This window comes from Nycticebus coucang, chromosome 18, assembly GCF_027406575.1.
Source record: "Nycticebus coucang isolate mNycCou1 chromosome 18, mNycCou1.pri, whole genome shotgun sequence".
NCBI lineage: Eukaryota > Metazoa > Chordata > Mammalia > Primates > Lorisidae > Nycticebus > Nycticebus coucang.
Window position 1 is genome coordinate 5,914,940 of NC_069797.1, and position 144,179 is coordinate 6,059,118.

The following is a 144,179-nucleotide window of genomic DNA, read 5'->3' on the forward strand; positions in this document are numbered from 1 at the left end:
CTATTCTCATATTTTTTGAGCTAACATACAATACTGTAGAATTGTTGCAAGTGGAAACCTTCCATGTTTGGTACTTTTGAAAGAACTATAAATATAAGCAATCCAATTTAGCAATGATAAATGCTGCCTTCCAAATTCCAATCATATTTGTCCTTAGTTATAGCAATTTCCAATAAAAAAAAAAAACCCTTTGGTGATGCTGAGACATGTATCATTTTTAAGACCTAGGAATAAAGACCTGGACTCAGGCCAGTCATGTGAATTGTGGGGATAGCCATTCCAAAATATCTTTTATAGTTATCACTGCTCACTTGTCCTCATGATCTATGGGACTGCCCCAGCTTCCTCCCCAATGAAAAAAAACTTTTTATTTTCCATTATTTATCTTGTTCTTCTTGCATGCTTTCCGCCTTGCTGGAAGGTATTATTCAACTTGTTCTTCTCAATAATCCCCCAGCAACCTTGCTATCAAAATACTGTAATGACTATTGTATTTTTTTGTCCTATCACTTCCTCTGAATAAGAAGTAACTCTTTTGAAAGTAAAATTTTCAAATTTTCCTTTATAATCTAAGAAAGAAATGGAATGGGACAGGAATTTTTCAAATAAGCAAATGGCCAACTGTCATTTAACAACTCAATCTCAATCAACTGTTGTATATTTTGACATTGGCCACACACACATCATAAATTTAATAACAGCTTTTTAGGGAAAAGAATACCACGCATTAAGGCACACAATTGGTTTTAACTGACTGAGAAGAGCATATCTGTACTCATACAAACATCTATCACTCAGTTTTTGAGTATGGCAGGCACAGAGCTGAACCACCCAGGAGGACATGCTGCCCAGGTAAGGGGGAGGGAGTCGGCACACAGCTTCTAGCTGTTGGTTCCTTCAGAGTCTGCCTCAGCTGCAAACAGTCGTGGAGCCTTGCCTCATGTCCTTTCCTAACTACCCATATCTTGACGCAGCAGAGTGAGAGCATAAAGGACCCGCAATGTTATGCAGACACAGGACACTGACTGGCAGAGGATCGTGGCTATGTTGGGCCACCTCACAGTTCTCTCCCAGTCCAGGGCTCCCACATCTCCTCTCCTTCCACAGGCATTAAGCCCCAGTAAACCTCTGGAACCCCAAACTGCATCTCAGCACCTGCTTCCAGAGAGGCCAGCCTGCAAAATATGGTCGGGGTGATTCCTTTTTACCATCAGATTCTGAAATCCTTCTGAATTGAGTTTGCCATCTGATGTTATTCACAGCATCATAGTGGCACACCTTTCTTCATAGTCCACACTTGTGATCTTGTAGTCTTTGCAATATTTAGAGTAACAGTGTAATCCGAATGTGTCCTAGTTTAATTATAGACAGTGTCTTAAGTAGAGAGTTAGAAATCTTTTTGTAACTGGCAATGAAAACCCAACTTTAAACAAAAGTATTGACCTCATCAGCTCAGAGAACTAAAATGGTGTAACTGTGGATGTGGGGAGGCGAGGACAGGGCAGGGGCTCCGCGGCCGAGTTCTGCTTCTCCTGGTCTCTGCTGACCAGAATGGTCAACAGGAAAGATGGTTTGTGTCATGATACCTACCTGCTTTCATGGGTGGCAGAGCTTACAGATTCAGCCATAACACAGAGATTAGATGGTGCTCTCTGAGGCCCTTTTGCCAAAAAAAAAAAAAAAAAACTCTTAAGGTAAGGAAAGGAAATCCTGCAGGGTAACAACGTGGATGAACCTTGACGACATTCTGTTAAGTGAAATAAGCCAGTAGCTGAGCACACTGGCTCATAATCCCAGCACTCTGGGAGCTGAGGCAGGTGTATTCCGTGAGTTCAGGAGCTTGAGACCAGCCTGAGCAAGAGCCAGACCCCAACCCCGTCTGTACTAAAAAATATAAGAAATGAACCAAGCATCATTTCAGATGCCTGTAGTCCCAGCTACTTAGGAGACTGAGGCAAGAGAATCGCTTGAGCCCAGGAGTTTGAGGTTGCTGTGAACCTGCCACCTCCGGTATATGGGGATGGCACACTACTCCTTGAGCCACAGGTGCCACCTCCTATCTTCATTTTGAATCCCCAGACTGCATGTCAGCTCTGTTTTAGTTTTGAAAAATGAAAAAGAAAAATAAATGAGGTAAGAAGAAAAAGGATAAAGAACAACCTATAACACAAACTGATACTTGCTTGCAAAAAAGTAAGTAACCAGTACTTACACTGCATGATAAGAATCCAGTTACCTGTAAGAACCTCAGGTTTAACACTGTGATTTGAATTCAGTCAATACTTAAAAATAAATCTTAATCTACAATTTTCCTATTTTCTTCTTTAATGTGGTATTGTACAAGGTGTGGGAATGGAGTTTTGCTCATGCTTTTTGTTTTGTAGAAAATCAAGTTCTGAACTTCCCTTTATCTGAACCCAGATATAGATTTCTATCATCTCATCCTCTGCACACCAGACCCCATTACAAATGGGGAGCTCCCCAGAAATTCTGCCAGCTTTTGACAAAGCCAACTCACAGTTACCAGGTTTGGCTGCCCCAAGTGCCTCCACTCAGGACAACTGCTGCAACCCAGAACCCGTCGAATAGTACATGCTCGTGTGGACAGATGAAAAACCCATTAGGAAGGATGACCAACTCTGTGTTCCCACGTTTCCAGGAAAGAAACCACATTTAGAGTAGGAGCAAAGCAAAATCACTAGGGTCAGCAGCCTTTAAATCCACTGAATGTCTAGCCTCTTTCAAGATATCATGTAACTAGAACCCTTCTGGTTAGCTAAAGATGTGCCTTCCAGAATAGCACATGGGTTAGGGCTAGACCAAAACCCAAGCCCACCAACCACATCATGTACTTTTCCTTAGCTCTAATTTTTCTCAGCTGGAAAAGTGTTATACAAACAACTGACATACAAGAACACAACTAAGTAACTTGCGAGCAAAATATGATTATTCCTCAATAAAGGAGAAAGTACAATTGTAAGGCTTAAAGCCATTTGTAAGGAATAATTAGTGAGACTTTTTCTTTTTTTTCTTTTTTTAATTTTTTATTGTTGGGGATTCATTGAGGGTACAATAAGCCAGGTTACACTGATTGCAATTGTTAGGTAAAGTCCCCCTTGCAATCATTTTTCTAAATTAACTCGGCACGTCCTATTTTTGTGTGGCAGAAAAATGTACCTACCTTCTTGGATCACAATGACAGGAAGGACAGCACCCTCTGAGGCAAGGACATTCTCTCCACTGCCTTGTGGGGTCCTGGGCCACTCCTGCCGCCTGCCCGCTGGGCTAGCACACACCCACTGAAGGAGGAGGGACAAGTAACCAGTATGCAGGGAAGTAGCCTTGCTTCTGTTGCTGGCTTTTCTTTTTTTGTGCATATTTTAGGATCTTTTTGGCCACTATGTTTCCACTAAAGCTTGGAACCTATTTGGTTTATCTGCAAATGAGGATCATTCGGCTCTTCTGAAATTTACTTTGAGGGTGATCTGAAGGTAATGTCTAACTGAAATATTTAACCAAAAATTTGCTTAATTGAGCCAGGCAAGGTGGCTCATGCCTATAATCCCAGCACTGTGGGGTTGAGGTGGGTGGATGCCTGAGCTCAGGAGTTCGAGACCAGCCTGAGCAAGAGTGAGACCTATTCTCTACTAAAAATAGAAAAATTAGCCAGGTGTGGTGGTGCATGCCTATAGTCCCAGCTACTTGGGAGGCTGAGGTAAAAGGATCACTTGAGCACAACAGTTTGAGGTTGCTGTGAGCTGTGACGCCAAAGCACTCTACAGAGGGTGACAGAGTGAGACTCTGTCTCAAAACAACAACAACAAATTTGCTTAATTGTATACATGGGGGTATCTGAGAGATGTAAGCTCACCACTTACAGACATAGATGGAGACCCTGCTCGGGGGAGGACGTCAGCTCTTCAGATAAGTCTACACATGCTTTCCTACACCCAAAGCAGCTCACACAGTGGAGGGTGGGGGGGAAGGGGGAGGGGGCACAATTTAATCAGCTCTGCCCTTTTTTCTCATTTTTTTTTTTTTTTTGTAGAGACAGAGTCTCACTGTACCGCCCTCAGGTAGAGTGCCATGGCATCACACGGCTCACAGCAACCTCTAACTCTTGGGCTTACGCGATTCTCTTGCCTCAGCCTCCCGAGTAGCTGGGACTATAGGCGCCTGCCACAACACTTGGCTATTTTTTTTTTTTTTTTTGCGTTTTTTGGCCAGGGCTAGGTTTGAACCCACCACCTCCGGCATATGGGGCCAGTGCCCTACTCCTTTGAGCCACGGGCACCGCCCCTTTTTCTCATTATTATTCATGTCAAAATTTTCAAACTCTGAGGCAGGGACATTTTCAAATTTGTCTGTGGGTAAATTGCTTAAGCTAGTGAATTTTGGAGTATGCACAGCAGTGAAAACACATGCGCACATCTAGAGGGGAGAGAATTGATGTTGGTGAATGAAGATGTCTCAGGAGAAAATGTGGCTGACTGGGGATCTCTTTTGCAGGCATGTGAGGCGTGTGTATGCACAGATAGTAATTTCTGAAGCTGTATCATCTCCCTTAGGAGCTGCCCAGATACCAGCAGCAGCCTACCTGGTCTCCTGCAGTGCTGGGGTCTATGCTGGTGGGAGGGCTGCAGCCCAGCGGATCATCACCTCCAGGAGCACCCGAGGTCTTCTCCCGGGGTCTGCAGCTGGAAGCCCACTCAGGCAGTCGGAGTTCAGACTTTTTATCCAATGATCAAATGCTTAGATCGTGAAGTGACGTAAACTCCTAAACTCCTTTTAGATAAAAATAGTTCCAGTAGTTCCAAAAAGGGATAATAGCCTCCTCTTCTCTCACGCAACTACTAAAGAATGTGTCATTTTACAAAGTAGGTTTTGAATTTTGTTCCCTGCTATCCTAGTTCCTTTATTCTTCATGTTATATACCACAAAATGTATGTCATGCGTATTTTTCTTCTCATAGTCTCATATCAATATTTTGAAAAAACTACTAAATACAATGCTTCTGTTTTTGCCACCTTAATAAAGGATGAACTTCTGTATAGTTATGGGACATAACTGCATTCCTGATCCTCTCACATTTTTTCTTATCTCCGAACTAAAACTTTGCTAAAACTTTGCTAACAGTAGAGTTGTTCACTGTTTCCTAAACACCAAACTCACTCCCCTATCTGTGCTATCCTGCCCTTTCTCCAGGGTCCCCCCACCTTTGTCCCCACATAGCTCTCCACTGTCTTCAAAGTTCTTTTTCCCCTGGGGCCCTGAAACTTCCTTTGACACAGAGGTCCACACTACAGGCTCATTATAAAATATTACAGATGCATCTGGGGTCAAGTTCTAAAGTTGCAAGTTGTCTGGGATTATTCACTCTGGCATAGCAAGTCGAAACCTATAAAAGTGATGACATTGAACTATTTTTAACCTACAAAAATAGCAGTCACAGATGGTTCAATTTAATACATGCATTATCTTACCCCCCAAATTCTCTTTGTATTCCTAGTATCTGCAGAGCTCCTTATATTGTATAGGTGTTTTCTACTAAAAAAAAAAAAAAAAAGACCTGGCTATCCTTAAATTGGTAAAATAGTAGATAAACCTTCCATTTTAATCTGCAGATGATTCTAATCCTCTAATATATTCACTATGGATGATTTGGGATGACTCTGCCAAAATATTCTAGAACTTTAAAATATGAATGTAAATATAAAATGTAACTATAAAACTTTAAGGTACTCGAAGTTATGATGTTAGGCATTGAATGATAAATATTATAGGTTTCTAATAAATTCTAAATATTGAAAAGGTCATTCACAGAATTTTTGTCAGTAAATTCTACATTCACTAAAACATATTTCATATTTATTATATAACCCACTTAGAAAAGAACATTGAAATATTACATTTTTGAATACATTATATAGATTCCTCCATCCCTCTCCTTATTGTGGCCTTAATTCTCTACATAATTACATTAATTACTATTAGATAACTGAAACTGGATTGGAAAAAATCTAGTGAGAAAGCTTACATATTTTTAAAGCTAAGAGACTTAAAAGGTATTTGATTATGAAGTGCAGGGCCTTATGGCTTTCCAGATAAAAGCATCTAAAACAGCATATTGACTGTTGAACTGAATTCAGGATCCTAAGGGCAGGATGCAAGAACAACAGTGCTGAAACACAGAGCTGGGCAGCCTATTACCCTGAGGACTTCCCCACTGGTCGGATCGGAATTGCATAAGGAAACCGATCGGAATTTCACCACCTTCTTGTTCTAGTCCTGTGTAGATGGATCAGAGAAATCCAGATTTGTTTTTCAGTGATTCTACTTCTTACAGCCACATCTTCCTCAGCTGAGGAGTCATGTCTTTAGAACTTGACCCCAGATGCATCTATAATATTTTATAATGAGCCTTTCATTCATGTGATTTCAGAATACACAAAAGACTGCATGAAGCCACGTAAAGATCTGTTTTAGGGGGAAAAACTAGAATGAGCTTCATATTAATTGACTCAGACTTGCCACTTAGGAGCAACTAAAAGAAACTCTCACATTGGTTCCTATTTCTAATCTTGAGATTTACATGAACTGCTGAGGCCTACGTGCTGAATACAGGCTATTCTAATGCCAGAAACACAAGAATAGGTCAAACTTCTTTCAAGGATGGTAGGAAGCCCACCTCAACCCCCAAGTTCTTTCACTGTCTTGAGATAGCACTATGGAATATTTTAAAATACGAGACTTTTTTTCAAAGATCTTCTTCCTTTATGGTCCCAAAAACACAGTCATCTTTAGCCATCTTAATCTTGCTTGTTCTTGGCAGAAAACTAGAAGAGTCTTTCTGCTGCAAAGTAAACAGAGGTTGGAAATGTAAATGAGAGAAAATAATTTCCACAACACTAACAATAAAACAATTGAAGGAGGTTAAAACTCTATTAAAAGGGAGACAGAAGGTAATGTTTCTTTAAGCAATGGTTATTTTAAATGGTTTGCTCCTGTAGAAACTTGATTTAGGGGTAGGTGTGGGTACAGCTGTTAAGGTGAGGAGGGCACCCCCTGCTGGTTTGCAAAGGTAGACATGTCAGTCTTTCTGGACTCTGGGATGTTACACCAGTTGCATTTAACTCTCTGTCTTGTCCTTTTCTCTTCCCTTAAAGACTTTCAATTTTTAACTTTGTCGAAGTCTTTGGTGTACACCCCACACAAATACAAACTTTCAAAAAGTATTATACTTATTTTAAAGCATTTTAAGAAGTCATGGCTACCCCAAACCTTTAGCGAGCGGTCTGTCTTCAATATTTATGAAATCTCAAAGACAGGGACATAGAGAGTAGAGCATGAAAAGAAAAAAAAACATGTGGGCACCTCGATGGGCAGAGAGACCATTTTTCTCTACAAGAGATTTGTCTTGGTAGAGAGGCTCCATCATGGAGTGGTTCAAGGAACAAACAAATGTTGTTTGTAAACAACAAATAAAGACTGCTTGGGTTTGAATACCTCTTCCGCTGTCTCACTGGCTGTGTGACTTTGGGAAAATTACTTAACCTTTCTGTGTTTCAGTTCTCTACCCTATAAAGGATAAAAATAATATGTAGGTTGTTATGGGTATTAAATGAATTATAGATGGAAAGCAATTATAACAGTGCCTGGTTCAGGATGGGTTCTATTTTATGAAGGGTTGCTAAATAAATGGATATTCAATATAGTTGGACACCAGGTCCCCTTCTGACATGGTGGTCCTGTTCAGAGCGTGAGGTGGTTGTGTGTCTGTTTTAGGGTCACTTGTCACCTGAGAGGACAACTGACTCATTCACTGTTGTGCTGTGTGTTGTGTTATCTGTTGTTCTGACACAGTGGCTCTCAAACTTGAAAATACATCAGACTCATCCTGAGGGTTCAGTTAAACAGGGATTTCCAGATCCCTCTGACCCAGTAGGTTTTGGGGCCTGAGAATTTGAATTTCTTTTTTCATTGTCTTTTGGTGGTGTTGCTTTTCAGACCTAATTTCTAGTAAGTGGTACTGACGCTGTTGGTCCAGGGACCACACATTAAGAACCACTATTCCAGGATAATGGTTCCAGTCCTGAGCATATATTAGAACCACTTGGGCAGCCTTTAAAAATTCGATTACCCAGGCCCCTCAGACCAATTAAATCAATCTCTGAGGGTACACCCGGCCATCAGGTTTAGAGCTCCCCAGGTGATTCCCATGTGCAGCGATGGCTGAAAATCACAGCTCTGCTGCTGTCTACTGCTAAACATGCATGAGTTTAAATATGAAGCAATTATCATATGTGTAAAGAAATTGAAGCGTGGGGTAGAGTGTCTTTCTGGGGTGCTTGTTATGAATGCTGATATTTTCCAAGCCCTCACCCCAGATCTACTGTGTCAATTTTAAGGGATGAGGCCCAGGATCTGTCTTTCCAGAAGCACCTCAGTAGTCCCTAGCGCACACTTAGATTTCTGCCTAAAGACACAGTAAGTGGTGGAGTTTCTGTCTCCTATCTCTGACCTAACCAGCCAGAAATGCTGTTATAATGAAAGAGAAACCTTTGCACTTAACTTTTACTTGTCCCCCTGAGCTTATTCACTCAAGAAAGGACCTTTTATACTTAACATATATGTAAAGACTGTACTTAATACTAAGGACCTTTATATAGACAGCAGACATTGTGACAGGTGCTGAATCAATAACAAATCCCATTCGAATGCTACTCAGACATCAATTTTCATTCACCTACACTAGGACTTGGCTGTAGAAAGGAAGAGTGAGCCAGGTTAGTTAAGGGAATGGTTCTGTGGTCAGACTGCTTGCTTCCTTCCACTATGATTACTGTGCAACTTTGGGCAAGTCACTTCACTTCTCTGTGCCCTAGTTTCCTCAACTTATAGGATCATGGAGGAATGTGTTAATTCACATAAAAGTGCTTGGAACAGTGTGTGGCAAAAATAAGGGCACAAAAATATTGTCTGCTGTGATTTTTTTTCTATTATTAACTGTATAGCAGATCTAAATGCTCAAAAAAGTATCTTATAAACTTAAAAGTTGTTTTGTACAAAGCACACTGCAGGAAACCTCTGAAACTAAAATACGGTATACTAAAATATACAAACGAGAAAGAGACATTTTCTTCCAAAATGCATGAGGTATAGAAGAAAATCACCAATGAGTTTTGTGTTCCTCTCGGATAGTTTCTATGTAAAAATTGTCTTATCCCTGCCGGGGGCTACAACAAAAAGCTATATTTTATGTCAGCCTCCAGTTGGCCCAACCTACAGAGAAGAACTTCTGAAAAACAGAATTCTGGATTATTCCTGGAAGTGGAATGACTCTGGATTAAAAAAGGGCAGATTTACCAAAATTACGATGTATTGATTACATAATTTTACTCACAGACCTGGCTTTGCTGAATGTGGTATTTGTTACTTTTGCTTTGTTCCGGGACTTCAGTCTGCTAAATAGATTAGTAAAATGTCAGCCAGCACCGCCCAGAGAAGCAAGCAACAAATACCCTATTTAACTAGCACATTGGCCCTTCCACCATAATCCTCTTAATGGTCCCAAAGGCTGCCAGTGAGCAGGTATTCCCACCTGTCATCTGTGCTTTTCTCCTTCACTCGCCAGAGGCTAAATGTTACGGAAATGGTGTCCCCAAAAGTTAAACGATCTTTGACGTTTAACATTAGTGGCTGCCTACGGATTTTGTGATTTAAGAAAGCTTTTAAAATAACTTTACAGGAGATGAAATGTACTTCTAAATTCTGAAATAGTCCACGGAGTGTCAGTCCACATGCTGAATCAAAGCCAAATGGGATTTTGGTTCATCAAAAGGCACCATTAATCAAATGAAGAATCAAAGTGAAGTTCAAGACCCTTGAATATACTTTATGTATGTAAGGTGAACTTAATATACCAGTCATGGTCCCAGCAGGAAACAGATGGTGCATTCCCGGGGTAAGTGGGGAGAGTTTTAGAAAGGAATTATTTAACTATTTAATGGAGGTGTGGACAGGATTAAAGCAAATCAATGAAGGGATGTTGGGGCCCCCAAGGCTGGCAATGACGAGGGTTGAGGGGCAATTTCATACCACCTCTAGGCCTGCAGGGGCAAGGGAACAGCTGTTACAGGAACTTGACAGCAGCTGTGGCTGTAAGGAGGCAAGGTTGCCTGACAGGAGCTGCAGCCTCCAGGGGAGGGATATGTCAACCACAGCAGGGCTGCAGGCGAAGAAATCCAGATCCAAGCTCCCTTCCTCCCCCAACCTTCTGCTGGACTTCCCAAGGAGTCACCTTCTACACAGCAAGGTCACAGGGCAAGGTGGGGAGTAAATCTGGAGGGACACCTCTAGTAAATATGACCCAGCCAGAACTTCAGGGAAAGAGTTTCAGAATTTTCTTAATTGGAAAGAAAAGAACTATTAACCAACTGTGCAGTTTGTGCGTATCTCAAACAGGGCACAGTGCTTAGACCTCAACAATTACAATCGTCTCTGTACTAATTGCCTTCCCCGGGAACAAATAAACTCTGAGACAGAATAAAGGGGTGAATTAAGTTATTTGTCATTGCTTACTATAGAATCAGACATTTCAAAATAAATGGGTTAAGTAACTGCAAACGAGGACTACCTTTTAACTGCACTTGACAGAATGTGCCAGTAATCAGTAAGGATGCCGTGATGAACTTTGTTGTAAAATAAATTGCTTTAAATAGGTATGCATGAGACTTCCTTTCGGTTAGTTTTATTTTTTTTTTTGAGACAGAGTTTCACTTTGTCACCCTGCGTTGAGTGTCACAGCTCATAGTAACCTCAAACTCTTGGGCTCAAGCAACCCTGTTGTCTCAGCCTCCCGAGTACTTGGGACTACAGGCACCTGCAACAATGCCTGTCTAGTTGTTTTTAGAGATGGGGTCTCACTCTGGCTCAGGCTGGTTTCCAACTCCTGAGCTCAGGTAATCCACCCGCCTCGGCCTCCCAGAGTGCTAGGATTATAGGTGTGAGCCACTGTGCCCAGCCTCTGTTAGTATTCTTAATAGAAATGTTCATATATTTGAAGCTTATCTCAATAATTTTTTAAAAATCAGTCAGATCCCAGAAATGAGAAATTAAAGCTCTGATATCTAATGTATTTTGTTACTATTATTATTTTACAATATTATAGTTTGTAAATGATCTTGTGCCATGAAATACAGAACTTGGGGGGATTACTTAGCATTTTTCTCTCTTCTTCTTCTTCCCTTCCCCCTCCCTATGTCCAAAGAAATAAAATCATAAGCAGTTTCTAATATTATCAGTTTCTCTGACTTACTACAATAAGGCCTTAAATTCATTATATACTAGGGGGACTAGAGTTGAGGAAAAAAGTGAATCTTTTTCGATAATACAATATTCCTGTATTTTCTCTTTCATCAACAGATCAGCTACTGTTAATAATATAAACGGCTGTGTGCAGTGGCTCACGCCTGTAATCCTTGCACTCTGGGAGGCCAAGGCGGGTGGATGACTTGAGCTCAGGAGTTCGAGACCAGCCTGAGCAAGAGCAAGACCCTGTCTCTACCAAAAATAGAAAAACACCTAGCCTGGCCTGTAGTCCCAGCTACTCAGGAGACTGAGGCAAAAGGATTGCTTGAGCCCAAGAGTTTGAAGTTGCTGTGAGTTATGACCCCACAGCACTCTATTGAGGGTGACAAAGAGAGACTCTGTCTCTCTCTCTCTTTCTCTCTCTCTATATATATATTATCACTTACATATAATCGCACATATATAATCACTTATTTCTATACAGCAATTTCCCTCTGGCTCTCTAAAATTTTGTCCTCTAGCTATATTCAGACAATTTTTGTGACTGTTGTTTATAGTTTTACCATTTTCTGGACTGGACCAGCTCTTCAAAAGGCTACCATTCCTAGGACATCAAATACTGAAACTTTCCTTTGTAAATCAATAAAGAAGTGCAGGGTGAGAATTGTGGTATGGGCCTAAAACTCTGTAAAGGCACAGGCCTAGCTAAAAATGCTGATAATAATCAGCCACTGTACTCTTTGTGGCTTCTCTATAACTGGTTTCTGGTGATATTATAGAACCACATACCAACACTAGAATGCCTACGGCTGGACTTCTTTGAGGGAGATACAAATTTATCTAAGACTCTTGTTTTCTCTTGTTTTATTTTCTGTCACACATAGCTAAAAGTAATCCTCACCAGTATACTTTATTTTAAAATATCTTTTATTTTATAAATAAAATTATCAATAAATTAATAGTGAATTGTTTAAAAGTTATAATTAACTTTTATAATTCTACTCTAGTTGAAAGTATTGCAAGAGGGACTTTACCTAACAATTGCAATCAGAGTAACCTGGCTTATTGTACCCTCAATGAATCCCCAACAATAAAAAAAAAAAAGGAGCAAATATTAACAAAATTGATTCAGGCTTCTTCAACAAAAATATTATGCTTATTTTTCTTCTGGCTTATGGCTAATAATTGCACTTAAGAATTTAACATGATTTTTTTTTTTTTTTTTTTTTTTGGTTTTTGGCAGGGGCTGGGTTTGAACCCGCCACCTCCAGCATATGGGACTGACGCCCTACTCCTTGAACCACAGGCGCCGCCCTTAACATGATATTTTTGTCATGGTTGTATGTTTACATTATTCTTTAGTGCATTTGTTTGACTCAAAATTTAATGATTTCTTCATAAACAAGTTAAGTCTTAACTTTCAAAACATTGCCTAAAGCTAATGAAGCTAATTTACCTTATGTTAGCAATAAAGTTCTTTCCCTCATTCCATCTTCCTAGAAGAAAACCAGCGTGCTTTAATCTGCTTGTACAGACCATCTGCTTCATTTATGGGGCTCATTTGGGTTATAGTTTCCTCAATTTATCCCCCCTGCTTCAGATTCTTCAAGACCATCAAACTCTTGAACTCAGGGTTTGCCTTGCAAAATAGAGATCTTTGTGTCCTAGCCCGTGCAAGCCTTCTACAAGTGCTGTGTGTTAGTTACGCTTTGTGTGTTTTCCTGGAAAACAGGGAACTGTCATGAACGTATATTTGTATAGTGATGTTAAGCCACAAAATGACTTTACACAACTATACTTTGTGAGGAGGCCTACCACTTGGTATGAGTTCCAACAGCTAAACTGTCTCACTCCTTTACATTCTTGAGTTCTGTTCTACTCATAGCTTTAGAGATGACATTCCAGATTGAAATGTAGACTATCCCTTCAACATCCTGAAAACTCATTAGAGGACGGGTTTGAATTTTTCTTTCTGAGAACCAAAATGAGTTAAAAAAAATATATACATATGTAGTTTTTGGAAATAAAACTTGTTGAATATTTGGATAAAGCAATACAAGAGTAATGACTAACATGCTGATTTTGCTATCCGTGAAAGAGAAATAGTTCTCAATTCATGTACAAATCTGAAGAATGCAATGCTGTGGCTTTTCTTGAAAACTTTAAATAGATGACTACCTTCCCTATTCTAACTACTTAGCTATTTATCCCTCAAGTATTTCCTGTAATAAGCCTCTTACATTTTATTTATCCACATTTAAGAGCACTTCCCCCTTTTAATGAGACCACTTCAGTTAATTACTTTTCTCTTTCTTCTTCTTTTTGTATAGATAAAAAGAACCTAAGAGGGCCCATCCTGCCTAAGAGGTTGGATTTTATTATTCTTTTTAAAAGAGTCTCCTTGATTCCTTTATTGCTTTGATTTACTACTCTCTAGTACATTTTGAATTATGCCCATTACTAAGAGGCAGGGAATTTATTTTCCCTGGAAAAATATTTTCAGTTCTAGAAAAAAGAGAAATAAGTATAAAATGCAATTATTTTCTTAGGAAAAATCTGTAAAGTCAAGTAAAGACCCTTGTTAACTAAAGATGCCACCATGCTTTTATAAAAGACTAAATTTAAGTGAAAATATTAGGGACGTTTCCACATGTTTTCCACTGTATATTTAAAGATCAGTGTAACAGTCTACAAAAATATTAAGTTTACAATGTCATCCAGGCATTAGCATTTGTAATCATTTTAAAAGATCAAATTAGGGCGGCGCCTGTGGCTCAGTGAGTAGGGCGCCAGCCCCATATGCCGAGGGTGGCGGGTTCAAACCCTGCCCCGGCCAAACTGCAACCAAAAAATAGCCGGGCGTTGTGGCAGGCGCCTGTAGTCCCAGCTACTCCGGAGGCTGAGGCAAGAGAATCGCTTAAGCCCAGAAGTTGGAGGTTGCTGTGAGCCGTGTGACGCCACGGCACTCTACCGAGGGCGGTACAGTGAGACTCTGTCTCTACAAAAAAAAAAAAAAAGATCAAATTATACTGTCTTGGGTGGTGCCTGTGGCTCAAGGAGTTGGGCACTGGTCCCATATACCAGAGGTGGTGGATTCAAGTCCGGCCTTGGCCAAAAAACTGCACACACACACAAAAAAAAGTATACTGCCTTATTTGGGACATTTTTATATCATCATGATGACAGGCAATTAAAAAGATTAAAATCTTAGCAAAAAAAAAAAATTTTTTTTTTTTTTTTGCAGTCTTTTGGGCTGGGTTTGAACTTGCTGCCTCCTGTATATGGGGCTGGCTCCCTACTCCTTGAGCCACAGGCACAGCCCAGCAATTTTTTTTTTTTTTACAGCCTGCTCACCAATGCTTTCAATGAGCCACCAGGCCTTTAATAAATAAATGCAGCCTAGAAAAATAAAGTTTAATTTTATATTGAGAAAAAATCATAGCTTTGATAGTTTCTTTGACTCAATGGCTTTCTCCAAAAGGCATTTTCATTTGGCACAATGGAAAAATCAAGAGGCTGTGAACTCTTTCTAGAGACAAACTCGAGACCTTATTTACAATCATTTCCACTGTGTTAAAGATCCCTGCAAGCTGGGTGCGGTGGCTCATGCCTGTAATCCCAGCGCTTTGGGAGGGCACGGTGGGTGGATTGCTTAAACTCAGGGGTTTCAGACCAGCCTGAGCCAGAGCCAGAGTGAGACTCCATCTCTCAAAAAAGAATAGCCAGGCATCATGGCAGGCACCTGTAGTCCCAGGTACTTGGGAGGCTGAGGCAAGAGGATCACTTGAAGTCAAGACTTTGAGGTTGCTGTGAGCTATGATGCCATAGCACTCTACCCAGGGTAACAAAGTGCGACTCTGTCTCAAAAAAAAAAAAAGAAAAGAAAAAAGAAAAAGATTACCCAAGATCCTGACTTTATGATGTAGCTTTTATGATAAACCCAAAAGCCTCCATGTGGGCGAAAGCAGAAAGAAAATGAGACAGAGTAGATGGCAGAGTTCTCTGTAATCCAAAGACAACTTCTCACTGGGAAAATGGCTTGAATTCGAAAGCCAGCCTTCCTTACACACTGCCATTCTGAGCTCTGAGCTGCCAAAGGAAGAGGAGCTCCCTTCTGTGTGGTTTGGATTTCTCCCTTCAGGACCAGATCTGCTGGCCCAGGGAATTCATGAGTGTAGTTTGGTCACCAAGTGTCAGCTGATGGTGGAAACTTAAAGTGAAAAATAAACACAGCCAAGAGCACTTACCATTTCTGGATTCTCTGCAGCTAGCTTTACCATCTTTTCTGAGACTATCTTTTTCAAGCAGCTACTCAGCAAAAAAGCCTAATAGAGCCAGAAATAAAGAACTCTCTCAACTATAGAAATTGTCATTCTCTTCCTTACCTCCTTATAAAACAAAGCAGAGTTTGAGCTCTGCCCTCCCATAGAATGCTTTCTAGAATTTAGTTCGCATAGGATGCAATTAGCAAGTAACCATAAATTTTCTCAATTACACAGATACAGGCAAAGTAAATTTAAAAAAGTCAAATTTAAAATGCCCAGGATCTCATTACTAATCTTTTTCCTCTTAACGCCCCCCACCACATCCCATGTTTTCTAGTATTTTAGAAACAGATCACGTTTTATGAGCAAGAAACAAAACTTATTTATTATAATCAAATAAACTGATCATGATCAATCTTATATTTAGTTCTATATGTATTTAAACCTATTATTAGGCATAAATAGTAACCTGTTTAAAAAAATATTTTAGCAGCTTATTGCTTTTACTGAACTAAAAAAAAAATCAGCTGTTTTTCTTCCCTTTCTCAGTATCTTTAATCCCTCTTTCAAGACTGATCATTGCCTCCAGTGTCATCTGTGGCTTAATCATTACAGTTGGTGGTACCAAGACACATATAGCTACACATGTTGTACACAAAGGCTGGGCATCCTTGCTCCAGGCTCTTCACTCCAACTTCAAATTTAAGGTTCTCTATGATTTTCCCACTTGCTCCCTTCCCATGAATCCTTTGTCTCATCCTGCTCTTAATTCTTGACAGTTTTCTCTTTTGGTCCTACAAAGTTTAAGACTTAAAGCTGAGGCTGCAGAATCCCAGCAGAGCTATGTTCAGGGATGGTCACGGTACTGGAGTGGATGATGGAAAGGAGGAAGAAGAGAGAGAAAAATCCCAGCTAGATAGTAGCCTGCGTAGAAAGCTCTTGCAGGGAAGGACATAGAAAGCAGAATTCGAGGGAGAAAGGGCTACATACAGATCTCAACATCTTGCGGGGTTATGAAGCATGCTAGAAATTAATTTTATGGAAGGGTAAAGGAGGGAAGAAAGAAAAAAGGGTTGCCACCAATAAGGGAAAGAGTAACAGATACAAAATTCATACATAAATTTTGACTTCCTGGCCTTGCTAAGAACTGGCCCTATTTGTCTGTGCATATATGTAACTTACATGAAACTAGAGAATGAAATAGTTAAACAACAAAACCCTGAGCTAATGCAGCCAGGAAGGATGTTTAATGGTACTAAACAAGATGCAAACCAATTCTGTATTCCCACACAAAGCACACAAGTATGGAGGCCGGAACTCTGTTATAAACTAGGTTAAGTTATGAAATACAAAGGGACTGAGCTTTTCTTTAAAGGGCCTATAAAGGTTTGGAGCCCAAAACCTTATTTGTGCTTGCAAGGCATACAAGCCACATCTCTGCCTTTTGCAAAAGTAGCCCTTGGGTACACATCAATAAAACTCACTCTCCAAAGGAAATAAGACTTTATTAGGAATCCTTTGAAGGAATGTTTATTGTACTTCTTTATAGTGGCTTAAACTCATTTGCTACTGAATAGATTAAAAAACCATAATAAAATTTAACTGCACTTAGCATTTTGCGGGGAGGGTGGTTGGGGGAAGGGTGTTTCCACCAAAATCTTTCTGTGTCTGTCCAAGTGAACCAAGCTACCATTCCGTAAGGATGTTTCACATTTAAAGTGAATCTAAGGACTCATTTCTTTAACCCAGAATTTTGGTTTAGTGCTTTGTGTTTTTCAGAGGACTTTCATATCATGACCACAATTGCACTAGAAGTAAAGTGTTGAAAGAGGGTGGTGATTACCAGAAACCAGAAGGCTCCATGGAATTTAGCATGATCACCAGGGAATAAAAGTTTACTTTAATATTTTGATTTCATCTTAGAACATCTGTAGTTTTGATTCCAATTTGAAATAGCTTAATTCAGTAAACAGAGTTTTTCGATTGGATTTGGTGTTAAGAAAATTAGGAGTTTTTGTTTTTGTTTTTGTTTTTTTTCAGTTATCAGCCTATAGTAGACATGGATAGTTGGCTATCCAATAGCCACTGCCCCTTCTTGTCTTTTAAGAGATGTTGATTTTATTTGGGATGATAAAATGCTTAGCTTAGGTGATGATTCATGCTTCCTCTAAGCCAATCATAAATCCTATTTCTCTTTGCTAGTTGCCTGATTTGCAAACTCCCCTGATTTGCAAAGAGTGGTAATAAGACCCAGTATGGCCAATGACTCAGCCCTACTATGAAACTAATTTGGGGCTCTCACATGAAAGCTATAACCCAGTTACAACTTAACAATAGGGGGAAGTGGGAAAGGGGGAGGTGGGTAGAGGGAGGGGGATCGGTGGGATCACACCGTGGTGCATCTTACAGGGGTATTTGCGAAACTTGTTAAATGTAGAATGTAAAGGTTTTGGCACAGTAACTGAGATAACGCCGGAAAGGCTATGTTAACCACTGTGATAAAAATGTGTCAAATGGTCTATGAAGCGAGTGTATGATGCCCCATGATCATATCAATGTATACAGTTATGATTTAATAAAAAAAAAAAAGACCCAGTATGGCCAATGAGACATAACAGAAAGTCTACTGGGGGATTTCTAGGGTAAAGCTTTTGCTTTCCAGATATGTGAGGTACAGATTAAGCATTCCTAATCCAAAAGCCAGAACTTCTGGAGCAAGGACAAGTGGAAAACAGTACAAATGGAGAATTCCACGCCTGACCCTGTGTGACTGGTAACAGTCAAAATTCAGGCACACAACACAGTTTTTATTGCTGGTCTTTAGCATCTGCTATGGGTATTCTGGTGGGACTACTTTGCTCAGTTACCCTGAACACGTAGTTTTTTTTACTGTATTTATGGACCGTCACACTTTCTACTATTAACTACTTACATGTGAATAAACGTAAGAAAATTATTACTTATTGGTAGTATATAAGTTCAGAGTTGGGAATGGTGGTCAAATAATCACAGAGCGTCCACATGGGTGGCTGAGCTAGTGACACCTTCCCTTTCTGATGGTTCAATGCATACCAACTTTATTTCTTGCATGAAATTACTTAAAATATTACATAAAATAATCTTCAGACTAGGTATATAAGGTGTATATGAAATAAGTTTTGTGTTTAGACTCAGTCCCACCTTCCAGATAACTATTATGTACAGTCATGCACTGCTTAATGGCAGGGATATGTTCTGAGAAACGTACTGTTGGACAATGTTGTCATTGTGTGAACATCTTGGAGTGTACTCACACACACCTAGATGGTACAGCCTGCTACACCCCTCGGCTACAAGCCTATGCAGCATGTTAGTGTACAGAATACGAGGGCAGTATAACACAACGGTAAGTATTTAGGCACCTAAACATCAAAAAAGTACAATACAAATATGGTATTAAAATCTTATAGGACTATGGCTGCCTATGTAATCTATTGTTTTCTTAACTGTTGTTATGAAATACAAAATCTAAAACCGTCCAAAATCCAAAAAAATCCCAAATCCCAAACCTCTGGTCCCAAGCATTTTGGATAAGGATTATTGGACCTGTAGCTTTTGATCTGCTTGGAAAAGGCCAAAGAAAAAAAGAATATCAGCAATCCAATCTTTACCTTTAGTGTTATTGAGATAATTTAAAATGTGTATTGGCTAAACCAGAAGTAAGGAAACAAATCCAGTCCACCATGTGTTTTTGTAAATAAAGCTTTACTGGAACGCAGTCCGGGGGCATCATGTGCTGTCTGTGGCTGTTTCCCACACAGTAATTGCAATAAGGATCTTAAGGACCTCAAATCCTAAAGTATTTACCACCTGGTCCTTTGAGAAAAATTTACAGATACCTGGTCTAAGGCACTGTTGGTTGAATCTCCTATTACTTGGTAACTAAATTCATTTCTAACTGATATGAAGGCCATGGTGACTAGCAAAATAAAACAAAATAAAAAGTCATTGCAGTCCAAAAAGAGAGTGTGTGGCACACTCCAGTGCCCTGCTCTAGTTGGGTTTGGGTAATGCGCTTTTTCCACCCAGCAAGCAAGACACAGAAGGTTTTTATGCTCTGCCCTGAGAACTTACCTGCTTGGTATAAATAACAAACCACTGCCAGTGACTATCTTCACTGTATTGAAATCTGAGCTCCAAGTTCTGGTTGAGAGTTCGCTGGGGCCCACCCAAATCCAGCAGAGTTCCCTGCAGAGGAAAAGATACTTGATATTCAATAGAAGTTTAAGTGTCTGTTAATGTGTTGGCCAAAATATCAAAATGAACAAGACTGTTCTTATCGCCAAGAAGCTATCAGTGGATTGAGGAGCCACGAAAGTAAACCACCACAGTGTGGTGTGGTGAGTGCTGGAGCGGAAGCAGACACAGGTCTATGGAAGTAAACAGGAATGGGCACCTAACTCAGGCTGGGAGGGGATGGGGGCTTGCTGGAGGGTGGGGGGCATCTGAGCAAAGTAGAAACCATCCAAGTGTGTTTTGTTTTGGAGGGAGTGAAGGTGAGAGGTGGTCCCTGGTAGAAGAAGGGGCAAGTGCAAATTCACTGAGGCAGAAAGGAGCCTGGCATGTTGGAGACACCATGAGGGATGGAGTGTGGCTGCAACTGGGGCTCCAGGCACAGAGGGTGGAGTGAAAAAAGGTTAGAGAGGCAGGGTAGGACCAGACCCTGAAAGCTGGCTAGGGAACATCTGTGACTTTTGCTGTACAGCATCTATCACTCTTTCCCCTAGTATGGGGTCTCAAATTCTTTTGGGAAAACCATCTCTCTTCCACTGGAGGTTATCTATCAGGGAATGGTGAGTCAGAAGGCGGCATAAGACATAAGGTTAGACCAGTTGAATAAGTGATTCTGTGTGTCCTCCATTTGATTCCAGAGTAGAGACACCCAAAGAACAGGCCCCAATAAAGAGTTTGTGTTTCCTATAAATCTGATCTTCTTTGGTCCCTGCCTTTCATAAGCTTCAGCTTTTCCTTTGAATCTGTAAATTACTACATATCATTCCAATAATTCCCTTTTCTACTAGCATTGGTTTCTGTTGCTTGCCACCAAGAAGCCATAACTCTTATAGGTTTTATAAGCTAAGGATCTTTTCCCTACAGAGGGCAACAGACATTAAGAGATTTTAGCCAGACACAGATGCGTACACCTGTAATCTCAGATACTCAGGAAGTTGAGGCAGAATTCTTTGAGCCCAAGAGTTCAGGACCAGCCTGGGTAACATAATAAGACTTTGTCTCAAAAAAAAAAAAAAATATATATATATATATATATATACACACACACACATATATACATACACACATACACATACTTAAAAGCTGGGGAGTAATACAATTAGATTTATATTTTTAAAATATTGGTCTGACAGCATCAGTGTAAAAAAATGAACTTGGGAATAGCTGTTTTCAGACATCAAACAACAGATAATGCAGGATTGTTAACCCAGAAAGAAATAAAATAAACAAGTGAGTCCCACAATTATCCCAGCTTACTGCCTAAAAGAGTTTTCAGGATGTAGCACAAGGACAGGGAACCCAAAAAGATCCCAAAGATAAAAAAAAAAAATCCCAAAGATCTTGTTGAGTTGAGGAGAAAGAGACGTTTAAAGAAGCTGAAGTTCAAACAAAGAGCAGGGCATTACACACAGAGCTCTGAGGCCTCCTCTCAAATATTTGGCTGAATAATTATCTATGTACATGGAAAGTACAACTCAGTGAGGCGAGGGAAAGAGCCGAAAAACAGTAACTTGAACAGTTCCAGGAGCTCACAAATAAGGCTGCAGAGAGTTCATGTTCCCATCAGTCAGGATAGAGCCACAAGGCCAAGATGTTGGGTAGAGGTCTAAGATGAATAGCTAATGAGTAAAAGGCTAAATTAGCCTTAAAGACTACTCTGGACTTTGCAAAAGCTTAAAAGCAAACCTCAAAAAAGTAAAACTAATCCCAAGTAACTTAACTGCATGTCAGAACAAAGTCTAATACTCTTTTAAGGAATTTAATAAAATTCAATAATGTAAAATGTGACAATGTTTGGCATACCACCAAAAGATTAGCTAGCATGAAAAAGAGAAGGAAAATATTATCTTCAAGCAGGAGAAAAATCAACCAATAGAAACAGATCCAGAAATGACAGACATGATGGAATTAGTAGATAAAAACATTACAACAGTTATTTAAAGTATGTTCCGCACACTCAGGAATTTGGGAAAAAATAGAAGCATGAGAAAGAGAGAAATAGAAGATGTAAAAAAAGTCCTAAATGAAACTTCTAGAGATGAAAAATACAATATTAGAAGTAAAAATTCCCTGGATGGTATAAACAGCAATACTAGACATTATATAAGAAAATATTAATAATCTTGAAGCCATAGCAATAGAGACCCAAAAATAAAGCAGAGAGAGAAAAATATACTGAAGTAAATGAAACAACCCATTAATAAATACAACTATACCCATTAGGTTGGCTGTAATAAATAAAAGACAATCAGATAATCACAAGTACTGGCAAAGATATGGGAAAACCAGACCCCTATATGCTGCTAGTGGGGATATAAAATGGTACAGCCACTTTAGAAAGCAGGCTAGCAACAGTTCCTCAAAAATTTAAACTTAGAATTATCATTTGACTCAGTAATTCCACTCTTAGTATATACCCAAGGAAAACAAAAACTTAAGTTCACACAAAAGCTTCTGAACAAATGTTCACAGCAGCATAACTGACAACAACCAGAAAGGTAAAAGCAATCCAAATGTCCATCAGTGGATGAATGGATAAATAAAATGTGTTGTGACTATTTGGTGAAATATGATTTGGCCATAAAGAAAATAAAGTACTGATAACATGCTGTAGTAAAGATGAACCTTTGAAACATGCCAAGTAAAAAGTTAGTCAGGAAGACCACCTATTACATGATTCCATTAATAGGAATTGTCTAGAATAGACAAATCTAATTTATAGGGGCAGAGAGCAGATTAGTGGGGTTTTCCTGGTTAGTGGTTGGGGGAATAGGGAGGTAACAGGTAAGTGGTTTGGGTTTTTTCTGAGATTAGAAGTGTTCTAAAATTGACTGTGGTGAAGGTTGCCCAACTCTGTGAATGCACTAAATACCACTGAATTGTACACTTTTATACAGGTGAATTGTGTGATACACAAGTTAAACCTCAATAAAACTTTTACAAAGAAAGACAATAATTATGTCACTTTGGTGGAGGAATATATATACATATCATCAAGAGAGAACAGAGAGCCATAAATAGATCCACATGAATGTGCCCAACTGATTTTTGACAGAGATGTAAAAATAACTTAATTGAGGAAAGGCAGCCATTTCAACAAATGGTACCAGAGCAACTGGACTTACGCAGGCCCAAAAAAGAAACCTTATTTTAAGTTTCATACTCTATATAAAAAATTAACTCAATGGATCAGGACTACATGTAAAACCCATAACTATAAAACTTTCAAGAAAAAAATAGTAAAACTTCAGAGTCTAAGGTTTAGCAAAGAGTTCTTAGATTCAATACCAAAAGTATAATCCATACAAGGAAAAAAAGTATAATCCATACAGGAAAAAAAGATAGGTTAGATTTCATCAAAATTATCTGCCAAAGACCTTTTTAAGAAGATAAAAAACTACAGAGTAGAAGAAAATATTTGCAAACTAGATGGTCAAGAAAGGACTAGTATCTAGAATACATAAAAAATTCTCAAAATTCAACAGTAAGAATCCAGATAATCCAATTAGACAATGAGTTAAACATCTGAGGAGACATTTCACTGAAGATGCACAGATGGCAAATAAGCACGTGAAGGATGCTCAGCCTCAGGATCCATGAGGGAAACGCAAATTGAAATCACAATGAAATGCTATTATAGGCAATTCCTGAGTTACAAACATCTGACTTTTGCTTATAAATGGAGACTAATATAGTAAGCCCCACAGTTGCAAACATTCGACTGAAGTTTGACTTGCACTTACGAATGGAGGCTCTCACAGGGATTAGGTAAATGTACTTGTTTCAACTTACATACAAATTCAACCTATCTCTTTTATAACTGGGGGATGCCTGCACATACCTAACAGAGTGACTAAAATAAAAAACAAAGACAACACCAAAAGCTGATGAGGATGCTGAAAGACTGGGTCACTCATACCTTGCGGGTGAGAAGGTAAAATGGAATAGCTGTTCTCTGAAACAGTTCAACAGTTTCTTATGATTTAATAAAAAAATAAAAAAAAAAGCAAACAGGCAATATCATAAGACCCTGCAGCCTCTCTTCTGGGTATTCATGCCAGAGAAATGAAGACTCGTGGAAAGACAAAACCCTGTACATGAATATTTACGGCAGCTCCATTCATTATAGCTAAAAACTGGAAACAACCAGATGTCTTTTGGTGGGTAAATGGTTAAAACAAATGTTGGCACGTGCATATCACGCCCTACTGCTCAGCAATAAAAGGAGACTAATGACTGGATGAACTTCCAAAGAATTATGCTGAGCACAAAAAAGAAAAAGTCAATCCCTAAAGTTACTGACATTTACAGAATACTCCAGAAAAATAGCAGAAGGCACATTCTTTTTAAGCACATATGAAATACTTACCAAGAAAGATCAAATTTGGGGCCATAAAGCAAGTTTCCATATGTTCAAAAGGACTGAAATCACATCAAGTGTTTTCTCTGACCCCTGGTGGGTAAGAGGGGGCAGGGAGAAGGGTTAGGGAGCCGTTCCACCCATCCATGTAGGCAACGCTGAGACTGAGCTGTGAGCTGGAAACAAAAGGAGATCTCCGAGGGATAACAGGGCTGGCCTCCATCAGCACTTACACATGCAGGATATGAGTGAGGAGAAAATAGCTAGTTTCACGATTCCTGGTTTGGAAGGTGGGGGTGGTGGAGAAAGTACCACTTACCAAGCCAGGGACCCAGGAGAAAGAACTCCACAACAGGCCGGAGAAGGGAAGCACGAGTCTGCCTTTGGGAAAGTTTGGAGACGTCAGTGAGATACCCACGATGGCATCTAAAGGGAGCAGGAAATCCTGGGCCTTGGAGAGGTTGCTGAGCAATTGATTTCAGAGAATCAATTGGGGAAAGATGCTAAAAATGGCCCCCTGGGAAACACCAGCGTTTGGGCAATGCTTGGAGGGAGAAATGGCCCATAGGAATAGCGGGGAAGGAGAGGAAGTTTTGAGAAGCAAGAGATAGTTGACAGTGTCAAATGCCCCAGAGAGGGCAAGTGCTAGACAGCTAAAAATTCCCGGTGAGCCCATGGATTTAACAAGTGGCCTCATCGTGGCTGCCCTATTAGCTTTTTCCCTTTACTAGTCAACCTTGGTTTCCTGTGCAAAGAGGATGATCCCACTTAGCTGAATGAGTTCTGGTGAGAATTTAATACAGAGGTGGTGGTGGCTAGCAGAGCACCTGGTACAATGTAGGGACTCAATAAATCTGATAGGAGTTTCTCTTGTAAGGAGCTGGTGATGCAAGCACAAGCCAGGGCTCCTTAGGAAGAGCTCTGCTGGTCATGGCCAGTTTTGAAGGGTAGTGATCTTATCAGCACTGAGCATATAGTAAGCACTCAATAAATGGTAATTGTTCAAGCAGCAGAGGTCTGCTTTTGGAAGGCAGGAAGATTGGTGTCTCTGCTGCTCTGGTTGAGGAACCCATGTCAGACTCCGGATAGGTTTTACCACTGAACGAAGTGCACTGTGGCTTAGATGCCACTCTACTCAAGGCAGGGATTCAGGCAGCAAACCTGTCTCCCCAGTGCCAACTTTGTCCTCCAAGAGCAACAAGATCTTATTTATTTTCTTGCCATTAATTTATTTATTTTTTGTTTTTAAGTTTCTGGTTATTGTGAGGGTACAACTAGGTTACAATGTTTGCATTTGTTATGTAGAGTCCCTCTTGTAGTTGTGTCCTGCAGCCAGGAGGTGCTCCATGTCCCACATTGTGCCCATCAAGTGGCAGCATCCCAACCCCCTTTCCCTCTCTCCCTCCCCCCAGAGCAACAGGATTTTAAAATCACAGTTGGAAACTTGCAACCATGGGCAAAGCAAGGTGCCAAGATACTCACAAGGAAAGTGACCCACCAGCACTTCCCCCTGTTCATCTGGAAAACAACGTCCTGGGTCTGGTTACTAGGCAGGGTGATGCAGCAGCTGATCTCGCTGTTGCCAATGGAGAGGACAGCCCTGCACCCTGGTTCCGGGCAGTCGCAGGTGCACAGGTCCAGCTGCATGTACCCGTAGTGCTGTACCTCCCGGCACAGCTCCAAAAACTGTTCCAAAATCAGGGCAGGTGATGGGTAGAGGGAAGCAAAAGACCATTTGAAGCAAGCAAAAACCTCACATCACAAGCTCCTGCCATCCTCGCAGAACACATGGAATCAAGACCTGGATGAGCATGGTGGCTCACGCCTGTGATCCCAGCACTTGGGAGGCTGAAACAGGGGGATTGCCTGAGCTCACGGGCTCGAGACCAGCCTGAGCCAGAGCAAGACCTCATCTCTAAAAATAGCTGGGCGTTGTGGTGGGCACAACTACTTGGGAGACTTAAGCCCAAGAGTCTGAAGTTGCTGTGAGCTGTGACACCAGGGCACTGTACCCAGGGTGACAGCTTGAGACTCTGTCTCAAAAAAAAAAAAAAAAGTGAAGCTCTATTTTGCAAGAGAGTTGATGATGAATAAATAACCTATTTAAAATGAGTATTGGTATTTGCTATTCAATAAAGGGGCATTATGATATCACTGTATGAAAACCAAGAGATGGAAATCTGCAAGGATTATATACTTGAAAAAACTATTTCTTTTAAGAAGACTGCATCTGAAAAACACAATATAGGTAATTACAGAAGGTATATTTGTATTTTAACTTAGATCAGTGGTGGGCAAGTACTTACATATAGTAAGTATTTTGAGCTTTCTGGGTATATGGTCTCTATAGCAACTACTCACCTCTGCCATTGTAGCACAAAAGCAGCCTTACACATTACATGAAAAAGTGTGACTATGTGTCAACAAAATTTTATTTATAAAAACAGTGGCCCATGGACCATAGTTATCCTAACTCTAATTTAGATCAGATGATTCTTTAAAGTGATTTTATTCATTTTTAATTCCAAGTTTTGTTGTATATATACATAAAATAATAGTTATTAACACTTTTGCTCCTTTAGCAGGAGAAGAACTTCACAAATAATGCTGGTTATTTAGCAGTACATTTCAGTTAATTTCAATGATTTCATTTTTTTCACCTAATTCATGTATTCAAAATTTTAAAAATGTATTATTATAAATAATATGATAAATCTAAGTAAAGCATTTATTAAAGAAGATAAAATTTGCTTTGTGGAAAAAATACAAGTATACATTTAAGGAGAACCTCGTAAAATATAATATTCTTAGTGCATTAAGAAGTTTATAGGGCAGGCATGTGCTTAGAATTGGTTGTGATACACACAATCTGTAATTGTGCCTGAAGCACCAGCAATATTCTACCCATCAAAAAAGAAGCTGTAATTGTACAAATTTGCAAATGCACAGAGAAACTCAACTCCAAGGTTTTTGGGACAAAGCTTAGGTAGAACCCCAGGGATTGGCAGGGGCGGGTAGTAAAAAATAATGTCAGTATGTACCGTTTCATCATTTTTTTTTTGTAGCCCATCAATAAAAATCTCAAAGTGTCTGAACCTTTGAAGAGTTACTTTTTATGTCACTCTAAGTATACATAAGTCCTCTAAATTTTAATTGTATTCTATTTAAAATCAACGCTGTAGTTGTGAACATTGGCCAAGTCAAAAGAAGAAAAACAGAAAAACAACACAGTGAGGCAGAGGCCATTTCTCCTGTTAAAATGTCTTGTTTGTCAGACTCATTCCCTGCTGGGGGGCAGGAGGTGTGTGAATTGGTACCACTTTTATGGAAGCTTTAAAAACAGATGCTTAGAAATATATCCTGGGGAATAATAGAACACATACTCAAAGACAGGATGTTGGCTGCAGTGTGCAGGGACTTCAGCCAGGAACTGTGGCAGGTGCTGTGAATCCACAGAGTAAGTATAAATTAGACACAGTCCTGGGCCTCGTGGTACTCACTGCCAAAGTGATTTATAGCAGCAAAAGCTACAAACAACCTGACTTCCAATAAGAGAAAGGTGGTTCGGCAGACGATGACATAATCATGAAAAAGAATGCTCTGTAGTCACTAAAAATAATTCTGAGGATCTATGTTAATTAACATGGTAAAGGACTCACGATCTACGGTCTGTATTTTTACATTTTTTTTTTTGGAGAGACAGAGTCTCACTTTATGGCCCTCAGTAGAGTGCCGTGGCCTCACACAGCTCACAGCAACCTCCAACTCCTGGGCTTAAGCGATTCTCTTGCCTCAGCCTCCCGAGTACCTGGGACCACAGGCGCCCGCCACAACGCCCAGCTATTTTTTGGTTGCAGTTTGGCCGAGGCCGGGTTTGAAGCCGCCACCCTCGGTATATGGGGCCGGCGCCTTACCGACTGAGCCACAGGCGCCGCCCTTTACAATCTTTTAACAACAAGCTTTCATTAATTCTATAATCAGAAAAATCAATAAAGGTTTTCTTTTTTTGAAGAGCCTTTCAGTGCTTTATAAATTACCAAAGCAGCTCAAATCCAACATGTTTCTTTAACCCCCTTCCAAGGGATTTCTCTTGGTAAAATATTTGATTCACCTTTGTTTGATTATCTTCTTTCTGGAGGGCTTCTAATTTCTCCCTCTGCACCTCTGTGGGTTTGGCCCATCCTTTTCCAATGTCCTGTACTGCCTTAAAACAACAGAAATTGTAAAATGAGCAATCTTAGCAGAAATTAATCTGATAAAACATACTTGTGTATGAAGCACTATTAGAACAGACCCAAGTGGACACATGTTTAAGGACTTAGCATGTTAGGAAGGTTACTTTTTAAATTAGTGAGTTAGGAAGAACAATTAATTTGGCAAAGAAAATAAAGTTAGCTTTTCCCCCAGCACTACCTGATCAAATAAATCCCAGACAGATCAAAGATTTAAATGTAGAAAAAAACATAAAAGAACTTGAAAAGATATCTTTTTCTGATCTTGATAGAAAATATCTTTTTAAGATATAAAGACCAAAATGTCATAATGAAGGAATACTAATATATAATTACCGAAAATATGAAGACCACCAGAACAAAACTAAATCAAATGGAAAACCAGGGGAAATGACTGCATCACACATGGCAAAACATTAATATTTATATAAAGCAATAAGAGAAATGCAAACATTCACAAACAAGGAAAATGGATAAAAGCCATGTATTGGCAATTAACACACACACAAAATCCCAAATGACAAATACATTTGAATCATAAACATCAATGTTAGAAAAAATTGTTATTGTTCATACTAATGTTGCCGTAATTGTTACTGTTTATACTAATGAAAAAGTTTCAGCTTATTAATTAATAACCTGTAGAGTGCTTATTATGGGTCTGGCAGTATTTGAAGTATTTCAGCTCAATCCTTATAGCCACTCTGTGTGATAGATGCTGTTATGATATGCCCCAAAATAGATAAATGAGTTACAAAATAGGAGTATAGCAGTAGACCTTAAATTTTTATAAAACAAACAAAAAAAAATGTTGTGTGCATACTTATGAGTCAAGACAATGCATGTGCATATAAATGAGATATACATGAAATAAACATATTGGCAAAGCTAACAGTTATGTGTGGGGGTGATTTAAGATTTAGGGTGACATTCACTTTCATTTTTGAACTCTTCCATATTTGCACCTTTTTTATGGGATGAAAATTTTACAATTTTTTAAAAAAATTAAAAATTGAATGTATTGTTGGGCCCTGTCTGGTCAGCTTTGGTAATTGCCAAGTGTTCCCAAACCTCAAATCCTTAATGGGTTTCTCAGTTGTTTCCTAATCCCTGGCAGGTTTAAGCAAAACAACACTGGGCCGGAAGGCAGACATGGCCTGGAGGACAATGGCCCTCTCTGGAAGCTCATCAGGGTTGTTCTGGAGCAGAAGGAAACCTGAAAGTAAGAAGGTTATTGTCTATTTTCAGCCTGCCTTCCTGCTCCAGGCCCTTTCCTGTGCTCATCCCTCTCCCTCTGGCACCTAGATCCCCTCCCCTTTAGCCAGCCTGGCCCTGGACAGCTTGGTATGAGCTGTAGTCTCATCAGCTGCATAACCCCAGCCTGTGCTACTGCGACTTACTGTGATTGAACAGCATGGTCCATTGTTCCTCAGTTAGATGGTCAACCTCCCAAGGGATGACCCTGTGCCCTCCGCCTCAGGAAATCTTGCCCAGTGTCCTACATACCGCAAACACTCAATAATCCTCTGCCAATTACCAGGTGCTTCTTTACACCTTAGTCTGAACATAAGTCTACGTGTTACGTCCCTCAGGGTCATGCTTTATCTCTGAAAGAAGAGAACACACTTTTGGACATTGTGGGAAAGGGTTTAGAGAGGAGAGAAATAACTAATATTTGCTGAGAACCAGTTTTAGATAGGTTTTCTCACTGACTTTTTCCCAGCTCCCGTAGTGCCCCCTCATCCTTGGGGGGGGTCCTTCCAAGACCTGTAGTAGTGGCCTGAAGCCACAGATGGTACCAGACTCTATATGTGCCATGGTTTTTACTGTGTTACACAACTTTGATAAAGTTTAACTTATAAATTAGGCACAAAACTCTTGCACTTTGGGGCCTTTATGAAGTAAAAGAAGGGTTACTTGAACACAAGCATTGTGGTACCTGGACAGTCAATCTGATAGCTGAGATATTATAAAGTGACTAACAGGCAGGTGGCGTGCACAGTGTGGATAGAGTGGGCAAAGGAAGGGTTTCAGTGCTGAGTGGGATGGAATGGGATGGAATGAGAATTCATCATGCTACTCAGAGCTGTGCACAAATTACAAGTTATGTATTGTTTATTTCTGGAATTTCCCATTTAATATTTTTGGACCATGGTTGACCACAGGGAAAGTAAGACTTCAAATGGGGGTACTGCTATATTCAGTAGGAGATGAACAAGTCTCACCATTTTATAGATGGGTAAATTGAGGTTCAGAGAGGTTATGACATTCAAGATAACCCAGGAAGTGAGTGGCAGGAATTAGATTAAACCCATGTCTGAGCACTACCCTCAAGCCCTCTTACCCTTGCCCAAGCCACTGACTTCTTACCAGGTAGGCACATACCTGCCCCAAGGCTCTCTCCTTGTTGCTAAGTGTTCTCAGAAATGAATCTACAGGCTTGGCGCCGGTAGCTCAGTGGTTACAGCACCGGCCATATACGCTGGGGCTGGTGGATTCGAACCCGGTCCAGGCCTGCTAAACAACAATGACAACTACAACAAAAAAGTAGCAGGGTGCTGTGGTGGGCACCTATGGTCCCAGCTACTTGGGAGGCTGAGGCAAGAGAATCACTCAAGCCCAAGAGTTAGAGGTTGCTGTGAGCTGTGATACCATAGCCCTCTACTGAGGGTGACATAGTGAGACTCTGTCTCAAAAAAAAAGAAGAAAATAAATGAACCTACACACCACACCAGAAAGGAATCAGCAGGGACATGAAGAACTAAGCACATTTTTCTTTTTTTTTTTTTTTTGGCAGTTTTTGGCCGGGGCCGGGTTTGAACTCTCCACCTCCAGTATATGGGCCGGTGCCCTACTCCTTTGAGCCACAGGCGCCACCCTAAGCACCTTTTTCTTTCCTGAATTTACTTTATGTTAGGACCCTGAAAGGACTGTTAGCACAGGGCAACAACCTCAAAAAGAAGGCATGGCTACAAAGGAAGATAAACAGGACTCACGGTGGTAAGTATTAACTGAAAATGTAATCAGTCATCAGTAGACTAGCATCCTCAAACACAGATTCAAATGGTCTACAGCAGAGGTAACACAACTGTTTTTGTTTTATTACCTTTAAAGAGTTGGCCCTACAAGGGTACATGTGAAACTTACTAAATGTAGCATATAAATGTCTTAACACAATAACTAAGAAAATGCCAGGAAGGCTATGTTAATCAGTGTGATGAAAATGTGTCAAATGGTCTATAAAACCAGTGTATGGTGCCCCATGATCGCATTAATGTACACAGCTATGATTTAATAAAAAAAAAAAAAGAGTTGGCCCTGTTTATGGGTTCACAAGTTATCACTCAAATGCACTATATATAGCACCTCACCAAGTTGGTCCAGACTGTGAGTCAAGTCTAGACAAATGTTGCTACAAAGTTACATGGTTCCTTCCCTGAAGACTGGCTGAGAGGGACTTATACAGAACCTAACTATTTTTTGTAGAGACAGAGTCTCACTTTACCACCCTTGGTAGAGTGCCATGATGTCACAGGACTCACAGCAACCTCCAGCTCTTGGGCTTTCACGATTCTCCTACTTCAGCCTCCCGAGCAGCTGGGACTACAGGCGCCCGCCACAACGCCCGGCTATTTTTTGGTTGCAGTTCAGCCAGGGCTGGGTTTGAACACAGAACCTAATTTTATTTTATTTTATTTTTTTTTCTTATAACTTTAACTTTACTTATGATAGATATGTAAGTAAAAGTTTCATAAAACAGCCCTTGCATTTAAATTATGCTTTGTAGTATGCAATTTTCCATTCCATTAAATTGCATTAAAAATATACTGGTCACACCCATTATATTCATTTCACCGTCTTATTTATAGTTTAAAAATGCTGCCCAACATTCTGATAAACACATGCTTTTTTTCCAGAGAATCCCTTCTAAATATCTTCCTTGGACATCTCCAGTGAGGGGACTGCTTCAGGCTTTGAGGTGGCCCTTTTTATTCTATAATTTTAGAATGCTTGTTCCCCAAAATATATTGGGAAGCATCTTTATTTCATTAAGAAGCAGAGCAAGCCTGTGATTAGTGATTACATTTCAGGTTTCCAAGACTGAGTGGAGTGAACTCCCCACACATGGTGACCAATCAGCTATTTAGAAGCTATGATAGGAAAACAATGGTCCCTTCAAAGAGGTCCCCATCTTAATCACCAGAATCTATGCACACAACTTTTTGTTTTCTCTTTTCAAAATGAAAAGTCATTATAGTATACAAGATGGTTTTGTTGTCAATAGTTTTGGCCCAGTGAAAATATGCAAACAGTTAACATTCATCTCATTAAAATTATAGCATATCTATAAATACAACAGATCTTTATTGTAATTAAAGTGATAAAATATCTGAGTTAGAGAGAAATGCATCCACACGCCCAGGAACACCAAGGATTGCCCACACCACCAGAAGCTGAGAGAGCAGCTTTGAGAGAATTTCTCTGCTGGAGGCTCCAGAAGGTATCAATCCTGCTGATACCTCAATTTCTGACTTCTGCCCTCTAGAACTGTAGCAGAAACTAATTTTAAAAGGGAAATCACATAAGCCATGGTTTTCCAGAGCTCCTATCACATACCAGCACCCTCCACAGAGGGCACAGTATGAGGCATAGAGAACAGGTGGGTATCAAAGTAAGTCACTGGCCATTGGGTTCTGGCTGGTTGAAGCATGGTGGAGGAGGGCCAGGGACGTATGTGCCTGCACGGGGCACTGGGCGGCGGGAGAGTCAGGAGGCCAGGCCAGCCCCCCACCTCTCACCAAACCAGAGTCCCAATGTGGGGCTAGGCCCTCCTTGAGGAAGGGGTACCTTTTTCTAATTTGTACAAAGTTACTGTATGGGCTGAAATGCAGGCCCAGAATTGACTGAACTTTCAAATGTTTAGAGAAAGCCCAGAAATGTATACTTTTAAATGCAATCTCTCATTTTGTTAACATCATTCTGTTTAAAAAAGCTAAAGATGCTTGTGTAAATTTAACATAATGTGAAAAAAAGAGAGAGAGAGAGAGAAGAAAGGAAATAGATTGCGGGAATCCATTTGACTCCTTGGACATCATCTGCTTGTAAAAAATCAAGAGTAGCTCATAAAAAATCAAAAGAGTACCTTTTCTTTTTTAAGTTTTTACTGTGAAGGTGTTTATTCAAATATAGTCAGAACCTCTATTGAGTTTAGATCAGATGATTTTTCACAAGTTATCATCAACTCTTTCGTGTCCAAAGGCAAAGCCCTAAATGGGCTGGGTCAGACATCTGTCACCAGTACTCAAGGGCCATCGTCAGACTTCCTGGGTGCCTGACTATATTCAATGTGAAGTAAAAATTATCTTAAGTCTTACACTAAAATAGTGGCTCTGACTTAGAAGTATGCTTTTAAATACGACATTTTGAATTTTTTTTTGAAGTTTTTACAGTGAAGGTGTTTATTCAAATAACGGAGTATCTTTTAATAGTTAATTATAAGGACTCCATTTTTTGCTATGTATCAGATCTCGTGAGAGCTTTGTGAGTTAACTTTTTAAAAGGATGACTGCTTCTCAGTCATCCAGGTATCCAAGGCACCCAGGACACAGGGGAAGGAAACAGTCTCTGTCCTTGGCCAGTCAGAGTCTGGTTAGGGAGAAATGCAGTGAATGGTATTAGCAATGCTGGGTGAGAAGTGCTGGAACAGAGGATATAAACAAAACACCTTGGGAACAGGGAGGGAGGAAGGCATTTTTTCTTTGAGAAGAGTCAAGGGCGGCTTCCCAGAGGAGGCGGCCACTGGGGTCCTGACAGCCCTGCTGCTGCCTTTGGACTTCTCAGTACTCCACTCAGACTCAGGCGATGATAGCAATGGTGATGATGATAATAGTAAGAGCATTATGAGAGCAACTACAATATTTTGAAGATTTTGCCATGCAAAAAGCCAAGATTGGAATATAACAGTCTATTAAAGCCGGGAAAGCCCTTAGACACTATTAGTTCAACCTCATCACTTAACAGGGAGACGTTGTGGTTCAGAAGGATGAAGTGGCTGGCTCAGGACTGCACAGAGAGAGGGCTAGGGGCGGAGCAAGGGACAGACTTCACTTCTCAAACTGCAATTCAGTGAGCTTTCCATGAAGCTACCTTTTTGCCAGCTGCAAGCAGAGGAAATACCATCATCTATTTCTCCCTGGTTTACAACTCCTTAATGAAGACAGATTAAGAAATCACAGCATGGGGCTGACAATTCTGACCTCTCACCACAGTGGGAACTGGAAGCCGTGCCATCGAGACTGTAGTTCCCACAGGAACGATACTAGAATTAGGTGATGTGTTCTCAACTAAGGACTTGACATCACAAAAACCAGACACCATGTATCATAATGGCAAGGATACAATGATCTTTATTGAACATTTAAATTAAGTTAAATGTTCTTAATGAACATTTAAAATGGTAATTCAGCTCCGAGTTATATAACGTGGGTATAAGTATACTGGACGTGATTATATGTGGATGGAAGTATAATATGAAATAAACTCAAGCTATGTTCTGGCCATACAAATATAATAATGAATATTAAACATTTAACTATATTTTGATTTGCCTCTTTAGGATTTAGAAAAACGTTATGGTCTTGATCTCTTAGAAAGTCACCTAAGGAAGTACACATTGAGGTTCTTTTCTATGCCCTCTAGTAAGTCAAAGCATAAAAATCCACCGGCTGACCTTTTTTTTTTTTAAGACAGAGTTTTACTTTGTTGCCCTTGGTAGAGTGCCTTGGTGTCAGAGGTCACAGCAATCTCAACTCCTGGGATCAGACTCCCGAGTAGCTGGGACTGTAGGTACCCACCACAACCCCAGCTATTTTTAGAGATTGGGTCTTGCTCTAGCTCAGGCTGGTCTTGAACTCCTGAGCTCAGGCAATCCACCCGCCTCGGCCTCCCAGACTGCTGGGATTACAGGCTCATTGACCTTTTTGTTGTGCCGAAAGTTATACAGTAGGTTTTGTTGTTTCCTAGTCTCCTTGAAAAGCTCATTAAAAGTAATGACTGAACCATAACATCTCTCCTCTTTTCAAAATTCTACCTCCTGACTTGGAGGCAGCCCTGGCAGGGCTGTGACCATCACCCGGCCTGTGGCTTAAGAACAGACTATAGGATATTCTCAGGGACTCCTGAAAGAAGTTTCCAAGTCTCCCTCCCAAAAGGGTCCAGCCAGGCCTGGGCAGCGTCAGGTCCCTGAGGATGTTGGCGTGGTGAGCGGGTGAGCGTGCACACTTGGAAGTGGCCGGCAGAGCAGGTGGAGAACTGAGGTTGGGTAACATGATGGGTGCATCATGTCACAACTTGGCAGAACCTCCACCTCACCAGGCAGGTGAAGGGAACAGAGGCCAAGCTCTCAATTTATTTTATTGGAGGCTAAGGGGCAGGGATAGGCAGGACCAAATACATAATGTGCAGGGCCTATCTGTGAAGAATGAAAATGCAAGTTCTTGGTTCAAAAATAATTAAGAATTTCAATAGCAGATCATCAAACAAGCAAGAGGCCCTATACAACTGCATGGATTTTGTGGACATGGAGTCAGGCATCGGCGCAGGTAAGGGAAAAGAGGGGTATGCTAGAGTGAAAGTCAGGGTCATGTGTGACTTTAAATTATTAGGTATTCTTTCTAGGCTCACATCAAATTAGCCTAAATAATACAGAGGGTGCCAAAAAAGTATATACATTTTAAGAAAAGAACAGACTATATTAAAATTAAAATGCTCAATATATATCAGTAATGTTTGCTGTCTTGCAGAATCTCTTGTAATTGCAGAAGTTAAATGTGACTTGAGGATTACAATTTTAATACAGTTTGTTCCTTTTTAAAGATGTGCATACATTGCAAATGCAGAGAGCAATTTAAAATAGAGGTAGAATTCTTTCTATTCCTCTTTCTAAACTGCTCTTCTTTTGTTTTTTTTAAATCATAATAAAACATACACAACATAACATTTATCATTTTAATCCTTCCTAAGCGACTGGGTCAGTGGCATTATACGTGTATACATTCACAATGTTGAATAACTGTCACCACTATCTATACCTAAAAATTTTTCACGAGCACCCAACAAAAACTTGTATCAATTAAATAATAACCACTTTGTGTCTCACCTTAGCCCCTGCTAACCTCTGTTGTACTTTCTGTTGATATGAATTTGCCTGCTCTAGGTATGAATATAGAATTATTACCTACCACATTTTTTAAAATGATTCCAAACCAAATAGCCTGTAACACACGTTCTTCTGAGGATTCTTGGCAACACTCACCTGCATATAGAGCAAGTCTATGGCTGCTCTGCTGCCCATCAGCATGGAGTCAAGGGCTGGATCAAGATACCTGCATAATTCAGGAGTATTAGTATAATTCACATGCCGTGGAAATGGCATGCCCAGGAGTGAGTGCGTTAGAGAGTAGAGGCCCTCTACCCTAAGAAGCAGGGCCCCCTTTACCAACAAAGCCACACCCCTATATGTACTTGTCTACCTTTTCTGTGTACCCCCCCACATCTCTTTTTTTTCCTAATTTCTTTATTCTATAAGCTTTTCTGGTGGGCTCTGAGAGTAAAGATGTAAACAAAAAGAAAAGTTCTAATGAGAAAAGTCCATATCCCTGTCCACACTCAGCCTCCCTCTTGGACGCCAAATCCTGGATTGCCTTTCCCTTCCCCTGAGGGCCTGGCAGAGTCATCTGTCCCATACGGACCCACCCCCATAGTCATCACCCTGCACCAGGCCGCCCTCATGGCCTGAGCTGCTCTAGTAAGCTTCTTCATAGGCTTTCTGCTTCATTTGTGTGCCCTCAACCTCACTCTTCACATCCTAACCTGAGTGCTCCTTCCTGAGTACCCCTTGAGACTCTCATAGCCCTGGGAGTTCGATCTACCCTACTTGCTTCCCAGGCCCTCGGTGGACCCTCTCCTGCCCTCATTTCCAGTTCCATCTCCTACCATCTCCACCCCAGCACTACATTCTAACCCTGCCTGGGAGACCACTTCCTACACCAGCCTCCTTCCCTGACTGATCCACCTTGCTCTGCAAGCCTCAGTGGTACCCTCACCACTGGTCTCTCCTCCCCAAGGCTGTGTTAGCCACCCATCCTCTGAACCTGCCCAGCACCCTGTCTTCATCCTGACCACTGCTCTGATCAAGTTTTCTTAACACCATATGTGAAGAACCTTGAGACCAGGGGCTGGGTCCTATCCAGAGTTGTTTCTCTGCACCTTCACGGGGTGATTTGCAGACAGCAAAGGCTCCATGTCAGTCCGTTAGATTCAGAATCACCAGGATGAACCGAAACTAGTTACTGCACAAGCAGGGCAGCATTTAAGAAAGGAGAGGAACTATCAGGAAGCAATGCACTATGGCTAATCTAGAGCTGACCAGAAGGTAAGGCAGAGACTCTAAGTTCGGAATCATAGGGTGAATTGGCCGATGGGTGAGCTTAGACCAGGAAAATCAGGGTTGCACACTTCACACTCCATTTCGGTACAACCTCGCACATCCCAGAGGCCCCTGTGTGCAGAGAATAGCAACCACTGCAACAGAGAGTTAGAGGACAGCCTGACCCCTCCCAGACTGGGGCTCTGGTAGGCCAGGGCAGGAACCCTCTGGTTTGGAAGTGACCACATCACCCTGCAGAGAGGACCCAGAGAAGTCTCAAAGAAAAATCCTTAGATCTCCAGCTAGACCTTACTGCGAGGCCTCACTTGTTATGAATATACAGCTTTTGGACCTTGCACCCTTGCTAGTGCTCACCTAGCAAGGCCCCCTCTGGAAAGAGGGTGAGGCACCTGGGGTCCCCCACCAGGCTCTCCCCTCATCGGTTCTGGTCCCTAGCTCAAACACACAAGTTCCCACAAGCAAAGGCGATCTGCTGGATCCTAGATGCTGGCCTATGATTGGGTAGAAGATGTTTTATCTTGTACTTATTCTAGAATTTACCTATTAAGTGAAGACACAGGCAAAGCCTAATTCAAGCTGCAAGGAAAGGAGCAGAATCCTCATTGCTCCTTTGATCTCAAGTTTTCAGGAGAGGTCGTTAGCAAAAACAACAACAACAAAATCTAAGCCCCAGGGATTTTGTCTTCTTTTGCTTACTATAATCATTATCATCCATATAACAGTAACAGACATAACCAAAACTCACTGAGCATATGGGATTACTTTATTTAACCCTCACAATAATCCTACAATGTAGGCACTACTATTCCCATTTTATAGATAAAGGAACTGAGGCCTTTAGGCTAAGGTTATATAGCTAAAACCTGAAAGAGTTGGGACTTAGGTTCCCATATTCTGGTCCCAGGAATAACCATGCTCAGCCATCACCTCAGTGTAAGCAGCTTCCAGAACAGCTATTCTCTAAACACGTAAATGGAACTGAGTCCTTCTGTCTTTCTCAGGGTGCAAAGGCACAAGATTTTGACCATTTCTCAGAGTACTTCTGAACAACAGTATATGAACTTCTAGCTTTGCTGAGATCTTCCTTCCCAAATTCAAAGCCACAAACAGGGGCTCTAGTGAGGCCAAGCTAACTACTATTCCTGGATTTCAAAATGCCTTTCCTGAAAGCGTCTGTGGGTGGGGATGAACCTAAGCGCATGTAATATAGCCATGGTAATAAATGGTGGGAACTAAAGTTTATAGGAGTGGGTGGAGCAATATCCTGCTTCCCATTGCTATTTTCTATTTGCTTATTCTCCACAGGACCTCATCCATATTCCTGGGGGAAATGATAGTATTTTCTGCAGAGGGACACTCGCGTCCTATCAATCTAGGAATATGGGTGGCCCTGGTATGCAATGCTGTCCTTTAGGAGCATAAGCCCAATACGTAGAGTTCAAATTCCCAACAAATCGGCTGAGTCCACTCATTGACTTCAGAGAACACCACACGTCAACAGAGGATTCAGATCTTGTGATAATCACAAACTCCTTCTGTTAATACGGTTAGTAATCCTTTCCAAAGCAAACCAATGGCCAGCCATTTATCTCTCTTACCTGCTTCAAGCCTCCCTGGCCTGCCCCTGTTTTTCAAGCCTGTTTTCTTGACTGCTCAGTAGAGGTGTGGAATAGATGGCCACCTTCCTCATTTGAATACCCCCGAGTGGCCAGGTGAGACTGGTAAAAGCCGTCCTCAGCGTCCTATTCTGTAGGATAAGCATCTGGTTCACTCTGCCTTCTCTCAGCTTCACTGCTCTTCCCAAGACTTTCCCGGAGTCTCTGGTCTCCAGCTGTCAGGCCGGAGCAGGATGTGGTGCGATGTCCTCAAAGGCCTTCTGTACTCAAGTACTTACCACTTTCGGAGTCCAACTCTACAGTTTTCCACTTCAGAACTCCGAAGACTAACATAAGGGAGTTCAAAGTCTGCCAATTTTTTCACCACTAGAGAAGGGAGAAAGGCAGTCTTACTGGTTGAAACAGCACAAAGAGTTCACACACAGCAGCTTTCAAATGAGAAATAAAACATTATTACTAGAAATAATAAAATCACAATAAGAATATTCTCTTGCATTTTTAACTTTCTGAAGTTCATTCAAAGAATAAATATCCTTTGATCCTCATAAAATACCTGCTCCTCGAGTAGGGGATATTTCACACTGTGCTATCGCGTCTATAGCACAGGAAATAGGTCCAGAGACATCCAGCACCTTCATCAGCACTCCACAGCACCTTGGGGCCGTGCCACCATCTGGACCCTTGAACTTGCAACTCAAAACCTCCAACCCACAGGCTCTGGATGATATATATAAACTACTTTAATATTGCTGATACCACTAGACAACTAGAAAAACATTTGTAACATCTAGAAACACACTGTAGAGGAAAGCAGATTGATGTGAATTGGACTGTCTTTTATTATTTCATGAAACATTTTAAATAAGAATCTAAGAACTTATTTCTATCATCTATGTTATATCAAATATTCTTTAACAGGGAGAAATCATGCTGGAGTGGGAGGTCCGGACACCTGGAGTCTAGTACTCCATCCCCAGAAGGGTGTGACGTGGACTGAGAAGGACACCAGGATTGGGACACCGGGACTGGGACACCAGGATTGGGACTGGCAGTGCACAGAGGAAGTGCGCTTGCTGGGATGGCCTGAGGTCTTGCTGGAGCTGCTTGGCCACAGCTCTCTCTGAACAAAGATGCAACCTTCCACCCCTCAAGCCTTTGCTGCAGGGGCCAACAACAGTAGCAGAGACTATCCCCTGGTGGGTGACTGGCCCCTGCTGTGACTCCCCCACCTCCTGGGCTGTCTCCTCCCCACCCCCACCCACACACACACATCTCCTGGCTGCCCTCATTCCCTCTTGTATTCTTACCAGAGAGCTTGCCTTCCTTGCAAAACCGAAAGAGAAAGAGGCCGAAGTAGTCCAAGAGCTCCCGACACAGTTCAATTTTGTGTGACACCACCTTGAACCAAAGACAAGCAAAAAGGGGGAAGGTTAGGAGTATCCACTGTGCTTCCTAACTGACATGCAGATTTGGAAATTGCCTGCACCGTCAGTAAAAAGTGCCCTTGTGGGTAAGCAGACATTCAAAGAAAGCTTTTTGGAATCTAAAAATAGTACATATTTTAGAACATCTAGAAATAGAAAAAATTAGAGCAAGGAAAATAAAAATCATTCCCACCACAATGGACAGAGGCTGTCCCAACTCAGATATGGACACATCTCCTGGTTATTTTGGTCTTTATTGTTCTATGGAAGGCAGTAGCCATCAGCAGCCACACCCCAGGAACATCTGTCCTGTGATATCTGCCCATGGAGGGTGCACACTAACTTATCCCCCTGTGGGCTGGATTACCAGACATTCAGGACAGGGCCACTTCCCGCTGCCCTGCTGGCAAACCAAGTGCACCTGTTCCTGTCTCCCTTTATCACTGCAGGCCTGCTTCTCCTGATGCCTCCTGTGATGGTCAAGGGTAATTTACTATAGCATTTGCTTCGTGAAAACCTCAGACGCCAGGTACGAGCTGCTTCATTTCATTTTCCTCTTTGACCTTTACATCAAACGGCTTTCATTTTGACACCAATGGTTTCATTTCTACCATCTGGTCTTCAGACTGTAAGAGGATCTTCCACATGTCCACAGGCTATCTCACCTCCCCCCTCCCCCAGCCTGGCCCCTCTTGAAGACTGGGCTCTCAAATTTTCCTTGCTCTCCCAGTCTTAGCTTACTGAGCCACCTCTGTACCACACCTGGGCTTGCCTCCCCAGCACTGCACAGGAGCACTGCTCTAACCACGGCTCTCAGCTCTCTGGGTGGCAGTTGTACAAACACCAGGCTCAAAGGGGCACTTTTCTTGTCAGAGATCTGCAAATTACCCAGCAGGCAGTCAGACTAGGTGGCTGGTATGAGTGGGTGTTCTCAGCCGTGGCTTTGAAAATAAAGAACAGCTCAGGAATAGTTTCACACCTTTCACTCAACGACGTGATTCCCATTCTCCTTCTGTCATTCTTCCCCCCACTCCCCACACACACCCTTGCAAAACACCCAGGAGCAAAACACAGGCGCTCTTCCTTGCATGGGGTGACTGTGTGGTAGGTATTGTGTAGGAAAGACTTCTTTCCTACTGTAAATCTGGCCCTGTCCACTGCAATCCTATCTCTCTCTTTTTTCATCCATTTGGCGAAAAATATACCAAGGCAGCAGATAAAGAAGAGTGGGATCAAAAAAAAAAAAAAAGAGAAAGAAAAAAAGAACAGAGAAGCTTTTTAGAATTTATACAGATGTAAATATAAAACTTCCTTTTGTGAGCAGTGAGCATCAGCAAAAGAGACAATAATATTTTCTCTCTTCACAGTGTTCACGGTAATCGAAACTCGGGAACACAAGCACCCTCAGTAACTCGGAGCAGCCCCAGGACATAGCCTGCTACTGGCCCTGTGAGCTCATGAGAAAGGAAAAGTCCGGATGGGCTGAGGCAAACCCGAGGGAGCAACGTGGGAATGGCAGCTGGTGTGCCGAAGAAGCCAGAGAATTTGCCAGCCCTGGGAAGGAACTTCACATCCGTAGCTGGCCAAGTGCTCCCTTTACCTTTTATGGGAACTTACCACTTCCAGGGTAGAACCTCCAGTGAAACTTACCTGATCTCAGGCTTGAGTTTCTCACAAGCCAGTGCAGAAGGAAAGCTCATTTTCTCTAAGACCACAAGTGTGCCTCAGCAAATGCGAGCTATTAGTTTCAAGGGAAATGGACAGAACAGGGGTACTGTGGAATCCAGAGGGACTGCCCCACTCGGTATTGTTCAGTGCTCCCTCTGATACCAACACCATCACCAGTAATGACCAATAACTGCATTTATAGAACATGAACCATTTCAATAATTACTTAGACCTTGTCTTTAGGTAAAGTAACTTACCCAAACTCACACAGCCTCTACCGGGGCAGCACAACACAGTCCTGCATCACTTAACTACATGGATATGTGCTGAGAAATCCGTCACTCGGCCATTTCATGGTTGGGTGAACATCACAGAGTAAACTGACACAAGCCTGGTCTAGCCTACTACACACCCAGGCTATATGGCAGGCCTATTGCTCCTAGGCTACAAACCTACACAGCACATTACTGTGCTGACGAATGTAGGCCATTATAACACAACGGTATTTGTGTATCTAAATATAGAAAAGGTACAAGAGAAATATTACACTATAATTTCATGGGATCACCATCCAGAATTGACTGAAACATCATTGTGTGGTGCATAGTTGTTATCTGAATCCAAGGTTCATCCTAAACCCAGAAGATAGGACCCCAAACCAACACTTCTACCTTCACCTGCAGGTGTCTGGTTGGGCCAGCGAGCCCAGGGTGAAAACATGTCCACAAAGATGCCTGCAGGCAGGACAGGTGCTCCTGACTCTGCAGAGTCCCAACCATTTCCAAATTATCTTCCGTCCTGCAGCAGCACCACTGAGTGACCTGCCTGGGCCCAGATGCATCTGCATTTGTTGAGCTCACCTCCTATTGCTTCGTTTATGTGACTGTAACCCACTTTGCAGGTCCTTGGCAATCTAGGGAACTGTGTTTCTGTGCTTTTTATTTTGAGTGCAAACTCCATAAAGCATCAAGGGCTTTGGATGCTTTTTAGAAAAATTATTCTGGAAATCTGCAGAAGAGATTGGCAAGACTGAAAGCAAAGAAACTATTGATGGGCAGCTACAGAAATATAGGTAAAAAATGTTGAGGGTGGAGCTGAGGTTGGGCCCCGGGGAGGGAGAGGAGGAAATGGAGAGGCTGTAAGTATGAGGGAGGGCCAGTATACAGAATCAGCAGGACTTGTGGGATGGAGGACTGGGAGCCTGGAACTTCTTAGCAAGTGGTCTCAGCAACAAGGTGCTGCAGATACTGTTCCCCCATGTGGAGAATACAGAGCTGAGGAAAGGTGGGGCAGGGTATTTATGATGACTGGGGAAAAAAAGAGTGTTGGAGATGCAAACCACTCCACTGAGGCCAGGAGGGCATGGGCAGCCCGGAAAGAGGAGACAGATGCCCAGGTGAAGGCAGGCCTGGCAGCTCGGCACCCAAGTGGGAACACTTTGGTCTCCCAGCTCTGAGGGGTCAGATACCACAACCCCAGCATAAGAACTTTCTGTTCTTTGAAAGGTCCTAGAGACTTTCCAACTTTTCGTGTTTATAACTTCTTATTCTTTCTTGCATATTTCTCTGGAGGATTAGAAGTAAAATCCTCCAAAGGAAAAGGGCCTGGAGCTGGCCCTGGGAGCGGTATGTGGGTGTGAGACAGCAGCACGTGCTGGGCAGCTCTGGGTCCTGCCCCTCAGTCCTCAGAGAGCTGACTAAAACTCAGCTCTGGCCCTGTGAGCCCAGAATTAGACCCACCAGGCATTGATTTCATGAGTTTTCCCTAGGGGGGAAAAGAAGACTTCAAGAAATTTCTTGTCGGCTCAGCACCCGTAGCTCAGTGATTAGGGCAATAGCCACATACACTGGGGCTGGCGGATTTGAACCCAGCCTGGGCCTCCTAAACAACAATGACAACAGCAGCAACAACATCAACAATAAAAATAACCGGGCATTGTGGTGGGTGCCTGTAGTCCCAGTTACTTGGGAGGCTAAGGCAAGAGAATCACTTAAACCCAAGAGCTGAAAGTCTACTGAGGGCAACATAGTGAGACGCTGTCTCAAAAATAAATAAAGAAAGAAAAGAAAAGAAATTCCCTGTCACCCTCTGCCAGGAACTGTCACCAGCCCACCTGGGTATGGCCTGTTTCACACTCAGCCAGGCTCATCCCACTTCCTGCTCCCATCCCTGCAGGCATCCCATAATAAAGCAGTGTGCACATTTTCAGGGAAGTGACAGGAGTTCTAGGAGGGACCTAGGAGATCTCTGGGAAATTGGTGCCCATAAGGAGGGTGACATCAGAGAGCCTCTGGTAGACTGGCTGGAAGTTAGAAGTTCTCCAAGGGATGCACCTCTGCAGACAAGTCACCCACAGAGCAAAAAAAAAAGGCAGGAAGCTTCTGGAAGGTAACCATTTCCTAAGCCCTGCTTTTCAAACAAAATTATTCCCCAATTCAGTTCTGGAGCTGGAATTTAGACAAAGCTTACCTCTAGGACTCTTTCGGCAGTATCCGATGTTAGAATTTCCACTTTAATACTCCTTTCATTGGGCAGAAATACATCCAGAGATGCTTTCTTGATAGTGATGTTAAATGTGTTCTGTAAGCAAAGGAAAGCAAAGTCAAGTTCCAACCATCCTTCAGAGCTGCTCACGCCCCACAAGTGGACAACCAGCTGCATCCCTCTCCAGGCACCCGAAGTACACAGACCCAGGCACAGACAGGGAAGAGGGGAGACCTAGGTACAGACAGAGTGGGGTGAGGAGGGGCCAAGGCAAATCAGTAACATGAAGCTTGAATTATTTCCAGAATATTCATTATGGAGCAAAAGTTTTTGATAAAATCATCCACATACTTAACAATTTCAGAATTAACTCTCCCATTTTCGAATATTTCTAAGAATCCCTAAAAGTTTACATCTTAGATTCTTTCTTTTTTTTTTTTTTTATTAAATCATAGCTGTGTACATTGATATAATCCTGGGGCATCATTCACTAGCTTCACAGGCCGTTTACCAAGTTTCACATATACCCTTGTAAGATGCATCCTTAGATTCTTTCTGACACTAAACATCCAAGACTTTTCCTCATGGCTCCTAATTCTCCAATTCTTGGGCATCAAATGGGTGTCCAACAATTCAATTTAATTCTGACATGATTTACCCCAAGTTAGCATCTGATTCCACAAGTTGAAGGACTCAGTTCCACAAAGCCAACCCCCTTCAGATGCCAGCTACAAAGGGGTGTCTGGGTTACCCACACTTCCAGCCAACTGACCACAAATGCAAGGATTCCCATGACCTCTTCTCAGGTTTGATAATTTGCTAGAATGACTCAGAACTCAGGGAAATGGTTTACTTACTGGCTTATTACAGCAAATGCAACTCAGGAACAGTCAAATGGAAGAAATGCTCAGGGCAAAGGGGCGTGGAGTGCCCACGTGTTCACTAGCCGGGGCTCTCCAAACTGCACCACTTAGGGGGTTTTGTGGAGGTTCCATTATGGGGGCATGGCTGATTACAGCACTGGCTTTGTGATGGAACTCGATCTCCAGCCCTTCTCCCTTCCAAGGTCGAGACTGAGGATGAGACTAAAAGTTCCAACCCTCTCATTGTGTTCAGTGGACCAGTTTCTATCCTGAAGCTGACTAGGAGCCTCCAGCCAAAAATCAACTCAGTACAAACTCTGGAAAGTTGAAAGGCACTTATATAACTAAGAAAAGATATTCCTATCACTAAGGAAATTCCCAGGTTTTTGGAGTTCTAAACCAGGGACTGGGGACAAAGATCAAGTGTGTTTTTTTTATCACACCGCACCACGACATGCAGTAGTGTATGATTTTATTACAGAAAAACTCTAACCTCACAACCTATGTGGCCAACATGGGGAAACAAGTGCCCATCCAACAAGTGAGTGCCCAGCTGAGGGCCCAACTTCCCAGCTCCACACAGCCCTGAAGGACAGGTGCTAGAAACAGTGACAAATCTGGAGACCTGCACACTTCTCAGGATGAAATCCTCTGGAATGTTGACAGGCTAGAGACATTGTAAGGCCATCAGAATCCAGAGAAGCCTGGGGCTGAGGTGGAGCTCCAGTTACCCCAGGGAGAGGCACCCCAGAGGAGGTGTGGCCTAGAGAGGCCAAAGGCTGCCCAGAAGGGGCCTCATGGGGCGTCTGTGGCTTCTGGGGATAGACGGTTCTCAGCATCTCCCTAGCAGAATCCTCTCAGTTCATAGACTGGCTTATCTCTGATTGAGGTCACAGCTTTCTCATCCCACGTTCCTGGAGAAGATTAAACTCTGATGCCCCAAGACTTCCATTGCATACCAAGAATTAACTTCTCTCCTAGGCTTTGGATGGTGCTAGTCAGGTGACATCCTCGAGAGAAGAGGGAGAGGAGTGAAATCATTCTCTGTGTTACGAGACTGCTGTAGAAGCCAGAATACCAGTAACACGGTGGGGAGGGAGGGAGTCTCTTTTCACTGACTAGAATATTTGCATCTGGCCCAAGTCACCTACTTTTGGGTGTCAAGTGGGGGGAGGAAAATCCAAATGACCAATCAGCTGATTGTTTGGGGATCACAAAGTTGGAGTTCAGGCAAGCTGATTAGGTGAGAGCCTTTCCCCTCATCAGACAATGCCACCCCTTCCCTCAGACCTGGCCACCCACATATGCAGCAGATTAGGCCTTGGGCTTTGTAGGGTCCCCAGGGGCTCCAGCAACTCAGTCACCTTGCCCAAGCACCTCAAAAGGGTGATTACATTACTGACAGGCCTTTCTCCGCCCCAACCTTGTTATCACAGGGCAAGCTTTGCCTTTAAATTTTAATTCCTCCCACATAAGTTTTTGTGATTCTAAATCTAACTACTTTAGAAGAGAAATCTGTTGTTTTCCAAAATCAAACCGTTCATTGAAAACAGCATCATATTATATGCACATGTCTGGGCAGCGTGTATACCTGACGTGTCATTTATGAATATAATCCCTATGTATTTACTATACACAAATATACTGCTAGATCATGACATCGATCAGCGTGCCCATGCTAACTCTTCACATACAGCAGTTCACTTAAATGAACTCTCCTAACTCGAGGAGGCACTTAATCCTATTTTTTCAGATGAAGTAAACATTCGCAAAGGTTAAATAAGTTGCCTGTGGACATGCCGCTAGTTGGTGGCAGAGGCAAAATTCAAGGCTGGCTTCACATGACTCTAGAGCAGGCGTCCTCAAACTTTTTAAAAAGGGGGCCAGTTCATTGTCCCTTAGATGGCTGGAGGGCCAGACTATAGTTAAAAAAAAAAAACAAGGGCGGCGCCTGTGGCTCAGTGAGTAGGGCGCCGGCCCCATGTGCCAAGGGTGGCGGGTTCAAACCCAGCCCCGGCCAAACTGCAACAGAAAAATAGCCGGGCGTTGTGGCGGGCGCCTGTAGTCCCAGCCGCTCGGGAGGCTGAGGCAAGAGAATCGCGTAAGCCCAAGAGTTAGAGGTTGCTGTGAGCCGTGTGACGCCACGGCACTCTACCCAAGGGCGGTACAGTGAGACTCTGTCTCTACAAAAAAAAAAAAAAAAAAAAACTATGAACAAATTCCTATGCACACTGCACATATCTTCTTTTGAAGTAAAAAACAAAACGGGAACAAATACAGTCCACACCGCTTCATGTGGCCCGCGGGCCACAGTTTGAGGATGCCTGCTCTAGGGTCTGGGTTCTGAACAGAGTGAGCATATTTCCCAGGTGGCCCAGAAAGGCTTTGGTATGAGCCTGTCACTCACTCTTCTCACTATCAAAATATACCATTTGGGGTACATTATAGGGCTGCCCTACAGCTAAGCCTCCATGGCTATGCTGCTGCCTGTGCGTTTGCTGCTTACAGATGGCCAAGTGTATAACTTTCAAGCAGTCCAGTGACGTCTCGCTGTCAGCATGGACTATCAGCAAACAGGGGCTACCTGCCAGGTTTTCGCTATATGCCCCCAGTGCAGGGACAGCCCCCTTCCTAGAAGCCCTTGAGAATGACCCAGAGCCCTTCGACAGAACTCAGGGTCGCTGGACTCCCCCTGCACAGCACAGGCCCTGAGCGCCCCATACAACCCTGGGCCACGCTTTCTTCACATCTCTCACTTCAACTCTGAGCTTCCCAGGAAGGGGTAGGGTGGTTAAAAGATTTCCCTAGTTTTCCTGCAAACACAGTAACGGACTGAGGGCAAACCACAGCAGGGCCCCCAAGACCCTGTATGTAGCTGAGACACAGCTGGTCAGAGAGAAGCCTGACCCCCAGAGCCACTGTTCAGATAGTCCCTCTTCAGATACATTGTTTCCTAGGCCTTGGGTCTTTAAAGGTTTTGTGTCACCTCAGGGGAAAAACTCAAAATGATTTGGAAAGAATGGCATTGCTCGATTAATAAGATTCTAAAGGAGAGTGTTATTTCTTTCTTTTCTTTTGACTCACTATGTCGCCCTCAGTAGGTAGAGTGCCGTAGCATCACAGCTCACAGCAACCTCAAACTCTTGGGTTTAAGCAATTCTCTTGCCTCAGTCTCCCAAGTAGCTGGGACTACAGGTGCCTGCCACAATGCCTGGCTATTTTTTGGTTGCAGTTGTCATTGTTGTTTAGCAGGCCCGGGCCAGACTCGAATGCACCACCTTCAATGTATGTGGCTGGCACTCTACTCACTGAGCTATGGGTGCTGAGCCAGGAGAGCATCATTTTAATGCAATTCCCAACTCAAACCATACAGCAGCCCATGAAATATCTACATTATGATAACCGTTAAAATGATATAAATGTTAAATTCTTCTATAAAAGAAAAGTGAGGAAGCAGAATCAGATTGGCTGAGTGGGTGAGATTACAGATGGCCCTGAAATTGGAGACTCTAGGATTTGATTAAAGAGGCAACAGGGAGCCATGGTGGTTCTAGAGCAGGGAAATGGAAGGATAGAGAGAAAGTTGCAGGAAGATTTGTTCAGCAGTGTCATGAAAACAGACCAGAAGAGAGACTGAAGGAGGGGGAGACCCCTGAGAAGTTGGCAGGGCCATCCCTATACCAGGTACTGAGGGACTGGGCTGGAAACACACAACCCCCAGGGCAGACTGCCTGGACTCTGAGCCTAGCTCTGTCACTCACTGAGAGTGGCCTCATGTGAACGGGTTACCTCCCCTCTCTCTACCTCAGTCCTTCAGCTCTAACCTAAGGATGGTGACAGTGCCTACCCCTTTGGGCTGAGGTGAGGATTCAAGGAGATAGTGTATATGGGACTTAGAGCAGCACTCATCACAAACATTCACAAAAACGATAGCTTTAGTGTTTTGTTGTCATTAGCAGTAGGAACAAGGAGGAAATTGTATACATTCAATTTCACTTAGTAGGGTGGTGCCTGTGGCTCAAGGAGTAGGGTGCTGGCCCCATATATCAGAGGTGGCAGGTTCAAACCCAGCCCTGGTCAAAAAACTGCAAAAAAAAGAAAAAAAGAAAAAAAAAAAACAATTTCACTTAGTGGTAAAAACTAGGAAAGAAAGGAGTCAAGAAAATATTCGGGTGTTTTCAACCCTCACATCCGGTCTAGTTCTGAGTCCTGCACACTTCACACCCTAAACATTCTTGAGTTCAGCTGCATCTCTCCACCTCCCACCAGCACCTTAGACCTGACGGGTCATCTCCTCTGCCCTGCACTCCCACCCAACCTCCTATGGGTCTCCCCGCTTCACTCTGGCCCCTGTTGAGCACTCCCCACACAGCAGCCTGAGAAGGATTTTTAAAAGCACAAACCTAAAAATGTCCCTCTCTTGCTTAAAACTCTCTGATGTCCTCACACTGTTCACAGGACACCCAACTCTTTGCCATTGGTCAGGGCGAGGCAAATTGGTGGGTCTCTGCCCCTCGCTTTCCTCCCTAGCACATCCTGCAGCTTGCCTCACCCAGTGGAATTCTCCCTCCCCGAGAGAGCAGGAGAAGGAAGGTGGGGTACATGCCCTCTGTTAGGCAGCTAGTCCTGAGGCAAAGGCCATTTTTACCATGGCAGGGAGAGCAGCTCTGTGAGAACGAAGTCATCAGACAGGGAAGCAGGCCTTGGGGCAGGGGTGGGAAGAGGGAGCCAGTCAGACTTCTGAGACCTTTTAGTCAAGTGAGTAAATCTCCCTCTTGTGATTTTTGTCCTTTACAATTGAAAAAGGCCTGACCTGCTCGGCACAGTGGTTAGGGTGCTGGCCACATACACCGAGGCTGGCAGGTTTGAACCTGGCCCAGGACTGCTAAACAACAATGACAACTGCAACAACAACAACAACAACAACAACAACAACAAAATAGCTGGGCGTTGTGGTGGGCACCTGTAGTTCTACTTGGGAGGCTGAGGCAAGAGAATCGCTTAAGCACAAGAGTTCGAGGTTGCTGTGAGCTGTGACACCATGGCACTCTACTGATGGCAACATAGTGAGACCCTATCTCAAAAGAAAAGAGAGAGAGAGAGAAAATCCTGACTCATAATGGAAGCAGTGGAGCTCACCTTATCCACTCTAAATGTCTATTTATTGAATGCTCATGGCTTTTTTATACTTCATTTGTTTAAAGCCAAGTGGGATGGCTGTTTAGATGATAAGCATCTTCAGACTAGCGTTATGTGTTGATTTTATTTTGAACAGTACTCTGCACCAATAGACATTTAATAATCTTGGTGCCATATTTCTCAAAATTATCAAGTGAGAAGATAAAAAGAACCAGCATAGTGACATCTAAAACAGAGCATTAAAAATGGATCATTGAGGCTGGGCGTGGTGGCTCACACCTGTAATCCTAGCACCCTGGGAGGCCGAGGCAGGTGGATTGCCTGAGCTTAGGAGTTGGAGACCAGCCTGAGCAGGAATGAGACTCTGTCTCTAAAAATAGCCGGGTGCTGTGGTGAGCACTGGTAGTCTCACCTACTTCAGAGGCTGAGATAAGAGGATCACTTGAGCCAAAGAGTTTGAGGTTGCTGTGAGCTGTGACGCCACAACACTCAACACCAGGGTAACTGAGTGAGACTCTGTCTCAAAAAACAACAAATGGATCGTTGATATACAGTCTCTCTCTCTAGCTCATCACTGCATACTTATTTTACAGATACTTCAGAGGTCTCCAATGATCTGTTTTGACATCGCAACACTGGTTTTGGTTGAGGTAACCTCCTTTCTGTGAAAAATCTCCATAAGAGAGGCAAAAGGTTAAAGACCACTAACCCATCACCATTGCTGAGGATGAAACAAATGGTCCTCACTTTCCTTCCTCCTTCTCTCTAGAGTACGTGCTACATGTTGCCTTGCCCAGTGGAATTCTGACTCACATTCTATTGCAACCTTCTCTGCTTTCCCCAAGATTCCACCATGACTACTACCTCCCTCATTCCCACCCTTTAACCTCACCTCCTACAAGTCACAGAGAAAGCATCAAGTGGGAGCTTACTCTCCTTCCGCTCATCATCTAAGCTTGGACCATGCTTCCAGCCTAGTACAATTTTTCTCTTTGCCTTACATTGAATTTAAGAGGTGCCCTTTCTCTGCTGCATCACAGATCAAGTCCAAACCTCCTTCCTCAAGGACTTGGACCATTGATTAATTGATTACCAAGGTCTCTCCTGCCCACCATCAGGCAAACAGACTCCAATCTCCCTGAGCCTAAACAACCAAGACAGAGACTCTGGATGTACCATCTCTAAGGAAAAGAATCTGACCTGACTATGGAGAAAATTCTGTTTTCAGCATTGCTGTAGGTACAGAAAGAGTTAGTAATATGTTTTAGGAAGACTGAATTTTTTTTTCCTAAGTGATACAGTTTTAACTTGAGGAAAACAATAGATGTTCAAGGTAACCACAGACATTATTTATCTGTGCAGTAAAAAATATTTCCATATTATATAATAATTATATAGTAACCAAGGATTTAATTTTTAAAAATTGTGACATCCACAAAGTTAGGGAGAAGGGAGACATAGAAGAGGTGAAATAAGAAAGTTGAAATCAGGCGGCGCCTGTGGCTCAGTGAGCGGGGCACCAGCGCCATATACCGAGGGTGGCGGGTTCAAACCCAGCCCCGGCCAAAGTGCAACAACAACAACAAAAAAAAATAGCTGGGCCTTGTGGCGGGTGCCTGTAGTCCCAGCTACTCGGGAGGCTGAGGCAGGAGAATCGCCTAAGCCCAGGAGTTGGAGGTTGCTGTGAGCTGTGTGACGCCACGGCACTCTACCGAGGGCCATAAAGTGAAACTCTGTCTCTACAAAAAAAAAAAAAAAAGAAAGAAAGAAACTTGAAATCATTATTCCCTTTAACAGTCAGTGGGCAGTGTTTCAAAATTGAGGAGTAATGGCCAGATGCTATGTCATAGCCCTGCAGACGCAGCTACTTCAGAGGCTGAAGCAGGAGGATAGCTTGAACCCAGGAGTTTAGTCTAGCCTGGGTGGCATAGCAAGACCCTGTCTCCAGAAAAAAAATAAAAGAAGGAAAGAAAAGCATATGTAATTAACCTCCATATTTTTAGATGCCTGAAGAAAAAGCTAAAAGATTGCAAAGTCCTTGCTTTGAGAGATCTGAGGACTATTATAATTCCTTTTTGCACTTTTTACTTCTAAAATCCTGCATTTTTCTTTGATTAAAAAAATTTGTAGAATAATAACACAAAGAGGAGAAATGTTAGCATCAAAAGATGTTTATGTGATGAGATAAAAGCAAGTGCAAAATAGATGAAACATTGGTTTGGAGTGGTAACCAAAGAAGAATTTGGCTCTATTTGTGATATTTGAATTTTATTAGAATGTTTAATGTATTACTTATATAATTAATAAAATGTAAAATTAATAGGAAAACACAATTAGGCTGGGCATTGTGGCTTACACCTGTAATCCTGGCACTTTGGGAAGCCAAGGTAGAGGGATGGTTTGAGCCTAGGAGTTCAAGGCTGCAGTGAGCTATGATCATGCTTCTGTACTCCGGCCTAGGCAACAGAGTAAGACCCTGTCTCTAAAAAAAAAAAAAAGCAAAAACCAAACCTCAAATCAAAAATACCAATTAGAGGGAAAAAGTTCAACTTAGTGGAGTTGGGCTATATAAAAAAAAAAAGTTAAATAAACTGCCATCTAGTTTTATGGTGGTACCAGGGAGAAAATCAAAATCCACTCTAGAATACTGAGAAAACTGCCTTCATTCTTAAGAGACCTCAAAATCTTACAATCATATGGGCGTCTTTAACATATTTTAAAAACATGTGCTCCTTTCAAATTGAATTTAACAACCGGAGAAATCTTGGTATTTCTCAGGAAGATAATCGTGCTTTGTTGATATTCTGCTCTGAGGTGGAGGATGCCTGATGGCCAAGATGCTTATACCTATAGCTATAAAACCTAAGGTTTATGCCCAAGAAAATCCACTTGTGTGCTCAACAACCCCTAAACTTCCATCACATGAAGTGATCGGCCTTAATCATTTCTCTATAAAGAAAAAGCGAGGTACTTTTAACAGGAAATTGGGGTATTGAGCCAGGTATCATGGCTCACACCTGTAATCCCAGTACTCTGCATGGCCAAGGCAGATGGATTGCTTGATCTCAGGAGTTCCAGACGAGCCTGAGCAAAAGCAAGACCCCATCTGTACTAAAAACTTGCTGGGGGCGGCGCCTATGGCTCAGTCGGTAAGGCGCCGGCCCCATATGCCGAGGGTGGCGGGTTCAAACCCGGCCCCGGCCAAACTGCAACCAAAAAACAGCCGGGCGTTGTGGCGGGCGCCTGTAGTCCCAGCTACTTGGGAGGCTGAGGCAAGAGAATCGCTTAAGCCCAGGAGTTGGAGGTTGCTGTGAGCTGTGTGAGGCCACGGCACTCTACTGAGGGCCATAAAGTGAGACTCTGTCTCTACAAAAATAAATAAATAAATAAATAAAAACTTGCTGGGTGTTGTGGTGGGCACCTATAGTCCAAGCTACTTGGGAGGCTGAGGCAAGAGGACCTCTTGAGCCCAAGACTTTGATGTTGCTGTGAGCTGTGATGCTGCAGCACTTTACCAAGGGTGACAAAGTGAGAATCTGTCTCAAAAAAAAAAAATAAAACAGTAGAGGAAAATAAAATATTATCACTACCTACATTTTATAGAACACAAAACCAAGAGAGAGACAGAGGAAATAGGGGGGAAAGTCACTTCCCAGAACCCCAAACATAGACATAGCTAGACAAAACTTCCTAAGTAAATAAATTGCCCCCAACTTCCCAGGTACACAAAAGCCACTCCAAATGGCTTCTTAGTCTTTTTCCCAAACGTGTTGCTTCATGTGGGGCCCTAGAATATTGTAGTTAAGAAGCAGGAAGATAAAAAAGTCTTTAGTCTAGACTTTGATTTTCCCTTTTCAAATCTCTTTATCTCTAAAGTGACCAAAGAGCAAAACTCTAGAGCAGAGTAAGTCAGGGGGGTCCTTGATACACAAACAAGAGGGATTGACGTAACACCATGGTGGGTGGGCTACCAACACTCTGGAAATCACTCCCACCATCCATGCAGTGGGGAGCTGAGTCCAAGCTCCTGGGGTTAGACCCCAGCTCCTCTGCTTCTTTGCTGTGTGTCCTTGGACAAGTTGCTTAACCCCCAAAAGGTATACTAATAGCACATCCCTCAAGTTGTGAGGAATAAATGTGATATTGTGCCTCAAACGCTGGGTCTTACACAGACTACCAGCCCCTTCTTGGGCCAAAACCCTCTTCTTATTGGATGTACGTTGGCTTTGGCTGTCTTCAATAAAGGCTTTCCTTAGGAGCCTCCTGGAAGGTCACATGGAGTCATGCCTTTAATACAGTGTGCCCTTTCCCAGGAGCAGGAAGATGCTCTAGGACTCGCTGGAGAGCCAGGCCTGGGGCAGGGGAACCATTTGGAAACTGTGAGCCCCTGCACTTAGCCACCATAGTGAAAACAGCCAGGTGGGGAAACTGCCCAATCTCTGCTCCTGGGGCTCCCTTCATGGTCTGGCTCATCCCAGCCTCCCAACAGCCCTGCTGGAGCAGTCAGGCTACAAGTCAAGCCAGCCACGTCTCTACTCCTGGGGCTCCCTTCATGGTCTGGCTGATCCCAGCCTCCCGACAACCCTGCTGGAGCAGTCAGGCTGCAAGTCAAGCCAGCCACGTCTCTGCCACATCTTCTGTGTCATCTAACTGCCAGGAAATCACTCTGGCCCTGGAGAGGGGTGGTAAAGAGTCTGATGGCAATGGGAGCAGACACTCACCCCCAATAAAAAGTGGCTCCTGCTTCCCTTTCACCAATATCAGTCCAGCATCGCCCAAACTAATCCATTCCTGGTATTTGGCCCAAGTCTGTGTGAGGCCCGGAGTTTCAGATATTATGTTTAATTTTCCCCAAATGGGGGTGGGGGGAACCAGCTAGAGTATATGATCTTGCCTACCCGCCCACCCTTTCAAACACCAGACCAGGGCGCCCTCCCCACTGCATCTCCCAGTCACACACTCATCCTGTGACACTGCCTCCCAGCCCTCTTTCCACCGAGTCACACACCAAAATGACAATATTTGCACCACACACTGGGGTAAGTGGGCATGATGCCACTGGAGGAGGCGGGGCCCACTAATGCCACAGCACAGATGAGGGGATGGAAATCTCTGCACAACCCCAACCCTCTCCTGGAACGAGGTCCTGCACCTCAGTATTCGGTCCTGCATCACAGTACACAGCCCCACAGCATGGCATTCGGGACGTTTATTGATGTGCCCCAGCAACACAGCAAACTCTGCAGGCGGACTGGGTGTCGGCTCACAGTAGCTGTTTGATATGTAGTTTTTGAGTGTACAGACAGTTAAGTGGGATCAAGCAGGACCAGGCACAATGAACACAGGATCATCTTCCTGACTGAACCTTAATGTCCTTTTCAAAATCATAATATCAATGTCCTTTATAAACATCTTTAGGAGCAAAGTTACCATTGTCCTGCTCTCCTAGTAGAAGCAAACAAAAAACATTTGGAAGGAAAACCATCTTTGAAGAAACAGTCCTGAACCTGAACCTGAACCTCTGGGATTTCAGAGGGACTGCCAAGCACAGTGGCCAGTGAGGCAGGAGGTGGAGGGCTCAAGGTGCCTTGGGGCCCAAGCTACACATGAGCTGCCTCAAAGTGGTCAACTGCAGGGCTCCACAGTTCTGGGAGCACAACTCTGGGCCCATCTGACACCATCTGGTGGCAAGGGATGCTGAAGAGATGTGTAGACACTCCATTTTTGCAAAAAGCAACTTCTTAGCATGGCTGGGAAGAGAAAAAGGGACTGGGGTTAAGAACCATAATGGCAAACTCGTATGTATGAACATTGTGCCAGATACGCTAAATGCTTTAAGGATATTGCTTAACTTAATCCTCAAAGCAACCCCAAGAGACAGGAGTACTTCTCTCCATTTTATAGGTGGGGAAACTGAGGAAGAAAGAGGCTAAGTAAATGGCAGTAAGTCATAGTAATCAAAAGTGGGGAAGCCAAAACTGGAATCCAGGTCCTACCTCTCTGGAACCTGAACTCTTAACCACTAGGCCAGTTCAAGGGCTTCTGATCTTTGTAAACAGAAGACTCTAGAAGATGAGATCATGACTCCACGTGCTGCAGCTCATGGCTTTACCACAAGACTAATGCACTGCTTGTGCCTTAGGGGACAGTGTTCATGAGAAAGTACTCTTTCTCACTAGAAAGAAAGGAATAGGAAACAAGACCCAGAAACACAAAAGACAGATTCAACTGACTCATTGTTAAATGAGATATGACTGTGTGTGTGTGTGTATGTATGTTTGACATACAAAAAAATGTATAGAAGAGAATATAGAGGCATCTGGCTCTGAGGAGAGCATCAGACGCTGGTGTTGGAGTAAAGGTCGTCATGTTTCAGCAGCGCTTGAGCATCTGCAGCGGCCAGTAGTTTTCGCCCTTGTGGTCCAAACTGGAAACAATGCAAGTGTTTGTCAAACAGTGAACAAATTAGTAACATGTGATATATACACATGGTGTAATACTATCCAGTAATTAAAAGGAACAGACTACTAATAAATGCTGCAATGTGGATGAACTTTAACAACATTATGCTATGTGAAGGCTTTGTGTCATTCAAGGATGTGACTGTGGACTTCACTCAGGAGGAGTGGCAGTGGCTGAACTCTGCTCAAAGAAACCTATACAGGGATGTGATGCTGGAGAACTATAGCAACCTTGTTTCAGTGGGGTATTAGTCCCTGAAGTCAAATCTGATGTTGAAGCAAGGAGAACCATGGATGGAGGAGAGAGGAATCTTAAGTTGGCCCTATCCAGGCAGCTACAAGATTGTATTAGGATGAAGCATTGCGGGGGAGGGGGGGCAGAGACAAGATGGCTGACTGAAGCCAGCATTCCACAGAGGCTTCCGTCCAGAAGGAGCATTAAAGGACAGAAATTTAGCAAGTAACCTGGTGGATTAGAGCTGCACCAAGAGAGAAGGTTGAAGAACGCACATCAACACTGCTGAGGTAAGCTGCAACCCCAAGGATACAAACAAAAGGTACAATATCCATCACCAAGCAGACGGGAGTACCCTCCCCCATGAGAATGGCTCAGAGTGCCCCACAGACAAATGAGCAGAGTTCAAAGGTCCTCCCACTCCACTCCATGGGAGAGACCCTCTAAAAACTGGACCTACCTGCCCTACTAGGGTGCCATGGCATTCTCCTGCCAGGCATAAAAATGTATAAAACTATATATATTCTCTACCTGCAACTCTGAGCTCCCAGCACTCCCCTCCACTCTCACTCTGAGGTCTGGAGGCCTGTCCCCCAGGAGTCCAGATTCTTGGGTGATTTCTCTAGGCGTGTGGACAGGGCCTGAACTGCAGCTGGTCAGTGCTGGCTCTGGGGCAAGGGAGTGAGGAGAGGACGCGAACCACACTGAAGCAGTGGTGCCCCAAGGCACAGAGCAGCAGCCGTCTTTTAACAACAATAGGCCTCACTCCTGGCTATTCTGAAGCCACACCCTCTGTCTCCCTGGGCAACCAGAGGAGGCCGGGCATCTACTCAGGTTTCAACCACCACAGAACAGATCTGGGATGGAAACAAAGGCCTCGTGAATAAAGGATTTGCCTGAGGCAGTACTGGCCTGCCGGAAAGTTCCCAGGGCAGGGCTGACCCAGAGGACCACTTTACTGAGCCTAAGATGCACCTGGCCCTCAGGGGATCGTCAGCCTATAGACAAAGGAAGACAGGCAGCTAGAACTGATAGGTAACCAAATACGAACCTGCAAGAGCAAAGACAGGGCCTGAGGTGCAGGCTCTGGGAGCTCAAAACAGCTTCTCTTCTGCAGGGGGATTTAGCAGGGACAGAAACATATTCCCGCAAAGTTGTTCTGTTCTATTCTGTTAGTAACATCAATCAGGGGTGGGGCTGCAACTGAGTGAACACCCACCAGCCTCCATCAAGCCCCGGAGGTTGTCAGGCCTCACTTCCCCCTTCTAGATAGAGGCAGAGTGCAGTGGCCTGGCTGAACAGAAATAGATTTCTTTGTGATTCAGGCAGGTGCAAACCCTTGGAGTATCTGTTCACTACAGGCAACTGGTCAAAGCCCTGTGGGACTATCATTGACTGGGTGTGACAGAGGTGCAAGGGGGGGAAGGAGGCGTCAAGCTTCCCAGACTGATCTATTTGCTGGGTGGGTCCTCCTGACTCCACGGAACACTGGAGCAAGTCATATCAGAGTAGTCACCAGATCCCTGCAATCTAGTTGCCAGAGACCTTTTAAACTCTCCCACCTGAGACAGGTGCTGACTAAGACAATTTATTTGGACTTTTTGAACTGAGCCAATTGCCCAAGGACTATTCAGGTGGTGCCCTGGGTGTGTGGTTGTAGGAAGGTTTGATTTTCCTTTTCCAATTGGTGCCTGTGGGGGATGGGTTGACTTAATCGCTGGTATTTCTCCACAGCTGAGACTTCAACCCAGAGTAACTGTTTCACTAGGGTCAAACAGAAACCAGCTGCAAACAAGACAGAACCACTTAGCCCCACCACACCAAACAGGTTCCCAGTTTCTTAGGCCATAGCACTGTACAGGTCCTTGACAAAGCTCCAGGGGAAAAAATCAAAAGGTGTAAAACAATTATGGGGCGGAATCAGCGGAAAAACTCTGGTAACATGAATAACCAGAATAGATCAAACCCCCCAAGGAAAGATATGGCAGATGTAACTGAAGATCCCATTCATAAACAGCTGGCCGAGATGTCAGAAATTGAATTCAGAATTTGGATTGCAAACAAGATTAATAAAATGGAGGAAAATTTGGAATTAGAAATTCAAATAGCAATTCAAAAGTCAGAATTAGAAATTCGAGGAGAAATTCAAAAGTTGTCTCAAGAATTTAACGAATTTAAAGACAAAACCACCAAAGATTTTGATGCACTGAAGCAAGAATTTACAGCCCTCAAAGATCTGAAAAATACAGTATAATCCCTCAGTAACAGAGTGGAGCAAGCAGAAGAAAGGATTTCTGACATTGAAGACAAAGCCTTTGAATGCTCCCAAACTCTCAAAGAAGAAGAGAAATGGAGAGCAAATACGGATCATTTTCTCAGAGAGCTCTGGGATAATTCGAAGAATGTTAATATCTGCCTCATTGGAATCCCTGAAAGTGATGAAGTGGCCTTGCAAGGCACAGAGGCCCTTCTCCATGAAATTATGAAAGAGAATTTTCCAGACATGCAAAGAGATTCTGAAATTCAGACAGCAGACAGTTTCAGAACCCCAGCACGACTCAATCCCAATAAGACATCCCCCAGGCATATCATAATTAACTTCACTAAAGTTAATATGAAGGAGAAAATTCTGAAAGCAGCCAGACATAACAAATCCATTACCTACAAAGGGAAAAATATTAGAATGACTGCAGATCTCTCTGCTGAAACTTTTAAGCCAGAAGAGGGTGGTCATCGACTTTGAATCTCCTAAAGCAAAATAACTTTCAACCCTGGATCCTGAATCCAGCTAAACTGAGTTTCATTTATGAGGGAGAAATTAAATACTTTAATGACATTCATATGTTGAAGAAATTTGCCATAACCAAACCAGCTCTTCAGGATATTCTCAGACCTATCCTCCATAATGACCAGCCCAATCCTCTACCACAAAAGTAAACTCACTTAGAAACTTTTGATCAAACTCCAACTTCCACAGTGGCAAAAAGATTAAAAATGTCCACTGGACTTTCAAAAAACTCGATACCCAAAATTTTACCAGACTTATCAATATTCTCCATTAATGTGAACGGCTTAAACTGTCCTCTAAAGATGCATAGGTTATCTGACTGGATACAAAAACTCAGGCAAGATATTTGCTGCATACAAGAGTCACTTCTTATCTTAAAAGACAAATATAGACTCAGGGTGAAAGGATGGTCGTCCATATTTCAGGCAAATGGTAATCAGAAAAAAGCAGGTGTTGCAATTCTATTTGCAGATACAATAGGCTTTAAACGAACAAAAGTAAGGAAGGATAAGAATGGTCACTTCATATTTGTTAAGGGTAATACTCAATATGATGAGATTTCAATTATTAATATCTATGCACCCCAACAGAATGCACCTCAATTTATAAGAGAAACTCTAACAGACATGAGCAACTTGATTTCCTCCAGCTCCATAATAGTTGAAGATTTTAACACTCTTTTGGCAGTGTTGGATCAATCCTCTAATAAGAAGCTGAGCAAAGAAATTTTAGATTTAAACCTAACCATCCAACTTTTGGATTTAGCAGACACATACAGAACATTTCATCGCAAAAAAACTGAATACACATACTTCTCATCAGCCCACAGATACTCCAAAATCGATCACATCTTAGGTCACAAGTGTAACCTCAGTAAATTTAAAGGAATAAAATTATTCCTTGTATCTTCTCGGACCACCATGGAATAAAAGTTGAACTCGGTAACAAAAGGAATCTGCATACCCATACAAAAACATGGAATTTAAATAACCTTATGCTGAATGATAGCTGGGTCAGAGATGAGATTAAGAAGGAAATTGCCAAATTTTTGGAACAAAATGACAATGAAGACATAAATTATCAGAACCTCTGGGATACCGCAAAGGCAGTCCTAAGAGGGAAATTTATAGCACTGCAAGCCTTCCTAAAGACAACAGAAAGAGAGGAAGTTAACAACTTAATGGGATATCTCAAGCAACATTCCAACCCCAAACCCAGTAGAAGAAAAGAAATAACCAAAATCAGAGCAGAATTAATGAAATTGAAAACAAAAGAATTATACAACAGATCAATAAGTCAAAATGTTGGTTTTTTGAAAAGGTAAATAAAATAGGTAAACCTTTGGCTAACCTAACCAGGAAAAAAAGAGTAAAATCTCTAATCTCATCAATCAGAAATGACAAAGACGAAATTACAACAGACTCCTCAGAAATTAAAAAAATCCTTAATGAATATTACAAGAAACTTTATTCTCAGAAATATGAAAATCTGAAGGAAATTGACTAATACTTGGAAGCACATCACCTTCCGAGACTTAGCCAGAATGAAGTGGAAATGTTGACAGGCCCATATCAAGTTCCGAAATAGCATCAACCATACAAAACCTCCCTAAAAAGAAAAGCCCGGGACCAGATGGCTTCACGTCAGAATTCTACCAAACCTTTAAAGAGGAATTAGTACCTATATTACTCAACCAGTTCCAAAATGTAGTAAAAGAAGGAAGACTACCCAACATGTTCTATGAAGCAAACATCACCCTGATCCCCAAACCAGGAAAAGACCCAATAAGAAAAGAAAATTATAGACCGATATCACTAATGAATATAGATGCTAAAATATTCAACAAGATCCTAACAAACAGAATCCAGCAACACATCAAACAAATTATACATCATGACCAAGTTGGTTTTATCCCAGGGTCTCAGGGCTGGTTCAATATACGTAAATCTTAAGCACATAAACAAATTTAAAAAAAATGACCATATGATTCTCTCAATTGATGCAGAAAAAGCTTTTGATAATATCCAGCATCCCTTCATGATCAGAACACTGAAGAAAATTGGTATAGAAGGGACATTTCTTAAACTGATAAAGGCCATCTACAGCAAACCCACAGCCAATATCGTATTCAGTGGAGTTAAATTGAAATCATTTCCACTTAGATCAGGAACCAGGCAAGGTTACCCATTGTCTCCATTGCTCTTTAACATTGTAATGGAAGTTTTAGCCATTGCAATTAGGGAAGAAAAGGCGATCAAGGGTATCCACATAGGGTCAGAAGAGATAAAACTTTCGCTCTTCACAGATGATATGATCGTATATCTGGTAAACGCTAGGAATTCTACTAAAAAACTTTTAGAAGTGATTAAGGAATACAACAATGTCTCAGGCTACAAAATCAACACCCATAAATCTGTAGCCTTTATATATACCAACAATAACCAAGCCGAAAAAACAGTCAAGGACTCTATTCCTTTCACAGTAGTGCCAAAGAAGATGAAATATTTGGGAGTATACCTAACAAAGGACGTGAAAGATGGCTACAAAGAGAACTATGAAACTTTTAAGAAAAGAAATAGCTGAAGATGTTAACAAATGGAAAAACATACTATGCTCATGGCTGGGAAGAATCAACATGGTTAAAATGTCTATACTACCCAAAGCAATATATAATTTTAATGCAATTCCTATTAAAACTCCATATTTTAAAGATCTTGAAAAAATACTTCATTTTATATGGAATCAGAAAAAACCTCGAATAGCCAAGACATTACTCAGCAATAAAAACACAGCAGGAGGAATCACACTACCAGACCTGAGACTGTATTATAAATCGATAGTGATCAAAACAGCATGGTATTGGCACAAAAACAGACAAATAGATGTCTGGAACAGAATAGAGAACCAAGAGATGAATCCAGCTACTTACCATTATTTGATCTTTGACAAGCCAATTAAAAACATTCAGTGGGGAAAAGATTCCCTATTTAACAAATAGTGCTGGGTGAACTGGCTGGCAACCTGTAGAAGATTGAAACTGAACCCACACCTTTCACCATTAACTAAGATAGACTCTCACTGGATAAAAGATTTAAACATAAGACATGAAACTATAAAAATACTTGAAGAGAGTGCAGGGAAAACTCTTGAAGGAATCGGCCTGGGTGAATATTTTATGAGGAGAACTCCCCAGGCAATTGAAGCAGCATCAAAAATACACTACTGGGACCTGATCAAACTAAAAAGCTTCTGCACAGCCACAAACATAGTGAGTAAAGCAAGCAGACAGCCCTCAGAATGGGAGAAAATATTTGCAAGTTATACTTCTGATAAAGGTCTAAAACCCAGAATCCACAGAGAACTCAAACGTATTAGCAAGAAAAGAACACGTGACCCCATCTTAGGGTGGGCAAGGAACTTGAAGAGAAACTTCTCTAAAGAAGACAGACACATGATCTACAAACACATGAAAAAAAGCTCATCATCCTTAATCATCAGAGAAATGCAAATCAAAACTACTTTGAGATACCACTTAACCCCAGTAAGAGCAGCCCACATAACAAAATCCCAAACCCAGTGATGTTGGCGTGGATGTGGAGAAAAGGGCACACTTCTACACTGCTGGTGGGAATGCACACTAATGCATTCCTTCTGGAAGGATGTTTGGAGACTACTTAGAGATCTAAAAATAGACCTGCCATTTGATCCTATAATTCCTTTACTAGGTTTATACCCAGAAGACCAAAAATCACAAAATAACAAAGACATCTGTATCAGAATGTTTATTGCAGCCCGATTCATAATTGCTAAGTCATGGAAGAAGCCCAAGTGCCCATTGACCCACAAATGGACTAGCAAACTGTGGTACATGTATACCATGGAATATTACACAGCCTTAAAGAAAGATGGAGACTTTACCCTTTCATGTTTACATGGATGGAGCTGGAACATATTCTTCTTAGCAAAGTATCTCAGGAATGGAAGAAAAAGTATCCAATGTACTGAGCCCTACTATGAAGCTAAATTATAGCTTTCACATGAAGGCTATAGCCCAACTATAGCACAAGACTATAAGGAAAGGGCCAAGGAAGGGGAAGGGATAGGGGAAGTTAGGGTGGAGGGAGGGTAATGGGTGGGGCCACACCTACAGTGCATCTTAGAATGGGTACAGGCAAAACTTACTAAAGGCAGAATACAAATGTCTACATACAATAACTAAGAAAATGCCATGAAGGCTATGGTGAACAGTTTGATGAGATTATTTCAGATTGTATATGAAACCAGCACATTGTACCCCTTGATTGCACTAATGTACACAGCTATGATTTTACAATAAAAAAACCCTAAGAATCACAAGGATTATGCATGTCTAAATTACAAAAAAATTCTACAGAAAATAACTGTAATTAAAAAAACCATAATAATACAATAGATTAAACTACTGTAAAACTGAATTTTTATTCATCAACAAAGTTAGAAAATAAAAGGTTTTTTAACAAACAAATCATTAACGACAGCAAAAAAAAAAAAAAAAAGAGAGAATGTATTAAACTGAAACAACAGCTGTCCTTGAGCAGGGGGGACCATGAGGAAGGAAAGTTACTTTTCATCATATACACTTTAGTGCTGTTCAAATTTTACTACCATCACCACTTCAGCCATAAACTTTTCAAAGAAAAAGAAAGTATGTGTATATTTAAGCTACCGAGGGTATGTGAAAATACGAACCACTACATAACAGAAGACTCAAGGGCCATTCTCAAGTTGCATAGACCAGTAAAGATATCAATAGCCTTGGGCCCCTGTCTAAATGAAATGTGTTCTGATATTTGCAAATCCGAACAAAGTATCCTTCCTCCTCCTCCGTGAGGATCCAGTTCAATGGTATATTATTGTACAACTTCAGTCCCTTCAGAGCTTTTCCATTCAGTCAAGTGCATACATGCAGGCATCAAAATGTTTTCATATAGTCATGTGTGACTAGATTAAGTGATGTGCTAAACAAATACACTTAGCAAAGTGTCAGCCAAGGGGTCAAGGGGCCAGTGGTTACTCAGATCAACAAATGAAAGGGAGTTGCTGTATGTCATTCTGTTCATGCTTAATTTCCTCCATGACCTATTTACAACAAAGTTAGGAGCAGAGAATATACAAGTATTAGCTGCATAAGGCCCAGTGTTTTGATGTCGTCACCATGATATGCTTGGAAATTACAGCTGCAGAAACAAGATCATAGACTTGTTAGGGGGCACTCAGCAAGAAGAGCTGCAGTTATTTTACTATGTCCTCGGGTTTTCTTCTTCAAGGCCAGTTTTGAGATGTATGATTCTTAGGCTATAGAAAAAGCTATGCTTAACAAAATAAGCCAATGGTCAAGTGACATACCTCCTTTTCCAGCTAGAATCTAAAACTCCCAAAGAAAATAATTAAAAAGAAATTAAAAAAAATAAAAAAACAAAATAAATAAATAAGTAAACCTCCTGCAGGACAGGAATTCAAATAACCCTGACAGGAGTGCAGCCATTTTAGCAAATCAGGTCAGAAACCAGTAATCCCCTCCCCAGACTCCTGCAGTATCTCATGGCCAGAGTTCCTGGAAACATCCTACCCAAAATCCTGGTCCCAAGAATAAGTTCATAATCCTGACCAGCACTAAAGAGCCCCTGAATGTACTTCTGGCTCACTGCCCCATTCCAGCTATTCTTACAAGGCTAATAAAAGCCCTTTGCAACTGTGGGAGCTGAGCTGACACCTGGTCAGTCTCCATTCTCCTTTCCCCTCTGTGAACGTCTTTCCTTGTCCCTGGACTGGCCTCCTCTCCTTTCTTGTGGACCTTCACCCTGGTTCTTTGCCAGAACCTCCAAAAGAACAATATAGGAACCACCCTTCCATCTACTTGAAGTGAATATAGTTTTCCCGAGTCCAGGCTCTGTGGGGCTGATGCCACGGCACACGTCTGAGCATGGGCATGCACACGTGATTAATGAAGAGATGTGTCCTGCGGGGGAGTCACGGCCTCAGTAAAGAAGCTTACCAGCTGTACCAGTTTTAAAAACTCGGTGAAGACATTGCTTCTCAATACGTTTGGGTCCATGGTCACTGAAAAACAAGGACAGCAAGGTGTTAGCAGAGGCTGGGCGGAGCCTATTAATTGCCCTGTCCTCCTGAGATCACTCCATGGCCTTGCCCATGCACAACTGCCTCCCTGAAGATGATGGGGGTTGTGACCTTTCAAATACAGGAAAATCCCTAGTGCTTGCCTCCTCCTGGCAGTCGTGACGACGCTGAACTCATTACAACCCATTACAGTGTTCCGGAATCTTACCTTATTCCTGCATGTCCCACTGTGCAACTCCCATTTGCTGCCTTACCAGGGTAACGGAGTTAACAAGAAGCAGCAAAAGGTCTTAAAACTTGTGTCTGGACTCCACGCTTAGCAAGATGCATGGTAATTTGAAAAATTTAAATCAACCAAGAAACATTGATTAAATGACAGGAAGTTACAAAAGAAGTTACAAAAAACCCAGCAATGGTAAGGCAGAAAGATCTAAGGTCTTTCCTTCTTCCATATTTACAAAAATATTTTCACCCTGAGCTTTAAAGCCCTGGATGCCTATGGCCAGGTGCAGTGTCCAGACCAGGTGAGAGCTGCATCACGCCCAGCCTGCTTCTTCCCCTCTTTCCCCTCTTCCCATGAGCCCTGGATGCCCCCACTTCAGCTTAACTCACATACCTACCATATATTACACTGTTACGTTTCTTTCTTCTTCTTTTTTTTTTTGTTGCTGTCTTACTGATTTCATCAAATAACCTCCACTAGCATTAAAACTATCACTGACTGGCCAAAACTATCACTGACTGGCTTCTTATGGGTTGTACCTTTCCCAAACAATGCCACGTTTTCAAAATAAACTAAGACAGAGAGTGTCTGAACATGAGAAACTCTTCCTAAAAGGCATACCCTCTTTCTACAGGGTAATTTCAGATTTCAGGGTGAGGGAAAGCCTTTGCTTTATTTTCTGCCATGTATGTCACAGGGAAAACTAACTTTATATATCCATTAGCATGGATTCTTGGGGATGGAGAAAACTGTGGCAGAAAGTATTCACCAACTAGTGTTTACTGTGTGACTACTAAGTTCCAGGTACTAGGCTAAGCACTTCGTATATTTTAGCTCATTTAATCTCCATGACAAACCTGAGGGAAATATTTTACCGAAAGAAACTGAAGCTCAAAGCAGGTTAAGTATCTTGCCCAAGGTCACAGGCCAGTGAGGAGTAACAGTGGGATTTGACCCAAGGTGTAAGGGTCATGACTCTCAATCATGATGCTAAGCTACATTGCCATGCTCTCAGTCATGATGCTAAGCAAAACGGTCTCCTTACCTGACCTTGTCAAGGAGGGTACACAAGACATCCTGATGGTACAGATAAAGACCAGGCCTGGAAAAGTAATCCCTTAAGCTCTGTGATCATTTGTTAAAAAGGACAGGTCTTAAAGGACTATTTTGCTAAGACATGAGAAAACAAACCAAGAGACAATGAAAATTTAAAAGGGATTACATTTTGAACTTGAACGAGCTTATTCAACATGTCTAAAAAGAGGTATGGTTTCAAGAGAGAAAGGGGTGGGGAAAGGAAGAGCAGAGAGAGGGAAGGAGGGAGGGGGGTGGGGCCTTGGTTCGTGCCACACCTTTTGGGGGCAAGACACGATTGCAAGACGGACTTCGCCTAACAAATGCAATCAGTGTAACCTGATTTATTGTACCCTCAATGAATCCCCAACAATAAAATACAAAAAAAAAGAGGTATGGTTTCCATTATCAGAAACAAATGGGAAATAGATGGCTTCTAGAATTTTCACCTACTGTGCTTGAAAAAAATGCAGCTATAATAAAACGAGATAAATCTATAGTTGCTGACATAGAATGAGCTCTAAGATATATATATATATATGTTTTGTTGTTTTTTTTTTTTTTTGTTTTTTTTTTTGAGACAGAGCCTCAAGCTGTCACCTTGGGTAGAGTGCTATGGTATCACATCTCACAGCAACCTCCAACTCCTGGGCTCAAGCGATTCTCCTGCCTCTGCCTCCCAAGGAGCTGGGACTACAGGTGTCCGCCACAATGCCTGGCTAGTTTGTTGTTGTTGTTGTAGTTGTCATTGTTGTTTAGCAGGCCCAGGCAGGGTTCAAACCAGCCAGCTCCGATGTATGTGGCCAGCGCCATAACCACTGAGCTACAGGCACTGAGCCAGAAAAACTTTTTTCTTTATCTATGAAAGACATTAGTGTGATAGTTGACAAAGTTTAAATATGGGCTCTAGATAACATTATTGATTTCCTGATTTTGATAACTACATTATGGTTATATAAGAGAGTGTCCTGAATCTTAGAAAATACACACAGAAATGTTTAAGGATAAAATGGCCTAGGCTCGTAATACTCAAGTGTTTCCAAAAAATTTATGTATATATATATATATATAGAGAGAGAGAGAGAGAGAGAGAGTCATAATATATACATACACATAAGAAAGAGAATGGTAGTGCAGATGTAAAATGTTAACATTTGGGAAATATGAGTGACGAGCATACAAATATTCTTTTCATGGCTCGGCGCCTGTGGCTCAAGCAGTTAAGGTGCAATCCACATACACCTGAGCTGGCAGGTTTGAATCCAGCCCAGGCCTGCTGAACAACAATGACGGCTGCAACCAAAAAATAGCTGGGCATTGTGGTGGGTACCTGTAGTCCCAGCTACTTGGAAGGCGGAGGCAAAAGAATTGCTTGAGCCCAGGAGTTGGAGGTTGCTGTGAGCTGTGATGCCACAGCACTTGACCCGGAGCAACAGCTTGAGGCTCTGTCTCAAAACAAACAAACAAACAAACAAAAAAAAAAAACAAATATTCTTTTCATAATGTTTGAAACTTTTCTACAAATCAAACTTCCAGAATAAAAAGTTCTTAAAAAATCAGGTATAGAAAAATATGTAAACTTTAATTTGTGTTGAACACAAAGGGACCCTCATACAAACCAGTGTGCACATGGATCATTTCTGGGGAACACACAAGTCACCTGGGGGCCAGAGTGGAAGGGAAACTACTTTTCATTGTATATTCTTTTGCATGATTTATATTTTCTAAAATATGTGTTTAGACTTTTCTAATTTAAAAAATTTCAGTATTTAATTGTCAGTTTTGCTATTTCCCTTCAATACCCTCTTTTCTATGAGAGCTGAATGTGGCCAACCATAGTTTTGCTGTGACAGTGTTTTCAGACCCAGGCTGTAGTGAGGCTGTTGCACTGTGAACCTGGCGGTGGCTATGGCAGACTGCTGAGCCTCCTTGGTGCCCTAGCCTGGCTTCCTGAAAGCACTGAGATGGCAGTCCCGTCTCTGCCCTGTTAATAAAGATCTCTGATAGATCTTTCTTATAACAGGGGCTTCCCTATAAACAATTCAACTTATCCCTTTGTTCATTCTTGATCCAGATAGCATTTCTTCCACTTCCATAGTCAAAGCCAAAACAGCACCCCTAAACAAAGCATTTTTTAAAACCAAATATGACGAACACCTATTTGATTCCACATGTATCAAATGTCCAGAACAGGCAAATCTTTAGAGATAAAAATTAGAGTAGTGGTTCCCAGGGCCTAGCGGGGGAGGGGAATGAGGAGTGACTGTTAATGGGTTTAAGGTTTCTTTATGGGAATATGGCAATATCTAAAACTAGATTATGGTGATGACTGCAAAATTAGATAATTGTAGTAAAAAACATTGATTTGCACACTTTAAGCAGGGGAATTTTGTGTAACCTATAATACAATAAATATTAAAAAATCCAAATACATACAATTTTGCCAATATTGTTCCAGCTGGTCCCTCCTCTCATCAGCCATGGATGTGGTCATTGAAAGATAATCTTTTGGTGGAAAGAGTGGCAAACAATTTCCAAAGACCCTCCTCAGCTGAAAGATCCAGAAAGCACATAGTTAAGACAAGTGAGCCTCCAATTCAAGGTTGATGAGCTACTAAAGTCTCTTTTTAGGACAAGTCTTATCCTAGCTGACCTTATTTAATCCTTTTTGGTAGCCAAAAGGAGAAAAAGAGGATAATTTGATTTTCCTTTTTTTTTTTTTGAGACAAAATCTCACTTTGTCCCCCTTGGTAGAATGCCCTGGAATCATAGCTCACAGAAACCTCAAATTCTTGGGCTCAAACGATCCCCTTGCCTCAGCCTCCTGAGTAGCTGAGACTATAGGCACCTGCCAAAATATCCATCTATTTTTAGAGATGGAGTCTTGCTCTTGCTCAGGCTAGTCTGAACCCATGAGCTCGGGCAATCCACCCACCTCAGCCTCCCAGAGTGCTAGGATTACGGGCATGAGCCCAGCCTATAATTTGATTTTCTTAATAAGGAATTTATCTCAGTATATATATATATTTATTAATAAGAAATTTATCTCAGCATCTCTCAGTTCTGGAGATGTTTCTAGACTTATCACAGACTGAAAACTCCAGTCTAAGTTTGGTAGTAGAATGGGGAATGCATTTTTATTTTTCAATTAGCAATAATCGCACCTCGGATAAACCTCATTGGCTACGATACTGCCACTGCACAAAGCTAGCAGCATTTTTATTTTTCATCTGTTTTATAATATTATGCACTCATATCACACACTATTTTCTTATTTCACAAATATCTGATATCAATGGTGAAAATTAGGAATTTAATTCCTCCACCAAATATGAACTTGACAAATGTTGACAGCTCTGCTATTTAACGTGGTGGCCTTTAGTGACCTGTGGCTTCTAAGCACATGAAATGTGACTAGTCTGAATTGAGATGTGCTGTAAGCATAAACTGCACTCTAGCGTTTTTTTTTGTTTTTTTTTTTTTTTTGGCCCTGGGTAGAGTGCCGTGGCATCATCATACCTCACAGCAACCTCAAACTCCTGGGCTCAAGTAATCCTCTTGCCTCAGACCCCTGAGTAGCTACAGGCACCTACCACAACACCTGGCTAGTTTTTTCTATTTTTAGTAGGGACAATGTCTCACTCTTGCTCAGGCTGGTCTTGAACTCTTGAGCTCAAGAAATACACCTGCCTCGGCCTCCCAGAATGCTAGGATTACAGGGGTGAGCCACTACACTCAGCCGTATGAAAAAGTTGGGGAGGACTGTTCCTGCAATACCGGGTCAATTTGTGGAGTGGATGGAGCAAGCTTCTATTCCAACTCCCTGCTCCAAAACTCCATTTAATACATTATCCTCAGATAGAGGATGTATCAGATATTAAACTGATAAGAACAGATATTACACTTGACCTTAGCCAAAAGACTGAGAAGCGATCCAGTTTAAATTTCAAAGAAAAGAGAATGTGAATCATCTTATCGCACTGATAATTTTTATATCATTTACATGTTTAAATAATATCATATTTTGGATATATTGTATCAAATAAAATAAACTAAAATTAATCCTTATTCCTTCCTCTATTTTTTTTTAAGACAGAATCTTTCTCTGTTGCCTGTGCTAGAGTGCTAGAGGGCAGTGGCGTAATGAACCCACAGCATCCTCAAACTCCTGGGCTCACGCAATCCTCCTGCCTCAGCCTCCCAAGTAGGTGGGACAACAGGTACCTGCCACTATGCCCAGCTAATTTTTCTTTCTTTTTTTTTTTTTTTTTTTTGTGGATACAGGGTCTCACTCTTGCTCAGACTTGTCTCAAACTTCTGGCTTTAAGCAATCCTTACCCTCAGCCTCAGAGAGTGATAGCATGAGTGATAGTGATAGGCACAAGCCACCATGCCCAGCCTCCATCTGTTTCTTTTTACTCTTTTTAACGTGACTACTAGAAAATTTTTAATTACATAGATGGTTCACATTATATTTCTATTGGACACTGCTGGTGATGGAATTCCTATTGACGTACGATCCCTAAAACCCAGTCCAGCCCTTCCCTCCCACCCAACCATACATGACCCATGATCATACTGGTAATTATTTTTATGAAACCTTAACAGTAGATGCAAAGAAAAACAATTTTTAAAGAACCAAAACTCTTCTTTTTGCAATGTCTTCCTTGCAGTTGCAGTGGCAGCGTGAAGGTAGTAGCATTATGTTCTTTAAAATAAGAAAAAAGAAACTCAGAAACCTAGTCAGGTTTTTAACATGGTACCTTCCGAGCAAGAAGGCTGAACTCTTATTATAATACTATAGTCAGGGGTTAAAGAAAATGAAGCAGGTCTAAGAGACATGAGGCTGCAAACAGACAAGAATTTTAACTCCATGGTCTTTAAAGGCTGGGCGGGGTGGCTCTCGCCTGGAATCCTAGCGCCCTGGGAAGCCAAGGTGGGTGGACTGCTTGAGCTTCAGGAGTTCCAGACCAGCCTGAGAAAGAGTGAGATCCTGTCTCTAAAAATAGCCAGGTGTTGTGGTGGGCACCTGTAGTCCCAGCTACCCCAGAGGGTGAAGCTAGAAGATCATTTGAGCCCAAGAGTTTGAGGTTGCTGTGGCTATGACACCACAGCATTCTACTGAAGGTGACAGAGTGAGACTCTCTATTAAAAAAAAAAAAATTCCATGGTCTTGGTCACAAATACAGTAAATATTTGGCGAGACTTACCTTGAATGGGCTCTCACTTTAAAGGACATCCGGGAGCTGACCACACCTCTCCACCCCTACCACCAGTATCCCAGGCCAAGCCACTGTCATCTCTTTTCTAGATTATTGCCACAACCTTCCAACAAGTCTCTCTGCTTCCACCATGGCTCCTTCAGTCTAATCCTAACACAGCCTCTAAGACAATACTTGAAAAAAAAACAAAAAAAACAAAAAACCTTAAGTCAGATAATTTAAGGCTCCACGGCTTCCCATCTCGCTCCAGTAAAAGCCCAAATCCTTATGATAACCTAGAACTGTGCCATCTGATATGGTGGCCAATAGACACCAGTGAGTAAATTTAAACTTAATTAAAATAAAAGGGCAGCACCTGTGGCTCAGTGAGTAGGGTGCTGGCCCCATATACTGAGGGTGGCAGATTTAAGCCCGGCCCGGGCCAAACTGCAACAACCAAAAAAAATTAATTAAAATAAAAATTTAAAATTTAGTGCTTCAGTCTTACAAGCCATGTTTCAAATGTTCAGTAATCACATGAAATGTTGCTAGTTGGTATTGAATTGGACAAAGCAAGATAGAGCATTTCCCACAGCACAGAAAGTCCTATTGGACAGTACTAGTCTCATGTCCAGAAAGTTTATTAACTGCCTGTCTTTGGGCAAAATACAGCCCCCTGATGCTTTTTATGTAGCTATCATTTGTTTGATTTTTAGAGAATTTGAATGTGATGCCAACACTTATTTTTGTGATTTAAAAAATTTTTAATTATGTCCTATAGGGAGTACAAAACAGTTCAGCAATTTTGGATGTCAACTTGACAATTTCTTATAAAGCTAACCATAATCTTACTATAGAATACAGCCATAAGTATTTACCCAACTGATCCGAAAAATATGTTCACACAAAAACCTGCATGTGAAAGTTCATAGCAGTTAGGCCAGGATTGATAGAAATGGTAAAAATGAAGAAAAAAAAAAGTGAAAGAAAATTCATAGCAGCTTTATTCCTAATCCCCCAAAACTGAAAGCAACAAATATCTCCTTCCATATGTGGGTGGATAAACAAACTGTGATGTATCCGTACAATGGAGTATTATTCAGCAGTAAAAGGCAATGAACTACCAAACCATAGAAAGACACAAATGAACCTTAAATGCGTATTGCTGAGTGACAGAGCCAGTCTGCAAAAGCTACATACTGTATGATTTGAATTATATGACATTCTGGAAAAGGAAAAAGTATAGAGACTTTATATAAAGATCAATAGCCACCAAGATTTTACTGAATAGGGGAATCACACAAAATTTCTTAGGGCAATAAAACTATTCCATATGATACTACCATTGTGGATCCATGACACTGTGCGTTAGTCAAAATCCACTGAACTTTACAATAGAAGCTTACTATATGCAAATACGTGTATTTTTAAAAAAATCATTTAGGAGACTAGGGGAATCCCAGGAGAGAATGCAGAATGTTACAAAACTATATTAAAAATGTATGAAACCACATCCTTGACAGTCATGAGGAAAAAATACTGACCTTAAGTAACTTTGGAAATGAATGGGGCCTGTCAAACTAAAGGTATAACCACCGCAGTCTAGTTGTTTCCCATGAGAGTTAGCCATTCTGACTCTTCTGCATCTACATACAGAATAGAACAATTAAGTAAATGAATGGCAGACAGTGGAAGTCAGGTTTCTCACTGTTGTAGTTACTGGGAAGACCCAGTAGCAATGCATTAGAGTAAGATACATTAGTATAACTTCATGTTTACCTTAATGTAGACACAGATGGTTACATATAGAAATATTTACCAATATGCCTGTATATATGGGTAGTACACACACATGTATTTCCTTGCTCTGTCGCTGCAGTAGTAACGAGCATACTTAGGGTTCAGATCCCTGTTTTTAATACCATTCTCCAAGAGAAGCAACCAGGGATCTGTGGGGCAGTGGTGGAGTCTGGCACTCAAGCAGGAGATACCCAAGATGAACCTGGAGCATCTTGTAGCTCCAGAAAGTAACCCAGGCCAGGCACTGTGGCTCAAACCTGTAATCCCAGCACTCTGGGAGGCTGAGGCCGGTGGATTGGTTGAACTCATGACTTCGAGATCAGCCTGAGCAAGAGTGAGACCCCCACGTCTACTAAAAATAGCAAGACTAGCTGGGCATTGCGGTGGGTGCTTGTAGTCCCAGCCACTTGGGAGGCTGAGGCCAGAGGACTGCTTGAGCCCCAAGAGACTGAGGTTGCTGTGAGATATGATGCCATGGCACTCTACGCAGGGCAAGAGTGAGACTGTCTCAAAAACTAAACAAAAACCAAAAATGTATAACCCAAAGTATAAGGCAAATACCCAGGAGTCCTTACAGATACAATTACTGAAAGATAAGTAGGAAAGAATAGACACATCTCCTGTGCAGAAGAATACCAGATTATTTATGCAGATGCTTCTTCCTCAGGAGGGGGGCATAAATCCTCAGTCCTTAAGACTGGGCTGCACATAGAGACTTCCGTCCAAAGAGGGCGCTATGGAAGGGAGGAAAAAAAATCACTTTAGAGTAAAGAAATGTGACAAACACTACTTCAGCCAGGTGGTGGGGGTGGAGATCTAGAGGGATAAGTCAGGTTGATAGCAAGTACCCTTGATATGGTGAGTAGAATGGCACTTTGTCTCTGGGGTCTTCATTCCCAAATCCTATCATTCCTGTCCAATCATGTGAAAAAAATAAGACAAATTCTAACAGAAGGATAGCTTACAAAATATCTGACGAGTACTTCTCAAAACTATCAAGGTCATTAAAAATAAGAAAAGGCTAAGAAACTGTCAACAAGAACTTAAGGGGATGGGATGACTAAATGTCATGTTGTACCCTGGCTGGGATCCTGGAACAGAAATAAGACATTAGGCGCCTGTAGCTCAATGAGTAGGGCGTCGGCCCCATACACCAAGGGTGGCAGGTTCAAACCCAGCCCTGGCCAAACAACAACAAAAAAAAATAGCCGGGCATTGTGGCGGGCGCTTGTAGTCCCAGCTGCTTGGGAGGCTGAGGCAGGAGAATAGTGTGAGCCCAAGAGCTGGAGGTTGCTGTGAGTCCTGTGACATCATGGCACTCTACCAAGGGCGGTAAAGTAAGACTCTGTCTCTACAAAACAAAAGAAAACAAAACAAACAAACAAACAAAAAACGAAGGAAGTCTGAATAAACTATGAACTGTAGTTAATATAACAGTAATAATAATAATGTATCACCACTGTGATAATGTATCACATCTGAGGTTGAGTGTGGTGGCTACGTATGTTGAGGCAGGAGATTTCTTGAGGCCAGGATTTGGAGACCAGCCTGGGCAACACAGCAAGATTCCCATCTCCCCTACCCAAATTTTTGATAATAAACGCAGCTATCTCTGGTTTATTGACTGTAACAAATGTACCATACTAATAGAAAATCTTTTTTTTTTTTTTTTTATTTTGAGACGGAGTCTCACTTTGTCACCCTTGGTAGAGTGCTATGGCATCATAGCTCATAGCAACTTCAAACTCTTGGGCTCAAGAGATCCTCTTGCCTCAGTTTTTCATTTTCATTTTAAGTACGATGGGGTCTGACTCTTAGGCTGGCCTTGAACTCATGAGCTCAAGCAATTCATCTGCCTCAGCCTCCCAGAGTGCTAGGATTATAGGTATGAGCCATAGCACAGGGCCTTAATGGAAAATCTTAATAATAGAAGGAATAGGATGTGGACTATGTGGGAACTCTGTACTATCTTTTTTGTAAACCAAAACTTCTCCAAAAAATAGTTTATTAAAAAAAAATGATGTTCTGGCTTATTTTTAAAAATCCAAACATCTTAAATCAATGGGTCACACTCCCTCAAGCAACAATCTGTTAAAACTATTCCACCACACCCCACTATCCCTCACCTCACTTAAGTTATTTGCCCAACTTCATGATCTAAAAAAGATTTCTAAAACAAATTTTAAAAAATAGGAAAAAGAAAATCATGACCTAAAATTGATTTTGGAAAAAAGAAGTAATAAATTTCTTGTAATCTCTGTAACCATCTAAACTCGCAACCTCTCCTTTAAGCCTAGTATAAAATATTACAGCAACAATTTGGTTTCTTTTAAATTCAAAGACATTTTTCTGCCATGACAGATGTCCAAAGGCATCTCAGGTGGAGTATCACCCCAGGCAGAGCTGCTCAAACAACCTGGGATTTATGCACCCCCATCTCTACTAATTCTATTAAATAGAAACAGAAAGTTGTCTTCTTGCATGCAATTATCTCTTGATTAACTGATTAAATGATCTTTAAAAGGCAGTTATCTTCTTTGGCATGTGTTCATAATGTCACAGATGCTCCCAAATTGGTGCTAATCACAGCAGCCTTGAATCAACAGGCTGCCTGTCTTCTCCATCTGCAGGAGAGCATCTTGATGCAGATCTGAGGCCAAGAGTCGGGGAAGAGGCAACAAGGACCAAGGTTCTAACATCTATCACAGAGCAAACCTTCCCAGCAGGTTTTACAACCTGACCTGACTTCTCGAGGCATCTCTTCCCGCCCTTCTCTGATACTGGTCTAAGAGGGAAAATAAACAAACAGTAAATGGAGTAGTTAAGTCAGCCAAAAGTCAACCATCAACTCCACAAGTTTGACCCCATCAAAAGAGAATCTCCATGGGGGACAGTTGAGCTCACACAGACATGCCATCTCTTTCCCAGGTCCAGTCTTTGTGCATTAGCTCTCCACATACCCCGACGTGGACCAGGGGCTACCTTATCTGCACCAGGGGCTTCTCCTCAACCTCAGAGTTACCCAACCAAGTATAAATCTGATTCCTAAAGCCAAACCTCAAAGTCACTGTCTGCACCTAATTTAACAGAGTACATGGCATATAACAGAAACTCAGTGAACATTCAAGTAAATGAATAAATCAGCTAATTCTATAGGATGAAAACCATTCTATAAGGATGCAGACCTTCCCAGGAGATAAACTTATACTCACCAAACACACACAGCCTTGTTAATATTATTTTTGTACAGTGCTTTGTATTAAATCGGGTGAAGAATTCTTAGCCTCACGTCCTCGGTTTACCTTCCTGCACCTGTTGAGTCAAAAGAACTCCCAAGGAACATTTGTTTTGCTGAAGGGCCTGGTCTTGCTACTGATTACTCTAAAAGGTTCATCATGTAATTCTTGACAGATTGGAAGTGTCCTTTGAGTATGCCGCAAGCTCTTTTTGGAGACCAAGTTAAGGAACCCCAGTGCCTGGAGGACACAGACTCGAGCCGACTCTACACAGCAACATCCCTGATGCAAATTGACAGCAACGTGATGAGGAAGTTTCATGGCTACAACTCCCTGGAGGCACGTTAGGAGGAAGAAAGCTGCATGAGATCCCTGCACACGATGTATGTGCCTCTCATGCTGGTTAATGCAGCTGAGGACCCTTTGGTGCATGAAGGTCTTCTAACTATCCCCAAATCTCTTTCAGAGAAACGGGAGAACGTCATGTTTGTGCTGCCTCTACATAGGGGCCACGTGGGCTTCTTTGAGGGTGCTATGCTGTTCCCCGAGCCCCTGACATGGATGGATAAGCTAGTGGTGGAGTATGCCAACGCCATTTGCCAATGAGAGCATAACAAGTTGCAGTGCTCTGAGCAGGTGGAGGCCAACCTGGAGTGAGGCCTCCGGACTCTGGCTCCAGCAGCTCTCCTCCGGAACCCACATCCCCTCATCCCCTGTTTCAGGTCTCCCATCTCCCTCAGTGACCTGGAACTGACCTCACACTATCTGCAGGGGGCACCCACCATGCACACCTGTCTGGAAGTAGGCAACTCTCCCTGGGAGCTCCAGGCTATTTTTGTACTTAGTTACTGTTTTTTTTTCCATTGCATTGTTAGCCATGGTGACAAGTGACACAGTTCTCACCCTCCTGTTCAGTTTCAGCATCTGATTGCTTTTAAGCCTGTTACATCTAGTTTCCCTATTAAAAAATGTGTCTGAACAGCAAAAGAAAAAAAAAAAAAAAGAATTCTTAGCCATTTCATGCCCTCTATTGAATAGGAAGAATAAAAACTAGTTGAGAAGAAGCTAGGAAAGGTCAGCCAATCTTTAAGTCTCAGACTTAGGGTAGCCAGACAAAATACAGGATGCCCCAATAGTACATGGAACATACTTATACTATAAACTGTTTAGCACATTATAAATAGTTTATACCAGTGGAAAATATGAAATTCAGATTTAACTTGCAGCTTTGCTCAGATTCTGTATCTATAAAATGGGCTGGGCAGCTTGAACAAAATCCTGTGCCTGAAACTCTCATAACAGAAAGTAGATACTAGTTGCCTGGGACCAAGGGTGGCTGGAGGGATCAAGAGCAAAGATGACAAGGAGACTTTTATACTTCTTTTTTTTTTTTTTTTTTGAGACTCAGTCTTACTCTGTTGCTCTCAGAAGAGTACTCGTCATAGCTCACAGTAACCTCAAACTCTTGGGCTCAACTGATTCTTTTGCTTCAACCTCCTGAGTAGCTGGGACTACAGGTGCCTGCCAAAGTGCCGGGCTCTTTTTAGAGATGGGGGTCTCACTCTAGCTCAGGCTGGTCTTGAACTCCTGAGCTCAGGCAATCCACCTGCTGCAGCTTCTCAGAGTGCTAGGATTACAGGTATGAGCCACTGCTCCAGGTCCTGATAAGGGAGACTTTTAGAGTGAGAGAACTTTTTAAAATGTTGATCATGATGGTGGTAATCGCATACATTTACTAAAATTAATCATACTGAATCCCTAAAATTGGGAACTTTTATTACATTATTCCAAAATATAGTACAAACATGTTAGTTTAGAACTCAGTCGTTTGACTCATTATTTCACTGACACAATTTATTTTGTCAACTTTAGAAAGAAACCACACAATGTAAGTCTTGGAGATCAAATCCTGACCACAACACTAACACTATGACTTCAGAAAAATTGTGTTTCAGTTTCTTCATCTGTTAAATGGGACTAATTATAATCCCAGCTCAAGATGCTTATAAAAATGAAGCTATTACCTGTAAAGTGTTTGGCACCAATCTCAGCACATGGTAACTGCTCGCTAGTTAATGTTTAAAATTAAGAAGATCAATAACCATTTAAGATCTAAATTGTTTCTTTAAAAATGTAGTAGTTCATATGAAAAGGGGGAAATGATAAACATAAAGTGTAATGAAATTGGAAACTGGATAAAGAAATCTCCATCTTAGGATTTAAAAAAAATGGAAGTGTTCATTAAAATCTATTCCATGCACACCATAGAATAGATTTTAATGAACACTTCCATTTATTTAAATCCTAAGATGGAATGTAAATGTTTTTTTTTTATAGTAACTGAGATAATGCCGGAAAGGCTATGTTAACCATTGTGATAAAAATGTGTCAAATGGTCTATGAAGCGAGTGTATGATGCCCCATGATCATATCAATGTATACAGTTATGATTTAATAAAAAAAATAATAAAAAATAAAATCTATTGCCTGCCCCACTGGGGGCTCTAAGCTGTAGCAATTCAGTATTTAAGGGCCCCTGTTGTGACTAAAAAAGTTTCTTATTCATGACTTCTCAAATAGAAGATGAAGAATAAAAGTTTACACAATTCATGTCTCTGATTCTGGACCTGTTAGGGTTTGATTAGTTTGTTTTCCTGAAATTAAGCATTTCTCTGAGTCTGTTGGTTAAAGAGGGCCAAATTCAGGGATTCCTGAAGTCTCTGAGTCAGCTAATGTTTACTGAGAGTGTTTAATGCGCCAGGCTCTGAGAGAAACTGGTCCTTGGTCTTCACAAGCATTCTGGGAGATTGACATCCATAACGACCTACTTGCTTCTTACTTCTACTGAGAAAATTGGGCAGAGGGAGAGGTGAGGCATTTAGCCAGCGTATCTGTCCCAGCGCTCTGCTGCCTCCTGATTTGCTCCTGGAGATGGTTACCTCCCTTTTCCCACATCACACTGCAGGACAGAAGAGCGTGGGAGATGGTACCATAACTTCTGCCTCCAAATGCCTAAAACAGCCTCTTTTCTCTCCCTTTCAGATTCCCCTCCGCCTGTTTCTGTATTCCTCATAACTCCCAACTTACTCACTCCTCCTACTTACTTGCAAGTAGCGTCTCACCTTTCAGAAGTCTGAGTCCATGCCTCTGCCTCTCTACATTCAATACTGTGTTGCAGGCACTACTAATACAAAGATGACCACTCAAATTAACTAATAACTACATTGCAACTGCTTTCTTGTGGATACCAAAGATACTTAATCATATCTTTAAAATGGACTTTTCACCAGGTGTGGTGGCTCACGCCTGTAATCCCAGCACTTGGGAGGCCAAGGCAGGAGGAGTGCCTGAGCTCACAGGTTCAAGACCAGTCTGAGCCAAAGTGAGACTTCGTCTCTAAAAATAGCCAGGCTTTGTGGTGGGCACCTGCAGTCCCAGCTACTTGGGAGGCTGAGGCAAGAGAATCGCTTAAGCCCAGGAGTTTTTGAGATTGCTGTGAGCTGTGGTGCCACAGCTCTCTACCAAGGGTGACAAAGTGAGACCATCTCAAAAAAAAAAAAAAGGACTTTTCCAATGTACCATGGTGTATAAGCAAGAAGGCTCTCTGCAGTGACCATTTTAGTAGCAAAAAAATCAAACTGAGTTGCCCATCAACAAGAAGACAGGTCTAAGTAAACTGGTGTGCCCGCTCACTAGAAGCCCGCAGAATGTCTGAAAAGACTCTCCTGCAGAATGCTAATAGCTGTTGCCTCTGGGCAAGTTTTTTTCTGTCTTCTGTAGACTTTTCTTTTTAACTTTAGGTATGTGTTCCTCAGAATCTAAAACTGAAAGAAAAATTCATAGAGCAGGGGAAGGAGGGTAAAGTTTATTTTCAAACTTCCATTCACTCCTCTGATTCATTTTGAAGACTTATGACTTATAAGAGTATAAGAACAATAAAACCTATTAGAATGGACTAATAAATCAGTCTGCCTCTCAGAGAAAGTACTGTCCAGATATCAGGGTGAGTAACTAAGGTAGGAAATGGCCTTCTAACTTGATAAGTCATCTGTTTCCTGGGTTCTCAGCCTGCCAGTACTTACAGCTTGTGAATAAGGCCATTTAAAAACAAAAATGGAGACACACCTTTTTAAAGGGTAAGCTTAAGAAACTGTAGAGAAAAGGAGATTATCTTTTCTTTTTTTTTTTCTTTTAATTGAGACAGAGTCTCATTCTGTCGCCCAGACTGGAGTACACTGGTGTTAATGTGGCTCACTGCAGCTTCCAACTCCCAGACTCAAGCAATCATCCTGCTTCGGCCTCCCCAGTAGCTAGGACTACAGTCACATCACCATCATGCCTAACTATTTTTTTCAATTATTCTTTGTAGAGATGAGGATCTCACAAGTTGCCCAAGCTGGTCTAGAACTCTTGGCCTCAAGTGATCCTCCTGTCTCGGCCTTCTAAAGTGCTGGGATTACAGGTGTGAGCCACCAATCTAGACCAGAGAGGAAATTAAATATCCCTGCATAAGCTTCCTAAAACTCTATACGTTGGTCTAGACTCCGCTTGCTTAATTTTGAAGGGGAAGGGGCATTGTCCTGGGGAACAGAGGGCACTTAAATGGAGTCCACCAGAACCCCAGTGCCCTGCCGGGGCCCACATCTCACAGCTGTAAATAATTAGGAGCCACAAGTCTTCAAGTATTTGTGGGGCTGTATGGCAAGCAATTCACACTTACTCTTGCTACAACCCATTTCACAAATGAGAAGCCTGAGGCACTGAAAGGTCCAGAGTCTTGCCAGAGTCACACGACCCAGGCCCTTGCACACTTTTCCCCACCTGCCTCCAACTCGCTCACCTGTTCATTCCAACCATGCAGCTGGCTGCAGCGCACCTTGCAAAAGAGGAAGCCATCCAGGTACACGGAGTACAGCTGCAAACACACAGGCACCCCGCCTCGGGTTAGCGCAGGGAGCCGCTGACCATTGCCACCGGCCCCCGCCCTGCGCAGCCCGCCCCGGGCCCCAGGCGCACCACGTAGTGGCCCCCGAGCGTGTCGGGGAGCTGCTGGGACAGCGGGATGCAGAAGTGCATCTTCATGGCTGGAGAGGTGGCTGCAGAGCGGCGCCTGGAGTCGGACCTGAGATGGCCAGCCTGTCCGCGGTCTGAGTTGGGCGGTGCGAATGCTGCTGGGCAGCTGTCGCCCAGGTGGGACACCCCCTAGTCCGCGCCCCCCCAGTCGCTGGCGTTCGGGACGGGTGGGGGCGGGGCGCGCCCAGGGCCGCCCCATTCGCTCCTAGTGCACCGTGCGCTGGTGGCATTTTACCCAAGTACGTACCGTATGGGGCTTGAAAAAAGTTTGTGTCCATTACCTGCTTACACCGCCTGCAGTGCATTATGAATTTAAGATTTTTTAAAAATACATAAATCTAGTAATTACCCTATGACTAGCCCAATTACACCAGGTTCAATTTTTTGTGTGGTCGTTAAATGTAACACTTCAGATACACTGCAATATATGTAACCCTACTTTAGTATTTTTTAAACCCTTTTCTCTCTTAGCATACAAGAAACATCAAAAAATAGAAGTGGCTTGGATCGGTCTCCGTCTCCGAGAAGCCCTGGTTTCAAACAGATGCCAGCGCCCAGTTAGCTGGATTCACACCGACACTTTATTCTGTGGACCACCTTTCCCAAGTTCTTTCAACAGTCTCTCATTTTTAGTTGCTGTGGAAAATAATCCTTCTAATTCTCTTGCTTCAGTTAAATCAGAAGAGAATTCCTCCTGCCTTGCCGCGGTCACAGGTGGAGAAGGCAGCAGAGTCAAGCTCCCAGGTCCTGAGCAGTCCATGGGCTCATCCTTCCTCCCTCCTCTCCTTTAATCCACACGTTACTCTTCCTGGTAAACATTAGAGCAACATCCTATCAAGGACAAAACAGGCCTAGGGAGTGGAGGAACTTTCCCAAGGTCACAGAGCATCTTTTCATAGTCGGAATCATTGAAAGTCCTTAAAAATGCTCATTATCTCCAGGGTAAGAGCTGAGTGCCTCCAGAGGGTGTCTGAGATCAGGGAAGGGGAGCCAACACTTGCTGGACACTTCCTTTTATCCTGCAGGCTTACTGTGTGTGGGCCCAGAAGACACTGTGACATTTAATTTTCACAGTAACTATGAGCTAGGGACTAGTTCTGTTCTTAGAGAAAAGGGAATTGCAACATAGGGGAGGTGGTGTCAGGTAGAGGGTTAAGAGAAGAGCAACAGAATTCATATCCCCACTTAGCGGCTTCTAGCTGAGAGGACTTGGGCAAGTTAGTGGGCTCTTTAAGCTGCAGCTGCTGCTTCTATGAAATTGTATTAATAATTGTACTCACTTCAAGGGAATTTTCAGCCCAGGGTAGATTGGCCTTAGGGTCTTCCCCTGCCTGTGGGTCGTCTCTGATCTGGAGGCCCAGCCTCTTCTAGAGCCTTCTGGGGCAGAGGCTGATTGGGTAGATGCTGAGGTCTGATCCAATCTGTAGGGCAAAGTGGAGGATCCTGGCATGGCCCAGAGGTGGCCTCCGCCTTCAGGGAACTTTCTTGCTCCTGTGGATGGCTGGGGCCCTGGCTACACCCCATGGCGATGTCCACACAGGGCCATTGCCTTCCTTTCATTTATTCCACCCCAGAAGCTGAATTGGAACAGAAAAGGCCTCTGCACAAGTCCCTGTCCTCCTCCATCCTGACCTCTGCTCTCAGGTCTCATTCACTGACCGAATGGTCAGGGAATATTACTGAGCTCCCTCTGTGCACTCTGCACTGTGTAAGATCGAGTACATGAACATGACAGAGAGTTAAGCACGTGTGTAACAACAGTAGCTGATGCTATTGGAGATGCTGCTCTGAACACTTTACATGGGTGAAGTCATTTAATGCTCCCAAGTGCCTGAAGTAGATACTGATATTATCCTCCTTTCATAGCTGGAGAGACTGAGGCATGGCGCAATTAAGGAATGGGCTCTGATTTGCAGAATCTGCAATGGTGACATGGGACCATGAAACAAGTGGCCGGCATCACAAGTCTGTGCTCTGGGAGGCTGCTTTTCAGGGGGGCCTCGGGAAACCTGCACCCTTACTTCACAGGCATGCCCTTTACAGTTTTTAATTCTTAATGCAGTTTTAAATAAATAAATTTTTACTAAATCTTAAATAAATAAATTTTTATTCAGTTTAGGAATCAATTCTATATTGTTTCCAAAGGGTAATTTACTCTATGCCTGGCATACAGTCAGCATTCGGTAAAAGCTTAGCCTTCCTTCATTCAGTCAGGAGCCACTGGGTGCCTGTTATGGGCAGTGACGTTGGTGAATATGACAGCCTCAGTCTCCTAACATTACAGATCCTAAGCCTAGTTTACAGATAAAAAAGACGCAATTTCTGTAGTGTGGCACATAGCATTTCAGAGCAGGTTCACAACTGACTGCTACTTAAGCCTTTTCACCATTATTTGAGTGCCTCATCTCATCTACTTTGTGTAGTCTCTTTTTGGTCCTTTGATATCTGGCAGCCCACTCTTTTGGTAACCACTCTGTCTGGCTGTGGAACTTAGTCTCTCTCCTGAGTCCTTCACACCCTTGTGCCTCTGGAATGGGCAGTTCAGTAGGAACCATGAGAGAGCCAGCAATGTGGCTCCTACTGACTGGTGCTCTAGCCAGCACTACAGGGGCCCACCCAGTGTGCATGATGGTGCCCTTGGATCTATCTTTTCTTATAGCTCAGGCTTTGGAAGCCTTACTCCACTGGTCAAAGCCATGGACCGTGTGTATAAGTGACTTGAACAAACATGGAAGAGCTTCCTGGTTGGTGGACAGCTTTTTAGAGCAAACACAGAAAGAGATAGGAGCCATGAGATGAGATGCGTCCAGGTAAGTCTTCCCACCTGGTCAGTGTCTTCTTCACTCCCTTGAGGGTCAGATGGGAGAGTCAGAAAGATGAGGCTAAAAAGCTTGGGCTGTGTATCTTTCTCTGTTATGACTTCACCTGTATTGGGCTGTGCTGAATGCCCTCCGGTCCTTTGGAATTTGCAGAAATAAACAAAATGGTAGGATACAAGAAACTGCAAAATTGTACCGGTAGTTCTGAAATTTCCATGGTTCCTGGGTGATTTTCTGGTCCAGAACATCTAAACCTAGTGAGTCGAATATTGTCCCCCCAAAATTCACATCTATGTGGAACGTTAGAATGGGACCTTATCTGGAAGGAGGGTCTCTGCAGATATAATTAAGTTAAAGCTCAAAATGAGATCCTACAAGATTAGGGTGGCTCTAAATCCAATGACAGTGTCCTTGTAAGGCACAGAAAAGGACACCCAGGCACACACAGACGTGGCTCTGTGAAGATGGAGGTAGAGTGAGGAGCTGTGCGGCCACACGCCAAGGAGCTCCTGGGGCCACCAAATGTTCAGGAAAGGTGAGGAAGGATTCATCCCTGGGGCCTTCAGAAGGAGTATGGCCCTGCCCACCCTTGTTTTCAGTCTTCTGGCCTCCAGAACTGGGAGATAGTTCACTCCTGTGGTTGTAAGCCACCCAGGCTGTGGTACTTTGTTGCCATAAAAAGTCATGAGAAAAAACTGTCCTGACCCTGTGACCACAGTTAGCCTCACACAGAGTATAGAGGGCAGAGCCCTGCCATGCGTGTGTCTGTGAGGAGGAGACACAGGGAGCGGATCCCCGAGGAACAGAGATCTGTGATCTGGTGGACAGGGTCCTGAAAATAATACCAAGACTGGTTGACCCTATGCAGCACTCTTCATGGGCCAGGCACGGCACTCCATGCTGAAATATCCAAACTCACCTTCTCCTTGTAACAACCACATGAGATCAGTGGAAGGTCATCCCTGTTTTCCAGCTGGTGAAACCGGGAAGAGAGAACTCAATAACTCACCTGAAGTCACTCAACTTTTCAGAGGGGAGTCAGCATTCAAATCCAGGCAGTCTAGAAAGTCTCCAAAGTCCTTATCTCTAATCACTTCCCAATCAAAAAAACTCTTTATTCTTGGCAGTGCCTGTGGCTCAGTGAGTAGGGCGCTGGCTCCTTATACCAAGGATAGCGGGTTCAAACCCAGCCCCGGCCGAACTGCAACAAAAAAATAGCCGGGCATTGTGGTGAGTGCCTGTAGTCCCAGCTACTCGGGAGACTGAGGCAAGAGAATCACCTACGCCCAGGAGTTGGAGGTTGTTTTGAGCTGAGATGCCACGGCACTCTACCAAGGGCCATAAAGTGAAACTCTATCTCTAAAAAAAAGAAATAAATAAAATAAAAATAAAAAAAAACTCTTCATTCTGTTCTTAACCACTGAGAGGAAACTCTAAAAAATTAAGGGTCCCCAGATTTGGGGGATGACCTCAGGAAGAGATCACTCTGTGAAAATAACACTGCTGTGAATCAAGCTGTTGCAGAAGTGACCACCACCCACCCTCCCTACTGAGCAGCTCAGCTCCACCCACAGGCTTCCGTGCAGGCACCAGATTAGGTGGGGGGATTGAAGGAGGAAGGTGGGAGAGGTGAAGATGAAAGAGATGACCAAGCCTGACAGCCTCACAGCCCACGGGGAGGCAGATATGTACACAGAGCGCTAACCACCAGCCCCAAGGGGAGCTCCTTGGCAGAGTGGTGTCCACTGTACCAGGAAGCACTCAGAGGGGATATTAACCCAGCAGGACGGAGGAGGGGGCGGCAGGAAAGGATATTTGAGAGGGATCTACAGGGTGAATTAATTGTTGAGAGCATTCTAGGAAGACAACACAGCCAAAGCCTAGGATGATCAAACAAAACAAAACAAAAACACACAAAATCTTAAGGAGTTTGCGGTTGTAGGGAAATAAAAGTGAGGCCTGAAGAAGTGGTTGCTAAGTCTAGAGAGGGAGGCAGACTGGTATTTTGGAGGCTACAACTGCTGGGCTAAGAAACTTGGAATTTGTCCTGTAGTTTTAAAGAGGGAGAGGATGTGGACAGTGTACATTCTAGATGGATCCTCTGGTGAGTGTGCAAAGAATGCGGGGAGGTGCTGTCCTGTAACCAGAAGCAGTCAGGCCAGCAGGGACATTTTTCATGAAAAGAGATTGTAGAGTAAGTTCCTATAATGCACTTCTCCAAAACTGGGAGCCCCGGAGCCGGAGGTCTGGGTGCCATTACCTGTAATGACCCCCTCTTAGAGGGTCACAAAGTGCTTTTGTATATTCGGGGCTCTGAGATGTCTGCAGCAAAGAAACCTGGAACTCTGGTTGAGCTTGTGCCTATCACATTGAGGGGCTAGTGTCCCAGGAAAAGCTGTCACTGTGCGAAAGAAGCCTAGGCTAGAGCAGTGTCAAAGGGGGTGGATTAAAAACTATTTAGGAGGGCAGCACTTGTGGCTCAGTGGGTAGTGTGCTGGCCCCATATACCTAGGGTGGTGAGTTTGAACCCGGCCCCGGCCAAACTGCAACCAAAAATACCCTGGCGTTGTGGCGGGTGCCTGTACAGCTACTTGGGAGATGGAGGCAGGAGAATCACTTGAGCCCAGGAGTTGGAGGTTGCTGTGAGCTGTGATGCCATGGCACTCTACCCAGGGGGACAGCTTGAGGCTCTGCCTTAAAAAACAAACAAACAAACAAAACTATTTAGGAGGCTTAGCTCCCGTAGCACAGTGGTTATGGCACCAGCCATATACATAGAGGGTGGTGGGTTTGAACCCAGCCTGGGCCACCTAAACAGCAACAAAAAATAACCAGGCATTGTGGTGGGCATCTGTAGTCCCAACTACTTGGGAGGCTGAGGCAAGAGAATCACTTAGGCCCAAGAGTTGGAGGTTGCTGTGAGCTGTGACGCCACAGCAATAAGAAAACAGGGCAGCGCCTGTGGCTCAAAGGAGTAGGGTCCCGGCCCCATATGCCGGAGGTGGCGGAAATAAATAAATAAATAAATAAATATGCTATTTAGAAGCACAACACAAACTCCAAAATTAGTTAGAAAAGGCTCCTGTCCTCACGAAGCCAAAAGATAGGCACTTAAGGCATTCATAACTTGTCATTTGGCCCTTGACTGCTTTGTCATCTTCCATCTTCCATGATGTATTGCCAAGTCCAGCTACTTACACTCAATCCTGATAGAGGGTTTTGTTTCCTTTCTCTTAGAGCCTCCCTTCATGGATGATGGTTGCTGCTGGCAAGTGTTGCCAGATGTGGCCCTGCTCTATCCCCATCCAGCGGTGAAAACTGAACCACGGATTGAATTCTGAAGAGATACAGGTGCAAGAGCAAATATTCAACAGCAATTCACCTCACTCAGGAAGATCACTGACAAAAAGATCACATACGACTATATATTGTACCTGACAACAAATCAGTATTTTGTTAAATTGTAAAAAAAAAAAAAAGGGGGGGCGGGGGAGAGGGCAAGTGGCATAGGACTTGGATTGATCGGGATGGGAAGTAAACAAAAGGAAGGGAAGGGGACCCCAGGCTGCCTCTGGGCTCAGGTGGGAGAGGCTTACAGGGAGGCAGGAGCTACGGGTGGGAAGCCCAGACTGTGCTTGGACGTGCTGAGCTAGACATGATGGAGGGGTCAGCTGATGGGACGAGGAGGGGACTGGGAGTCAAGGGAGCACAGATGAAGGTCAGAGTCATAGGAAAGGATACAGTCATCTGGCAAAGAAACAGGGGTTAGAGGACCTCTGGGCTCATGCTATAGAGAATTGGTAAAACCCTGGCAGATGTGGTGAAGGTGACAGGAATGGAGTGAGATTAGATCTGTAACCCAGCCAGTTTTCCTGTCCTGGGAATGTCTGGGAAAAGCTGTGGACTCCTCAGGGCCCTTGTGGGTGGAATGTCTAGGAAATAGCTTCTAATAAGCCAGGGCTCCTTTAAGCTCTGTCCAAGAGGAAGAGATACATCTTGAAGATGGGGGATTCTAACTCCTGATGTTAGAGGGCTGGGAAAGGTCATCAGGCTTTTGTCTAGCCAAGATGAAGTAGCATTCAAAACCACTCAGCTTTCTCAGCTGTGACCCTATGCTCACCAAACAGCCTTCCAATTAGTGACTTGGATTTCTGAGGGTGCCAGCAAGGGGGCAGAGTAAATCAGAGTCTGTCTGGCACATTGTTTTCCTGGAGGCCTGGTGCATACATCCTTTATGAGTCTGACCTATTCCAAGTACCCTGACCAGCCACCAGTGACTGCAGGGGATACCTGCCATGAGGTTGTGTGAGGCCTGGGGGTGGGGGCAGGCAGCAGGCACCTGCTGTGGAAAGATGAATAGTTTCAGTGAGAAGGATACCGAACAGATGACCTTTCTCCAAGAAATGGGATAAAATGAACATATGTCATAAAATTATTATAGTCATATGGATGTCAATCCCGATGATTTAAATGCAGCCCTGACCATCAGTGTTTTAAAGACCACCCAAAGAGTTACCCCACATCTACTAATGGAAGGAGTTTTCTGCCTCTCAAATGTGATCAAAATGCTTTTGAAGAAAATTTCATCCAAGTTGTAGAAAAGTCTGGACAACCATTGCTACTTAATAATAATTTGATGAGAATAGTAAGCCCAGCTAAAGGTTTAAGGGTTTTCTCAGTGGAAAACAGCATCCACTGTACAGATCTTGTACTAACACATTTAATCCTCAAAGCGACCTTGAAGTGGATATGGACAAGCAGAGGCACAGTGAGGTTGAGGAACTTCCCCAGCAACATCCCCTCTGATGTCCCTCCCTGATATCCTGGGTTCCCCCTTCTCCAGGTGGCTTGGCCTGGCTTCCTGTCTCTCCTTCCTCACTTGCTAGAGTTTGGTTCTTTACCTTTTGTATGTCAACTCTCCACAAGGAGACACTAAGAGGCTGGAGAGCAGGCCTGGAAAGACGTAAGGCTCAGACTTGCCAGGCAGCCATTCCTGAGCCTGGGGAGTTCTGTTGAGAGCAGGGAGGGTGTATGCAGATGGAGGCACTTTTCTCCTAAAACCTGTGAAGTACAAGGACAGAAGCAGTGCTGCCTGGGGACCCCCAAACCAAGCGTCTTTCACCACGCCAAGAGAATACCATGCAGCTTAGAAATCTTTTTTTTCTTTTTCTTTTTTGTTTTTGAGACAGAATCTCACTCCATTTCCCTGGGTAGAGTGCCAGGGCATCATCATAGCTCACAGCAACCTCAAACTCTGGGCTCAAGCAACCCTCTTGCCTTAGCCTTCCAGGTAGCTGGGACTACAAAAGCGGGCCACCATGATTGGCTAGTTTTCTTCTATTTTTAGTAGGGACAAAGTCTCTCTCTTGCTCAGGCTGGTTTCTGAACTCCTAAACTCAAGCAATCCACCAGCCTCAGTCTCCCAGAGTGCAGGATTAAGGCATGAGCCCCTGGGCCAGGCCAGGTCCAGTTATTTTGTTTGTTTGTTTTGCAACAGAGTCTCACTTGGTAGAGTGCCTGGCATGACAGGTCACAGCAACCTCAAACTCTTGGGCTTAAGCGATTCTCTTGCTTCAGCCTCCAGAATAGCTGGGACTACAGGAGCTAGCCACAATGCCCAGCTATTTTTAGAAGCGGGGTCTCACTCTTGCTCAGGCTGGTCTTGAACCTGTGAACTCAGCAATCCACCTGCATCAGCCTCCCAGAGTGCTAGGATTACAGGCATGAACCACCGCACCCAGCCTCAGGTTTAGCTTTGATATTTTATTTTATTTTATTATTATTTTTCTTTTTTCAGTTTTTGGCCGCGGCTGGGTTTGAACCTGCCACCTCTCGCATATGGGGCCAGCGCCCCACTCCTTTGAGCCACAGGCACTGCTCTAGCTTTGATATTTTAAAGACCCCATACCTGAACCGTTTATGCCCTTTAATCTAGTTAGTTTATAAAATTAAGATCTAGGCACCGCTGTGCTCAGCGGTTAGGGTGTCAGCCACATACATTGGGGCTGGAGAGTTCGAACCTGTCCTGGGCCTACTAAACAACAATGACAACTGTAACAAAACAAACAAAAAAAGGGCCAGGCATTGTGGTGGGCGCCTGTAGTCCCAGCCACTTGGGAGGCTGAGGCAAGAGACTCGCTTGAACCCAAGAGTTTGAGGTTTCTGTGAGCTGTGATGCCACTGCACTTTACTGAGGGTGACATAGTGAGACTCTGTCTCAAAAAATATAAAGTAAAAAAATTAAGATCTGCTTATGTTTTTCAAGGTTAACATTAAACCACCACATGTGACTTCTTCCTACTGTGGAAATACGCACAAGTGCACAGCATTTTGTTCCAGCCCCAGTGGTGGTGCTCATCCTCGATTGCACACTGGAATCACCTGAGAAACTTTACAAAATGCTGATGTCCAGGTCTGACCTCAGAGATCTGGACTTAATTGGTTCGGAGTATCAGGATTTCATACAGGTGTTCCCCGGGTTACAGATGAGATGTGTTCCTGAGAATATCTTGTGGTTGGATTTGTAGTTAAATTGGATCCCTGATGAACTGTGCATAGGGTAATAATAACAACTCTATAATGGGTCATATGTGGTAATAATAACACAGTGTAGGACTGTAACAATAATAATACCCCTAGTGTGTTGTAATAATAAGTTACAGAAACTATTGCTGTTTCTTGTAATTTCTAGGCCAATGGAATGTTATGCTTATGTTGTGTGACCAGAGATGTGAAAGAACAGCAGCTTTGCCATGGGTATAAGCTCACTTCTGCAATTATTAAGGGTAAACAAGAAACAGACTACATAGTATGGGATGGCGTGTAGCAAAGTTCTTTATTCAGGGATTTGATTTTATACACTTCTAGTCACGTACACACTTAATCGATCATCTGTTAGTTTCAACATTACCTCATTTTACCTATCTGAAATTAACTTGTAAGAAAACATCCTGTTACTGCATCAACACAATCTCTTCTGCAGTAAACATCCTCTTCTAGACAATGACTAATTTCTTGGGCAGGTATCTAAATAAAGATCACAAAGAAGAAAGCAGCCACAGGGGAACAGAGTTAATGCAAGAGTACCTTCAAGGTTCACTCAGCATGAAGTAATGACTGCGTCTGTCCTCAGGGTAGAGCACCTATAGACCTCTGATGATATGTTTTTAACATACGTCAACCCTCTGGCCCCTATGTCTGAGGAAAGGCGGCATGCCCTTTGGCCTCAGGCTTAACGGGGTGCACAACTTCAGAGAATTGGCTTGTAGAATTTTAACTCCAGGCAAGCTAACTCTGCGCATGTCCCAGGGGGTCCCAGGTCCCTTAAGCCTCTGCAAGATAGCAAGCCATTTTAAACTCACACTGAGTTCACTTTGTATGCTTGATGTAGGATATATTTATTTCTAAATATTATCCTACCTGCTTATTTTGATCTTCTAACCAAGTCAGTAAAATCTTTCCATTTCAATAATTAATCCACTGTGCTGCTTAGTAATTACGGATGGGTTCACGGGAGCGCTGCCTCTCGCAGGCTCCATTCTTCTCACTTTACCCTTTGTAATTAATTGTCCCCAAGGCCGAGCTACTGAAGTCTATGCTTTCCTAGTGAATGGTGGCATCTAGCCTTTCTCTTAACACTTTATTATTTCTACTTTGATTTTCACTGCAATCACCGCAGCCTCACCTGGGCTTGTGATGGACTTTCGCTTTGGAAGCGTGGTCATAAGGAGAAATACAGACTCACTAAATTGAATTAAAAAGTTAAGACAAGGCTGGCCGCGGTTGCTCACACCTGTGATCTTAGCACTCAGGGAGGCCGAGGTGGGTACATCGCTGGAGCTCAGGGGTTCTAGACCAGCCTGAGTGAGACCCGTCTCTAAAAATAGCTAGGCACTGTGGTGGGCGCCTGTAGTCCCATTACTTGGGAGGCTGAGTCAAGAGGATCACTTGACTCCAAGAGTTTGAGGTTGCTGTGAGCTGTGACACCAAGGCACTCTACCAAGGGCAACAAAGTGAATGAACCTGGGCCTCAAAAGAAAAAAAAAAAAAAAGTTGAGACAGAAGTGGTGCTGAGCACAGCTACCTTATCAACAATGCGACTTGCCACCGGTGTGAAGAAGCTGCGCGGCCACGTGCTCATGCAGGGAGACTTGTCTACACGTGCGGAAGGAACTAGGTCCTAAATTCTTAATTTAATTATTGAATTACAAATGATCCTGACGGGGGGCTCTGGGAACCCGTCCGTACGTGGGGAGCATTGTAAGTCACTCCATCTGTAACGGGGGCACTGCCTGTCCTCCCCACCTCCCCTGAGTGTGACCGCTGCTGGGGCCTGATGAAACCAGTGCGGCCCTCGCCGGCCCTCTCCACCCCTCTCACAGCCGCTCTGGCAGTGCTTCAGTGCTGAAGGCTGAGATTGCGGCTCCAGCTTGCTTTGCAGAAGATGGGGGCTAGTTTTGGAAAAATGCCTCCCTGGGAAGAAGCTGCATTAGAACCTCAGACAAGCAGCTTGCGGGGACGAACTGAAGTCTGTGAAACATTGCCTGGGATTTTATTCACAGTCTTTTTCACCCATTTGTAGAATAAAGATATGTTTCAGGTGCTGCTAGGACCCTGGTGAGAGTGGATTCTCAAAAGCTGAGCAGAAGCACTGAACGGTAATAAAAATAATAGGTAACACGGAGAGAGTACTAACTGTGTGCCAGGCACTACTCCAGAAGGATGCTTTGCAACATTAATTCATGTGATCTTCACAATGACCCTAGGAAACAGAGTCTATTATGCACATTTTACTGATGAAGAAACTGACATATAGAGAGCTTAAGTATCTTGCCCAAAGTTGCACAGCTGGCAAATCTTTTTTCTTTTCTTTTCTTTTTTTTTGGCCAGGGCTGGGTTTGAACCCTCCACCTCTGGTATATGGGGCCGGTGCCCTACTTCTAGAACCAAAGGAACTACCCTCTTTTTTCTTTTTTTTAAGTAAATTTATTTCAGGTTAATGTGAGGGTACAAACAATCAGGTCAAAATATTTGATTTTGTTACGTAGAGTCCCTCTTGTGTTTATGTCTAACACAAAAAAGGTGTGCCAAACACCCCCACCCACTGCTCATTTAGTGCGAACACCCAACCCCCTCCCCCTTCTGCATTACCCCTCCCCCAACTTGAATTGAAATGAGTTTTCTGCTATGTGGGCATGCATCAGATGGTCCACTGGCTTCGCGTTAGTATTGAGTACATTGGATAACTGCTTTTCCGTTCTTGTGATACTTTACTAAGAAGAATGTGTTTTAACTCTATCCAGGATATTACAAAAGATGTGAAGTCACCATCTTTTTTATGGCTGAACACTTTTCCCTGGTGTGTATGTCTTACAGCCGGGATTTGAAACTTGACTGCATGGGCTCTGCAGTGAGATGTGGGACACTAGGACTGTGGTGGGGCATGGCCAGAATGTACTCTGTGAGTACACAGGAGATGCTTCTGTGTATCACCATAAGAGGTTCTTTGCAATGGCTCAAGGTGGCCATTTGGGATCAACCAGTGACTGCTGTTTGATCACTTTTGGTGGGACTTACTCTGCACCACCTACTGGCTGATTGGCTTGGAAGAGTCCAGGGCTCAATACAATTGTTTCAAGATGAGTCATATAACCAGGAAATATGTCAATTTAAGAAAGATCAATTTATATATGGATTACAGAGTAGAATCAAGAATTAAGAGACATAGGAGGCTTAGGGGGACATCGCTGTTCTTTTCATGTGCATGTCAAGGGTATAGTATAGCAGGACATTCCTGAAGCTATCCCATGGTACAACTCTCAGAGACAGATGCCTAAGCTGGCCAGATCTTGATCTTGAGGCATGTTACTTATTTCTCTGGGTTGGGTGCAGTGTCTCATGCCTGTAATGCCAGCATTTTTGGAGGCCATGGCAGGACTTTGAGACCAGCATGAGAAACATAGTAAGAATCCCATCTTTACAAAAAAAATTATTTTTAATTAGCAAAGCTTCATGGCACACAACTGTGGTCCCAGATACTCCAGAGACTGGCACAGGAGGATTGCTTGAGCCCAGGAGTTTGAGGCTGCAGTGAACTATGATCGGACCACGGCACTCCAGCCGGGAGAGATCTTGTTTCTAAGAAAAAATTTTTTTTTGTTTGTTTACAATTGATGGCTATCTGTTACAAGCAATAAGAATGTTTCTTGCTTTTCTGAACAAAGGTAGCAATTCCATAGATATCAAAAATATTTTATTTTTTTAAAGTTTTCTTATTACAGGGTGGTGCCTGTAGCTCAGTGGGTAGGGCGCTGACCACATACACCAAGGCTGGCGGGTTCAAACCTGGCCCAGGTCTGCTAAACCACAATGACAACTGCAACAACAATGGCAAAAACAAAAAATAGCTGGGTGTTGTGGTGGGGGCCTGTAGTCCCAGCTACTTAGGAGGCTGAGGAAAGAGAATCGCTTAAGCCCAAGAGTTTGAGGTTGCTGTGAGCTGTGTTGCCACAGCACTCTACCCAGGGCAACAGCTTGAGACTCTGTCTCAATAATAATAATAATAATAAGTTTTCTTATTGCAAAAGCAATAGTGATATCTACTCATTGCATAAAATTTAGAAAATTAGAACATACAGATAAGAGAAGAAAGAAAAACCCAAGATGAAGAGTAATTACTATTTATGGTTTGTACTTTTTGGCTCATATTTGGTACAGTTTTAGTTTGTGTCTCTCTAGTCTTTTTTACTCTGACTTTATAAACTCCTTCCCACATTCAAATAAATGGTTCTAAAGTTTGTAATCCTCTTCTTCCCCTTTCCTCTTCATTTTGTTTCACTAATTAAAGTCAGGAAAGCTCTTTGACTTATTGACAACTCTACTGTATCATTTCTCAGTATAATGAAAGCATTAACAATAGAAAGATTAACAATATTAGAAAAATGTTAGATTGGCTCCGTGGAGGCGGGAGTCTTGAGCTTCCGAGCTGGGTGCTGCAAATATAAACAGCTTTGTTGAGTCACAAAGTGATCCTGAAATATGCAGTTTAAATCTTCTGCCTACTGAAGAAAGTACTAGAGAAATTCATCACAGGGATAATTACAGTGGAAAATGCAGTTTAGAAGCATCTGCACTGGCAACATTAGATCCACCTCATACAGTCCACAGGCACAAGAACTTAAAGAGCAAGAGGAAGTGAAAGGAAAATTAGGGCAAGGAAACAGATAAAAGAAATCACTCATGAGGAAGAATCAGCAGAAAACTCCAGGCAACATGAAGAACCAGTCCAGAACAACACCACCAAGGGACCATGAGGTAGCTACTGCAGAGGATTCCACCTATACAGAAATGTTAGGAATGACAGAAAGGGAATTTAGAATACACATGTTGAAAACAATGAAAGAAATGATGGAAACAATGAAGGAAATTGCTAATAAAGTGGAAAATAACCAAAAGGAAATCCAAAAACAGAATCAAATCAGAGATGAACGATATGAAGAATATAAAAAGGATATAGCAGAGCTGAAGGAAATGAAACAGTCAATCAGGGAACTTAAAGATGCAATGGAAAGTATCAGCAACAGGTTAGACCATGCAGAAGAAAGAATTTCAGAAGTAGAAGACAAAGTTTTTGACATAACTCAGATAGTAAAAGAGGCAGAAAAGAAGAGAGAGAAAGCAGAACGTTCACTGTCAGAATTATGGGACTTTATGAAGCGTTCCAACATACGAGTTATAGGAATTCCAGAAGGGGAAGAAGAATGCCCCAGAGGAATGGAAGCCATACTAGAGAATATTATAAAAGAAAATTTCCCAAACATCACCAAAGATTCTGACGCACTGCTTTCAGAGGGCTATCGGACCCCAGGTCGCCTCAACTCTAACCGAGCTTCTCCAAGACACATTGTGATGAACCTGTCCAAAGTCAAGACAAAAGAAAAGATTCTGCAAGCTGCCAGGAGTAAGCGCCAGTTGACCTACAGGGGCAAATCCATCAGAGTGACCGCAGACTTCTCTAATGAAACTTTCCAAGCAAGAAGACAATGGTCATCTACCTTTAATCTACTTAAACAGAACAATTTTCAGCCCAGAATTCTGTACCCTGCTAAGATAAGCTTCAAAATTGACGGAGAAATCAAATCATTTACGGATATACAAACATTGAGGAAATTCGCCACAACAAGACCAGCTCTACAGGAAATACTTCAACCTGTTCTACACACTGACCAGCACAATGGATCAGCAGCAAAGTAAGAACTCAGAAATCGAAGGACAGAACCTAACCTCCACACTGATGCAAAAGATAAAACTAAGCAATGGACTCTCACCAAATAAGACGAATAGAATACTACCACACTTATCAATTATCTCCATAAATGTTAATGGCTTGAATTCCCCTCTGAAGAGACATAGATTGGCTGACTGGATTAAAAAACACAAGCCATCCATTTGCTGTCTGCAAGAAACACACCTGGCTTCAAAAGACAAATTAAAGCTCCGAGTCAAGGGATGGAAGACAATTTTTCAGGCAAATGGAATTCAGAAGAAAAGAGGAGTTGCAATCTTATTTTCAGATACATGTGGATTTAAAGCAACTAAAGTCAAAAAAGACAAAGATGGTCACTTTATATTGGTCAAGGGAAAACTACAACAAGAAGACATTTCAATTCTAAATATTTATACACCCAATTTAAATGCTCCCAGATTCTTGAAGGAGACCTTACTCAGTCTGAGCAATATGATATCTGATAACACCATCATAACAGGGACTTTAACACACCTCTTACAGAGCTGGACAGATCCTCTAAACAGAAATTAAACAAAGATATTAGAGATTTAAATGAGACCCTAGAACAACTAGGCTTGATAGACGCATATAGAACACTCCACCCCAAAGATAAAGAATATACATTCTTCTCATCACCCCATGGGACATTCTCCAAAATTAATCATATCCTGGGACACAAAACAAATATCAACAGAATCAAAAGAATTGAAATTTTACCTTGTATCTTTTCAGACCATAAGGCACTAAAGGTGGAACTCAACTCTAACAAAAATGCTCGACCCCACCCAAAGGCATGGAAATTAAACAATCTTCTGTTGAAAAACAGATGGGTGCAGGAAGAAATAAAACAGGAAATCATTAACTTCCTTGAGCATAACAACAATGAAGACACAAGCTACCAAAACCTGTGGGATACTGCAAAAGCAGTTTTGAGAGGAAAATTCATCGCTTCAGATGCCCACATTCGAAAAACAGAAAGAGAGCACATCAACAATCTCACAAGAGATCTTATGGAATTGGAAAAAGAAGAACAATCTAAGCCTAAACTCAGTAGAAGAAAAGAAATATCCAAAATCAAATCAGAGATCAATGAAATTGCAAACAAAAGAATCATTCAGAAAATTAATGAAACAAGGAGTTGGTTTTTCGAAAAAATAAATAAAATAGATAAACCATTGGCCAGACTAACTAGAAATAGAAAAGTAAAATCTCTAATAACCTCAATCAGAAACGATAAAGGGGAAATAACAACTGATCCCACAGAGATACAAGAGATCATCTCTGAATACTACCAGAAACTCTATGCCCAGAAATTTGACAATGTGAAGGAAATGGATCAATATTTGGAATCACACCCTCTCCCTAGACTTAGCCAGGAAGAAATAGACCTCCTGAACAGACCAATTTCAAGCACTGAGATCAAAGAAACAATAAAAAAGCTTCCAACTAAAAAATGCCCTGGTCCAGATGGCTTCACTCCAGAATTCTATCAAACCTTCAAGGAAGAGCTTATTCCTGTACTGCAGAAATTATTCCAAAAAACTGAGGAAGAAGGAATCTTCCCCCAACACATTCTATGAAGCAAACATCACCCTGATACCAAAACCAGGAAAAGACCCAAACAAAAAGGAGAATTTCAGACCAATCTCACTCATGAATATAGATGGAAAAATTCTCAACAAAATCCTAGCCAATAGATTACAGCTTATCATCAAAAAAGTCATTCATCATGATCAAGTAGGCTTCATCCCAGGGATGCAAGGCTGGTTTAACATACGCAAGTCCATAAACGTTATCCACCATATTAACAGAGGCAAAAATAAAGATCACATGATCCTCTCAATAGATGCAGAAAAAGCATTTGATAAAATCCAGCATCCTTTTCTAATTAGAACACTGAAGAGTATAGGCATAGGTGGCATATTTCTAAAACTGATTGAAGCTATCTATGACAAACCCACAGCCAATATTTTACTGAATGGAGTAAAACTCAAAGCTTTTCCTCTTAGAACTGGAACCAGACAAGGTTGTCCTCTGTCACCTTTACTATTCAACATAGTACTGGAAGTTCTAGCCAATACAATTAGGCAAGACAAGGAAATAAAGGGAATCCAAATGGGAGCAGAGGAGGTCAAACTCTCCCTCTTTGCTGACGACATGATCTTATACTTAGAGAACCCCAAAGACTCAACCACAAGACTCCTAGAAGTCATCAAAAAATACAGTAATGTTTCAGGATATAAAATCAATGTCCACAAGTCAGTAGCCTTTGTAAACACCAATAACAGTCAAGATGAGAAGGTAATTAAGGACACAACTCCCTTCACCATAGTTTCAAAGAAAATGAAATACCTAGGAATATACCTAACGAAGGAGGTGAAGGACCTCTATAAAGAAAACTATGAACTCCTCAGAAAGGAAATAGCAGAGGATATTAACAAATGGAAGAACATACCATGCTCATGGATGGGAAGAATCAACATTGTTAAAATGTCTATACTTCCCAAAGCAATCTACCTATTCAATGCCATTCCTATCAAAGTACCTACATCGTACTTTCAAGATTTGGAAAAAATGATTCTGCGTTTTGTATGGAACCGGAAAAAACCCCGTATAGCTAAGGCAGTTCTTAGTAACAAAAATAAAGCCAGGGGCATCAGCATACCAGATTTTAGTCTGTACTACAAAGCCATAGTGGTCAAGACAGCATGGTACTGGCACAAAAACAGAGACATAGACACTTGGAATCGAATTGAACACCAAGAAATGAAACTAACATCTTACAACCACCTAATCTTCAATAAACCAAACAAGAACATACCTTGGGGGAAAGACTCCCTATTCAATAAATGGTGTTGGGAGAATTGGATGTCTACATGTAAAAGACTGAAACTGGACCCACGCCTTTCCCCACTCACAAAAATTGATTCACGATGGATAAAGGACTTAAATTTAAGGCATGAAACCATAAAAATCCTCAAAGAAAGCATAGGAAAAACACTGGAAGATATTGGCCTGGGGAAAGACTTCATGAAGAAGACTGCCAGGGCAATTGCAACAACAACAAAAATAAACAAATGGGACTTCATTAAACTGAAAAGCTTCTGTACAGCTAAGGAGACAATAACCAAAGCAAAGAGACAACCCACACAATGGGAAAGGATATTTGCATATTTTCAATCAGACAAAAGCTTGATAACCAGAATCTATAGAGAACTCAAATTAATCCACATGAAAAAAGCCAACAATCCCTTATATCAATGGGCAAGAGACATGAACAGAACTTTCTCTAAAGACGACAGACGAATGGCTAACAAACACATGAAAAAATGTTCATCATCTCTATATATTAGAGAAATGCAAATCAAAACATCCCTGAGATATCATCTAACCCCAGTGAGAATGGCCCACATCACAAAATCTCAAAACTGCAGATGCTGGCGTGGATGTGGAGAGAAGGGAACACTTTTACACTGCTGGTGGGACTGCAAACTAGTACAACCTTTCTGGAAGGAAGTATGGAGAAACCTCAAAGCACTCAACCTAGACCTCCCATTTGATCCTGCAATCCCATTACTGGGCATCTACCCAGAAGGAAAAAAATCCTTTTATCATAAGGACACTTGTACTAGACTGTTTATTGCAGCTCAATTTACAATCGCCAAAATGTGGAAACAGCCTAAATGCCCACCAACCCAGGAATGGATTAACAAGCTGTGGTATATGTATGCCATGGAATACTATTCAGCCATTAAAAAAAATGGAGACTTTACATCCTTCGTATTGACCTGGATGGAAGTGGAAGACATTATTCTTAGTAAAACATCACAAGAATGGAGAAGCATGAATCCTATGTATTCAATTTTGATATGAGGACAATTAATGACAATTAAGCTTATGGGGGGGTAGCAGAAAGAGGGATGGAGGGAGGGGGGTGGGGCCTTAGTGTGTGTCACACTTTATGGGGGCAAGACATGATTGCAAGAGGGACTCTACCTAACAATTGCAATCAGTGTAACTGGCTTATTGTACCCTCAATGAATCCCCAACAGTAAAAATAAAAAAATAAAAAAAAAAGAAAGAAAAATGTTAGGAACCAGGAAAAGGGGTGAAAATATAATTGAAGTCACTACTTGGCTAAAATGAACCAGTGGGAATGGTGTTACTTAGATTACATATCACTTACTATTATTATTAGTTACCATTTATTTATCATTTACTACCTTCCGATAACCATGTTTAGATGCATTACCTCATTAAATCCTCACATCTACCCTGGAAATTAGGTAATAGTATTATTATTAGTAACAATAGTACTTCTTTACAGATTAAAAAGTAAAGAAGAAAGGGGTGAGTTTTCCCCATTTTTGCCACTGTGTAAAAGTGGCAGATCTAGGAATCAAATCCAGGCTCTCTACACCTAAGCTCTTAACAGCATTTTCTTTAATATATTTTAAATTTACCTCATTTGGCTGGGCTTCGTGACTCACGCCCGTAATCCTAGCACTCTGAGAGGCTGAAGCAGGCAGATTGCTGAGCTTAGGAGTTGGAGACCAGCCAGAGCGAGACCCTGCTTTTAAAAATTAGCTGGGAGTTGTGGCTACTTGGGAGGCTGAGGCAAGAGGATCTCTTGAGCCCTAGAGTTTGAGGTTACTGTGAGCTATGACAGAACAGCACCCTACTGAGGGTGCCAAAGTGAGACTCAGTCTCAAAAAAAGGAAACATCAGTTTCTGAATTTAAAAAAAAATATATGAACTCAGTGCCCATAGCTCAGTGAATAGGGCGCCGGCCACATGCACCAAGGCTGGCAGGTTCGAGACTGGCCTGGGCCTGCTAAATAACAATGACAACTACAACAAAAAAATAGCCAGGTATTGTGGTGGGCACCTGTGGTCCCAGCTACTTGGGAGGCTAAGGAAAGAGAATTGCTTAAGAACAAGAGTTGGAGGTTGCTGTGAGCTGTGACGCCACAGCACTCTACTGAGGGTGACATAATGAGGTTCTCTCATTAAAAAAATAATAATAAGTATATAAAAAATAAATAAAAATAAATTTACCTCATTTGAGCTTTTAGCTACTAATTTGTGCAGTTTCCTGCATCCAAAATGTTTTATATACCCCCAGTAGAGAGTGACACTGAAAAACCATTTTTTTTACACAATAGATCAAGCCAGGTCCAATAATGCTACCTAGCACTGGTATCTAACTCATCAAAGGGCAGGGCAGGGCACTAAAATAAGAAGGATGGGATGGCTCGGTGCCTGTAGCTCAAGTGGCTAAGGCACCAGCCACATGTACCAGAGCTGGTGGGTTGGAATCCAGCCCAGGCCTGCCAAACAACAATGACAACTATAACCAAAAAAAAAAAAAATAGCCAGGCGTTGTGGTGGGCACCTGTAGTCCCAGCTATTTGGGAGGCTGAGGCAAGAGAATCACCTAGGAGTTGAAGGTTGCTGTGAGCTGTGACATCATGACACTTTACCCAGGGTGACAGCTTGAGACTGTCTCAAAAAAAAAAAAAAGGATGGGATTAGTGAGAAAGAATGAGAGTTATTGTTTCTTTTTCTCCAAAAGCTTTCTCCCTATGGAAGAAGGCTCTGAAGGTAACTAGCTCCATGCCCCAGAGTTCCTAAATATAGTCATCTCCGCTAACACTGCCCTGGCCTCCCTAAGCAGCCTGGTCTGGGTCCTTTAAATTCCATCCTTGTTCTGAATCCCTCCTTTTCACAGACTCCAATGATTAGCCATAAAATGAACATTCACAGTAAAATCATAAATCCAAATGATGCTTGTAAAAGGGATGCTTTAAGAGATACTTAGTATCAAGTTGTACTGGCAGACCAAGTCCTGGCAAAGACATCAAACACCCAAGCCTAAAGTAACATATGTCATCCTCTTATGTTTGCTTGACACCATACAGGTTTTTGGAGCTTTTTGATGAACATTTCTACCCTCAGTCTTCACAACAATCCAAAAAAGGCAAATACATAGAATTTCCATATTACTGATGGAAAACACCAAGCCTCCAAGAGGTTCAGAGGGCTAGGCAGTAAATTCTCGCTAGTGGATGAATCTAAAAGTTCATTAAAACCAGAGAACTGAATGTTGACTGTGATCCAGGGAGTGAATACCTGGGGCACTGGAATAAGAAGGATGGGATTAGTGAGAAAGAGTGAGAGCTATTGTTTCTTTTTCTCCAACAGTTTATAATAGTACATGTTAAAAGTACACAATCTGGGGAGGCTCCTGTGGCTCAAAAGGAGTAGGGCGCCAGTCCCGTATACCGGAGGTGGTGGGTTCAAACCCAGCCCCGGCCAAAAACAGAAAAAAAAAAAAAAAAAGTACACAATCTGGTAAGTTTCAACAAATGTGTATACTTGTGAAACCATCATCACAATCAAGATAGGGGACATACCCATCATCCCTGTAAGTTCCCTTCCCCCTCGTCATTCCTCCTTCCTGCCCCTCTCTGCCTCATCCCCGAGCAACCCTGACGTGTGTCCTGTCGCTATAGATTAATTTGCATTTGGGGGACTCCTATATAAATGGAATCATACGATATGTTCATTTGGTCTAGCTTTTTTTTGCTCAGTGTAGTTATTCTGAGGTCCATTGAGGTGGTGTAGATATTACAGTAACAGTTTTTCCCTTTTTCATTGCTCAGTACTATCATATATATATTCTACTGTTTATCTGTTTAGCTGTTAATGTGGGTATGGTCTGTGTCCAGTTGTTTTTTTTTTTTTTTTTTCTTAATAGGTAATATTTCTCAAGTACTTACTTTGGGCCAAACATTCTTCTAGGTGCTGTTTATATATTAAACCATCTAATGTCTCACCCAATGCCCTGACATGAAATGGTGCTCCTCTGCTCCTCCTTTGCTGATGTGCTAATGGGGCAACTGTATGACTGAGAGAACTGACCGAGATCAGGCAGCTGGTAAGTAGCAGAGCCAGGATTCAAACCCAGACAGTATGGAAAGCCTATCAACTGCCGTGTTAAACGGCTGCCATCACTTAGCGACACCTGTTGCAGACAGAGGTGGGAAGACACAGCCCTTGCACCATGTACTTGCAATACCCAGTCTCTTAATAACCGTTCTCCTTTCTCATCTCAACTGTCCCCACGTGGTTAAGTCCCCTCTGTGACATCCATTTCAGCTGTTGCTTCACTGGAGAACGTGTCTAGGTAGGGATCTGCTCAGCGTTAGATATTTCTGTTCCAACAACAGAGTATCATAGCACAGTAGGTCTAACTTTTTTTAAAAATTTACTTTTGAAAATAAATCACTGAATATCAGGAATATATGAATGTCACAGAATAGGATCTTTGTGTTTGAGTGTTTAAAGAGAGAAATAGCTTTTTTCTCTACAGTACCACTGGAAATGACCCAACCAACCCTTTTTGAATGCACAGGGCCTTGCAGAATGCTTTGTCAGAGAAGTTTTGTTTCTGCTTTTGATTCTATTTTTGGCTTTTCCTCTTCCTCAGTTATGAGGATACCATGTGAATTACAACGCCCCACAGATCTGAAGCAGTCTGAGTAGGGCCCTCCCTACCAATTGAAATCTTATCTTTTAAAGGGTCACATAAAGATTTTGTTTCTTCAACAGAAACAAGAGCTACGGCTCCATGGCTGGGGATAAAGAAAGGGCATTTTCAGCCCTGCCAGGGTACACTGTAAATAATGACATGCCAGGGGACCCTGCCTGCCAAGCTGGTCTTACTATTCAGCTATTATCAGACTTTGATTTCAGTTAAGTAAACATGAACTTGGGGACAGCCAGCTTTTCTGCATCTCTAGTCAGGGAGTTGTAGGGGCAAGGTTGAGCTGGTGGCTGAGCTGGCCAAGCAAGGTGGCCTATATTCAGTCAAGAGGGCAGAGACTGAATCTTCAGTGGACACTTCTGGTGGGTCTGGCACTGTGGGCCCTTCTGTGGATGCCCCTGTGCTCACACAGTCTGATGGGGAAGCCAGACGCTCAGCGAGGAGAACACAAGTGGAACTGATTCCAAGCGTGGAATTACGTGACAGGCAAGCGCAGAGGCAGAGCATGGACTGTGCCCGGGGCAGCAGTCCTGAGTGTGGGGACAGGGATGGCTGACCTGGACCAAAGGCATTTAACTGTGGCCTGAAGTGTGAGTCAGAATTAGCCAGGTGAAGAGGCAGTGTAGACAGTGAGAATGAGTCTGGGCAGAAAAACAGCAAGTAAGAGAAGCCTCAAGTTCTCTTGGAGAAGCAGACCAGAGACCAGTGACCTGGAGGGGAGGGGGCTGGGGTGCTGAGCTGCTGAGCCTCAAGTTCTCTTGGAGAAGCAGACCAGAGACCAGTGACCTGGAGGGGAGGGGGCTGGGGTGCTGAGGGGGTCTTGTGGGCCACATGAAGGTTTTTGTTTTGCTTTGTTTTACTTTATAAATCCTACTTCATATAATCCTCCAAATAACACTGTGAGGTCAGTATCATCTGCTCAATGTACTAACGAGGAGACAAGGCTCTGAGAAGTGAACAATGTGCCCAAGCTTCTGTAGCTAGAACTCCCAATCATCACTCATCTTAGCACAGCATTTGTCCGTGTCATCCCACTTTGTGCCCATAAATCCTTTAAAATGTGCCCATTTCAGAGACAAAGAAATTGAGGCTTAGAAAAGTTTTGCTCAGTCGGGCGCAGTGACTCATGCATGTAATCCTAGCACTCTGGGGGGTTGGGTTGGGTGGGTGGGTTGCTTGAGCTCAGGAGTTCAAGATCAGCCTGAGCAAGAATGAGACTCCATCTCTACTAAAAATTCTAAAATTGGGGGTGGTACCTGTGGCTCAAGGGACTAGGGTGCCGGCCCCATATGTCAGAGGTGGCGGGTTCAAACCCAGCCCCGGCCAAAATCTTGCTTAGTAAATAAATGCATGAAAGAAGTTTAAAAAAAAATTCTAAAATTAGCCAGGCATTGTGACAGGTGCCTATAGCCCCAGCTACTTAGGAGGCTGAGGCAACAAGATCTCCTGAGTCCAAGAGATTGAGGTTGCTGTGAGCTATGATGCCATGCGGTCTACCCAGGGACTCTGTCTCAAAAGAAAGAAAGAAAGAAAAAGATAAGGAAAAAAAGTTTTGCTCAAGATGATACCATCAGAAAGCATCAAAGCCAAGATTTAAATGTCTGAAGTTCTGCCTCATAAAAAGTATTTTCTTTCTCTCTCTTATTCTCTCTCTCTCTGCTTTAGCAGTGGCTCTCAAGCTCGTTTGTGAAAGAATACTGAGGAACTTTAAAAACTGCAGGGCCTTTGGCCTCACCCGCAGTTATCTGATCCAGTGTTGGGCAAATCACTCAGCTCCAGCCACTTCAGCTTCTCAGTGTGCAGCAAAAGCAGGCAGGTCTTCCTTTTCCACGTGGGAGATCAGTAAGATAGTGTCAATCGGAAAAGTAAGACGTGTCATCCCAGACATGCATTTGGTGGCATGGAGGTTATCAGCCAGATACAGGAAAAGATTACCTTCTGAGAGGGAAATGCTAGGGTGAGGCCCGAGACTACTGTTGTCTGCAGAAATCTTGTAGGACTACTTGACTCTTTAACCTACATGCAACTCGCACCTTGATAAAAAATTTTAAAAATATCAAAGTTAAGGGTTGGACTAGATAACCTCTGAGATCCCTCTCTCCTCTGTCATTCTGTGCTTTGTCAGAATTTCTGATTAAAATTCAAGCCCAAGAGAAGTCTTGCCCTTTGTGCTAATACTCTTGGAAGATCTGGTTGACATCTGCACATACTGAAGTTTACCTCCCCTTTGTAGAAAGGTAACAAGGAAGACTGAGCCCTGACTTAGGTCTAGACACTGACCTAAGTGTGCTAAGCACCCTACGTCTTCATCTCAGCCATCTTTGAAACCAGGGAGGTGTGGTGTTATTGTCCCAAATTTAAAGATCAGGAAAGTTACGCAAAGATACACTAAGGATGATCATCAGAGACTGGATTTGAACCACAACTATGGTGGTTTCTTGTATTGACCTCTGATTAAAGCCAAGGGCAGGCCAGGGGCAGTGACAGTTACCCTAAGCACACTGTAGGAGCCCAAGATGGAAGGATCAAAAGCTGGGAGGATCACTTGAAGCCTGGCATACCAGATCAGCCTAAGCAAGAGTGAGACCCCCATGTGTACTAAAAATTAAAAAGTCTGATGGGCCTGCTGGTGGGCACTGTTAGTCCCAGCTACTTGGGAAGCTAAGGTAGAAAGGTGGTTGAGCCTCATGAGTTTGAGGTTATGGTAAGTTATGACATCACTGCACTCTGGCCAGGGTTAGATAGAATGAGACTTGGTCTCAAAAAAAAAAAAAAGCCAGGGGCAGCACATTACCTCCCATCCCCAAGCCCAGACCCCTGAAGGTGATTCTGTAGGGCTAACCCCACCATGCTGTGTGGCTTCCTGATCTAATCTGATCTCATTTGATGCAAGGAAGTAGTTTAAAATACCTATAGGAAGAAAGTGCTATAGCTTACAGTTTTTCAGAGGCCAATCATAGAAGCCCACTGTAAATATAAATAAAAAGGGAAAAATCACTTAGCAACACAGGCGTTCTTGTAGGACTGAAGGGCAGGATATATTGGATCTAAGAAACAGGGGGTCTTAGAACTAAGAAACTAAAAGTTTCTTAAATGCTGTTTCTCTTTTCTTCTTTCTGCATACCTACTAGCCAGTTTCCCCTTTCCCTTAAATCACCTGACAGATGTAGCCACTGCACCGCCTCCCACTCCTCCACTCTAGTTTTCAGGTCACCTGTAACAGTTCCAGCCTTGGAGAGTGATTTAGTCCACTGGCAACCTGGTTTAGAGTTTTCGGGAAAGAGAACTTGGTTGGTCCATCCCTGGGCTAATCAAATCAGCTATACTCAGAGATAGTGGCCACACTATACGTGTGTGTGTGTAGCGTCATTCTATGAGAAAAAGAAAAGGTGGGCCATTTACTCATAGGTTTTACCGAGTCTGACATACTGGGACACAGCACTCTGGTGTTCATTTCCCTTTTCTAGTCTTATTTTCCAGAATTAAAAAGAAACACATGGTAATACTAAAATATCATTAAACAAGAAAAAAAGGCTAAATTGTATATACAACTGCCTTTTGAACTAGGGATTAGGATTAGTCTGATTTTTAGTTTTCATTGCATATGTCAGAAACTAAATTCAAATCAGAATCTACAGAGAACTCAAATTAATCAACGACAACAACAAAGAGCAAACAATCCCATATACCACTGGGCAAGAGAAATGAACAGAACCTTTGCTGAGGAAGACAGACAAATGGCTAACAGACATTTGAAAAAACGCTCATCACCCCTGATCATCAGAAAAACGCAAATCAAAACCACCCTGAGATACCGCTTAACCCCAGTGAGCACACATCACAATGTCTCAAAGCTGCAGATGCTGGTGTGGATGTGGAGAGAAGGGAACACTTTTACACTGCTGGTGGGACTGCAAACTTGTACAACCTTTCTGGAAGGAAGTATGGAGAATCCCAAAAAAACTCAAATTGGACCTCCCATTTGATCCCCCAATCCCACTGCTGGGTATCTACCCAGAAGAAAAAAAAATCATTTTATCACAAGGACATTTGCACTAGATCATTTATTGCAGCTTAATTTACAATCCACCAAATGTGGAAACAACCTAAATATCCACCAACCTAGGAATGGATTAACAAGCTGTGGCATATATATACCATGGAATAGTATTCAGCATAAAAAGATCGAGACTTTACATCTTTTGTTTTAACCTGGATGAAGTTGAAACATTCTTCTTAGTAAAGTATCACAAGAACGGAGAAGCAAGAATTCAATGTACTCAATACTAATGTGAAGCTAGTAGAAGATCTAAAACCTGCCCACATAAGAGAAAAACTCAAATCAATTCAAGGTGGGGGATGGGGAGTGGGGTGCGGGATAGAGGGAGGAGGGGAGTGGTTGTGCCCACTTCATGGGCACAGTGTTAAGGTGTATGGCTCACTTCTTGGGGCTGGGACATAATTATAAAACGGACTCTGCCTAACAAATGCAAACATTGTCACCTGATTCTTTCACCCTCACATTAATCTGAAAGAATAAAAAATAAAAGAAACTGAATTCAATGTAATTCAAGCAGAGAGGAAATGTAATACCCATGTAAACTGGGAAATACGGATGCTATCTGATGTCAGGCATTCCTGGATTCAGGAGCTCAAACGGCACCTTCGAGACAGCACCTCTCTCTCGCCACCTCTCATTTCTGCCTTCCTCTCCTTGCTCCCACGAAGTAGGGAAAGATGGCTGCAAGTAGCTGCAGTTTCTGGGCAGTTAACAGCCCCTCACAGTCCCAGACGGCGGGGGGGATGGGAGTAGTGCCCCCTCGAGAGAATCCTGGAAATCTGTGGGGATAGATATGGTTGTCACCGTGGCGGGAAGCTGCTGCTTGAACTTGATGATCGCAAAGCATGGGACAGTGCTACACAAAGTATCATCCTGCGCCTCACACAACGGTCTAATGTCCCACTGTACATTTATGTGGGTGGAAAGCCTGTAATTAAACGAGCCTACACTTAACCCCATTTTACATATAAGCAAAATATTTCTTGTACACTTTTAATATACACAGCTTTGTCCATGAACTACCATGTGTAAAGTCAGGCAAGATTGCTTTTTTGTTTGTTTGATTGAAATTTTACCAAGGGCTTTTCACTATTTCACTGTTTCGGAAATCACAGCATCAATGGCATGGTCACTCATGGAACTGGAGGCATCGCACATCACATCTGCACATAGCTCTGCCTGCTGCTGCCACACTCGTGGTGATTCTAGTTGTCGGGGCCAGCATCTGACTCCCTCATCAAGTGTTCTAATGTAACCATACCGTGCATTTACGTATTATTATTTTATTGTGTGCTATTTTTATAAATGATTTTATTCTGTTAGAAGCTATTTTAATTTCACTTTTGTATTATAACTAGGGCATCCCATTTACTTCTTAAATGACCTGTGCATTACCTATGAATTCCCTTTCAGTATATTAAAAGTGTAACAACACAATACTTGTTTATTTAAAGAAAGTGTTAGATTTGAGAACCATTATCTTAGAGGAAGAGGACAACCCCCTCTTTCCTAATGAGCACCAACTCGTAAGGAGGACCCAGGTGGTCTAGTGTGGGTCATACCCTTTTCCTGAACCCAGGGATCTTCTCTGTGACCAGGAAAGAAAGGGCTCTTGGATAGCCTGGCTAGCTGGGCAGCCTTGGGTCAGGGAGGCAGAGGAGGCAAAACACCCAGATACATAGCCCCACCAGGGCCACATGGAGGGAGGGAGGGGGTCTCCAAGGGGAAAGTGGAATGCTGTTACTACAATAAAGTGAAAGGGAAATTGGACAGACCAAAATGACAAATACACGTTAAAACCAACTTAGCAACCTCAGTAATGGGAAAGTGTTGGTGGAACATTCCCTACCACAGCCTGCAGGGGTTACAAAGTAAAGCTACAGCAAATCAGATTGCTAAGGATAAAGAGAAACAGAAAGTTAGCATTCAATTGCAAGAAAAACTTAAGAAAAAGCCGTGATCCCCTCTAAACAACTTTGATGATGCAACAATAACAAAGCTTCTTGCCTAAAATTGGCAGGGATTCCAGCTCCACCATGCCCCCAACACAGTGGGAGAAGGCCACAGCAGCGAGCAGGGAGTGGCAGGCAGGGTCCTCTCTGCATGTGGAGTCTGTCCCCAGGAAACAAGAGCAAATTTTGGTAATCACTGACGGCATATAAGCTGTCATTACATAATCATGGCACTCCAGGGACTTGGACCCACTCACCTGGAAGAACCAAGCAAAGGACTTGCATCGCTGTTATCAGCTGGTGGCCCCTCTGGACACACCTCCTTGTGGCTGCAGACTATCATTTTTTAGAAAAACAAAGCCTTAGGAGAGCTCCATAAATATCACTTCTCTTGGTTGGATTGTGTGTGGAAGCAGGAAGTGAACACTTGAGACTAGAATATTGACATTCTAGTTTGCTGATGGAGGGGCTATACATGTTAGGGATTAATTTTCCCTTATTGGATAAACATTTATTGCCGCAGACCGCCGGTTGATGGGCCTCAGTCCGAGGGTGCTCAGGGTGAACGGTACAGGTTGGTTGAGAGGTCGACGCAGGATAAATGACAGACTGCACACAGCACTTGGTGAAGTAAGCAGCTGTAAATTTTACTGAGAATATATGTTGGTATTTATACATTTTCTTCCCAAGGTTTAAACAATGTAATCGTTATTTTGCTTATGCTTGTAAATTATCTTTGTGTCTGTATATGTGGTTTATCATGCATTACATGTTTTCAAGGTTTTGCTCTCTGGAGGGAGGTGGTTTATCTTTTCAAGGTTTTGCTCTCCGGAGGGAGGTGGTTTATTTTTAACACCTGGTTACTTCCTCTTATCTAGGAATGTCAAGGCTTGTGACTTCTCTTAGCTCTGTAATTGTTCTCAGTTTCTTATAATCTCTTTTAAAAATAGCTGAACATATTCTTTTACGTATAATGCTTGACTACTTCTATATATATTTTCTATATATTTTTACTCTTATCAGTAACTATACTTTGATTCATAATTAATTGTTTGTTAAACATTAAACTACTCTATTGATTTGTATTACATATGAAAATTAGTGAAATAAGATGTTTTTCTAAGTAAAGTTTTACTGTAGGTGGTGATAGTGTATGTCATGTTGGAACATCTTGTTTGCTGTGCCTGCATTGTCTCAAGTCACTGACATTTATGGTAGGGACGTGCTGTTGACCAGGCTTACTTGGAGCCACTGAGTCTGACACAGCCATTCTTGCTGTGCTTAATCTGGATCAGTAAACCACTGTGTTTATTCTTAAAATCTTATAGATTGTTTTGACAAGACAGACAGGTATTCAACAGAACATAAAGGTTTCTTAATAATATGCCATGTTCCTCATGAGATTGCGTTAAAAAACAGCATGCTAGGCAACATTTCTGTCGCTGTGCACACTGGAGGTGCTGGGGGCCTCGCTCCGGGGAGCACTGACCTCCTTTCCTGCGTCTTTACAACGCGGACAGCGCCGCCTCGCTGCGGCCAGTTGCCGAGGGTGCGGCAATTTATGGAGCATATTCCATGGTCTGGTACAAGACCTGATACAAAGACTTGAGACTCTTCGCCTCTGGGAGGTCATGACCCACAAACAGATGTGCTGAGTGACATGGTGGGTTCTTTCCTGTTCACTCCACCCCATGCATTCTTGCCCTCTTCTTTGTAGACCTGCCAAGCCAAATCCTGCCACAGGACCTTATTTTTGGCTTTTCTCTCATCTTTAGATGTTTTCTGGGTCCATCCTTCTCTTCATTCAGGTTTTTATAAGTGTCACCTCACTGCAGAGGTGGTGCCACCTTCCCTGACTATCCCAGCTAAAATAACCCCCTCCCCTCCCAGCCCTTTTTCTCTCACCCCCACTTCTTTCATTTCCTAATCCAATTTGAGTTTTGTTCAAAATATTCTCATTAACAAAGCCGGGGTGGCCAAGAATGGTGGCTCATGCCTGTAATCCCAATATTTTGGAAAACTGAAGCAGGAGAATTGCTTAAGGCCAGGAGTTCAAAACCAGCCTGGACATAATAGTGAGAATTTTTTTTTTTTTTAATTAGCTGGGCATGGTGTGCAACTATAGTCTCAGCTACTCAGGAGGCTGAGGCAGGAGGATCACTTGAGCCCTGGAGTTTGAGGTTACAGTGAGCTATGATGATATCTCTGTATTCCAGCCTGGGCAACAGAGTGAGACCAGGAAAAAAGTAAGGAAGAAAGAAAAGAAGGAAGGAAGGAATGGAGGGAGGGAGGAAGGAAGGAAGGAAGGAAGGAAGCTAGCTATCTGGGTGGAAGTTATAAAATATTGCTCCTCAAATCTGGGGATAGAATTGAGATTCTCTCTCCAGAAAAACATACATGTGCCTACAACTCTGTAGGATGTTTCAGGTGGTTTATAAATTCCCTGCAGCCCTATATTCTGGGTTAAGAACCCCCTCGTATAAACCATACATTTCAGGCTCTACAAAGTGTTCTTTAAAAATGCGAGTTCTCTCTCTTTAAAGGGGTTTTTGAAAATAAGTCTGGGTTTTATAAGTTTGGAATTGTCCAGACATGGTTCAACTGGAAGGAGGGAGAACAAGGACCCCTATCACTTCCCAAACCTCCTGGCTGTGCACCTGAGTCACCTCGGGCAGACTCTCCAGCCAGGCGCCAGGGACGGTTCCCCAGGATGACTGCTGTGGGGCCGCCCTGCGGGTGGTAGGATGTTTAGCAGCATCTCTGGCCTCTACCCACTTGTTCCAGAAGCAGCCCCCCTACCAGTGTGACAACTAATAACGTCTCCCTATATTGCCAGATATCCGCTGGTGGGGGTAAAATCAGCCCCAGGTGAGAACTTATTTTTAAAGGAGCACTTTAAGATTTAGTTTTGTCCACACACACGTGAATAGACATAGCAGCAGCATTCTTAATGGTGAAAAGGTAGTAGAGCCCTCCAAAGGGTGGATCAGCAAATAAAATGTGGATCTCCATAAAGTGGAATGTTATCTGCCCATAAAAAAAAAGCAATGGAGAGGGCGGCACCCATAGCTCAGTGGGGAGGGCGCCGGCCACATATACCAAGGCTGGCGGGTTTGAACCCAAGCCTGGGCCGGCTAAAAACAACAATGACAACTGCAACAAAAAAACAATAGCCAGGCATTGTGGCCGGTGCCTGTAGTCCCAGCTACTTGGGAGGCTGAGGCAAGAGAATCTCTTAAGTCCAAAAGCTGGAGGTTTCTGTGAGCTATGACGCCATGGTATTCTACCCAGGGTGACAGCTTGAGACTGTCTCAAAAATAAATAAATAAATAAATAAATGAAGAGTTGGTACACACCACCTCACAGATGAACTATGGAAAGTCACAGAAGATCACGAGGTATATGATCCATGTCCCAAATAGGTGAATCTGTAGGGTAGCACTTGCCCAGGGCTGGGGAAATAGGGGGGTTGGGAAGTGACAGTGAATGGCTCAAGGTTTCTTTTTGGGGTGATGAAAACGTTCTAAAATTGATCATGGTGATGGTTGCATGACTCTTTGCATATGCAAAAAAAACATTAAATTGGGTGGCGCTTGTGGCTCAGTCAGCAGGGCGCTGGCCCCATATACTGAGGGTGGTAGGTTTGAACCCAGGCCCAGCCAAACTGCACCAAAAAATAGCTGGGTGTTGTGGTGGGCGCCTCTAGTCCCAGCTACTCAGGAGGCTGAGTCAAGAGAATCGCCTAAGCCCAAGAGCTGGAGGTTGCTGTGAGCTGTGACACCACGACACTCTACCAAGGGCAACAAAGTGAAACTCTGTCTAAAAATAAAAAGAAAGAAAGAAAGAAAAAAGCATTCAATTGTACACATTAACTGTGTGAATGTGTGATATGTGAATTATATCTCAATAAAGCTGTTACCAGCCTCCTACCCCAGACCTATTGAATCAGCGTCTCCAAGGGACAGGCCCTGAGGATTGACCAGGTGTCAAGAGCTCCTCAGATGTCCTGAGGCACCTGGCTGGTCAGTGCTTGGGAACCCACACCAACCTTGTGATGCTTTCCAAATCTCAAAGAGAGAGATTAAAAAAAATCTCCCTTGCCCTTCAAGCAGAAGAGGAGATGAATTAATAAAGGCCAGACAGGATGCCCATTAAGGTAAATGACTGAGTTGTCCCTTGTCTTGGTCTGGGCGTGGTTTCTCCTGCGGGCTGGTGATGGCATGGAAAATTCCACGAGTTATGAATTGGCGTGCAATGCCCCCCTGTGGACTGTTGCAACAAGAAGTCTTGGAGTTTACATGCTGTTAGGTCATTTAACAGAGTCTCTCTCCTGTCCGCCTCAGTTCACGGTCAGTTCATCTGTCCCTAGAATGCTAGATACAGAGCACATCTTAGGCCTTGGAAAGTATAAGAGGAGAGAACACACCTTAAAAGGTGCCATTCACAGAACTGGGGAAGTTCAGGGACTGATTTCCTCAAGGTGAGTTAAATCTGCTCACATCTTTTTCTTTCAAGTTTTTACCATCAAAGGATCCAGCTGCATCAGTGGCCATCTCGGCTGGGAAAGCAGGACATAGTGGTGGTACCACAGGATCCTATCTGTCCCAGCAGCAGGGACCTGAGCACCCCTCTTCTTGTGGTGTCCCCCCACCTCCCACTGGATGTACCATGACCTCAGTGCTTCCTACCCACTCAGACAGACCTGAGCTCCAAGGCTGGCTCGCCCGGACACTGTGGCGTGTGCTTTTCACACATTATCCTAATTAATTATCAAAACAATCCTATGAGAGAGATGCTGTTCTTAGCCTCTTCAGATGAGGAAACTGAGCCACCAAGAGCTTGGTCAATTGTGCAAGGTCAACTGGGCACGAAAAGCATGTGCCATAGCCCACAGCACGCAGCGAGGTTATATCGGCACGCAGTGAGGTCATACTGTCGTTTGCCTTATTCTCCAAGTTTCCAGGTCCTCCTTCTTAGTCTTCTCTTTGTTAATCAACTTAACTGATTCTTTTTTTCAAGGGACAGGATATCACTCTATTATTGAGGCTGGAGTGCAGTGGCATTATCATAGCTCACGATAACCTCGAACTCCTGGGCTCAACAGATCCTCCTGCCTCAGCCTCCCAAGTAGCTGGGACTACAGGTGCCCACCACCATCCCTGGCTAATTTTTTTTTTTTTTTAGAGATGGGGGTCTTGTTATATTACCCAGCCTGGTCTTCTTCAACTACTGCCCTCAAATGATCCTTCTTCTTTGGCTTTCCAAAGTGTTGTTATTACATGTAGGCCTGAGCCCTTGCACCAGCAAGGTAACTGATCTTTGATATGTGTTCACATTTTCTAATTATTCACTGTATTAGCACTTGCATTAAATAACACACTTGCATTTTAACAAGAGTCTTCTAGCAATCAGATCATAAGCCCTCAAACCAAATTCCTAATGCTGGGCTTCCCAATGTCATGGCTCCCATGAGGGTGAGAGGGTATATTATTCTGGGCAAGGGCTTTTTCCAGGTGGCCCTCCAAGTACCCCTGAGCACATTCGCTCCAATTTGCTGGGTGCCTCCCTGCTTTGCTGCTAATGTACTTTATCTCAGTTAATCCTCCTGATAACATGCAAGGGAATTATCCTATTTTACAGCAGAGGAGGCGAAGGAAGGCTGAGTGCAGTGAGCAGCACCGGGGACATTCACTGCTGGGGTCTTTCTGGCTCTGAAGCCCGTGCGGTCTTGCCCCTCATGCAGCCTTTCCAGGGGGTGCGGGGGGAGCTCCCTGATGAAAGTTCTGGGCACTTTCTGTCTTGTTCTTTATGTTTATGCCACACTCCCTAACAAACCATACTCTGAACCTCTCAAGGGGGCTGAATTGTATTTGCTTTGTTTCCAGTAGGTTTGCTCGTAGTAGGTGCACAATCATGTACATTACCTGACTGTATGACTGGTTAGACGTGTGACTGCTTATTTGCTGCAAAGAGGAACTCAGCATTCAAATGAAATGCTTTAGCCATGCCCCAAAATGCTTGCCAGCAAGTCAGGAGCACCTTTCCCATGACAGGTAATGGGCATCTGTCCACGCTAATTGCAGTAGGCAGATAAGCCATATCATATGGAATGTTTAGCTTGCCTTTGGACAAGTTCTTTTTTAAATGTCTTAACCTAATGTCTCTCCAGTCCTGCATCTCTAGACCCAGGAGAGCAGGTTGACTTGCCTTAGCCAAGGATCTTTCTATTACAAGTGACAAAAGTCCAACTCAAACAAGCTTACATAAACTTAAGAGCTATTGCTTCACAACTGGGAATGTTTTGGGGAGGCTTGGAGAATTGAAGAAAGAACTCCTGAGCTCAGGGGTCTGGGGATGGAGTGAGGGACCTCATCCTGGCAGGACCTTCTTTCCTCTCTACTTGCCAGGTGTTGTTATTATTATTACTCTTACTGTTTTGAGACGGGTCTCCCTCAGCCACCAGGTTGGAGTGCAATGGCCCAATCATAGCTCACTGCAACCTCCAACTCCTGGGCTTTCCAAGAACTCTTCCGGCCTCAGCTTCCCAAGCAGATGGGACTTCAGGCATGTGCTGCCACACCCATCTAATTTTTCTATTTTTCTGTAGAGACAAGGTCTCCCTATGTTGCCCAGGCTGGTCATGAACTCCTGGCCTCATGCAGTACTCCATCTTGGCCTCCCAAAGAGCTAGAATAATAGTCATGAGCCACCACACCTGGCCTGCCAGGTATTATTTTACAGACAGGTGAGCACCAGAGGCAGGAAAGATGGGCATCTGTAGCCCAGAGCCTGCCTCTTCCACTTTTGATAAGAGAAATTCTGGGGAAAAGGCTCCAGTTTGCCCAGTCTATGTTGGAAGCACACTACGTGGATCAATTCACTCACTGTCAGTCATTCAACAACTATTATGAGCAAAAATGACCCCATGCCTAGGCTTACGGAGTTCATAATCAGTGGGAGAGACAACATGAATCAGTTGGCCAACACGTATAAAATCACATCGTGGCAAGTGCTTTGAGGAAGAGATAGAGGGCGTGGAAGAGCATACAGGGAGGATGTGACCTTGGAGGAGGTCAGGGAAAGCTTCCCTAAGGAAATGCTAAGATCAAAAGGATGAGTAACCTAGGTGAAGGGTTAGGGCAAGGGTGTTTTGGACAGAAGGACCAGCACGTGAAAGCAGCATGTTTATAATAGAAACTGTCTAAGTAGCCAAAATAAAAAGGGCCGGCAAAGAGTGGTGCAAGGTAATAGGAGAAAGGGGGAGGGAGAAGTGCAGGGCTGATGAGCCACATCAAGGAATTTTGTCTTTATCCGAGGGCCCTGGGAAGCCAGGATTGAAGTGGGTTGATACGATCCTATGTGTCTTTTGATAGAAGAATTCCAGCTGCATTAGGCTGGATGGAGGTGGCCCCGAGTGAATGAATGCAGGGACATCAGTTAGGAGAAAGAAGATAACAGCTGGGACGAGGGTGGTAGGAGAGGGGACAGGAAAGAGATAGAGCAGGTAATGTCAGCAGACCTGGAAGCTTGGCTACGGCAGGGAAGGGAGAGATTGCTGTCCAGAATGAGCCCCAGCTTACTATAATAGGTTTCTCAACAATGTCCAGAGGGGTACAGGACTAAGTGTTGTCCCCTTCTCACCCCGATGGCAGCATCAGGCACTGTGACTAATCTAACTCACTAGATTCACCAACAGTTGAGAGAAATTCCCTGAAGAAAAGGGAATATAGTTAGCAGGAAAAGAGGAGTGAGAGACCAAGCCGAACAGACCCCAGCTATCCCCAGAAGACACAGCCCACTGCAGAGACAGCGTGGAAGATCAGTCTCTGCCAACTGCCACATTTATATTGGTTGTTAGTCAGCAGTTCGCATCTGCCAGTGGGCCAGACTCCGGGGATGTAATCCTGCTGCTTCAGGAGGCCCCTGGGGAGGGTTCCTACTGTCAAGTCCAGGTCATCAGCACACCAGTAGGGGCACTGTTACTCTTCTCAGACGCTTTGCTGGCCCCTCAGGTGCCAATCAGGTGGCATCTTGCCCTCAGCTTGAATCAGAGTTTAAAAGGGCAGAGGGATCAGTTCCAATGATTTCAGCCAATCTGGGAAGTGACAGAAGGAACTAAAGCCAGGGAACATGCAGTCCCAGTTTTGCATAAATACCCAGAAGACACACACACACACTTAAGCACCCTTTGGCTTTCTTTAAATCTTTCCCTGATATGTCATGGAGACATAGATCTTAAGAATAAAATATGCTCTTTGTTTATCTTAGGTATTTCTTTCAGTGACACCTAGAAGCTATTGGCAAATGTGTCAGAATTATAAACCAATGTTATAAGCCAGGGAGGAGGTTAAAACAACCAGAACTGGTCTTTCAAGGTTCCCCAAGATACTCAGCTGAACCGGTTGTATTAACAACAAACTAAAAGGAGCCAAATTGCCCAGGATGTTTGTCTAAGAAAATGATAGTGTCACTTCTCACAATTTGGTAGTCCATTCGTGGGTCAAGGGCACTTGGGCTTCTTCCAGGACTTAGCAATTGTGAATTGGGCTGCAATAAACATTCTGGTACAGATGTCTTTGTTATATTGTGATTTTTGGTCTTCTGGGTATAAACCTAGTAAAGGAATTATAGGACCCAATGGCAGGTCTATTTTTAGGTCCCTAAGTATTTTCCAAACATCCTTCCAGAAGGAACATATTAGTGTGCATTCCCACCAGCAGTGTAGAAGTGTGCACTTTTCTCCACATCCACGTCAACATCTCTGGTTTGGAGATTTTGTTATGCGGGCTACTCTTACTGGGGTTAGGTGATATCTCAAAGGAGTTTTGATTTGCATTTCTCTGATGATTAAGGATGATGAGCTTTTTTTCATGTGTTTGTAGATCGTGGGTCTGTCTTCTTAAAAACTAATCCCCATCTATGGAATGTTAAGCTCACACCCAAGATAGTCACAGCCTCCCATTAATTCAACATCCCACACTATTTTCTGGTTGTACCAAAAAATAAACAACCAGCAAATGATTACACCTCTTAAAAAAAAAAGCAATTTACACTTAAAAAATGGGATGAGGTGGGATTCCCTCCTTCTAAAAAATGTTTCTAGAGCTACTAAAAAACTTGCATTTACAAAATAGTTGATAAAAATATTCCTCTGGATTGTACAAGAAGGGAGACAGGGACCACTGATAAGACATGGTATATGATATTAATCAGACTTGGCTTCTTTCTCTCCTGCTTCATCAGCGGCTGGATCCTCCTCAGTTTTAGTTTCTCCATTTTCTGCTGGTAAATCTTCTTTAGTTGCTTGGTTAACCACTTTGGCCTGCTTTCCCTTTGCTCCTCTTTTCCCTTTCGGCTGCACTTTTTTGTCTGAAGATTTATCCCTTGCTGCTGCCTTTTTTGGCTTCGTTTCCACTTTCACAGGAGCAGGTTTAGCTGACAAGCGCGCGGACCTTCTCTTGGGCTCTTCCTTCCCGGCTCCTTCGGCAGAGCTGACCTTCCTCTTGGGCATCTTGGGGGCGGGCAGGGCGCGTGCCGGGTGCCTGCGGGCGCAGCGCGCCGAGAGCCTTCACGAAGCTGTGCTGCCCGGCCACTGCCGCTCCTCCCGCCGCCCGAGCTGCTGAGAACCGCGGCGGGGGCGCTGGGAGAACCTGATGGAACTGGATTGGGAGCTGCCTCCTGCTCCCCACCGCGTCCCCCAGACACGGGCTCTCCCTCCCAGCTGGCTGGGCCGCCCTTCCGCCTGAATCTATCTCATTTAATCCTTATGGTGGTCTGAATAGATGCTCTTGTTGTTCTCATTCCAAAGGCAAGAAAACTGAGGTGCAGAGAGAGTAAGTAGCTTAGCAAAGACCTCAAAACCAGTAAGTGGGAGAGCCAGGATATAAAAGAAAGAAGGAGAAGAGGGAGGTGAACTGAGATGGCAGAGCCTGCTCTCATTTTCTCTTTTTACTAACACAGAGGCAATGGCATGCGCCTCAATCCCTGCATGTGGCACCAGGGGAACAAGGACTGAGTCCACTCTCAGGAGGACACCAGGAAGTGGTTCCAAAACCAATTTCCACTTTGTTTCTGGAGAGTTATTGGATGGGAACATTTTGGTCCAAGGACGTAAACGAGTCTGCTTATGACAGAGTGGAGGTTTCAGATGTCACCTTGAATCTATGTGGAGAGAGATTTGATGATATGAGGATGAGGTAGGGCCATTTTTGATTCAAGACTATTTTGGCAGAGCCTAAAAAACAAGCCATTGACTATTCATTTGTTTTTATCACCATCCTGAAACAGCCACACTTGTCCCAGTCCTTCAGCTGAGACCTTCCTGAGCCTGAGCCTCATATGTGAGGTGACAGGTGGGATGACGCTGAGTGATCATAGACTCACATTATTTAAAACTGAATTTATTATCTTTTCCCCCATTTTTACCTCCTCTCACATTCTTGCTTTCAATTGGTGACATCATCTTTCACCTGCACTAGAAGTATACAAGCGACCCTTAACTTTGCTGACTTTACTTTCTAAATACTGTCTACTTCCCATTCCTGCACCCCTGCCCTGGTCTAGCCCTCATTGGCTCTTACTGGAGTATCTCAGTGGCATCACAACTGGTCTCCTGATCTCGTGTTTTCACATTCATCTGCTTTATGTTCATCTCTTTCACAACTACTCGAATCTACCCTTAACATTACTCAACTCTGAGTGCAAAAGCAGCTGTGGACAATGTGGAAATGAATGGGTATGGCTGCATTTCAAGAAAACGTTCTTTACAAAAACAAGTGGTGGGCCAGATCAACCCCTGATTTACTGCATAGTTACCAGAGTTATCTGTAGAGAGTGAAACACTAACCACGTAACTATGTCATTTCCCTCCAAAGAAAGAAATCAGACTTGCTGTAGCCACATGGTCTGTAAAACCACTTCAAGTTTCTCCAGCACTGAACTGTTTCCACACCACCTGGTGTTCCCAGTCTGCTACCTTTATCTGAGCCGTGCTCTTCCTCCCTCCTGGAATCTCCCACTCACATTTCCTCTTCACTGGAATAATTTTTACGTATTCTTTGAGACAAGACCTAGACCTCCTCCTGGAAGCTTTCTGTGATCCAGGCAGGTTTAGCTGTTCCTCCCTTGTCTTGTATGAATTTGTGTGTCTCTATCATTGTCAACACAGCACAGGATTATAATTACCTTCTGTCTCCCTCATTGCACTGATTTCTTTAAGGGAAGGTTTCCTATGTCTTATGCACATTTTCGATCCCAAACCCAGTACTTGATATGCAGTGGAAAGTATAAACAGTTTTAAAAATAAATGTTTATTGAGTAAATGAATGCTGGAATAAATTCATTGAAAAGGAGTGATTTTTATTTATTTTTTATTTTTTTATTTTTTATTTTTTTATTAAATCATAACGGTATACATTGATATGATCATGGGGCATCATACAGTCGCTACATAGACCATTTGACACATTTTTATCACAATGGTTAACATAGCCTTTCCGGCGTTATCTCAGTTACTGTGCCAAAACATTTACATTCTACATTTACCAAGTTTCGCAAATAAAGGAGTGATTTTTAAAAGTATATAAATGAAAAGTGAATATACAGGACTGTCTCCACCACAGACATCTTTTGTTTTATATCTATATATATGTGTGTGTGTGTGTATAAAAAGTGTGCATGCATTTGTGCATATATACTAGTATAAATTATATATGTGTGTATGTATATGCAAACAATTGTATTATGGGAAATTTACAAACAGGCATAAGTAGAAAGGATATTATAATGAACTCTTTCCCTATTTACCCTTCACACAGTGCTGATATTTATTAATTTATGGAAAAATCTTGTTTTCATCTGCACCTACACTTGTCCCCCAGGTCTCCCATTTGATATTGTGATGCCCAGCTCAGATAACATATCATTTCACTTGAAATAATTTCAGTGTGTATCTCTAAAAGTTAAGGATTTAAACATTTAAACATCTTCACACCATTATGATGCCTCAAAAAAGAATTCTTTTGTTGTTGTTGTTGTTGCAGTTGTCATTGTTTTAGTGGGCCCAGGCCAGGTTTGAACCCACCAGCCTGGGGGTATGTGGCCAGCGCCCTACCCCCTGAGCTATGAGTACTATTAAAAAATAATTTTTGACTGTATGTAGAGGTCATCAAAATTAGTATCTTTACTCAGCTTCTTATTGGAGGATCTATCCAACACTGCCAAAGGAGTGTCAAAATCTCCAACTATTATGGAGCTGGAGGAAATCAAGTTGCTCATGTCTGCTAGAGTTGCTCTTATAAATGGAGGTGCATTCTGGTTGGGGGCATAAATATTACTAATTGATATCTCATCATCTTGAGTATTACCCTTAACAAATATAAAGTGACCATTCTTATCCTTCCTTGGTGCATCTTACAAGGGTACATGTGAAACTTAGTAAATGTAGAATATAAATGTCTTAACACAATAAGTAAGAAAATGCCAGGAAGGCTATATTAACCAGTGTGATAAAAGTATGTCAAATGGTCTATAAAACCAGTGTATGGTGCCCCATGATCACATTAATGTACACAGCTATGATTTAAATAAAATAAAAAATTAGTATCTTTATTCTTCTCATCAACAGTAATATATCCTTAAAATGCCTTAATTCAGATCACACTTCTTTACTCATTTATAAAAGTTTATATTATTAGTATCCAATATTTTACTTTGTTATGTTTATTAAGAGCTAATATTTTAATTCTACCTATTATCCCCTAAATTTAAGTGTTAATGTTTTATAGAATCAATATTTACAGCCCAGGCATGGTGACTCATGCCTGTAGTCCTAGCACTCTGGGAGGTCAAGACAGGTGGATTGCTTGAGCTCAGGAGTTTAAGACCAGCCTGAGAAAGAACGAGACTCCACCTCTATTACATATTGAAAAACTAGCTGAGCATGGTGGTGGGCGACTATAGTCCCAGCTACTCAGGAGGCTGAGGCAAGAGGATGGTTTGAGCCTAAGAGTTTGAGGTTGCTGAGCTATGACACCATGTCACTCTACCTAGGGCACCAGAGTAAGACTCTGTCTCAGAAAAACAAACAAACAAAAAATAATATCTGCATATCAATATATATACACATAGTATAATAACTAGCCCACTTTAGCAATCCCTTCAGTAGGATCTTTTTATAATAAAATCTTAGATTGCATTTATCTTTAAAATGCCTTTATTTTACCCTTATTCTTTAAAAAGTTTCACTGAATAAGTTTTGAGATTGATTTATCTTTTTCTTAGTACATCAATTACTTCTCTCTTTCTTAGTTTTGGACAGGGATGGATTACACCAGGAAAAGAACCCTGCTGATAATGTTGACAGAATGAGTTTTGCATCCACACCATCTCCAGCAGCAGAGGCAGAATGGTGTCTGCCCTCCACTCAGAACAGGCTCAGGCTAAGCCCAAAGTACAGATAAAACCTTAGTTCTCAACAATCACTCGAATCTCATTTCTTGGCTAATCTAGATAAAGTTGGTTACATTGAGAGCATCCAGGCTTTTGAAACAGAAGTGTGTGTCCAGGGATACAACACTCAAAGAGGAAGTTATACATCCTATTTCCTCTCCAAGAGCTCTGAGTCCTAGGGAGAGAGTTTTCTCTCTAACACAGTTTGAAGCCCTGGCTGGGCCCTTGATGGAGGGAACAATGGGTGTGGGGCAAAGAGATGACAGACCATCCATAGGATCCTGGTCCTTTGCAGGCAAGCTCAGACCCCAGTTGCTGCCCCGGGGACTGTGGGGGCAACCAGCACATGCAACACTCTCATGCTTGTTTCTTCACTTCAGAAATAGCCACAAATGTCAGACTGGCCAGCTCTTCAGATGCATAGTGTGCAGAGATAGTAAATGGCCCAAGATAGGTCAGTTCCTAAACCTTCTGACTCTCTTACCTCTGGAATATCTTTGCTCTTCAAATACATACAATAAATCCTTGTTTTGCACATTTCCCTGACATGGACATCTAGCACCTTTGTCATGACTGTTCAACACAACACCTGGTAATGCCTGATGCACTGCTCTGACACTGCTCTGGGCACACTAGGACAGGTGTGCACAGGTAGATTGGAGTTTATGCGTAAAGCCACTTCATCTATAGATTGCCTTTAACTTCAGAAGTTGGCATAATGCACTACTGAGCACCAAGCTTTTCTGTGAGCTGAATGATCTCTTTCCCACAGGTGGGATTCAGAGCATATACAGATGGTTCTTTAATTCAGGTTCAGATTGGCTGTTATTAACCGTAGAGTGTCAACTTTGAATGGGTGAAGGAAACGGCTGCTCTACACCATTACCCTAGCAGCACCTGCTTTTGCAAGTCTTCATCCTCGACTTAGGGGTTACCCCTCTTCTGGATGTCAGCATCCTCTTCCTTCAAATAGAGTCTGCCACTTATCCTCAGCCATACTTGGGGTGTCAGACATATAATTTCATCTAGTTTCCCCCTACATGTTGCTTAGGGAGCTTAGGTGCCCAATAAGTGCAGAATGGGGTAAAGGAAAAATGCTTTCATTTGAGAGGACCAAGCTCCTTTACTACTAGGGCTTCTTATACAATCAAGAGCCACTTCTGGCCAGGTGCGGAGGCTCATGCCTGTAATTCTAGCACTGTGAGAAGTCAAAGCCAGTAGAGTGCTTAAGCTCAGGAGTTGGAGACCAGCCTGAGGAAGAAGATGAAAACCCTATCTCTACTTAAAATAGGAAAAAACTAGCTGGGCATGATGGCAGGTGCCTATAGTCCCAACTACTCAGGAGACTGAGGCAAGAGGGTCACTTGAGAGAGTTTGAGGTTGCTGTGAGCTATGATGATGCCATGGCATTCTACCCAGGGTAATGGTGTGAGAGTCCGCCTTAAAAGAAAGAGTCACTTGCCTCAGAGCCTGTAGCTCAGCGACTAGGGTGCTGGCCACATACACAGAAGCTGGTGGGTTTGAGCCCGTCCTGGGCCTGCTAAAGAACAATGACATCTGCAAACAAAAAATAGCCGGGTGTCGTGGCAGGTGCGTGTAGTCTAGCTACATGGGAGGCTGAGGCAAGGTAATCGCTTAAGCCCCAGAGTTGGAGGTTGCTGTGATCTGTGACACAATGGCACTCTACCAAGGGTGACATAGTGAGACTCTGTCTCAAAAAAAAAAATGAAGAGTCACTTGTCACTTCTTCTTAACATAAGGCCCACATGCTAAAGGAGACATTTTCTCTCTTTCTTCTTGGTCTGAGGACCCCAAAGTGAGTAGTTATTAATAAAAACATGCCAGTTTGACATTAAAAAAACACAAAAGTGAGGGATACCTGGAAGATAAGTAGTATTTTTATTGTATATTCCAAGAACATTTTTGAGTGCCTATAGTATGACAAGCACTAATTAGTATTCACCAGTATACAAAGTAAAGACCTCTGACTTTGTGGAACTTGCATTCCAGCAAGGGAGCTTACATCCCGCTGTATCGGTGCAAGTCGTGACCACATGGCAGGAAGGAAAGGCGCTGGATCCCATTGACACCTGTGCCAGTTCTAGAGTAAAGACAGATGGGACAAAAAGAGCTTCCCTACAGGACTGACATGTGGTCTGAGATCTGAAGGATAAGTAAGAATTAACTATCCAGAATATTAACCCTTAACCCTGTCATCTCTGATTCTAAATGATATGATATGAGAATATGTAAACATATATTACACATTTGATAAACACAGGAAAGGATTAATAAAAGGAACTAGCATATTATAATATCATCCTTCCTGTTCTTCACATTCCCTTTGCAGACACTCCAGACCACGTTGCTCCCACCCACCAGAGACTAGGATGTAACCGCTCGGAGAACACTGGCTCATCGGGACCCTTAATCAAATACTCCCCTGTATGAGCCATGGTTCTCCAGAGAAACAGAAGGATCAATATATACAGATATAGACAGATATGACAAATTTCTTAATGTATATTATGTGTATATACATAGATTTATTATACGAATTGGTTCACATGATCATGCAGGTTAAGAAGTCCAGTGATCTGGGCGGTGCTTGTGGCTCAGTTGGTAGGGCGCGGGCCCCATATACCGAGGGTGGCTGGTTCAAACCTGGCCCCGGCCAAAACTGCAACCAAAAAATAGCCGGGCGTTGTGGCGGGCGCCTGTAGTCCCAGCTACTCGGGAGGCTGAGGCAAGACAATCGCTCGGGCCCAGGAGTCGGAGGTTGCTGTGAGCTGGGTGAGGCCACGGCACTCTACCAAGGGCCATAAAGTGAGACTCTATCTCTACAAAAAAAAAAAAAATTAACAAAAAGAAGTCCAGTGATCTGCTGTGCTCTAGCTGGAGGCCCAAGAGAGCTGGTAGTGTAACTCAGGCTAAGCCAGTGATAAAGTCCTGGTCCAATTTCAAAGGTCTAAGAACTACAACCATCAATGTCCAAAAACAGAAGACAGATGATCCAGCTCAAACAGACAGCAGCCATGTTCCCTTCCTCTGCCTTCTTGTTCTATCTGGACCCTCAGTGGAGGAGCTGGTGCTCACCCACAGTGGTGAGGGCAGTCTACTTATTCAAATGCTAATCCCTTCCAAAAACATCCTTACTGACACACTCATATATAGTAATGTGCAAACTGTCTGGGCACCCTTCGTCCAGTCCAGGTGACTCATACAATGAACCATCTCACACTTACTCTTTGTCTCCTACTCTCTGGCCCTGACTCCAACATCTAGAGTGTTTTTTTAAACCTTCCTTATCTCACAGCATACTTGACACTTTAGGTAAATTTCCATGGCACACTTACCTTATGCTGATCAAAAAAGAAAAAAAAAAAAAAGGTAGAGAAAAGAATATGCTTACTGTGCTTTGAAATGTTATTCAAGTGCTGACCCTATAGCCCAGGCCAGGTTTTAAAGTCTATGTTTTGGAAGGTGAGTGTGTCACTAATAGTATTACTCAAAAGAAAAGTTATCTTATGACACATTAGCTTGAAAAATGTATTGGAATTTCTATGGCTGGATGGAGGTTTGAGGAGATTGTGAATTTTTAAAACTGAGGAGGTACTTACCTGTTCACAGTGATCTCCACCAACCTATTGATATCATCAGCTATGAGTTTTGCCTTCTCTACCATCAAGATAAACAGCAATTCCCAAAGATTGAGTAATCCTTATAATTATGGATTATTTCTCTTGCTACCTCACCCACTGGATAAGCTACAGAAAATATTGTCATAATTGCTTAACATTTACAAAGATCCAAGAAGGCATTTTTATTTCACTTCATGTATTTTAATTTTGAGCCTATAAAGCACAAGCAGTTTGGCAAATGCAAGGAACCTTGAGATACAAGTTATAGCCCCTGCCCTCAAAGTAGTTTATGATCAAGTGAAAAAGACCTGTGTACAAATAATGCAGGAGAATAAATAAGGTGAAGGTGACTTTGAGTCAAATGGTGAAAGAGAGAGAGAGAGAATGAACCAAATAGCCGACTAGTATGACATTAGTCTGGATTTGTCACTATCTGACTTTCAAATAGGAATAACAGGGATTTATATGCATAAGGAGGGGGCATTTTAAGCCAGTTCTGAATTCTCTGACTAAGGTTAGAGCACAGACTCTGGGCACAAGTTAGGCTTCTGTCTGCCAATTTATAACTGCTGATTTAGAACATCTTTTACTGTATGAACACATTATAAGAGCCATATGAAGGAGTCACATGTAAGTCACATTCTACTATCAAAACAGTCTTTGAAAAGTTTCTTTTGAGGCAATTTTCTAAACAGTGTTACAGTGATCAGTGATATTTCTTAGTGGACCAAGAATGAATGTTTGAGGTAGATGTAGATGGGTCTGGTGTGGGAAAATATTTGAAGATGAATCTAAAATGTGTTTATTTTGATGTCTTAATCCATTTGCCACTATGTATCTGTAATTTAACATAATAAAAGTAATAAAGCTTAAATATGATAGAAGATTTAAAATGGAAGAACTTATCCTTTGGAAGAATGAGAATGCCCACAAGAACTTGGACTGCACTTTTAAATGAAGAGAAAGTATTTTACTGGCACAAAAATCTATAGAGTGGATGATAGTGATACTTGGAGACTGGGCCTGAAATTCTGACTGAATAGGCTATTCATCTCTATCCCAGACATTTATTTGATTTGTATTTTGCTCATTGAAATAACAGGTGCACTAAACTGACCACAATAATTAGTGATTTGGGCATTTTGAATAGATGTGAGTATTTATGAAAAGATACATATATATCTTCTCCAGAATATTATTATTAGGGGTGATCTCAGTCAAAAGAAATAACCACGGGTTGAATTTAAAACTTGGTGTAATAGATATTCCGGATATATGTGTGAAAATGCAGCATTTAAAAGCATGTCAGTGAATAAAGCACCAGCTTTGTAAAAATCAATGCCAAATGATAGGGAAAACAGCATCAGATTTGGCAGGCAGATGGGGAGTGAACCGTTAGGTCTCATCCATCTCCAATTCCTATGACTAAATATTAGAGTCCAGAGACAAGCCTTGGAAATGCCAGCTCTTGAAATATCAAGTGTAGGCCAGAAAAGTCTATGAATAAATACCTCATTGAGAGAAATCCAGAAGACTAATAAAGTGGCCAAAAAATGGGGTGGGAGCGAGCTATGGTCCCAGGTGGCTAATTAGAAATTTCGTAGGACCTGGAATGGAATGAATGGAATAAGGACAGAAATCTTTTTTTTTTTTTTTTGTAGAGACAGAGTCTCACTTTATGGCCCTCGGTAGAGTGCCTTGGCCTCACACAGCTCACAGCAACCTCCAACTCATGGGCTTAAGTGATTCTCTTGTCTCAGCCTCCGGAGTAGCTGGTACTACAGGCGCCCGCCACAACGCCTGGCTATTTTTTGGTTGCAGTTTGGCCGGGCCGGGTTTGAACCCACCACCCTCGGTATATGGGGCCGGCGCCTTACCGACTGAGCCATAGGTGCTGCCCAGGGAAAGAAATCTTTTTTTTTTTTTTTTGGCCGGGGCTGGGTTTGAACCCGCCACCTCCGGCATATGGGACCGGCGCCCTACTCCTTGAGCCACAGGCGCCGCCCAAGAAATCTTATTCAGAAAAAAATAATAATAATTTTGAAATACAATTCAATAGCTCAAAGTAATTTTGTGAACAAATATTATTTCCTGTCACTTATATTTTATTTATGGCTATGCTCAGACAATGTAGACTGAAGAATAATAGATAGATAAACAAAAGGTCTCCTTCTGAGGGACTTTATAAAGAGTATTCATAGACTTCATCCTATCCTTTAATAAAAGAATACTTATAGCAGTAATTCTCAAGGGAAGGGACAGAAAGAGGACAAAAATCATTTAAAAGCTTTGTCAAATTACATGTATCTTCTACCCACGATTTTAACATACATCTTAGTGACAGGGAGATTTTTCCCTTCTCTCCTTCCTTTTGAGAACCTGTATTGTAAGGATATCAGCATGCTGTAGCCCTTAACAACTGCAAACTATTGCTCAGCATCTATTCTAGGAAGGGACTTTGTGTGGCATTTTATGCATAATGCTAATTGTAGTAGCACAAGAATTAGGGAATGTTCTTAAGTCAATTTTATAGATAGAATAATTGATGCTTAAACAGCTTAACTAATCTGACCAAAACAACAGATTTAGGAGGTTTTGGCAAAACTAGGAATTGTCATTCTGTCTGTGAATATCCCATCGAAGTGACCTAGAAATATTCAAACACAGCAATCCAATCCTTCATGCTTCTTTGCATGTGGACTCCCCCCTAACCTCCATAAAAGCATTTGGCATCTGGTCCTCACTCTTCTCAGTATACCCACCTGCTTGGTTGAGCTCCCTGCTTGGGAACTGCTCTTATATGGCCCTTTGCCACACCTCCTCTTCCCACGAACTGTGAGTATGATAAATCCTTTAATTTGCTTTGTCTCCAAGTGTGACTTCCAGAGATGTGTTTAAATGATCCTTAAAGAGCCCAAAATGGGGACATATGTAAGTAACTTCATGTATTTTATATATTTATATAGAATTTATATATTCATAATTATAATTTATAATTAAATTATATTTGCATATAATTTATGTATTAAATGTAATAAATGTTTGTATACTAAATATAATATGTAATAAATATGAATAGATAGGCAATGAGTAAATTTTTTAATCATGTGTAAAAAAACATGCTCTAATTATTGATAAGTGTGTATTATGCAACTTCAATATACTCTCAGAAAAATTGCATAGGTAAATGCAAAGGTTTTTATGAGGTTTGAATTCCAATACTATACTTTGAAGCAAGACCTGGATAAAAGTACATTAGTTACATCATAAGGCACAAGATTTTAACTATCTTAAACTTTGTAGAAACATTTTTAAAAGTTCATAACATCATAGAAAAAAATGAACAATTATCCTATTTCCTGCTATTAACAGCAGATAATTTTTAACTTCCTACAATATTTATTTTAATATCCTATTGTAGGAATATTATTCAGCCATGAAAAGAATAAAATTCTGTCATTTGTAACACCATGGATGGAACTTGAGAACATTATGTGACCTCAAAACCAGCCAGCCACAGAAAGAAAAATCTTGCTTGTGGGAGCTAAATATTAAAAGTTATCAGTCTTGTGAGGACAGAGAGTAGAAGGATGGTTACCAGAGGCTGAAAAGGGTAGGGGGGATAAAATGGGGGTGGTTAATGGATACAAAAATATATTTTAATTGAGCAAACAGTATTTGATAGTACAACAATGTATCTATGATCAAAAGTATTGTTAAAATGGCTATTTACAAAGTGATTTATAGATTCAATTCAATTCCCAGGAAAATACCATTTTTTTCTACATGAAATGTGGAACTATTTTTTTCTAGATCTGAAAGACCGCCCCGGAGATCTCAGGGCGGAAGCACCTGCAGAGAGAGCGACCCTGGTGCCGCTGCGGCCAGAGCGGAGAGGATGGGCAGACCACACCAGGAGCCGGGAAGCTCCTCTGGAACCCAGAGGCTTGAAGGAGACGCCCGTTCCAGGCTTGGAGCTGCCTCTGGCAGGGGCTCAGCGGAGAGTCGCCCCGGGAGTCGGAGCCAGTGAGGAGGTGGGATGGAGGAGGCGGTAAGGGGTGAGGGGGTAGGAAGGATAAAGCGGGGAAGAAGGGGGTGTGAAGGAGGAGAGGGAAGACACAGCGCGAGATGGAGAAGGGGGGCGGAGGGGAGGAAGAAGCCAGAGATGGAGGAGGGGGATGCAGAAGGGTGGAGTGGAAGGGGTGTGGGATTGGAGGTGGGAGGCGGGGAGCTGGAGGAGGGAGGAGTGGAGGAGGGGTAAGGGCGGGGGTGGGGGGGTGGGCATGGAGTCGCGGGGCTGTGCGTGGGAGGCGGGGCGGCAGCGCGGGGCGCAGTGGACGGCGCAGGCGCCGGCAGCGGCTCCAGACTCGGGGAGTGGGCAGAGCAGCGCTGCGTCTCCGGCTGGAGCTGCGGGCACCGGGCGGGTCTCGACCAGGTGAGGAGCCGCTTGTCCGGGCTTCCCTCTCCACGTGCCTCTGTCGCCGGTCTGCGTGCTGCCAGCGTCCTGCTCTGGGCGAAGCTGCGGTGGGCGCCCTGGTCCCTGCTGGCCTTCTGCCCGGTTTCCGTCGTGGCCAGGCACGTTGTCCAGGGTTTCCAGTTGAAGCGCTCTGCACCTGACGCTCCCGGTTTTCTCTCCGCTGATGCTTGCCGCTGGCTGTGCTGTGCAGTGCTTTGTGTGTGCGCGGCCGCAGCCGGTGGCTGTCGGTGGCGGTTTTCTGGACGATAAACAGTGGCTCACTAACATCTCTCAGTACCACAAGGAAGTCGGACAGTGGAACAAATTCTGAGAGGTAAGTACCAAGTGCCTCGGTGCCCGGCAAGCGTGCTGCTTGAAAGCCTGGGGGGCGGGGGTCAGCGGGTCTGGGGACGAGGCGAGGAGAAATTCGGGGCGCGTCCTCTCAGGCTCCGGCGTCGGGTCTCCCGGTTCCCACTGCTCCCCGCACCCGTTACCACCGAAGCGTGCGAGTGCGGGCTCTGCTTCCCAATTTCTTCTTTTTTTTTTCTTTTTTTTTTTTTTGTGTGGTTTTTGGCCGGGGGTAGGTTTGAACCCGCCACCTCCGGCATATGGGACCGGCGCCCTACTCCTTGAGCCAGGCCAACTTCTGAATGGAGTCTCTGGCTGCGGTCAGCAGGCAGCTAGCTAGATGCGCCTGGGGGGTGGGGGGGAAAGAAAGGTCAGCCTAACTTTGCCTTAAAGATGATTTTCCCTTCCTTAGATAGATATCAAAATAACATTTTTAAAAATTGACTATTGATATAATTTTGCTTGTTTATTAGCCTCTGGATGGATGATTTGTTTTTCTTATTTTTCTTGCTATTGTGTTTTGCCATGACAAGGAGTAGATAATGAATGCTTTGTATATGCATATTTTTCTACATAATTGATTATTAACTTAAACTTAAATGTTTTATTAGAACATACTATGCACATTATGAACACATGTATTTACAAATATTGCAATTCGTCTTCCATAGGTTCACCATTTTCTGCTTCCACATGTACAATTGAATGTGTTGCCCCATATCACACAATATAGTGTATTAATTTTTCACATTTTCAGATCTGCTTAGTAAAAGGTAGTATCATGTATAATTTATATTTTTCCTTTGTATTTCAAAATATTAAGGGGGTGCAAATGTGTTTGTTACATGGATAAAGCCTGGAAGGCTTGAGTCAGGGCTATAAGTGCACCAACCCCAACCACCCTTATCTTTCTTTCTTTTTTTTTTGTTGTTGAGATAGGGTCCCACCCTATGCCCCTGAGCAGAGTGCAGTGGGCGTGGTAGCTCACCGCAACCTCAGACCTCCGGAAGCCGCTGGGATTACAGGCGCTCGCCGTGGCGCCCAGCTGGGTTTTTCCATTTTTTTAGGAGTAGGGGTCTCACTCTCGCTCAGACGAGTCTCGAACTCCTGAGCTCGAGCAATTCTCCCTCCTCAGCCTCCCACAGTGCTGGGATTACAGGCGTGAGCCACCGCGCCTGGCCTTATCTTTCTTAATAGAAATGAAATGTAGCTTGTTTATATTTAAGGATATTTTCCATTATTTTTTTTTTATTTTTTGGGAGACAGTCTCACTTTACTGCCCTCGGTAGAGTGCCATGGCGTCACACGGCTCACAGCAACCTCCAGCTCTTGGGCTTATGTGATTCTCTTGCCTCAGCCTCCCTCCAGAGCAGCTGGGACTACAGGCGCCAGCCACAACGCCCGGCTATTTTTTTGTTGTTGCAGTTTGGCCGGGACTGGGTTTGAACCCACCACCCTGGGCATATGGGGCCGGCGCCCTACTCGCTGAGCCACAGGCGCTGCCCGATATTTTCCATTTCTTTTTCCAGAATGAAGTTCATATTCTTTTTCCATTTTTAAAAAATACTTTCTTGTTGATATGTAGGCCTTTCCTACAGGGAAGGAAAATTGGTACTTTTGATACTTAGAATTTTTTATAAAAGTATTCTTCCTAATTTATCAGTTGTGTGCAAGCTTTCTACATAGCATTTTGTCATGCAGGTAGTTTTTTTTTGCTTTTTATTCAATTCAATCAATAATTGTTATGGCTTTTGGAATTTCTGCCATGACTAAGATATGTGTTTTCCATTCAGATATTTTAACATTTTTTTTCATTTTTTCATTTTAAGTATTTTTATGATTTCATGTGAGATGTTTGGCAAGTGACTTAACATTTCTGTGCTTCAATTTCCCTATGTATAAAGTAGAGATAATATCAGTAATGTGTGTCTTATCGAATTCCTTGTATTAAATATTTTTATACATTGAAAACACTTAAAACAATACCTTGTACACTGTGAGAATTTCAAAAGGGATAGCTATTTTATTGTTATTAAATAATTTATCTTTTCATCATTGATATGCACAATGTCATCTTATCAAATATTAAATTCCTAGAAGCATTTTGCTCGATTTCTATACTTTTTCTTGTGGTAAAACAGAGAGTTTCTCCAGACCCTGCTATATACCCCTATTACGGCTTTGAACATATCATTTTGTATTTATTGTTTATCCAGATAGTCATCATTAAACTATATTTCTTTGAGGTGGAGGATTTTACTGCTTTCTTCTTTGCATACCTGTGACTTATAAAGTAACACAGTATATTTAAAGTAAATACTTTTATAAAAATGTAGGTTTATGTAGATATAATTTATGTGCAATAAAATAAATTATCACTCTGGCATTTACTATGTACTTGATGTAGTCCAAGTTATGAAATTTCCACTTTGGTTTGTGCTTTCCATGTCCTAAGAAGTCTTTGCCTAACTCAAGGTCACAGATTTTTTGTCTTTTGTTTTCATTTAGACGTTTTGTTATTTTAACTCTTATATTTTGCTTTATGATACATTTCAGGATATATTTGATCTATGGTAATTGGTAAAGGCTGTAATTCATTTTATATTTTGCATACTGTTATCCAATTTTCCAGCACCATTTCTTAAAAGGTAATCTTTTCCCTAATGAATCAGCTTAGTTATAGTAAACACACTATTTATTATTGTAATTACTTGTTTTACATCACTGTACATTTTTGTAATAATTTGAAAGTACATTCAAATTTTAAAGTGAAGATATGTATTTTTTTTTTTTTTGTAGAGACAGAGTCTCACTTTATGGCCCTCGGTAGAGTGCCCTGGCCTCACCCAGCTCACAGCAACCTCCAACTCCTGGGGCTTAAGCGATTCTCTTGCCTCAGCCTCCCGAGTAGCTGGGATCACAGGCGCCACCACAACACCCGGCTATTTTTTGGTTGCAGTTTGGCCAGGGCCGGGTTTGAACCCACCACCCTTGGTATATGGGGCTGGCGCCTTACCGACTGAGCCACAGGCGCCGCCCGATATGTATGTTTTTTAATTAGCCTCAATGTTTTCATCATTTTCTTGTATTTGTTCCAGTTAATTTAATCCAACTATTTTCTCATTTGATAAGTATGCCATAGTCTGGCAATAAAATGTACTATAAAGACCACAAACATGAAAATCAGAAAGATGTAGGCTCAAATTATCACTCTGGCGTTTACTACTTATTTGTGAATTATTTATATAATAATCTTTAACCTCAGTTTTCTTAATTTTAAAATTTAGATAACTTCAATTTCCTACAGTCATATGGAAGATTTCTTATAGGTATGGGTGGAGTTTACTCATTAAGCATACATGTTCAATTAGATTTATGGGATTCTCACAAAAGGTGCCCTGCCATGCTTTATATGACTTTTCCCCAAGATGAGGTACTGATCCAGCCCATAATTTTCTTACCTATTTAAAGAGATTATCAATGAGAATTCACCATTTTTTATTCTAAAATTGTTTTGCTTTTGCCTCAACCATGACATGATGACTGATACATACATAATTTTGGTGTTCACGTGCTCTTATCTATTGCTCCTGGGCATGAAAACAAGACAATAGAAATATGCTCAGACATGAGATAATGGGAACCCAGTTCCAAGAGTGAAATTTTCAATGATATGAACAGGATCATGTCAAAAAGACCAAGAGTAGAGTTATAAGGAAAAAGAAAGATTGCATTATAATAATCTCTTCAGATTCTACTGGTGTTGTTCAAGACCTAGGATTTCCATGTTGCTGGGGGAAAAATTAGAAAGGAAGTGGCTGATCTTGGACCCTATCTTGATATAGCTACCCCACAATTGTCATTGCTCTGGGGCTGGGTTAGTGCATATTGATAAGCTGAGGGAATTAAAAGGACTCTACAAATCTAGGGCCCAGGCAAATTTGCTCTGGGATCCTTGTCTTTTCATAATATACAGGTTATATTCTCTTTCTAATTTCAAAGTGGACTGAACACTATGAAATCATCAGGAAAATTAGAATAGTGGAGACCACAGACTATTTCTTGCACAAGGAAGCCTAAAGCCAATGAGGATGAAATTATCAGCTCGATGGACCTATGTCAGTTTCTTTTCACCTAGAAAGCAGGAAAGGCAATCAGGATTACTTTGCAGAGAGAAAAGTGATTGATAAATCCATGATCATGGAATTTTCATAAATTTTGGGAGAGGCAAAATACTGGATTGCTGTTTAATCTTTAGAGAAATTATCTTGACTTTGTCTTCTGAAAAGTTAAGCTTCATCAAAAAGCATATGGCATTTAATTAATTATCAGTATTCCTAGATAAAGCATATCAAGCCAGGATTTCATATTAATAGTTTTAAAGTTTGGTGGAATCTAGCATAAATATTTAAGAAGAGTTCATATTGATTTTAAGAGAATGGAATCATTCTGATGATGATTTATAATCCACAGCAATAGCCATAAGGGGAAATGTATGAGAAGGAGACATTTGGCACTATTACTTAAACTAAGAAATTTTTACTTTAAATGAAATTTATGAAGATAATTATAGATTCATACACAGTTGTAAAAAAAATATACAAAGTGATCCCATATCCCATGCCCCTAGGATAACAACTCTCAGCAATATTGAAAGAAAAGGAATGTTCTCAATCTGATAAAAGTCATTTCAAACACCACCTGCTATCATACTTAATGAGGATAGACTGCATGTTTTCCCTGTTATATGGGAACAAAGAAAAAATGTGTGCCCCTACCACACTTATTCAACACAGGACTGGAAATTCCACTTGTAATAAGGCAATAAAATTTATCTAAATTGGAAAAGAAAAAGTAATACTGTGTCTATTCTCAGATAACGAGATGGTGAATATAGAAAAGCTTTGGGAGGCACACACTTACTTATTAAATAAGTACAACCAGGTTGCAGAACACAGGGTTAATATATAAAAATTACTTGTAATTCTATACTAGAAATGAACAATGTAAAAATTAAATTAAAAAAACAAACGATTCCTTTGCAAAAAAAATTCCTTTCCAATAGTATAAAAAATATACAAAACACTTGGAAACAAGTTTGATAAAAAGTTCAAAACTTATACTCTTAAAATTACAAAATATAGTTGAAAGAAATTAAAGGTCTAAAATAATTGGAGAAATATCCCCTGCTCACGGATCAGAAGACTTAGCATTGTGAAGATAGCAATACTCCTCCAACTTATCTATAGTTTAAATGCAGTTCTCATCAGCATCCCAGCTGACTTCTCTACAGATACTAACTGATTTTAAATTCACATGGAATCACAAGGGTCCCAGAACAGTCTTGGGGAGAAAAATAAGAGGAGTCAGACTTCTTGATTTCGGAAGTATAGACATTTTAACAATGTTGATTCCTCCCAGCCAGGAACATGGTCTGCTCTTCCATTTGTTAGTGTCTTCTGCTATTTCTTTTCTTAGGGTTTCGTAATTCTCTTTGTAGAGGTCCCTCACCTCTTTTGTTAGGTATATTCCTAGGTATTTAATTTCCTTTGAAGCTACTGTCAAGGGAATTGTGTTTCTGGTTAGTTTCTCAACTTGGCTTTGTTGGCATATACAAAGGCTACTGATTTATGGACATTGATTTTGTACCCTGAGACGTTACTGATTTTCTTGATCACTTCCAGGACTCTTTGTGGTTGAGTCTTTGGGGTTCTCTAAGTATAAAGTTATATCATCCGCAAAGAGCAAGAGTTTGACCTCTTTTGCCCCCATTTGGATGCCCACAGGAGAGAGAACCCTTCTGTAAATGGTGCATCCAAGGGATCTAGGTTGCTTGTTCCTTGTGAGGCCTGATGATCTGAGGTGGAGCTGGGGCTGTGACGCCACTGCTGGGGCATGGCTGTAAACACAAGATTGGAAAATCTAGTTGTAGGAAAACAAGCTCAGGGCTCCCATGGATGCTCCACTATGGTGAGTTGTATAATCATTTCATCATATATCCCAATGTAATAATAATAGAAATAAAGTGCAGAATAAATGTAAAAAAAAAAAATGGAGCATGGATTAGTTGAACAGACTGCATCTCCTAGACCTGCTGCCTGTGCCTCCCACAGCTGTCTGGTTTTGTTTACTGCCATTCCTAATCTCCCTAGAGATTTGTCATCATTTTTAACAAAAACAGAAATGAAACAATTATTGCTCAATAAGTGAATCTTTGAAAGTATTTTGAAGCCCAAGATTCATAATTGAAAATTATTAACAGGAGACACTGAATAGTGAAAATGTTTCAACTTCTTATCTAGTTTAGCAAGGTCAAATGCGTTTTCCAAGGTTGTCCAACTAGTTAAAAAAAGGAGGCAGTATTAAATCCCAAATTTCTAGCTTAAACCTGTCATATTTCCCACTATATTAATGCTGTCCTCAGAGGGACAGCATCAAACGCTTGTTGCATAAGGGGCATGAAAGCCATTGTCAGTGGATGGAGGTTTGTACCTGCCTCCAGCCCAAGGCTTGTGAGAGCTGTGTTTCCTGGCCTGCTCATGTTCCAGGGTGCTTTTCAGCCCACAGCACAGAAAGCTGGGAGGAAAAATGCTATTGCAGCATTTTTGACAGACCCCAAAAGGAAGCCTTGTTGTACTGTGATAATTGTGGTTCACAAGAAGTCCCTGAGGCGCTGTGAGTTCCCAGGATGGGGTCTGATGTATTAAAGAGTCATTATATTTAGAACAGTTTTAACATTCACTCTGTGTTAACATTCTAAGGTGACCACATGACAGCTCTCACACAGTTTGTTTAATTAGACTTTTAAGATTTCCAAAATGCAATTTAGTAGGGTCATATTATTTGTTATTATAGTTTATACTCACATCAGTTTTACTTTTACCCCATCAAGTCTTTACTGACTATTATGATATGGTTCTCATTGATTTCTTACATAATTGAACTACTCAAGAGCTTTAAAACACAATTAATTCATAGATTACGCATTGACTAAATGAATTCATTGAGCACCTAGTAAGTATCAGAGTTGTGTTAGAAACCAGGGAAATATTGGTGAAAAAAAATTAACTGTAACAAGGGTACATGTGAGACTTAGTAAATGTAGAATATAAATGTCTTAACACAATAACTAAGAAAATGCCAGGAAGGCTGTGTTAACCAGTGTGATGAAAATATGTCAAATGGTCTATAAAACCAGTGTATGGTGCCCCATGATCACATTAATGTACACAGCTATGATTTAATAATAAAATAAAATTAACTGTAAAGCTTAGAGAATATAAAACTAACAGTATAAATAAATACAGAATTACAGTTGTGATAATTGTGGTCCAGGGAGGGTAGGACTGAATCATAGTTTATTAAAAGCAGATTTGGTGAAATTGGGAATAACAGTAAAGGATTTCTTGAGGAAAGAATAATTAAGCAGAATTCTGAAGAAATAGCCTTTAGGTAAGCAAAGAAGGCAGAGAAGAAGCTTCCAGGCAGAAGAACAGTGTGTACAACGTCCCCATGGCATGAGTGTGGTTTGATGAACTGAAGGCCTTTGGTGCTGGAGAGCAGAGAGGGTTGGAAGCTGCCGCAGGACTCGCCCTGGAGTTAGGAGCACGTCGGAAATGATTTCCAGGCAGTGTCAGGCATTGGGTTTTATTCTGAGAACAGCTGAAAGCATTGAAGGAAATGGAGTGATCAGGTTTTATGTTTCAGGAAATCATCTGACATCGTTGTGAAGAACTGGAAAGAGACTTTGAGGCTTAGTGAGATGTTTTAGAAATGGGGATGTTAATTATTAGAGCTTGAACTCTCCGTAGGAGTGAGATCTCTCTCGATAGGGAAAATATGGTTCATGAGGCAGGCAAAAGAAATCTTAGCTATACAGTAGTCTGTGGCCCCCTGATGCTTAACAGGAACTGATAAAATCTTATTGCTTAGAACTTAATTTCTATTGTTTGGTTTTGGTGTTGTTTCAAGGTATCCCATGAGCAGCAATGGCATGGAATTCATGAAAGATACACAGAGATGTGTGCAGTGATGCAGAACTCTGAGGGGTGGATGGGGGTGGCGGGAGGACTTTCTCTTGCACGAATCTCATCTTGAAGTCCTACTGCAGGAGGTGGCCTCACCCTGGCTGTGGGCTGCTACTGACCACCGTGGGGATGCTGTTTATGTTCGATACTCGTGCTTTTGGGTATACATTGGTTTTTCAGAATTAAACTAAAATAATTTATAGTTTATGATTTAATTTGACAAAAGTTAATCATCTCATCGCTTGTTTTGTCAAATGCTAAAAAGAAAAACTGCCAACCATTTCTGAATGGGTATCTAGCAGATAAATGAGTTAAAAGATTATCTTATTTCAAACCAAACTTAAGTTCAGTAGAAATAATTTTTAAGAAATTGATTTTTTAGGTGGCGCCTGTGGCTCAATTGGCAGGGCACCGGCCACATACACCGAGGGTGGCAGGTTCGAACCCGGTCCTGGCCAGCTAAACAACAATGACAATTGCAAAATAAAGGAAGAAAGAATAGCTATTTGGGAGGCACTGAGGCAAGAGAATGGCTTAAGCCAGGACTTAGAGGTTATTGTGAGCTGTGACAGCATTCTACCCAGGGCGACAGCTTGAAATTCTGTCTAAAAAAAAGAAAAAATTAACTTTTTAGTAGTTTTGCTGGAAAATATAATTTGAATGATTTTTTTACAATTTTGATCCTATTGGCTGTTATGGTATGTTTCTATAAATTGCTGATTTGCATATGCAATTTGGTATAACTTATTTAAGCATATATGTTATATTTGAATTTACTCAACATTTTAAAGTTGTTTTAAAGTTAAGTTAAATGAAGTTAAATGTTGACAGCTTTAGAACTTTTAATTCTCTTTTTAACTTGAAAACTTTACCCCATCCTTCTTAATCCTTCCTGAGTAAACCACAGTTGTAGAATCTATCAGTGGTATTAACATTTCATGGGTGGGGCAATTAGAAAAAAGATGGAAAAATGCTTCTTGAGTAGTGACAATAAAGAAAAGATTGATAAACACTTCTCTAGTAATGGAAGTAGAAACACAAAGCAATGGGCAATTACCCAGATTTTTTAGAGGTAAATTACTAGGGCTCAGTGGTGAATGTGATTTGAGAGCTGGAAAAGGGAAAGTGTTAATAGGACTGCAGGTCTGACTTCAGCAACAAGGCTGGAGGCTCTGCCAGCCGCCGAGATGAGGAAGGCCTGGAAGGGCACCAGGAGTTTGCCATTTGCTTATTTATCTTGTAGGATACATTAGCGTGTATGTGTGTGTGTGTAGGTTATGGGTTTGTGTGCACATGTTTAATAAAAGGCTCTTGGACATGTTGACTTTTAGGTACCTGTGGGAGGCGGAATAAAGACCCCTTCAGTGTCCACACCTAATCCCTGGGACCTGCGAATAAATTATTTTATATGGCAAAGAGGAATTAAGGTCACAGATGGAACTAAGCTGTTAATCAACTGACCTTAAGATATTAATGGTAATCACTAGGAAAACTACTAGGAAAATAATTTAGAAGTAGATGGTAAAATACATCTACTATAAGGGAATTAAACTGTTACAATAGAAAGATATATTTAACAGAAAAGAAGGTGGTAATGGTAGGGTGGCACCTGTGGCTCAAAGGGATAGGGCGCAGGCCCCATATGCCGGAGGTGGTGGGTTCAAACCCAGCTCCGGCCAAAAACTGCAAAAAAAAAAAAAAAAAAGAGTGGAAGGTGGTAATGGACAAACTGAGGATCAGAAAAGACACAACATACAGAAAATAGAAAAATAACAGACGTAAATACATGAATTGAGTTCTCTAGTTAAAAGACATATTGGTAGATGGATTTTTAAAATGTGACTCACTTATGCACTTTGTTCAAGAGACTCGCTTTGGGTCTAAAGGTGCAAATAGATTGAAAGAAAAATGATGGAAGAGACACCTACAAACATGACCAAGAGGAAGCTGCAGTGGCCGCACTCTTATTCTATAAATGGACTTAGCGGGACAAAGATGGACATTTTATAATTTTAAAAGTTCAATCCATCAGAAATATACAACAAATAAAGATGCATATGTCCCCATCTGAGACTTGATATGCATGAAGCAAAAGCTGACAAAATTGAACAAAGGAATAGACAATTCCACAATAGCTGGAGACTTCAGTGCCCCACTTGCCATAATCAATAGACTAGAAGGCAGAAAATCAGCAGGGAAGTGAACTTGAACAATGCTACAAACCAACTACGTGAGTTGGCTTCACAGACACCTATATAAGGCCCCACCTAACAACTGCAGGAGCATGCATTTTTCTTAATTCC

The 144,179-nt window shown here is 42.3% G+C and overlaps 2 protein-coding genes, 1 long non-coding RNA gene, 1 other non-coding gene and 1 pseudogene across 4 annotated transcripts; 1 reads left to right on the forward strand and 4 right to left on the reverse strand.

The window, feature by feature from the left end:
• Positions 1 to 6,562: 6,562 nt before the first annotated feature.
• On the reverse strand, positions 6,563 to 83,298 carry LOC128570630 (sorting nexin-31-like). Its single transcript, XM_053569996.1, has 14 exons — positions 83,233 to 83,298; positions 83,057 to 83,131; positions 70,416 to 70,530; positions 66,600 to 66,664; positions 45,065 to 45,175; positions 40,811 to 40,901; positions 39,782 to 39,869; positions 36,754 to 36,823; positions 28,319 to 28,411; positions 25,690 to 25,893; positions 19,689 to 19,802; positions 15,558 to 15,635; positions 9,408 to 9,464; positions 6,563 to 6,853 (listed from the first exon to the last, which is right to left on the reverse strand). The coding sequence occupies exons 1-14, from the start codon at positions 83,296 to 83,298 to the stop codon at positions 6,758 to 6,760; spliced, it is 1,323 nt and encodes a 440-aa protein (XP_053425971.1). The 3' UTR covers positions 6,563 to 6,757.
• Positions 71,032 to 71,188, reverse strand: LOC128571304 (uncharacterized; annotated as a pseudogene).
• LOC128571520 (U2 spliceosomal RNA) lies at positions 71,722 to 71,913 on the reverse strand. Its single transcript, XR_008375919.1, has one exon. It is a non-coding gene; the product is annotated as a U2 spliceosomal RNA (small nuclear RNA).
• A 37,563-nt stretch (positions 83,299 to 120,861) lies between the features above and the next one.
• Positions 120,862 to 121,498, reverse strand: LOC128570586 (non-histone chromosomal protein HMG-14-like). Its single transcript, XM_053569886.1, has one exon. It carries the CDS (start codon positions 121,464 to 121,466, stop codon positions 121,161 to 121,163), a length of 306 nt encoding a protein of 101 aa, XP_053425861.1. The 5' UTR covers positions 121,467 to 121,498; the 3' UTR covers positions 120,862 to 121,160.
• Positions 121,499 to 131,884: 10,386 nt separating this feature from the next.
• LOC128570905 (uncharacterized) lies at positions 131,885 to 133,223 on the forward strand. The gene is made up of 3 exons (XR_008375663.1): positions 131,885 to 131,976; positions 132,467 to 132,658; positions 132,859 to 133,223. It is a non-coding gene; the product is annotated as an uncharacterized LOC128570905 (long non-coding RNA).
• Positions 133,224 to 144,179: the final 10,956 nt, after the last annotated feature.

What these genes read in the sequence shown, in the direction of transcription:
- LOC128570630 (XM_053569996.1), bottom strand. Translation starts at nt 83,298, where the DNA reads ATGAAGATGCACTTCTGCATCCCGCTGTCCCAGCAGCTCCCCGACACG. An exon ending in GGAACAATATTGGCAAAATT is followed by an intron (nt 66,665 to 70,415) that starts GTATGTATTTGG and finishes CTTGTTTTTCAG; the next exon opens with TGACCATGGACCCAAACGTA. An exon ending in TTGTTATTTATACCAAGCAG is followed by an intron (nt 15,636 to 19,688) that starts GTAAGTTCTCAG and finishes TGGCTCTATTAG; the next exon opens with GCTTTTTTGCTGAGTAGCTG.
- LOC128570586 (XM_053569886.1), bottom strand. Translation starts at nt 121,466, where the DNA reads ATGCCCAAGAGGAAGGTCAGCTCTGCCGAAGGAGCCGGGAAGGAAGAG.